The following is a 138,000-nucleotide window of genomic DNA, read 5'->3' on the forward strand; positions in this document are numbered from 1 at the left end:
AGCCCAGGTAAGTTTTAGTTGGGCTGAGGGGGGGAACCTGCACACAGAAGTTTTTTTTTATCCTAATGCATGGAATTAAGATAAAAAAAGTCTGCTTTTAAATATCTAATATATTTAATATCACTTTAACCACTTCAATACCAGGCACTTAGATACCTTCCTGCCCAGACCATTTTTCAGCTTTCAGCACTGTAGCAATTTGAATGACAATTGCCCAGTTATACACTGTACCCAAACAAGTTTTTTAGCATTTTGTTCCCACAAATAGAGCTTTATTTTGGTGGTATTTGATCACCTCTGCAATTTAAATTTTTTGCGCAACATATAAAAAAGCCAGAAAATTTTGAAAAAAAAATATTTTTCTTTGTTTCTGTTAAAATTTTTTGTAAATAAGTTTGTTTTCTTCTTAGGCCGCGTACACACGGGCGGACTGTTTGCCCAACTTTGTCCGCTGAACAGTGTTTCAGCGGACAGTCCGCTCGTGTGTGGGGCTTCAGCGGACTGTTTCAGCGGACAGTCTGACGAACAAAGTTTTTCGGAATTTCCGTAAGACAGTCCGCTGAAACTTGGTTTCAGCGGACAGTCCGCTCGTGTGTAGGCTTGTTCGACAAACTAAGTTTCGCGCATGCTCAGAAAGGATTTACACGGCGAAGGTTGCATTGCAGTGTATTGGACGTCGTATTTCTCGTCCCGTCGTACGTGCCGTTCACGTCATCGCGCACGCTTTCAGCGGACTGTTCGTTCATCGTGTGTGGTCAAGTCCGTTCATGCAAATTTTGAGCGGACTGTTTGTCGGATTGTTTGACGAACAAAGTTGGGCGAACAGTCCGCCCGTGTGTACGCGGCCTTAAATGATGGGCACTGATATGGCTGCACTGATGGGCACTGATAAGGTGGCACTGATGGGCACTGATGAGGTGGCACCAATGAGGTGGTACTGACAGGCACTGATGGGCACTGATAGGCGGCACTGATAGGCGGCACTGATGGGCACTCATAGGCGGCACTGATGGGCACTCGTAGGCGGCACTGATGGGTACTTATGCGTGACACTAATTGGGTACTTATGGGTGGCACAGATGAGCACTTATAGGTGGGCACTGATGGGCACAGATGGGCACTGATAGGTAGGCACTGATGGACACTGATAGATGGCACTGATGAGGGTGGCGTTGCTGGGCATCACTGATGTCATTTTACATAATGGTGCCGGTCAGAGCCCATTTGTGGGCACTGTTTGGCACAGATTGGGTATTCATTTGCACATGTGGATGGCCATGGGGTGCATACCTGGCCATCCACATGTTGCCTCCTTCCCTGGTGGTCCAGTGTAGGCATCCGAGGGGAGGCTGCGCTGATAAACAATCAACGCAAACCACCCCTGTAAGGAGAGCCGCCGATCGGCTCTCCTCTACTCACATATTGCTGCCAGTCAACGGCTTTTCCTGTTTACAGTGTGATCAGCCGTGATTGGGTGACAACACTCACTGTGCTGTATCTATGGAGGGGCAGTGTTTTCACCCATTGCCAACTACTACATAGGTTGAAAAAAGACACAAGACCATCGAGTTCAACCAAATAAAAAAAAAAAAGTAAATAAATAAACAGAAAACCTTTATTCACAGAATCCTGTATCTACAGTTGATCCAGAGGAAGGCTAAAAAACCCTAAAATTTGCTGCAGCGGGGAAAAATATATTCCTTCCTGATCACAATATCCAATTATGTTTTGTGTATTTAGGAATGCATCCAGCTCTTTATGCGAAGAAGCCTTTCTGTGTGTGAAGGTTAAATCTCCTTTTGTTTAGATGTAAAGAGTACCCCATTTGTCCTATGTGATGACCTAACGGCTTGCAGACCGTATACTGTACATATATGTTGACAAGGTGGCTCTCCTGTGCAGGATCATGTACCTGTACGTGATCCTGCACTTCCATGTCTGATACACACACCTCTGACAACCCGCTCACACAGTGGGAGCCAATCAGCGGGACTTGATGTCTGCTGGGACCCACTGATCTTTTGGGGATGAAGCAGAACAGCGGTCTGCCCATGTAAACAAGGCAGACTGACGTTCTTTCAGTAGGGAAGGTAATGATCCTGTGTTTCTGCAAAGCAGGAACAAGGATCTCTGCTTTCCCTTAGTATATGCACCTCCCACACAGTGAGTAAACAAATCTTAGGCACACATTTAACCCTTTGATCACCCCGATGTCAATCCCTTCCCAGCCAGTGTCACTAGTACAGTGACAGTGCATATTTTTTAGCAGTGATCACCCTATTAGTGTCACTGGTTCCCACAAAGCGTCACTTAGTGTACGTTTTGTCTGCTGCAATGTCGCAGTCCTGCTCTAAGCTGTCATTACTAGTAAAAAAAAATAAAAAAAAATACATAAATATATTCCATAGTTTGCACAAACCAATCAATATACGCTTATTGGGATTTTTTTTTGTACCAAAAATATGTATCAGAATACATATTGGGCTAAATTGATGAAGAAATTACATTTTTTTATTGGATATGTTTTATAGCAGAAAGTAAAAAATATTGTTTTTCTTTCAAAATTGTCACTCTTTTTTTGTTTATATCACAAAAAAAGAAAATCCGCAGAGGTGATCAAATACCACCAAAAGAAAGCTCTATTGGTAAAAAAAGGAGACATTTGGGTACAGTGTCGCAGGACCGCGCAATTGTCATTTAAAGTAACGCAGTGCTGTATTGCAAAAAATGGCCTGATCATGAAGGGGGGGGGGGGAGTACCCCACAGGAGCTGCTTGGTAAATTGGGTTCTCTGTTCTTTTATCTTGACTCTGTCAACAACCTCAGCCCTTCTGACATAACTAGTTGAAAAATGTTGCTGAAAACACTTATAGGAACACCAGTATAGATATAAAGCACCCAGAAGTGATTCAGTACCGTAAAATAAACACCAGACTGGTAAATGAACTCAGTGTATTGTAACATGTTGAGGTAAATGGCAATATGTACATAAATGAGCAAATAGAGAAACAGGTCAAGCACAGCTCACTAAACAATATATTCACTATGTTATAGCCAATTAGAGTGACAGTAAAACAATAAAGCTGATGCATTTCGGCTACGACTAAGGCTTTTGCTGAAACGCGTCAGATTAATTGTTTTACTGTCACTCTGATGTACCAATAAACGACACTTTAAGGATTACAGTGTTGCCGGCTCTACTTAGTATTGTTGCATTGGAGTGTGTTGGGACACATTGAGCCTTGGCACCTGTGAGTGGACCTGGTGTATGGATTGAGTTGTCCCTGCAGAGAGCGCTGTTACTTTTCTTCTTTTCCATTAAAGCAAATTAGAATGGAGTTTTATATGGCCTATATTGCTCTATAGCTGACAATCTGTAAATCAGCAATAAATAATGGCATAGATAACAGTATCGACAATGATGGACAACACAGCAATAACTTTCCTACGACCAATAGGCTATGCTGCTTGCCGACCAGTCACTAGAGTTATACAGTGGCAGGTCAGCTCTCCTGCGTGAATCGCCGTACCTGCACGGCAGCTCGCGCAAGCACAGTTGCCGATGGGAGCATTTTTAGCTTCTGCTGCATGTTGCGGGAGCGTGCCCGCGGGTCAGGCAGACTCGATGTCTGCTGGCGACCTGCGATCGCCTAGTACAGAGGCAGAACGGGGATCTGCCAGTGTAAACAAGCGGATCCCCATTCTAACAGGGGACATGTCAGAGATCTTCTGTTCCCAATGATAGGGATCAGTGATCTCTGCCATGTCCCACTGAGCCCATCCCCCCTACAGTTAGAACACACCTAGGGAACACACTTAACCCCTTTATCACCCCCCTAGTGTTAACCCTGCCAGTGTAATTTTTACATTGATTAGTGCATTTTTATATCACTGATCAATGTAATAATGTCAGGTGGGCCTCAAAAAGTGTAATTTGGGGTCCAATTTGTCCGCCGCAATGGCACATTCCTGCTAAAAATTGCAGATCGCCACCATTACTAGTAAAAACAATAAACTAAAATAAAATAAAAGTCTCTAAATCTATCCCATAGCTTGTAGATGCAATAACTTTTGGGCAAACCAATCAATATAAAATATGTAGAAGAATAATCGCTGGCCTAAACTGATGAATAAAGTGTTTTTTTCTAAATATATATATATATATATATATATATATATATATATACTTTTTTTTTTTTTGGATATTCAAAATAGTCGCTTTTTGTTTGTTTATAGCACAAAAAAAAAAAACCGCATAAATACCACCAATAGAAAGCTCTATTTGTGGGGGAAAAGGACATATATTTTGTTTTGGTACAACGTTGCACAACTGCACAATTGTCAGTTAAAGCAACGTAGTGTAGTATGCAAAAAAATGGCCTGGTCATTAAGGGGGCAAATCCTCCTGGGGCTGAAGTGGTTAAAGAACAATCTATATGAATTACTAAGCTAAAGCTCACCATTGATGGATCGAATTTCAACCATTTCAGCGGGGATCGTCCTAGATTCGATCCATCTTTGGGCAGGCTGATTGTTCCCAAGTAGATCCATAGATTGACTTGGGTACAACCGCCATGTTAGATTTTTATCATGTGATTATTGCCAGTGGCTATAGCCAGTCATTTTACGTCTAATCGACAAACCAGACCCACTAGAAGGGGTACCTTCTCCTGTGGGTCTTGTGATGTCTGTCAATTTATCTCCAATTCTTCTCATGTCCTTTTACCAAATGGATCTCAACATGTCATTAAATATCATGTCACTTGTAAAACTATTGGTATAGTTTACCTGGCCCAATGTTCGTGTGGATGTTTCTACATTGGTAAAACGAAACGCCCTTTTTTTAAACGAATCAGGGACCATATGTCCCCTCTTTTGAAACGTCAATGCACCACTGCACTTAATAGACATAGTGGCCACCATCATAATTTTGATGTAAACGTGGGACATTTCTCCGCCCTTGAGCATGTACCAATGCATGCTCGAGGAGGGGAAATAGACTCCATCCTACTACAACTTGAAACGAAATGGATATACAATCTGGATGCTACTCAGTATCCTGGCTTGAATGAATATATCACATTTAAACATTTCTTATAATTAAATCTGTCTGGATTATATTCAGGCCCGGCCCGACTTGACTGTCCACTATGTTTTTTTTTAAATTATTATTATTATATTTTTATGTTATTACTATAACTACATTGAAACTAACTGTGTTTGTTAAATAACATGTTTATTAAGGACATATTATGTATGCTATAATTTGATCATCCACCTTTTTGGTTATTTTTGTATATATATATATATATATATATATATCTCATTGTCTCTATTATGTTGAATGAGAATAATATATGGAATTTTCTTTTTCCTTTTTTTCCCTTTTTTTTTATTTTTTTTTTTGTTCTTTACAAATTGATATAATTTAGAATTTTTACACAATACTGCCTGACCCCTCACCGTTTAGTTTGGTAGGACTGCTTTATTATATATTTGAATGCTTCCGTGTTTTCAGCATTCATTTTTTGATTATATTTTTCCTTTTTTTTTGTGCTCTCTTGTTACCCCTGGCTTATCTCCTTGTGTCTCGTTTGATGTTGCATTTCCCTCTGGGTGAACCAGCTGGGTCTTTTGCCTTATGGTGCCTGTATGGACGCCCCGGGCTCTGTATTGTGGAAACAGCGCCCGTTTTAGCACTTTCTGTTTAACTAACGCCCGTTCCGTGTCATCTTTCCTATCTATCCCCCCATCCGGTATTTTTACTCCGGACTATTCCACCTGAGTCTGCTCCGTTCTGTCATCACTGGCAATCACGTCCTTTGCATTACTACGATGACGCACCGCCAGCCACTAAGCACTCTGGGGACTGTAGGCACAGCGCATGGAGCGAGCAGCTGTACAGAGAGTGCTTGGTCCGCTCTCTGTCGGCGCTCACGTTCGGCACATACATAGTGTGACGCTGACGTCACACGCCGCTGGCGTCCGTGATTGAGCGCTCACCGAGTGGGGGGTATATAAGACCCTCCAGGTTTAGGCTGGTTGCTGGCTCTTCGGGGACGCTGTCGTGTATTGCACATGCAGATAAGGTTAGTCTTAAGGTCTGGCTGACTGTGATCCACACCTCTCTAGCCTTCCTTGCAGCTGCTTTACTATATACTATGCTCATATACACCTTTTCTCTTTTTGTAACATTAGGGGCCATATTATTAAGCACCTTGCTTATTATCTAGCCTTGTTTGGGCTGGGTTCTGCTGCTGGACACCAACCACTGCCCCCGATTTGTGAACACATTAAAACAACTCTAATTAGGGTTCAGGTGAGCATATTTATAAACCATCTATTTAATTTTCTGATTTTTCATCTTTTTTAATATGCCCGTTTTTTGACGGTTTCTCCCTTGAGGCATTTTATACATAACCCCCTTCATTTTGTGTGTATTTAGGCTACCTGACGGCGTGTCCTTCTTACCACAAATTTGTTTAAACTCCCGGCGTCCCCGATATGTATTTTTCTACATCAATCTTGTAGAGATATATATCTCTCCTGCATGCCATCAATTTAGCTTTATTATATTTTTTTTTACTATTTGATCCTTTTATTTATAATCTATGTTGATTGGCTTCTCCTCTACCCCCTGCAGTCACCATAGGTGAAACCTAGAGCTGGATGTTCTATTCTTTTCTTCCCCATTTGGGATAGCTCCATCGATTGTGGGCCCGTGGATGAGCCAGGGGTACGTATTCAATCTCAGCATAATTAATTTTCTAAAATGAAATCAATCAATTTCTGCGCCTATTACTTTTATAATTCTTTATTGATCATTAATCTATGCAGACTATCTTGGTTAGGGTAGCAGGCGGTATTTCTTTATGTATTATTTGTAATAATAATCATGTGTTATTTATTACTACCCTTAGTTGCTATTCATCCTCCTTTGGGTCAAAAAATTGGTTCCCCTGAAGAAGCAATGGTTATGGCGAAACATGTTGGGACTCTCTTGACCAGCGATTCAAACTGAGTAGATTGAATATTTTATCCTTTGTATTGTGATGTTTTGTGCAGTATTCTTGAGAATACATATACTTCTTATGAATAATTGTCTTTTCAATAAAGCTTTGTTGTAAAATTCTTATGTAATGAATTATATTTAATTATCAGAAATTTTGGTAACCTACCCTGTTTCCCCTAAAATAAGACCTAGCATGAGTGTCGGTGATGGCTGCAATATAAGCCCTACCCCCCAAATAAACCCCACCCTCTTTCCCCAAAAATAAGCCCTACCCTGAGAATAAGACATAGAAGGACTTTAACTAGGGCTTATTTGGCGGGTAGGGCTTATATTGCAGCCACCGTCGACAATCACGCTAGGTCTTATTTTAGGGGAAACAGGGTATGTCACACTTTACCATTAGTAGGCACCGTAATAATCCCCTCTCTCCCATACCTACATTATCTATAGCCACTAGCAGTAATCACTGTGTTCTTCGGGCAGGGGCGGTTTTCCCTGTGCCCATCTCCTGGCAGAACACAATAGCTTCACAGGGGGAATTGAGCGATTTTTTTATTTTTTTTTATCCTGCAACCACAGAAGAAGAAAATTGCATAATCTATGGCCTGCTTAAGACCCGGACCTTCTCACAGAGGTACCTCTTACTCTGGCCCATAGGCGTGCACACACAGGGTGGCGCAGACTCCATTGCTGACCAAGCCCCCCCCCCCCCCCCCCCCGTGCAATCAGTACTGATCGCTCCTATGTCTATTCATAATGGAAGCATAGAAAACTGTTTTTCCTATGCTTCAGTTTGTGAATGAACAGTAAGCCGCTCAGCACAGAGCACTTCGCAATTCACTGTCCAGTGCAGCTGAGAAAGGAACCGGGGAATCTCTGTCCCTGATATTTCCCCAAAGCCCCCCCCCCCCCCCCCAACGGGATTGTTAAAAAACAAAAAAATTTCATTGGAAAAAAAATATATCATAATAAAAATAAAAAAACTATTGACCCAATCCACTGCTCTACTGACACCACCTCTACTCTACTGGCACATCCACTGCTCTGCTAACACTGCCCACTGTTCTATTGACATCGTCCACATGTTTGTTTACATGTGTGTGTGTGTGTGTGTGTGTGTGTGTGTGTGTGTGTGTGTGTGTGTATATATATATATACAGGGCTCAAGTCCTGCGGGAATGCATGGGAACAGAGTTCCTGTACTTTTTCCACAACAGGGAGTCAGTTCCCATTAGCAGCCGTGTCCTGCAAGACTTTGAAGTATGCTAGCTGTGTGGCAGGTGCTACACCAGAAGCTGCCGACACAGCTCGCAATAGTAAGTGCTGCACACCTAACCATTCAGGAATTGCCAGTAGGGGGCCCCATGACAGCTTCCGCTTCGATCTACCTGTCAATCACAGCTAGCTGATTGATAGGTTCAGGCCCCTGCTGCTAAGAGATTGTATTTAGTCAGACCTCTCGTGATGCGCTCCTCCCTACCGGCCCCTCCTGATTTTCTGTCTCCTGCATTCTTGCTCTGTGTGTCCCGCTGAATCCCCCCCCCTCCTCTATCTTCAGTGCCATATGATGGGAGAACCCAGTGGAGGAGCACAGCTATTCTGCTCACAGGACATGCAGGGAGATAGGTGAGCTGAGGGAGGAACATCAGTTTGGGGTGGTAAGCTGAGCACAATACCTGGCAAAGTTTAATGCCAGGAGGGAAGTTTATGTGGAAATATGTGAAGGGTTGGAATAGCAGCGAATGTGTGTTGGAGCCTTGCAGAGTTTGCAACCCCCCAAGCTAACATACATCTCCTAAGCAGAAACACATCACTATCTCCCCAAGCATTCTGTTAATGTGCAGTTAATTTTTGACCTTTCCGTTTAACCCTGTGTTATCCAAACTCTGTTCAATGAAAAGTGTAAACTCACCACATAAACACTCTATATACAAAATAACATTCCCCAATAAAGATCAGAACATGATGTTCACATTTGCATGGAAGCACAAATGAATGAATGCTGATTATTCAGAGAATTACTGTATTTATGTTTATTGAGGATTGTTTTTTTTTATGCACTAACAGTTGAGCTTCATACACACAATACGAAAATTGGATGAAAAATACCACTTTTGAAGCGTTCGTGGGTATGAGCGTATCTTTTTTTTTTTTTGGTGGTAGAGTGGATCTTGGGTGGGAGTTCCCACACTTTTTTCCCCAGGACTTGGCCCATATATATATATATATATATATATATATATATATATATATATATATATATATATATATATATATATATATATTATAATGTGTGTATATATACATATTCACACACATATATACACACACACATGTGTTTGAGCTATGGGGTGCGCACCCTAATGCAATAGGCTGCGCACACTTATGCTCTGGACCAGTCTTTTTCAACCGGCATAGCTTCAAGTTCCTTTAGGGGCGCCCTGGTGAAAGCCTAAAAATTGCCCCAAAATGATATACAGATCAGCAGGTGGATCAAGCCTGCCTTTTAGTTGCTCAAAGCCATGGGTTTTTATTGTGCGCCATAACAACCTTCTAGCTGTTGGCACCCTAACAAGCCAATCACGTCATTGGTTTGATAAGGACTTCTGGAGCATGCACAGCATTCTAGTTTGCCCCCTTTCGGCCCCTCTCCTTCAGCACTGGGGTCACATTAGCTGAGTGAGGGAGAGAAACTGAAGAGAAGAGAAACCCTGGACTGCTAGTCAATACCAGTGTGCAAATGTGTATTTGCTTTGGAAGTATTAATCACCTCTGATGTTGGGTGTCCTACTTGTGTGGATGTTGCCCAAATATGTAAAACTGTTAAGTTATTTTTTTTTAACATTTCAAAATTAGCGGCTTCAAGATTGTGTAGAACTTTAAAGGGTGTCTTGACTGAATAAAAGGGTCTGCACTGCTGCAATCCTCCACAGCCAAGAGACCCTTCAGTGGTTCAGTCCTGGCACTCCGGTCTCTACACAGGCTCGATTTCCTTGGTGTGAGGCAAAAATTCTACTGGCCTCAGGTCTGCACACTCCCAGTACTGCTCTGCCCAGACCTCCAGCTCAAAGCCCAGGGAAACTCTACTGCTATCCTCCCTTCTCAAGGTATCTTTGTGGAGCTTGTAGTTTGCAGCCCCTCTAGCCTTCATAGTGCCAGTCCTCTTCCAGACTGCATTCGCAGTGTTCCCTGCAGCAATTGTATCCAGTTATACCTATTGCTGATAGTTGCCAAAAGGGAGGGGGGAGGACTGGGCAGATACACACAGACACTCTGTCCTTTCTGTAGGGGCAGGAGTGAGAAAGAGAGAGCAGGCACTGAAACATAGCCCGCTCTCCAATGACACTTCTCTGACCAGCAGACTCCCAGCTATGCCAATTAGGTCCCTGGGACACACTAAGGATAACAGCCGGTCGGTGGAACCACAGTGCTGTAAGAGATCCAACATACCCAGAATTATTGGGTACTAAAGATTCTGGCAGAGAGCAAACATTTTTAAGAATTAATATCAGAACTGATATAAATATAACAAATATGTAGTGTAACCTGAATGCAAATTAGATGTGGTTTGCATAATCGACGGAGCCAAAATCACACTGGAATCACACCAAAGTAGTACAAGAACCTTTTCCAAAATCTTGCCATGCTGAGTTGCATTGATGTGAACAAGCACCATTAAAAACAATGTGATTTCCATTGTCACACGATTCGTTTACGATTCAAGTTGCATCTGAAATCACACTATTGTGAACGGAGCCTTATAAATGTTTCTGTTTATAAATTAACAGCTTTTACTTGTTAATAGATTATAAGCTACCATTAATTAATTACTTTTAGCACATCCAAAGAGGAACGTAGAGCAGAAACTTCATGGTTTGTTTCCGGACCTTATATTGCAAGTAAACACCATAAAAGCAATCAGCCCATGGATAACTATTTTTCCTGACAGACTCCATGGCAGCAACGTGTGGGTTAAGTCCCGCCTCCACTACCCATAGGACACTACTCCCATAAATCTTTGCTCCCTGCCCCTGGCCGTGTTCTTTTTTTGTCCTCCTCCGAAGGACCCAGAAGTGGTCTTCCTACCTGAAGATTTATCATCCCCACGATCGAGGTCGGCCGGTCTGCGACTCTGGGTCTGGAAAGTCGCATTACTCCGCTAAGCCCTAGCTATTAGCAGGGTATGGAGTGGGCAGTGGAAGAGGCGCTGTGAAGAAGCCACATGTCCTGGCCACTGGCAGGCAGGCTGCGCATTGGTCGGATAGCCAGCTATTAGCAGGTGACCTGTTTTGCCCCCTGGAAAGTCCGGTGTCATCTTACCTTATCTTCGGCCGAGTGATCGATCGTGGTGGGAGTGGTGAGAGGTTCTAAAAGTTCTTTATGGCAGCAGTTTTTGTATCTTATTATTTGTCTTCGTTTGTTTCTGTTTGTTTGTATGTGCAGGCATGGCGGCTGGTTCTTCCGCGTTCCAGCCGCCGTTCTACTTCCGGGTTTGCGTTTTCGGCCGTACTGCGCATGCGCGAACGCGGTTGAGATCGAGGCTTGGTTTCGCGCATGCGCGATAGCGGCAAAATGCCGCTGTTTCGCGCATGCGCACAGGCACGGCGGTGACATCACAGGGGCGGGCTATTTAAATGTGGAATTTGTCTGCAAGCTTTGGGAATGCTTGCGGGCTGTTGCGGTGACTTCCCCCTGCCTCTGTGTTGCATCCACTGGTAAGTGGCATTCTGGGATAGGGAGGCTATCCCTTCCCTGTCCCTTGCACTGATCCCTTGTCATCTTTTCAGCGCGTATGGATATCGCTGAGGACATGGATTCCTTACCGCCTGCTTGTGGCCAGCCCTCTCATAAAAGGTATTTCTAATGATCACCTGAAGGTCTGGTGGGGGAGGGGTATGTATCTGTTAGCTCTGTCCTGATGTCTTGTCTCTTGTGGTTTCTTGTCTTGTGTCTTTTTCAGCCCTTCCAGGTCAGAACAGCATCGCAACTCTCATAGAGGGAGCGACTCCTCCAAGTCGCATCACCGGCACTCCTCTTCCAAATCTAAACATTATGGTTCCTCCTCAAAATCAGGACACCGTAGTGAAGAAAGATCGCACTCCTCGAGGACTCAATCTAGTCACTCAGCTAGTGCTTGTTGGGGGTGCAGAACTCTTGTACCGGCAGGAAAATCTTTATGCGATCCTTGCTATGCCAAGGCTTCTAATGAAAGGGGTGACGCGGATCAACAACTTAAAACCCTGGTGGAGAAAGTTGTTAAGGAGTCCCTCAGAAATATTGAGGGCCAGTCCTATGTTCCCCCGGCAGAGCTGCCACTTTCTCCAGGAAGGGAGACTCAGCTGCAGGATACTTGGGAATCCTCTGCGCATAGCCACCCCTCAGCTGCCATATCTGACAGTGACTCTGATAAAAGTGATCCCTGTGTGGGCTTTGATTTCGCTCTACTGCCTCCTCTGGTCAGAGCTGTTAAAGAGACACTGAACTGGGAAGATTCTGTGGCTGCTCCTTCCAAACAAAGAAAATTCTTTAAGCAATTAAAGAAGGAACGGATTAATTTTCCTTTTATTTCTGAGCTAGGTGAGATTATCACAGATGAATGGGGCAAGGTGGAGAAGAAAAATTCCATGCTATCAAAGGTTTCGAAACTCTATCCTTTCAATGAAGAAGAGGTGAAGCATTTGGAGTCAGCACCGTTGGTAGACGCAGCAGTCATGCGGCTGGTGAAACATGTCACACTTCCCTTAGAGGATACCGTGTCTTTTAAGGACATTCTGGACAGACGAATTGATGCTGATTTGAAGAGAGTGTATCTCACAGCAGGAATGGCCTGTAGGCCAGCGTTGGCTCTGGCCGCTATGTCCAAAGCAATGGAGATATGGACAGATAGTGTAGATGAGACACTTAGAAATATCTCTGAAGATACAGCTAAGAGCTCGCCTATCCAAGAGCTTAGGCTGGCCTCCGCCTTTCTTGGGGAGGCCTCTATCGACATTATACGCCTGGTGGCTCGGGTGATGCTTTTTTCTGTTACGGCTAAACGGGCTCTTTGGCTCCGCCCCTGGCTGGCAGACCCAGCCTCAAAACAAGTATGGTGCCGCATCCCCTTTGAAGGGTCCTCCCTTTTCGGCAATAAGTTGGATGAGGCTATTACCCGAGCCACTGGTGGAAAGTCGGGGTTCCTCCCCCAGGACCGGCGTTTGCAAGCCCAGAGAAGGTCTTTTCCAAAGAGACAGTACCAGGAACGAGCCAGGGAAGCTCGCAGTTACAGACCAGGCCGTGAATTTTCCAGGTCCTGGAAATCAAGACAATCCTCTTTTAAAAAATCTACAAAAAGTGATTTGAAGGGAGAGAGGGAACCAACTAAATCCTTTTGAGGTTGGGCCCGCTCAGACAGGGCAGGTGGGGGCTCGTCTTTTCCACTTTCGCCATGTCTGGGCGGCCTCGATCCAAGACTTCTGGACCATCAAGACAGTCTCCTCAGGTCATGTTTGGACCTTCAAGGAATCTCCCAGACTCAGATGGGTCCCCACCTCTCTCCCAGCCTCAGACGAAAAAAGGCTAATTCTTCTAGCCTACGTAGAATCTTTGTTGGCTCAAGGCGCCATTATCCATGTTCCAGTCATTCAGCGAGGCATGGGAATCTACTCTCCTTTGTTTATGGTCCGGAAAAAGAGCGGGGCCTGGAGGCCGGTCATAGATCTAACCCACTTGAACAGTTTTATCAAAAAAGAAAAATTCAAGATGGAGTCTTTATCCACAATTCAACAATCGGTCCAAGCAGGGGACTGGATGGTCTCCATAGACCTCAAGGACGCCTATTTTCATGTCCCAGTTGCAGAAAATTACCAGCAGTATCTCCGCTTCTCCGTGGGCGAAAGCCATTTTCAGTTTACTTGCCTTCCCTTCGGGCTATCAACTTCTCCTCGTGTATTTTCAAAAGTATTGTTGGCAGTGGTAGCTCTCCTGAGAACCAAAGGGATTCGTCTACATCACTACCTAGACGACCTTCTGTTGTTGGCTCAAGACAAGGATCAACTTCTGGTACACAGGAAGCAGGTCATCTCCACCCTACAGGAATTCGGGTGGATCTTGAACTTGGAGAAGAGCCAGCTGGTCCCATCTCAGCGGCTGGTGTTCTTAGGGGCCCTATTCAACACTGTCAGAGGCACCATCTCATTGCCAGAAGAGAAGTTGTCAGTGGTCAGGGACAGAATCCGTCCAGCCCTCTCTGCCTCTCATCTCCAGGCTCTCCAGTGCCTGAAAATTATAGGCACTATGGTAGCGACAATTCCGATGGTGAGGTGGTCACAGTGGAGGATGAGGCCCTTTCAGAGGGGTTTCCTTCTTCAATGGTCAGGCAGCAAAACCCAGCTGATTCGGATCACCTTATCCATGAGGAATTCCCTTCTGTGGTGGCTCCAACGGGAAAATCTCTGCAACTGCCATTCCATTCTCCCCATCTCATGGGTCACCATAACAACAGATGCCAGCAACAGGGGTTGGGGCGCCCACTGTCTGGCGGAAATGGCTCAGGGCACCTGGATTCTCCCCTCCAGAGGGACGGTGTCGAACATCCTGGAGTTAAGGGCAGCCTTTCAAGCTCTGCTAGCCTTTCGGCATCTGATTTCAGGAGCCTCGGTCTCTCTCAGGCTAGACAATACCACAGCAGTGGCGTACATAAGAAGGCAAGGGGGTACCCGAAGTCTATCCCTTCTCCAGGAGGTGGAACCGATCATGACCTGGGCTCAGAGGAACTTGAAGGATCTGACAGCATCTTATGTCCCAGGGATTCAGAACGTTCAGGCAGACTTTCTTTCCCGGATACTTCTGGACAACAACGAGTGGTCTCTCCACGAGGAAGTGTTCAGCTGGATCCTGACAATGGGGTTCTCCCCAGAAGTCGACCTGTTTGCCTCCCCTTGCAACAAAAAACTAGAGAAGTATTATTCAAGGTACAGGGATCCTCAAGCCTACGGGGTGGATGCCTTGACGGAGAAATGGTGGTTCCACAAGGCCTATGCCTTTCCCCCAACTCCTATTATTCATCAGTTCCTGAGGAGACTCAGGTCAGAGACAGCAGAAGTGATAGCCATAATCCCTTATTGGCCCAACAGACCCTGGTTTCCGCTTCTGATGCTCCTCAGTGTCAGGGATCCAATTCCTTTACCATCCAGGCCAGACCTTCTGTCTCAAGGGTCGAGATTACATCCTTGCCCGGATCACCTGCGCCTAAAGGCTTGGTTTTTGAAAGGGGACGGTTGAAGGCTTTAGGCTGTCCTGAAGAAGTCATTCCCACTCTTCTTAGTGCTCGAAGAAGCAGTACTAACCGGGTATATGAGAGAATTTGGGCGAAGTTTGCAGATCACTTGTCTTCAAGATCCAGTTCCTGTAATACCCTGACAGTCCGGGACGTCTTAAGCTTCTTGCAATCGGGATTGGATATCTCCCTTTCGGTTAGTTCTCTCCGGGTCCAGGTTTCAGCAATTTCAGCCTTTTCCGGAGTCGCATGGGCCAATCATCCCTTGGTCCAACAATTCTTCAAAGGAGCAGTCAGGCTTAGGCCACAAAGGAAGCCTAGATTCCCCAAATGGGATCTTCCATTGGTTCTAGATTTCTTCTCTCAACTTGACAGAACGCTCTCAATCAGAGAATTAACCCTTAAAACCTCTTTTCTGGTAGCCATAACCTCGGCGAAGAGAATCTCCGAAATTCAGTCTCTAGGTGCAAAGGAACCTTTTCTCACCTTCTTTCCAGATAGGGTGGTCCTAATTCCGATGTTGGGGACAAATCCCAAGGTGACCTCTGTTTTCCATGAAAACCAGGAAATCACTCTTCCTACCTTCAATTCTGCTGGAAGTCAAGATCCACATCCACTCGATTTGGGAGTTACTCTAAAACAATATCTGGATATTACAGCTTCTTTTCGTCAATCTGACTTCCTCTTCGTGCTATTTAACGGGAAAAGTAGAGGCGCCAAGGCCTCCGTTAGATCCATCGCTGCTTGGGTGGTTCAAGCAATTCAATGGGCTTATAGAGAGAAGGGCTTGGCTCCTCCTGAGGCGGTTACAGCTCACTCTACCAGAAGTCTCTCAACCTCATGGGCGGCTTCACGCCACGTTGCACCTGATGTAATCTGCAGAGCGGCCTCCTGGTCTTCTATTCATACTTTCATGTCTCACTATTGTGTTGAGCCAGCTTCTTTATCCTCTGTTGATTTTGGTTTGAAAGTCCTGTCGGCCGACAGTGTTAAATAAATCTTTTGTTCAGCATTTTTTGCCCACCCGGGTGTGTTTGGCGAGTTATTTCCCACACGTTGCTGCCATGGAGTCTGTCAGGAAAATGGAAAATTCCTATCAAAATACTTACCGTAATTTTCCTTTCCTGATGGACTCCATGGCAGCAGGAGTTCCCTCCCAAAATGGCTGGAGTAGGCTAGTTACCGAACACGGCCAGGGGCAGGGAGCAAAGATTTATGGGAGTAGTGTCCTATGGGTAGTGGAGGCGGGACTTAACCCACACGTTGCTGCCATGGAGTCCATCAGGAAAGGAAAATTACGGTAAGTATTTTGATAGGAATTTTCCATTTTTTCTCATATGAACCAATTTAGCATGCAGCCCATCCTTGGTTGACTCCACACATTAGAATTTACAATTCATCAACGTCTGAAAGTTCTTATTCTGCTGTACAAAACATTTTCTAGCTGTCCTTCAGAACTTAGTTATGTCAAAGTGATCCCTAAATGGTCCAAACACAGAGCATACTGATAAACACCAAAGTTACAGTGATAAGATACAGAATAAGGATTAGTCGGTCTACAATTTGGGCTACTAGTGACCATTCAGTTGTTGCATCCTTTTGTTGCAAATCAAGTATCAGTTTACGATGGATCCTTACAATTTCCAACAAGATTCTTTTTAATAGCTTAACCTCTTTCTTGACATTTGAATCATTTTCCAGTGGTCTCTTCTCAACTGAAATATCTTCAGTTGCTTCTGATATTTTAGCATTTTCAGGATCTGTAAAAGAAAATTAAATCTTGAAATGTATTCCTCTTGTAAACAGGATAGGCAAAGGGATGTAAAAAAAACTTACCATTGTCTGCTGTGACTGGTGTGACCAGTTCATCTTTAGCAAAATCATTTTTAAAGAACATAATACGTGCCAGATGCTTCAAGACCAGTATCTTGACCCATAGAGGGACCGGTGAGTTGCTTATAGATGGTTCTGTGACTGTCATGTAGGAAGTACCTACTGTTGCAATGATGCTGAGAACCATCATGGCCAAACAAATGCAGAAGAAAATACCTGAAAAAGATTAGTGTTAGGTGTTACCCACTAAAAATGCTATAGTAAGAAATAAATTTGGCTGCATACAAAGGTAATAGGTCATTTAAATTTTTTGTCTAAACACTGGAGATCTGAATCATTCATAGTATCTTGCAAAGCCACTAGTTGCAAGTTTTCTCCAAAGCAGATTGTGTCTAACTTAGGGGTTCTCTTTCTTGGAACTGGGTAAGGTTTCATGTACACAGGATGTTGTTCTCCTGAATGATTTAACTTGACAGCTAGAAACTGGCGTCTAAAAACAAGCGTTTAGCTGTGTTTACATGCCGTGTTTAGTCGCGTTTGCATCTAGAAGCGTTTGTAAAAAATTTTTTTTTTTATTTAAATGAAAAACGTCTGTAAATAAAACGCTGCTAAATGCAAGTTACCGCGTTTAGCAGCATTTACAAGCTGTTACAGGCATTTGGCATTTCAAACGTCTCTGAACATCCGTCTGAACCCATTTTTTTGTGTTCCAAAAAAAGCTTCTAAACTCAACTGCCTAGAGACATGACTATAAACGACTCTGTGTACATGTATTGATAAGATAACAGAGGAGACAGGAGAGTTCAGGGGCAGCTAAAAAAAAATGACCAACTGCTCCTAAATGTCTGTTTACCAGCAGCAATGTACATGAGGCCTTATTTGTATGGGCAATCCATTGGGACAGCATAACATCATTCTTTGGCTTGGTAATGGCCACAACAATTAGATAGACTTGTTAATTCCAATGAGGGCATCTTATCTCTCAGAGATACAGGACGCCAGAATGGTGCTGAACTGGCAGAGCCATTTAGATTTTTTTTTTTGGGTGGGTTTGGCTTTTAAAAGGTTAAATTTCCCCTGTGTATTTTACAGCATTATATTTTAGACACAAGATTTAAAGTTCTTCTAAACAAGTGTTACTAAACAATGTGCAAGTAAGTCATGTTTAGTGTGTTTTTACTCATTTTGCTTGATTCACTAAAGCTGTCCCATTGGAAAATATCTTGTATGGGATTATTCCCATGTAACTTTTTGCCATCATGTTAAAAAGTGTTAGATTACACACTTATTTTCCATTCATTAATGGAGACCTTTCCCCCACCTCTTAACTAACTTGACTACACTAATATAATAAATTAGAAAAGAAAATGATTGCTAGCAACATCTTTCCTCCCTTGTAATAAATTAGAAAAGAAAATGATTACTAGCAACTTCATTCCTTCCTTCTTCACTGCCAGTCTACCAATTAAATCTGCACCTGATCTTGCACATGTGCCATACAAGATCAGGTACATTTCAGTATTGTTTATATGTTGTCATGGTAGCAACATGAGGGCATTTTGTCTGATACTATGGGGAGCTGGTGTCTACTAAAACTGGTGAACACAGAATCTTGTGTAGCTCTATTAACCACTTACAGACCGCCCACTGGCATTATATGGTGGCTGTATGAAGAGGGATATCATTTTTATGGCAGCAGCTAGCTACCATAACCCCAGTATCCTCTTCTTCAGCGGGCGGTCAGTTTTCAGATAAAAGTGGTCTGTGCGGCGTATTCACTGCAAGACCACTTTTACCAGTGGTGAGAGAGGGGCCCCCCTCCCGCCGCTCTCCAGTGCCTTTCGCAGCTTACTGGAGCCACTGGCAGCGGCAGAGCTGATCCCGTCCTTCTCCCTGTTAGGTATGGAGATGAGTGAGGGGAAGATGGCCCCCACCCGTCTCCATACTATTGCAGGGTGAAAGCGACATCAAAACATCACTTCCGCCCAATGCTCTTAAAACTGAAAATTTCTATCAAATACTTACCGTAATTTTCATTTCCTGATGGACTCCATGGCAGCCTACATGTGGGTTAGTCCCGCCCCCTCATACCTCATAGAATCCTTCTCCCATAAATCTTTGCTCCAGGCCAGAGGCCTTGTTCCATAATTTAGCCTACTCCAGCCACTGGGAGGGAACTCCTGCTGCCATGGAGTCCATCAGGACAGGAAAATTACTGTAAGTATTTGATAGAAATTTTCAGTTTTCCTGACAAACTCCATGGCAGCCTATATGTGAGAAATAATTAGCCATACACACCCGGGTGGGCAGAGTGCTGGACAAAAGAAAAAAGGCTTAATTGGCACCGTCAACAGACAAGATACGTAAACCAAATTTAACAGAAGATTAGAAGGCTGGCTCTACACAGTAGTGTGCCATGAACATGTTCATTGAAGACCACGGGGCCACCTTGCAAATAACTTCTGGAGCCACGTGACGTGAAGCCGCCCATGATGTAGACACGCTTCTAGTTGAGTAAGCGGTCACCACTTCTGGAGGCGCCAAGACCTTGGCTTTGTAGGCCTACAGAATGGCCTGAACAATCCATGCTGTGATAGATCTGGAAGAGGCAAGCATTCCCTTATTCTTCCCATGAAAAAGAACGAACAGATGGTCGGACTGACAGAACAGAGCTGTTGCTTCTAGATACTGACTCAGAGCTTTCCCTACATCTAGGGAATGAACACTGGAATCTCCGGTAGGTCTGAACATTGGAAGACCAATCTCCTTGTCGTGAAACACAGATGACACTTTGGGCTTTGAAACCAACATAGGAAGCAAAACTACCCGGTCGGGAAAAAAGGTTAGAAATGGCTCTTTGTATCCCAGAGAGCTGATTTCGGAGATCCTCTTGGCCAATGTTATAGCTACCAGGAAGGCAACTTTCAGGGAACGTTCCTTGAGGACTGATCTGCATGTTCCAATTCTCTTCCTGAGAAGAAATCCAGGACAAGGGTAACATCCCATTTGTTTTTTTTTCTGAGGTCTGAGCCAAACTGCTCCCCTGAAGAACTGTTGAGTAAGAGGGTGTCTAGCCCAGGAAATTCCCGTAAAGGCAGAAATTGCAGAGACTTGGACCCGCAGCGAGCTGACTGACAAGGAGAGATCCAAGCCCGATTGTAGGAAGCCGAGGATATCATGTATCTTTGGGTTATTGTAAGACCCTCCAGTGGAAGAGGTGTAGTCTGCAAATTTTTTCCAAATCCTCTGGTAGACTCTGTTGGTGCCTGCTCTTCTGGCATTCAATAACATGGAGATGGTCCTACTTGGACAGCCTAGAGCCTCCAGCCTTCCCCTCTAAAGAACCAGACCATCACATGTAGATGGGCCGGGCATGGATGTAGAGTTGCCCCTTGTGATAGGAGATCTGGTCTGGAGGGCACAGGAACTGGGTCCTGGAAGCTGAGTTGCATCAGCAGGGGAAACCATGGCCTGTTTGGCCAGTACAGGACTAGTGTCACTATCTCTGCTTCTTCCATCCTGAGCCTCGACAGAAACTGGAGAATGACAGGAATTGGCAATGGTCTGTCAGAGCATCTACCCCGAAAGCCTGGGGACAAAGAGACCTCATGTACTATTTCTCTAGTCTGAAGTTGCATGGTGAGGCAAACAAGTTTACTTCCGGAATGATTCCCAGGGACATGACCCACTTGAAGACTTCAGGGTGGAGAGTCCACTCGTTCTTGTCTAGAGACACTCTCGACAGAAAATCTGCCTTAACGATCTGGACTCCAGGGAGATAGACAGCTGTCAGGTTGGCCGGGTTCTTCAGGACCCAGGTCACGATGGGCTCTACTTCCTTCAACAGGGAGAGACTGAAAGTATCCCCCTTGTCTCTTGATGTATGAAACTGCCGTTTTGTTGTCCAGTCTTAGGAGAACTGAGGCTCCTGCTGTTAAGTAGTGAAAGGCCTGTAGAACGCAGAACACTGCCTGGAGTTCCAGAACATTGAAGACTATCCTGTGATATAGAAAACGCCATATGCCTTGGGCTACCTCTGTCAAGCAGAGCGCGCCCCAGCTCCTGTTGCTGCATCTGTTGTGATGGTGATCCAGGAACCGGCGAGCTGCAATGCAGATGCGCTCCAGCTGCCATGGCCAATCACTGGAGCTTGATAGCAAACAAGGAAACACACAAAACTCAGAGATACGGCTGCCATAAGAAAATAAGAAAATAATTATGTTTGTACACTACCAGCACGACGGCACAATCTTGATCAGACCTGGGACTGGGGAGCTGTCGCTCGACTCACTGCATGACCAGGGTGTTTGCCAGGCCTTCTGCTAATAACTGGGATGTTTGGTCATATTGCCTCTTGCCTGCCAATGGCCAGGCTAGTAAGCTCTTCATAGCATTGCATCATATTGCCCAAGTCCACCTGCTAATAGCTAGGATTGCTGGACTTCAGAGAGGATCACCGCTAACCACCAACGTATTGCCTTGAACACTGCCAAGCCTGGATTATGGAAAATTTTATGAAAAGGTAGGACTTTATCTTGGTCCTAGGAGGAGGACAAAAAAGAAACATGGCCTTTGGCCCAGAGCAAAGATTTATGGGAGAAGGGTCCTATGAGGTATGAGGGGGCGGGATTAACCCACACGTAGGCTGCCATGGAGTCTGTCAGGAAAGCAAAATTTTTAAAAAATTTTTTTAGAATTACATTAATTTTTTTTTCTTTATTGCATTTTATGTAAATATGAGATCTGAGGCCTTTTTTAACCCCAGATCTCATATTTAAGAATCCCTGTCATTCTTTTTTTCTATTACAAGTGATGTTTACATTCCTTGTAATAGGAATAAAAGTGACACAATTTTTTTTAAAAAGATCAGTGTAATAATTAAATATAAAAGATAAATGAAATAAGAGAAAAAAATGTTTTAAACGCACCGCCCCATTGAGCTCACGTGCAGAACGAACGTATACGCGAGTAGCTCCCGCATATGAAAACAGTGTTCAAATCACACATGGGGTATCGTCGCGATCGTTAGAGCGAGAGCAATAATTATAGCCCTAGACCAGTGATGGTGAACCTTAGCACCCCAGATGTTTTGGAACTACATTTCCCATGATGCTCAACTACACTGCAAAGTGCATGAGCATTATGGGAAATATAGTTCCAAAACATCTGGGGTGCCAAGGTTCACCATCACTGCCCTAGACCTTCTCTGTAACTCAAAACATGCAACCTGTAGAATTTTTAAATTGTGGCATATGGAGATTTTTAAGGGTAAAAGTTTTTCGCCATTCCACGAGCAGGCGCAACTTTGAAACATGACATGTTGGGTATCAATTTACTCAGCGTAATATCATCTTTCACAAAATTGGGCTAACTTTACAGTTGTCTTATTTTGTTAATTCCAAAAAAAGTGCGCTTGTAAGACAACTGTGCAAATACGGTGTGACAAAAAGTATTGCAACGCTGCCATATGATGGCATCCCGTGCCCTGATTACAATAGCGCCACCAGTACCACAAATCAGTGCCAGCAATGAGTGACCACCACTGCCAGCAATCAGTGCCCACCACTGCCCACAAGTGCCACCAATCTGTGCCCATTAGTGATGCCAGTCCGTGCTGGCTATCAGTCCCACCTATCAATGCTGCCCATCAATGCCCATCACTGCTGTCCATCAATGCCCGTCAGTGTCACCCATCAATGTCACCCAATGCCCATCAGTGCCCATCAGTACTGCCTATCTGTGCCGCCTATCAGTGCCCACCAGTGCTGCCTATCAGTACCCACCAGTGCCTCCTATCAGTGCCACCTAACAGTGCCCATCAGTGCCGCCTATCAATGCTCATCAGTGCCACATATCAGTGCCCATAAGTGTGGCATATTAGTACCACCTATTCAGTGCCCATAAGTGCAGCATCATCAGTGCCCATAACAGCCACCTCATCAATGCCCACCAGTTCAGCCTTTCAGTGGCCATCAGTGCCGCCTCATCAGCGCACATTAGTGAAGGAGAAAAATTACGTAATTATAAAATTATCTGACAAAAGTAAAAAAAAAAATTTTTTTTCGCATTTGTTGGTCTTTGTTTTTTTTTTCTTTTATGTAAACATTTTTAAAACCTGCACTGATTAAATACCACCAAAAGAAACCTCTATTTGTGTGAAGAAAATGATAACAAAGTCATCTGGTTACAGTGTAGCATGGCCACGCAATTTTCGTTTAAAATGCGTCAGTAAGTGCCCTGTAGCAAGTGGTTAAGCGTGTTCAGTTAAGCATTGACAATAAAATCTAGAAGCTGATTGGTTACTATGCACATCTGCACCAGATTATGTGTACACCGCTTTTAGTAAATCTCCTCCTATGACTTCCTATGATCATCAGCTTCATAATGTCCAAAATGTTTTCTGATTGAGGTATTTCAGAAAAATAAACTACATTTTGTCCACTAGATGGAGCTGACAAACATATCAATCAATTAGATAAAATACAAGGAATATTTGTGCAACCTGGACCACTGGTTATCAATCTCAGTCCCCCCCAACACGCCATGTTTTGGGGATTTCTCTTAGATAAAATAGCTGTCCAAATTACCAAGCCATTGACTCTGATTTAAAGCACATATGCAAGATAAAGGATAACCTGCAAACATGGCCTGTTGGGGGTACTTGAGGACTGAGGTTGAAAACCACTGGCCAGGACGAATGCTTGAGATGTCCCTAAACAAATGTTTTGTGAGATAAACCTCAGAGTAATGCCTCCCCGGAGTACCCTGTGTCCTTGCAAATATCTCCTGGTTAGGTCTATATTACTTCTGTATGGACACAGGACATTACAATAAGAATCAAATGATTTTACCTGTATAAACAGACGTTTTAAGTTTTACTATAGTTCTGTAACAGAGAAAAGGAAGGGGGGAGAGAAACGCCAAGCTGCCACTGGTGCAGTGGGATGTTATTGAATTTGTTATAATAAATAAAAAATGTTATGCACTCACAAATATCTCTGAGTAGTGGGCATTTAAACAGCCGAGTCCAAAGCCAACAGGTGATAGTCCTGTTCTGACTGGAGTCGCTGTGATCATAGGAATGCTGGGAGGGGGATGCAGGAATCAAGAAAGCTGCCATGGGAGACGCCCATGCACTGTCAGAAGAACTGTCAATGCCAAGGATGCCGTGACCAATCAGAAATGCGCTTCAGAGGCTAACCACGCCTTCTTCATCAGCCTGACTATCGCCCCAGAAATTAAAAATTTAATTAATGGAAATTAAATTGATTAAGTGGCCGCAAATAACCCTATCGTGCCCAAGGGAGTCAAGTAATTCTTCATGACATAGATTCAACAAGGTGTTCAACATTCTTCAGAGATTTCGGTCCATAGTGACATGACAGCATTACGCAGTTGCTACAGATTTGCCTCTTGCACATCCGTGATTCTTCTTCAAATGCCTCCTTATTGTGTCCTGTATTGCACCTGAAGTTATTTGTGGGTTTTTCTTTGTATCCTGAACAATTGTGGCTGAAATTTTAGTAGGTCTACCTGACCGTGGTTTAGTTTCAACAGAACCCCTAATTTTCCACTTCTTGATTAGCGTTTGAACATTGCTGATTGGCATTCTCAATTCCTTCTATATCTTTTATATCTCTTTCCTGTTTTATACAATTCAACTACCTTTTCCCCGCAGATCATTTGACAATTCTTTTGCTTTCCCCATGAATCCAGAAACGTCAGTGCAGCACTAGATGAAAGAGGCAAGTCTGTCATGAGTCCAGAAACTCATTGACCTTTTAGGCCTCTTTCACACGGGACGGATCCGTGATGATCCGCTCCGTGGACATCCGCTTGCTCAGCGAGGATCGCTCCATCGATCCCAGCTAAGCAGGCAGATGACAGGTCCGTCTCTGCACACTGTGCAGGGATGGACCTGTCAGAGCGCTGCTCTCCCCTATGGGAGATCAGGTGAGGACGGACTGTAGAGTCCTTCGTCACCCGATCCGATCTGCAGACGGATGGAAAAGTAGGTTTTTCCTCCTTCACACTTTTTTGGATCGGAGAGGGTCGGATGTCAGCGGACATGTCACCGGTCTATGGTCTATGGAGGTCTATAGAGCATCCGTTCAGGTCCTCCTAAAAAACTGACAGGCGAACCTGAACGATCCGTGTGAAAGAGGCCTAATACACACACACACTAATTACAAGCAAACAGATAACAGGTGAGGATAGTTACCTTTAATAGCCATTCAAACCCCTTTGTGTCAACTTGTGTGCATGTTATCAGGCCAAAAATCGCCAGGGTAGGTCAACTTTTGATTAAGGTCATTTGGGTAGTTTCTGTTGTCATTATGATTTAAAAAGAGCAAACACAGTTGATTGATAATAAATGGCTTCAATCAAACACTAACAATGAGTGAAAGAAAAGTTTGTGTTACCATTCATATTGAATGAAAAATGGCCAAGAAATCATAAATTCTGCCAGGGTATGTAAACTTATGAGCACAACTGTATATATTGTATTCCTGTCAGGAACATGTTGGCTATAGCACAGCCAAAACCTCTAGGCAGAGGTGGATACGCATGCACAGACATGCTCCTGCATGTGCCCATCTTTCCTGAACACCTATGGGCATGCCTGGAATGGTCTGTATAAGGGCAGCAGCTGCACTAGTGCATTGCTGTCTGATCTGCAGCTTTATCTGTTCCTGTGATCTGTGCTTGATTCCTGTTTTTGACCCAACTTACCCTGACCACACCTTCCATCTGCCTGATATCCTGTTGCTAACCTCTGCCTGCATCCTGACCATTCTCTGCCTGATGTTTATGTTCATATCTGATCCTCCCTTGCTAACTTTGCTTGTCTGACCCTGCATCCAGTTATCCGTCTGTCCTGCTCTGCATAGTGCCTGGCGAAGCTGGTTCTACATCTGCTGTGTGTCTGCATCCACTGTTCAGCCATCCAGCTCAGCTCTGGTGACGCACCTGCCACACATGCTGCAACCAACGGAAGATCTTGCAGGCACACTTACCTCACCACACTCTTACAGCCACTGTCATAATACCAGTGGCCCTTGAGCCGGGGCTGTACGAGAGGTCTCCTTCTACACGTCAGGCTTTGCCACAATGACAATTCCAGTAATTTCCTGAAGACTCTTGAGCACTATAGATGGGAGATGGATTATCACTGAATCTCCCTGGATTTAGCATCATTATAAACATCAATCCCCCATGACATAGGCTTGACTGCCGTACAATATTACTTGGGGAAGATCATATCAATTTCTTAAAAACAAATTTTCTTTTACAGGCCACTGAATTCATTTAACAGCAAAATTATGTTAACTTTGGCCACGATTTTATCCTGCTATCCCGCTTTACCCTGATTTTTTACTTCTATGGGCACCAGCTTTGCCCCCAGAGCCAACCTCTTTGTGGCATACTGGGAGGACTTGTACATCTGGGCCCATGACCCATTTTCACACCAACTGCTATACTACTATATCTGGCAAAGGGGATACTAACATCAAATAATTATTTAGCTACTGTAACGATAACCAGTTTGGAGTACAATTTACTATAGTTACAGATCCCAACAACCTAATATTTCTGCATTTGCAATTACTTCATGACCAACAGCTCACGATATGCTTCCGGACTCATTTTAGTCCGGGCCCAGGCACAGAGACTGCAACATGCAGAGGAACATATCTCGGCACTTGAGGACGAAAATGCAGGCACATCTGTTAAGATAGCTAGGGCCCTTAACGCACACAAAGAGATTTGGGAGAAATTCGACGATTTGGAAAATCGATCGAGGAGGAACAATCTACGCATTATCGGTCTCCCGGAATCGGTCACCTCAGCCCAGCTATCCACGCTTTGCGCCAAAATAATCCCAGAACAACTGGGCCTCCGCGCACCGTGCACGATCAAACGGGCTCACCGCATCGGACAACCGTCCGAATCACGCTCCAAGCTTCGCCATGTTATCGTCAAGTACCTGAACTATGCTGATAAAACGGCCATCATGCAAAAGTTCCGCAGCTCGTGCTCCTTGACGATCGATGGGGCTAAACTGCTGCTTTTTGCGGATTACTCAGTGGAGGTGATGAACAGACGCAAGGCCTTCTCTCCGGTGTGCACAACCCTCTACAACAACCACATCAAATTCTCCTTGTCCTATCCGGCTATGCTACGCCTCCAAACGAACGACGGAGACCAGCTTACCTTCACCACGCCAGAAGAAGCGGAAAGATATGTTGAATCCATGAGCACTGACATGGAACACTCGGCCATGGCTGACCTATCATCTTCCCATTCTGGGGGCAAATCAGCTGTGCCTCCTAAGCCTCAACGCAGCCCCACGAACCCTCCATATAAACGCATCAGAGTCACACCTAAGGATGACCGTTCAGGACACCGCTGACAATCTTCGGTACTCCTACCTTTCTACAGTTTGACGGAAAGTTAGGGGGAGATGATTTGCTTTTATATTGGATCTCCCTCTTTCTCCCTCTGGTCCTTCTGGGACCAGTTAGCCTAAATATGGGCTCTGCTGATCGCTGGCAGGTTGCTCCTATTCCCATGCATGGGCCTGGAACACCTGCCCCCCTTTTGATTACATATGCAGTTCCTATGTATTTTACAGGATGTTTTCTCCCTGGTTCTTTGTTTTATGTTATCGGGTGTTATTAATCTAGGGGCTACGGCTTTCAACTCGGCTCACTTACCCTATCCATTTCCCTAACACAGGTGGGTCTTCGCCACATGCATGTAGGACCTATCCGGAGCCGGGGTCACTATTTAGTATTCCCCCGCTGAATCCGTTAATATACCCTTGCGGGGATACTGGGTCTTACCCGCTGCCATGTGTATTTATTTTTTCTCTGTTATTTTATATACCTCCCCCTCTGGCCCTCTAACAGCCATCAGGGGAGGGGCGGGACAGGGCTGATAGCTGAGATTGAAAGTTGTGCCTCATGTGGAAAAAAAGGAAAGTCCATATTTGCTGATATGTTATTACACACGTTGTGTTTTATATTTTTGCTAAGATCTTTTGCTTGTACGTGCGTATACCAGATACAGATATCTAATATAGTTGTAGCACCCTTGGGGATTTAAGTCTCTATGAGGAGACACATACACGCGGGGACACTGGAGCACAGCAAGGCTGTCCTTGCACCAACCACTATGATTTTTATCTATCTAACTCTTACATGTCACCCGCAGGTAGTGGGCATAACTTGAATGTTATTTCTTGGAATGTCAAGGGGCTTAGATCACCGTGTAAACGTATGGCTGTTCTGAGACACTTGAAACGCCTCCGAACAGACGTAGCTTTGTTGCAGGAGACGCACCTTACGGCAGACGACCTGCAACGGCTATGTAAATTATGGGTAGGTACGGTCTATGGCTCGCCAGCAGTTGGGCGCAAGGCTGGTGTTGCCATATTATTACATAAAAACCTGCAACATGAAATTACGTCTGTTAGAGCTGACACGGAGGGACGTAGGGTGACAGTGCAGATATTGATAGACTCAGTCCCCATGGCCATCACTAACATTTACGCCCCTAACTCGCCGGGCACACCCTTCTTCCAGGATGTAATCCAATGGATACTAGCCACCCCTGAATCTAAACACTTAGTTGGGGGAGATTTCAACTCAGTTATGTCCGTCATAACGGACCGTTCAACGACTAGCACTCCTCGTGTAACCCCCTTGGCTACCGCAACACCCAAACCTACTCAATTAGCCCAGGCCCTGACCTCCATACATTTCACTGATGTATGGAGACTACAACACCCGACCAGCCAGGAATACACCTTTTTCTCTCCACCACACCAATCCTTCTCGCACATAGACTACTTTTTTGCCTCCCCCTCCCTGACACTTTCCATAATAGACTCAGAAATATTAGATGCCAGGATATCAGATCACAGCCCTGTAGTGGTGCATCTATCGCTACCGACGACCCCGCACGCACCGAAAACGTGGAGATTTCCATCCTACCTAGCTGACAGTCCAGACTTCCAGGACATGCTTCGGACTGCATGGACTGACTATGCAACCACCAATAGTGAACATATCTCTGATCCTAACTTGTTTTGGGAAACAGGTAAAGCCTTTATGAGAGGCAAGATAATATCTTACACTACACAACTAAAAAAACACAATAGGAGCCAGTATAATGATACCAGCAAAACGCTTCGTGTAGCTCATGAGCGCCTGCTTCTGAGACGTACCCCGGAGAATATCCAAAGCTGGACTCGAGCTAAGAGGGCGTTCGACCTCTGGGCTGAGCAGCAGGAAATGGCCCAACTAGCCTACTCAAAGCTATATTTCCACAGATACGGAAACAAAGCGGGCAAACTACTGGCGAAGTTATGCGCTGGGCCCAGACGACCCACGTGCATCCATTCCATGAGGATTACAGTATTACAGATTACAACATTACAGGACAATCACCTCGCTCTACTTAATGCCCCCATTACCCTGGAGGACATTAAACAAACTATCTTGTTAATGTCCACAGCCAAAGTGCCAGGGACAGACGGCTACTCTGCGGAATTTTATAAATCTACCATGGATTATATACCAGACACTCTTCAACTTGTTTATGCAGGCATGTGGCAGGGAGGGCCTTATATGCCCACAGGTTCATAGGCTTTCATAAAACTTATCTCTAAGAAAGGTAAAGATACCACTATGCCTGGGTCCTATCGCCCCATTTCTCTGATTAATGTAGACTCTAAAATTTTATCTAAAATAATTGCCGCTCGATTGGCCACGATACTCCCCTCATTACTCCACCCAGCCCAGCCAGGATTTGTTACTGGACGCTTGGCTACCCTTAATATCCGTAAAGTTCTTCTGGCCCTCCACTATGATAAGAAATAGAGACACCTTACTCCCATACCCTTTGAGAAAGTCATGTGATACGTGACGCAACGCGTCAGGGAGGAGTCTAAGGTGTTGAGCGTCACTTCCGGTCGCGGCCGAGACCGGAAGCATCATTATTTACATCTGGTTTTCGTTGTCTATGTAAGTGTGGATATTTTATTTAATAAAGAGGTTTATGATACTACACATTGGCAGCCCCCTCCCTTGCTCTTTTATATATCCGGAGTGCTGTTAGTGGAAGATCAGTCTGGGTCCCGGAGGTATACAGTCAAGAGGTGGAAGATTCCCCTACCCACTACTCCTTAAGCGGCATCTGGTCCTTTTAGGACCTTTCTTTGAGGTGAGAGGCTGGGGGAAACGAGGGGTGCATGTTGAGCACTGAAGCCTAAAGAAGGAAATAGATTGCACATTATCCATTCACACTGCACGGTTTTATATTAGCTGTTTTTGGACGGATTGCACAGTATTGGAGTGGACTTTTTCTTACACAAATCACCGGATTTTTATTATATTTTATCTATTGTTTTTTCTTGATCTGTTCAATTGTTATATGTATATATTTTTTTGCGGTTTGCACCATTTGCATGGACTGATTTTTTTATGTCATTGTTAGTAATTTGGTTGCACTTTATTACGGTTTTATATTTTCTTGCACTTTATTACGGATATTGTATGCACTTTGATTTGCACTATATTGTATCATTTGCACATTTGTTTGCACTGCATTGTGGTATTTATGATTATTAAATAGACACAGGTAGTTTCACTTTAGATAGCGCCACATAAACCCCCCCCCCTTCCCTATTTTTGTTTGAGTGTAGAGAGCACTTTGTTATGTGAGCAGCTTTCTAGGAAAATATTCTATATTTGGCCCTGTCTGGCTAGGTTGTGCGCAACAGTATTTATTTACTTTGATAATGTGAGTTTACCTTGGTTATTTAGAGTGCTAACACGGTTTGGTTTTCAAGGCCCATTTATGCAATTTATCCAACAGATGTACATGTCTCCCACAGCTCGACTGGTCACCCCTGACTTCATGTCAGACTCAATACCTCTAACTAAAGGCACCAGGCAGGGGTGCCCACTATCGCCTTTATTGTTTAACCTGGCAATTGAACCTCTCTCTAGGCTGTTTAATTCACGGGATGGGATCAGTGGCCTACCGATAGGACTGCAGATGCTGCGCTCTGCTTTATTTGCGGATGATATCCTGTTATTTACCACTGACCCCGTCTCCGACTTTGCTAAGTTAAAGATCATCTTTGAAACCTTTCAAAGCTGCTCGGGTTTCTGAATTAACTTTGACAAAAGTGAGATACTATCCTTAAATCCCAGATTGGCCCACAAATGGACACACCAGTCCCCATTTGCAATAGCCAAACACCATATCACATACCTAAGTGTACACATAGGTCGTGAACCGGCCTCATTATATGGGCTGAATTACCCCCCCCCACTATTATCTAAGATAGTACAGGAATTAGACCTATGGACGACCCTGCCTATTTCGCTCTTCGGGAGATGCCATTTATTTAAAATGATATCCTTTGCCAGACTACTGTACCCCATGCAGACCATACCCCTCCTGTTGAAACACGCAGACATCCAGAAGTTATACAAGGCACTATCAGCCTTTCTATGGTCCCGTAAGAGAGCACGCATAGCTCTACCTAAACTATGCCTCCCAAAGACCGAGGGAGGTGCGGGTATGCCCAATTTTCATTTTTATAATCTTGCATGTCTATTACGTCAGGATCTGGACTGGATTTCGGGCAACTCTAGATACTGTAATGTACATCTAGAAGGGGCTATGGCTTCCCCGTACTCGCTGGCAGCAATTCTTCACTCCAACCTGCACACATTGCCACCTCATCTAAAATCTAATTTGCTTGTCAGAGACACTGTCATTGCATGGAGAGAAACCCGCAAACTATTAGGCCTACCGGCCACCATCTCGAGTCATCTACCTATCCAAGGGAATCCCATGTTTATCCCGTCCACTTTGCATGCAATCTATGTGCAATGGAAACTGAAAGGTCTCACATCCACGAAAGCTTTATATCAAGCTGGCCATCGTAAGTTTAAGTCCTTTGGAGCCTTATCTCAAGAATTTTCACTCTCACCGACCCATGTTTTCTACTATGGCCAGCTGACCGATTACTTAAGCTCGCAATGCGGTCCCCAGACGGACCCGTTCCAGCAGTCAATCATCGACACTATTGAACTCAGGGGATTACTCAATTTCTAACCTCTACTCTTACCTCATTCAACACCAGTCTGACAAATACGGTCTCACCCCTTTCCAGAAATGGGCGACCCTCCTACGAGATGAATCTCTTCCTGATAAAATTATGGATGGATACCGGCAAATACGTAAACTCACACTTTCAGAAACATGGTGTGAAACACAATTAAGGATAATTCACAGAGCCTATTACCCCGTCTATGTCGATAAAAATAATATGAACCTGAAAATATGCCCATGGCGCTCTACGCCCCACCCCACTCTAATACATCGACTGTGGGAATGCCCTGCTATAGAAAGCTACTGGGATGCAGTAACTACCTATGTTGGCTCAGTTTCTAAACAACGGATTCTGAAGGATATTATGCTTTGTGTATTTGGCTACGCACCTCAAACGCCCCCGACGGGAGGTGGAATTCAGACCCCAGTTTCTCAATGGGCACAGCTAGCCCTTCTTGCTGCTCGCAGGACCATTATGCAATCTTGGATCTCCAAGGCACCGCCTACACTACCAGCGATGCAAAAGGCTATCGAATCGCTTTTCTACATGGAAAGATTGGATACCATCACCAGGAATCCTAAACCTGCACACCGTTTCTTTGCACGGTGGCGCAAATATATGGAGGTCACGTTACCCCACTCTGACATCCAGGCGGCCATGCAACCATTTAGTTTCACGGCATGGTATCTTCAAAGTGACCTTGCTGGATATTTGGGTAGACTCAAACTACTTCCCCGTGGGGATCCTGTGGACTTTAGGCCACCTTGACATACTGGACCCTAAGCTGTGCATTTTTTGTTTCTTCTTTTTTTTATATATATATATATATCAGGACCTTAGGTCACCCCGTTCTTCCCCCACTTTAGAGGGTATTTACTCAAGGGCTATGGAATGTAATTACTTAGCTGGTATACTTAGATCGTATAGATTACTAGGACCTGTTCGGGTCCGCTTATCACGAAACAAGAGGACTGTATGCAGTCTACTGTTTACTGCGCAGGAACCTGTATCTGTAAACTTATGTACTGTACAGCTATGTTTTGTAACCTTTTATTTGTAAAACCAAATAAACATTTTTCAAAAAAAAAAAAAAATGCTCCGCATTCGATTCAGAGAACATAGGAGGAGTTTGAAAGAAACGATTCCAAATAAATATCTCGCAACATTTTTTTTTGCATCATGACAGTGACACCTCATTACTCCAGGTTACAGTCATACAATCCCTACCCGATTCTCATATTAGATTCACGTGTGGTCTCGATGAAGGACTGGAAGTCAACACCACAGGGCCCCACAGGCAAAATTTCTTGCCCCCACCCCCCCCCTTCTTTCATTGAGTTCTTGCCAGCACCCGGTTTCAGGTCAACCCCAGCCTTTTGTCCCAAATTTTTATTAGTTCCATTCATCCCTTATTGTATTGTGAATTTTGTTTGGTTCATTTTTTCATTCATAGTATAATAAATCTTTATATCATGATAAATATGAATCTTATCCATCTCAGAATTTATGGATTATATTACAATTTATAATATATAATATCATTTATATGCTTATTTAATGTATGCTTCTTTAATTGATGCACCTCTTTATCGTTAGTATTATTATTTTCCTTATTATGTTATCATATTTTTACATTGTTTCATTTATTCTCTGAACAACATATACTATATCTGGTATCATATTTTTATATAAAATTATATTATTCAATTTAGGTCAATTGTTCTTACTATTTAGGAGCAAAATGTTTCTTAATACATTTTTTGCTGTAATTCTTTTGTATTTGATAATTTCTTAATCATTTTTTATTCATTTTTATTCTTGTCAGACTTTATTAGCATGTACTTCATTCTACCTTATATTATTTTGTACAAATAATTAATCTGGTACAAGCGATTTCTCCTTGAATATATGTATATTTTTATATTTATTTATTATTTTTATTTATTAAAATGCTTAACCACTTGACAACTGGGCACTTAAACACCCCTCGTGACCAGACCAATTTTCAGCCTTGGTGCTCTCACACTTTGAATGACAATTACTCAGTCATATAACACTGTACCCAAATGATTTTTTTGTCCTTTTTTCCCACAAATAGAGCTTTCTTTTGGTGGTATTTGATCACCTCTGGATTTTTTATTTTTTGCACTATAAATGAAAAAAGACCGAAAATTTTGAAAAAAAAACAAATTTTTCTTTGTTTCTGTGATAAAATTTAGCAAATTATTTTTTTTTTCATGAATTTTGGCCACAATTTATACTGCTACATTACTTTGGTAAAAATAACCCAAATTAGTGGATATTATTTGGTCTTTGTGAAAGTTAGAGACTCTACAAGCTGTGGTGCAAATCATAAAAAATGTATCACATCTGATGTACTGGTGGCCTATCTCGTTTCTTGTGACCCTAACAAGCCAGGAAAGTACAAATACCCCCCAAATGACCCCTGTTTTGAAAGTAGACATTCCAAGGTATTTAGTAAGAGGCATGGTGAGCTTTTTGGTGTTGTAATTTTTTTCCCACAATTCTTTGCAAAATGAAGTTTTTTTTATTTTTATTTTTTTCACAAAATTGTCATTGTAATAGGTTATTTCCCTCACATGGCATGTGTATACCACAAATAATGCCCCAAAATAAATTCTGCTACTCCTCCTGAGTATTACAATACCACATGTGTGGGACTTTTCCACAGCCTGGCCACATAGAGAGGCCCAACATGCAGGGAGCGCCATCAGGTGTTCTAGGAGCATAAATTACACATCTAACTTGTTGACTACCTATTACACTTTTGAAGGCCCTGGAGCACCAGAACAATGACACTGACATGGCACTGATGACAGTGATACGTGGCTCTGATGACATGTGGCACTGATGTGGCACTGATGACACGTGGCACTGATGTGACACTGATGACAGATACCACTTATACGAGGCACTGATGACACGTGACACTGATGACAGATGGCACTAATATGTGGCACTGATGACACGTGGCACTAATACGTGGCACTGACAGATGGCACTAATACATGGCACTGATGACAGGTGGCACTAATACGTGGCACTGACAGATGGCACTGATCAAAGATGGCACTAATACGTGGCACTGATGAAAGATGGCACTAATACATGGCACTGACAGATGGCACTAATACATGGCACTGATGACAGATGGCACTAATACGTGGCACTGACATGTGACACTGATGACAGATGGCACTAATACGTGGTATTGGTGACACTGATAACAGATGGCATGTGACACTGATAGGTGGCACTGATGACAGATGGCACTGAAACGTTGCACTGATGACATATGGCACTAATATGTGGCACTGATGACACGTAACAGTGATATGGCACTGATGACACGGGGCACTGATGACACGTGGCACTGATGTGGCACTGATGACACGTGGCACTGATGAAAGATGGCACTTATACGTGGCACTGGGGACAGATGGCACTGACAGGTGGCATTGGGGCAGGTGGCACTGGGGCAAATGGAGCTTGGGACAGATGGCACTGACAGGTGGCACTGGGGACAGATGGCACTGACAGGTGGCACACTGGGGACAGATGGCAATGACAGGTGGCACACTGGGGACAGATGGCAATGACAGGTGGCACACTGGGGACAGATGGCACTGGCACACTGGGGACAGATGGCACACTGGGGACAGATGGCACTGGCACACTGGGGACAGATGGCAATGACAGGTGGCACACTGGGGACAGATGGCACTGGCACACTGGGGACAGATGGCACTGGCACACAGGGGACAGATGGCACACAGGGGACAGATGACACACTGGGGACAGATGGCACACTGGGGACAGATGGCACACTGGGGACAGATGGCACACTGGGACATTACTTACGGCCGCTGCAGCCGTTCATCTCTCCCTCCTCACACGCTGTCTGTGTGAGGAGGGAGAGCGGCGCTGAGAGATGATCTCATATGTTTACATATGAGATCATCTCTCATTGGGCACGCCGATCTCGCTGTGAACGGCCACTGTGATTGGCCGCTGTTATTGGCCGTTTACAGCGATCTGTGACTGGCTGTGTCCGGGGGACAAGGCCAGCACAGAACTTCCCCGATGCGAGCTCGCTGGAGCGCGCATTGCGGAAGTAAACAGGAGAATGTCCGGGGACGGCCTCCCGGCAATTGGCGTCCGCTCTGCAGCCGTCTTTCGGCTATAGAGCAGATGCCTAGTGGTTAACCTACGCAGCCTTACCTGAAGGCCTTGATGCGCAAAACAAAAGACATTGACATTAAAAGACCTTAGGAAAATCAACATACCAGAGTGACAACATGCAGAATAAACCCCATTAAAATTAGGTGACTCCAAAAGCTTGCACAAAAAGTACAGTTTTCAATTTCTTTTGGCATTTCAGAAAGTTATTCTCAAGCCTCAGTTTCAGAGGCAAGTAGTTCCAAAATTCAGCTCCCTGTACGTCACTCGTTCTCCCTCTGCATATTTTCTTTTTGAATTTTGAAATCTTCAATATGCCCAAGTTCACCGATCTCAAGGATCGGGTAGGCACATACTTGATGAATTTTTCCTTCAGGTACTCTGGGCCACATCCATGCAATGCTTTATGGACAAGACGTCTCGTTTCGAACAGAACTTGTTCTTTCATGGGCAGCCGATGCAGGGCTCTAAGAGATGGAGTGGTGTGGTCATGACGACCCGCACCCGTCAGTAACCTTGCTGTGGCATTCTGAATCAGACTGGAAATACAAGCAAACCCAAGTACAGGGTATTGCAGTAGTCCAGTCAACTGCTGATAATGGCATTAACGATGGCGATCTTATCAGAGTCTGCAATATAGCGAAAATTCGACCTTAGGAGTCTCAGGCAGAAATGGCATGAACTCACCACCTGATTTACCTGAGGTCGCAGGTTCAACCTAGAGTCAAAGATGACACCCAGGTCCCTGACCTGAGAGGTCGGAATTGGAAAAGGTTTAAAAGATTCAGGATGGAAACAAGTTGGAATACACGTAGTTATTGAAGATGATGCATTCAGTTTCGGTGCCATTTAGTTTTAGATAAATGGCACCCATCCAGGATTGGATTTCCTCGTAGCAGGAGGCCAGCATGACCTGATCCTCCCCTTTCTTGGATAGTTTGAAGTAGATCTGGATGTCGTCAGCATAAACATGGAATGGGAGGTTGTGACGGTGAATGATGTACAGCAGCGGCCTCATATAGATGTTAAAAAATATCGGAGATAAAGCCGATCCTTGTGGGACCCTGCAAGACAGGGAACTATGAGAGGAATAAAATGGTCTCCTCTTTACCCTCTGAACCCTGTCTCACAGGAATGAGGCTACCCATGCCAGAGCTATGCCATCCATTCCCATCACCATCTTCAACCTATCCAATATACCTATACACCTTTACTCCCTTTGGCATGATGGGGTTAATTAAATTATACAAAGTCCTGGAGGATAGGGCAATAGTCAGGATGGTGAATGAGCTGAGGCAAGCCTCTGATAGGTCACAGTGTCCTCGGTTCTTCTGAGCAGTCTCCCATGGCAGCTTTCTGGATCCCTGCACCCCCCCCCCCCCAGAGCTCCTGTGGTCCCAGCGACCCAGTCGGGACAGGGCCATTGCCTGTCAGCTGTTTACATGCCCACTTCTCAGAGATGTTTGTGGGTGCATAACATTTTGCTTTTATCATAACAAATTCAATAAAATACTCCCCTTTCTTTTCTCTGTTGCAGTGCTTGGATTCCCAGCTCGGTCAAGAAGGTAGCCTTGTTTAACCAGCTGTGGTAGTACCTGATTAATTAGCATTACATTTACAATTAATTAGCCTCCATTTACAATTAGAATCTTGTTTTGTCACTGCCTGCTCAAATACTGCCTTCAGAGTTCAAATGACAATTTAGATGTAAAGATGTTGGTAAATTTCACTGATCTTAAAGTATATCTAAAGCCATTTTTTTTTTCATTTCGGATAGAGCGGGGAAGGGTTAGCAACCCATTGGCTAGTGCTGTGCGCATCCATAGATACACATAGCACCCAGCACACATCCCCAATGCTCTCTCCTCTTAACAGCAGGGAAGTCCTAATGCATGGGCCCCAGGTGCATGGGGACCCCATCATAATTTTGCCTTACATCCTACTTGCCAACTGTACTGGATTTCCCAGGACAGTCACGCTTTTTACTAAGCTGTCCCAGGATGGCTGTGCTCTGGGCAGCATCCCATAACCTGCATTGTGCCCTCCTAGTCCCAGTATTGTGCCCTCCTGACTCCCCCAGTACCTCCCAGAACCTGTACTGTACCCGCCTGACTCCTCCTATACCATGCCCTTCTGCCCCCCCCCCCCTGTACTATACCCTTGTGTTGATTAGTCTTTGCTGTGTAAACTCTATTTTATTTAAAGTACTAATTGATATATGTTTAATTCTATCAACTACTTATACTTTAATTCATGAGAGTAGGTACGTAAATTGAGGCAGGCTGGTAAGAGCCCCAGAGCAGTACTTTGCCTAGTGGCCCACAATGCTATTAAGACAGCCCTGCCTAACAACTGGACTGATGACAGCAGAAGCCTATCGGTCTGCTACATTCAGTACCTTCCTACACAACCCTGAAGATTGGGGAAACGGTGTTGATTGTCCTGAAGCCAGTGGAGACAGGGGGCATAGACGGGTACTGAGGAGATGCATTAGGCTAAAAGGTAAACGCATATGTGCTTTGAGTTTCCAGGGAGAAGCAACATAGAAATAGAAATGTAAAATTAAATGAAAAATTAAGGTAACAAAAAACACGCTTATCATTAAATATCCCTTTAAGTTTTTTTTTTTTAGGATAAAATATGCTACTTGTCTAGCTGTCTTTGGTTTCAATATCTTTTGAGTTACTGATCCAAAACTAATATGCATCTGGCTCAGAGAAATTAGAAGTCCTTATCAGCATTATTGTTCTGTCAATAGTTGATTTACCAAAACTGGAGAGTGTAAAATCTGGTGCCGCTGTGCATGGTAGCCAATCAGCTTCTAACTTCAGCTTGTTCAATTAAATTTTGACAAAAAAGATTTAAAAAAATGGAAGCTGATTGGTTTCTGTGTAGAGCTGCGCCAGATTTTGCACTCTGCAGTTTTAGTAAAACAGCCCCGAATTTTTTTTTTCTTTAAAACCCATGTCATATATCACCTAATTGTAGATTTAATTCTATTATCATATAACATACCTAACATGGGAGTGTTATCGGAATTGGGCAGCAAGGCATTCAGAATTAGAAGCAGCACGGAGAAACCCAGAACAACGGTGATCTTGAAATCAAGTCTATTTTGGTAATTGTGAATGAACATACTTGCAATATCCAGGAATACCAAGAAACAGGCAGGTATAATGAGGTTTAAAACGTATACAACAGCAACTCTTTTTATATAAATCTATGGGAAAAAAGCATATGGAAACAGCACATGAATATATTGCACATTATCTCAGCAAAAACGTTGCACACAGACACCACCAAAGATTATGCTCTGCTCCTGCTAATATATGGAGCAAACAATGGAGTTAAATTACTAAAGGCAAATAGACTGTGCACTCAGCAAGTGTAGATGCTTCAGGGCTTAGTAAATGAGGTAAAGCTTCACTTTGCAAAAAATTTCCCAATAACGTGCAATTAAAAAACAGCATTTGTGCTTACAGGACTGTGTGATGAAAGTCAGCAGAGCTTCTCCTTGTTTACTAAAATATGGAGCAAATGCCCTTGCAGAGTGCAACAGCACTTGCAATGTGCGCATTCTATTTGTATTTGGCAAATCAACCCCAATGTAATAGAGAGAAATGGGAATTCCAGAGGCAATGTCATAAGTCTCTTTCCAGGATAACCCTAGGATGTGACTATATTTCCATTGTCCTGAAAACATACAGCACATTTTCTCTTAATACTCCACTAGAAAGAGGGGAAAATTTGGTGGGTTTACCAGAAAACGACTTCATATTTTAATTCTTGTAAAATATCCCCATCTTACCTATGCTGACTTGCTGATGACGACCCAGCCAAGGTCAAGGAGTTGGGCAAATGCATCTATTTGCTGGCGTACTTTATGGACTATTATGCCACTTACACACGACCAAACTTTCTGACAGCAAAGGTCCGACGTAATGAATCTGTCTGACATTTTGATAGCGTGTGGGCTTCATTGGACCTTTGCTGTCCAAAAATCAGACGGACTTTAGAAATAGAACCTAGCGGGAAACCTGTTCATCTGTATGCTGGTCTGGCTGACCAAATACGACGCAAGGGCAGCTACAGCACCTGCCCGCAAGAATGTTTCCAGCACAATCCTATCCTATCCCAGCCACTTATGATGGCACAGTCCAGTGAGCATGCCGGGACTGCACCCTCATAAGGGGCGGGGGTCACCGGGTGACATCACCCGGGCGCCCCACCTCATGCCTATATAAGTCGTAGCGCACCGTGCAAACAGCATCAGAAGAAGACCGAAGGGAAGAAGACAGCAGAAAACACCAGGCCACCTCTAGCAAAAGAGCGGCAAAAGAGCAGAAGATAGCGGAGGAGCCCAGGAGAAGAATCGGAGAGCGGGAGAAGAAGTTTTGGAGAGCGGGAGAAGAGGCCGGAGAGCGGGAGAAGAATCGGAGACCGGGAGAGAAGGCCAGAGAGTGGGAGAAGAGGGCGGAGAGAGCGGAGAGTCGGAAGAGACCCCCAAAGACGGAAGAGACCCCCGCAGCTGCCTAATAAACTACTTTAAAAAGCAGTCTAGTGTGTTTTCTATGTACGCTTTTTCCCCCCAGGTGAATAGGGTAGGGGTACGATCTACCCCATACTTGTTCACATAGGGTGGGGGGCGGGATCTGGGGGTCCCCTTATTAAAGGGGGCTCCCGGATTCCGATAAGCCCCCCCACCCGCAGACCCTGACAACCAAAGGCCAGGGTTGTCCGGAAGAGACCCTTGTCGTCATCAACATGGGGACAAGGTGCTTTGGGGTGGGGGGCCCGCAGGGTGCCCCCCTTCCCCAAAGCCCCCAAACCCCCATGTTGAGGGCATGCGGCCTGGTACGGTGCGGCGGGGGGGCTCTCGCTCGTCCCCACCCCCTTTCCTGACCGGCCGGGCTGCATGCTCGGATAAGGGTCTGGCATGGACCTTGGGGGGGGGCCCACGCCGTTTTTTCGGTGTAGGGGCTCCCCTTAAAATCCATACCAAGCGATGGGGCTCGCAAGGTGCCAATATCGCCGATAAAAGCGGTGAGATTGATTTATTTTCTAGTCCCATCATCACGTTCAAAATAAACGGACTTTAGTCCGTTTGTGGGCAAGTCGGAAAGTCCGTCGGGAAGTCCATCGGACCTAGTCTGCTGGAAAGTCCGGTCGTGTGTAGGTGGCATTAGAATGTCTCTTCCCAGCAAAAGCAGGATCTGTACGGTTGTCAATTGGCAGTATTTCGTCAGCTATAGCCCTAAAGTTGGTGTGGTGATGAAGAGAAGCTGAGGGTGTAGGGATCTCTTCCTTGTTGGCTGGTATTTGGCTGCAGACAGTCCATAGGCTCTTCTCCCAGAGACCACTGTAGTATCACTACAGGTACCTAGAGTGTAGCGGTGGGCATCCCCTTTTAAGTCAAGTAACTCAAACAGTTCTGATCTCACTATTGAACGATTACTTTGATCATCTAAGATGGCGTACACCTTAACAGTCTTTTGTGGACGATCCTTGTGGTACACATTCACTAAGCATATTTTGGCACAAAACTTACCACAAAGGTCTTCCCCGCATACTTCAATACATGAAGAAGATATTGCAGGGATTTCAGTCACTTGAGTTGTATTCTCCCCGCTGTTCTTTGAGGGGGGAGGAGAGTTCACAGGTTATAAAGATTTGGGCTCAGATGAATGAAGCACTTGCAGATGGTCATCATGGCCGCACTCCATGCACTTGATAGGAAATTTAGTCTTTAGTGGGATTTTCAGTGGAAGCACAGCATCTTAAACATATCCCAAATGTCTTTAGAAGTTCTTTACGTTCCTGAAATTCATCCACAGTGACTCACCATGTTACCATTACTTACCTCATTAGTCCAGCCTACAGCCCGCCCCTTTTGGCTATTTAAACAGCTTTGCTTATTCCCTCAATGCCCTTGCGTGGTCAACATCTCCAGTGTGCTCCTGTGTATAACTTGGTCTGGCTGACTTCTCTTCTGATTCCTGCTCCTGATTTTTGGCTCCTGACAATGCTGACTTCTGGTTCCATGATCCTTGTTCTTCTGATTACCTGCTCTGGCTTCCAAACCCTGGCTTCCGTTTTTGACTTTGTTCCAGAACTGTTATATTTGCTATTTCAATTAAGGCGAGATTTTAACTGCATTTTTTGTCTGTGACTGGTTTATTGTGCCCGACAATGTGGTACCAAGGACACCCTGCGAGAGATGCAGGGTAGGCTTTCCAGATGCCCACGGTAGCGTGCCCTGTAAGGCCAGTTACTGGAGATTAGTGCCGGGACTTGTTCTGCCACTGAAATTCACCATGGATTCACTGGGATGCCAAAATTGTAATTCCTTCTCAGGATGGTCTCACATACAGTCCCATATAGCCTCATATGTACACACACACAAACACATTCACATACATACATATATGCATACACACTCACATACAGTCCCATACAGCCTCATACACACAAACACATACACATACAGACCCATTCACACACGCATACTTACATACAGATCCACACAGACTCATACACACACGCATACTCACATACAGACCCATACAGCCTCATACACACACTCACATACAGACCCATACACACATGCACACGCACTCACATGCAGACCCATACAGCCTCATACACACACACACATACACTCTCACATACAGACCTATACAGCATCACACGCACACACACTCACACATACAGACCCATACAGCCTCATACACACACACACTCACATGCAGACACACACTCACATACTTCCTCTTCTTGAACTGTGTCGAATGGACCATCCTCACCCCCGGTCATCTCATCTTCTAGTCATTGGAAAGTTGCTGAAATCCTGGGTTTATTTCTGAGTTTCCTGTTCTCTGATCTCCAACAGGTGGGAAGAGTCAGAGTTATTTCTTGCGGCCTTGGTTTAATGACCAGTCCCCACCTCCAGTCACCCCTTTTCCAATCAGCAGCAGGTGAGCGAGGCTCCATGTTTCTTTATCTTCTCTGATGTTTGCCTGCCCACGTTTCTGATTTCTGTTTTCGGGGTGGGCTGTGGTACGCCCGGACTCCTTGGGAGAGGGGGAGGTGGGCATGAGGTTCCCTGGGGATAGGCTCTGGGACTCTAGCCGGATTCACAGGATGCTGGAATTTGCAATCTCGGGGTGGTCCCGACTAATCCGGGACGGTTGGGAGATGTACTTTAATAGCTAGCATGTTTGATCCAGGTCATTAAATCAGAAAATCAAGTTTTGGATAAGAGACAACCAGACAGTTAACAATTTCTGAAGGTCAGAGGGCAACCATCGCTGTATGATTTATTTTTTTCTTCAGTACAAGTTTCCTTTAAATGAAAACTCCAGGAAACAAATGAACTAGTAGTGGTAAATAGTGAAATGTGCATGTGTGCTTGGAAGCTAGGAAATCCACTTGGCTTACATTTATTTGGGTTTTATGAAATCCAATCCAGACAGATTTCTTTTGAACAGGCCTGAACCTCAACAACATATGATTCTGCGCTATGGGCAAGTCTGCTGTGCAGGACAGAGCCTGAATCAGTGGATGCACCGGTATGCTGTTTTTCACATATGTAAATTCAAACTATTATTAGAAAATATACATTTAGCTTGCAGGGCAGCAGTGAGGGCCCCACCATACAATTATTAATCGTGTAAGGGTTGGTAGCCTGATCCCCAACCAGGCTACCAGAAATGGAGGCAGTTTGGACTATTGCGGTACAATAAGAACAATACAATGAATGTTATAACCAGATAATAATAATGAAAGATACAGATGATTTTATTGATGCCAGAAAACCAATCATCATTTACATATTAAAAACATAAGCGCAGTACACATGTATATCATCAGTGAATAGTCAAAATACAACTGTTGATCACAGATATCAGTTTCCTCGACTAGTTTCGCAGACTTATACCGCTTCATCGGGAGGTTATCTGTGATTGGATCAAAAAAGCGAAAAAGTAATCAAAAAAGGAAACAAATATAATAATAATAATGAAATTTTATGAAGCATCCCAATTAAGAAATTTGATTCAAAAAGGTTAAGGCGGGGAAAGAGCGACACAGCTTACCCATGCTCCAAACAGGCGTCAAGCTCACAGTGCTACCACCTGATAAATAGTCCCCCACGGCAACTCGGGGAAGCTATAAAGTGTGATGATTGGGGTCTAGATAATGGAATAAAATGAATAAATAAATAAAATAAAATAAATCAGTATACTATCAGCTTGTCGGGGTAAGACAAGTGAAGTGAATAGATAATGGGGTGATGGTGCAGATAATTGTGAAACCATATAAGTGAATCAAATGGAGGATGGAACAATTGCGCGTGTGTTGGAATGTGTGAAAAAGGGAAACCCAACAAGTCAAAAAGTGGTGGTGAAACTGTGAAAATTAGTGAAATTGGTGAAGGTTGGGAAGGCAACGTGTGGTGAAAAGGGAAAAAAAAAAGAAAGAGTGGAGAGGGGAAGGGGAGGGAGGGGAGGGGAGGGGAGATGGGGACAGGGGGGGACGTGGGTAAGAATAAAAGTGTATGAGTAAGGCAAATGTGAATGAAGTGTGAATAAGGAAAAGCAGGGTATACCTGAGATTATTGTTAATAAAAGTAGAAGGATCCCGGGAGGGGCACACCCAATAGGGGACATGATGCCGGTGTATGACCCCAGTACGTAGTTATAAAGACCACAGGCTCAGGAGGCATAATAAAGCCTATCCACCCATGCCTAAGTCTCCTGTAGAGGAAATAAATAGTAACACTTTTAAATTGGGTTCACGACGCCAGTAGTAATACCTGAAAATACAGGGTGCTATCTGGGAATTTAAGAGAGATATATAAAGTGTGAAAGAAACACTTACTAAAAATTAGCTGGAGCATACCATCCCGGGAACTCACATCTAGATCCACACATCCCAGGCAAACACCTGTTCTATATAGCTCCCAACCCTGTGACGTTTCAACAACGCCATAAGGCGCCGGTGCATGACGCCACAAAGCCAGGCTAACGCACAATGCGCTCGCAAAACAATAGCGCGCACGCATGCGCATCAGCCCCGTGAAGCCCCACGCACAACGCCACAAGGTCAGAGCTCCCACATAGCGCATGCGCGAGATAGTCACGCACACGCACCCCCCTTGCTGCAGCCCGGAGAGCTCCCGGGTGGTGGAGCCCATCCCATTTACGGGGCGGTCTCCTCCCCTTGCACTGGCACTGGCAGGGACTATGTCCCTTTGGCCTTAGTGGCCGATGCGCATGCGTGTGCGCGACTATCTTGCGCATGCGCTATGTGGGAGCTCTGACCTTGTGGCGTTGTGCGTGGGGCTTCGCGGGGCTGATGCGCATGCGTGCGCGCTATTGTTTTGCGCGCGCATTGTGCGTTAGCCTGGCTTTGTGGCGTCATGCACTGGCGCCTTATGGCGCTGTTGAAACGTCACAGGGTTGGGAGCTATATAGAACAGGTGTCTGCCTGGGATGTGTGGATCTAGATGTGAGTTCCCGGGATGGTATGCTCCAGCTAATTTTTAGTAAGTGTTTCTTTCACACTTTATATATCTCTCTTAAATTCCCAGATAGCACCCTGTATTTTCAAGTATTACTACTGGCGTCGTGAACCCAATTTAAAAGTGTTACTATTTATTTCCTCTACAGGAGACTTAGGCATGGGTGGATAGGCTTTATTATGCCTCCTGAGCCTGTGGTCTTTATAACTACTGGGGTCATACACCGGCATCATGTCCCCTATTGGGTGTGCCCCTCCCGGGATCCTTCTACCTTTATTAACAATAATCTCAGGTATACCCTGCTTTTCCTTATTCACTTTACTCCACACTTCATTCACATTTGCCTTACTCATACACTTTTATTCTTACCCACGTCCCCCCCTGTCCCCATCTCCCCTCCCCTTCCCTCCCTACCCTTCCCCTCTCCACTCTTTCTTTTTTTTTCCCTTTTCACCACACTTTGCCTTCCCAACCTTCACCAATTTCACTAATTTTCACCGTTTCACCACCACTTTTTGACTTGTTGGGTTTCCTTTTTTCACACATTCCAACACACGCGCAATTGTTCCATCCTCCATTTGATTCACTTATATGGTTTCACAATTATCTGCACCATCACCCCATTATCTATTCACTTCACTTGTCTTACCCCGACAAGCTGATAGTATACTGATTTATTTTATTTTATTTATTTATTCATTTTATTCCATTATCTAGACCCCAATCATCACATTTTATAGCTTCCCCGAGTTGCCGTGGGGGACTATTTATCAGGTGGTAGCACTGTGAGCTTGATGCCTGTTTGGAGCATGGGTAAGCTGTGTCGCTCTTTCCCCACCTTAACCTTTTTGAATCAAATTTCTTAATTGGGATGCTTCATAAAATTTCATTATTATTATTATATTTGTTTCCTTTTTTGATTACTTTTTCGCTTTTTTGATCCAATCACAGATAACCTCCCGATGAAGCGGTATAAGTCCGCAAAACTAGTCGAGGAAACTGATATCTGTGATCAACAGTTGTATTGTGACTATTCACTGATGATATACATGTGTACTGCGCTTATGTTTTTAATATGTAAATGATGATTGGTTTTCTGGCATCAATAAAATCATCTGTATCTTTCATTATTATTATCTGGTTATAACATTCATTGTATTGTTCTTATTGTACCGCAATAGTCCAAACTGCCTCCATTTCTGGTAGCCTGGTTGGGGATCAGGCTACCAACCCTTACACGATTCGATTTCTGGATGATGGTACAAATTTTATACTTTTCTTTATTAGAGGTCACATTTAATGTTTCATACAATTATTAATGTTGGGCATATGTGTGGCTTTACATTATATACCAGGAAATGGAATAGACACAAAATGTAATGCAAAAGAATATTCTTAATAATTGAAACAGAACATGTACTGTCATTCCTTACACTGTAGACGACTTGGCTGTATTCCACGTCCATAGTTTTATATGTCGTGTTGTACACTGCTACAGACTGCAGCACCCATTCATCTTTAGAGGCAAACACATTTTGTGCATTTTGGTTGACAACTGAAGAGTTGCTTTTTGGCAACATAACAATATCTGAAACTACAAAGAGCGGCACTGCTGCTAGTAATTAATCATTCTAATGAACATTCTTATGCAACTATAGATAAACCAGGAAAAATGTAGATGAAAGTAAAATCACAATATGTTGGCAGTGGTTTTTAGAAAGACACTAATGTCCACACTGTAGATCACATTTATTTCCTTATACATCATACTTCCCAACTTTGTAATTTAAAACACAATTAAACTGTATATGAACAACCAAAACGAAATACACTATTTATTCATTTTTAAACAGGTAAGGACAAAAACATAACTGAATTGAAAGCTCCACAGTGTGCACCATCACCACCACCACCAGTACATATAACTGCACAAATTACCGGAAACAAGTGAGCTCAGTTGCGCCACACTTTCTCAGCAAGTGAAAAGCGTAGGACGGGATAGAGTGCTGACGTCATTGCAGCCACATGGACTATATGCAGCGGCCATACTTGTATGTCCAGGACACTGTCCTGTTTTAATCTTTATCTGTTTAATTTAACATTCAATAAATACTACACTATATACTCCATCTGGCTCCAATTTGATGAGCACTTGTTCCACACATTCAACTACCTGTCGTTTTCAATGGTGTAACATTCTGGTTGGTGACATTACCAGAGGGTAATTTTCTTAAAGGAACCATTCCTAAAGGGTGAATTGCTGTGGCCTGGTTGATTGTACTGAGCTGACTTGCTAACTATATAACTTGTGTAGCCATATGTTCTGGTGAGTGCATTGGATTGGTGATGGCACACACTGTGGAGTTTTAAATTCAACTGTTATGTTTTTTTCCTTAACTGTGTAATATGGTTTCATTAAATACTACAATAAATAAACTCCACTTGGCTCCATCTTGGTGAGTACCTGTTTCACACAAACCTGCCATCCATTCATTGTTTCTAATTGTGTTGCAGCATGCTCCTAAGCCCGATGTAGGCACATGGCATACATGTATGTGATTGTACCTTCAGTATATTATACTGTGGTGGGTCGGCAACTGGTTAAATAGTTATGCAGATCTCATTTTTTTGTGCAAAAAATGTTTAGTGCACACAGTATTGACGTTTGAGCATCAGCGTTTCTGGACGTGTAATTTCAGGCATTTGTGTTACACATATTCATGTGTATTTGCACAAGCAATACATTCCTTATGGCAAAATATATGAAAATATTAAATATTTATGCTTATGTGCACATATTTGCATGTATTTGCGTGTATTTGTGCATACCGGTGCAAACTGCTGACCGGTAAACCATAATTTTACATTTTTCTTTTTACTCAAGAATACGCAGTGCTGGTTTACGCACTTGTGTGTACAGGTACATTATAAACAATGAGCTGCATTTTAGATCAGTAAAAAAAACTAAATAAACGCTGTATTGAGCTTTTTCAAGCTGTAGCCAGGGCCGGATTAAGAGCATCATGTGCTTGGTGCTGAGGATTTTGCTGTGCCTTTTTAGGGGGCACCGTTCTGTGTTTCTAAGAGCCTGTGTTGGCATGAGCCAAAACTCTAAAGGGCACATGTAAACAAGGGAAGCCTGCCATTTGATTGCCAGGTTGCCGTAAGGGCTGTGCATTGGCGTGCACTCCGAGCTGAAAGAGTGCAGCCCTAACACTATGGAAGCCCCACATTTCTGCAAGAGCCCTGCATTGGCGTGCACCAGGCTTCCATTAGGACTGCTCATGCGGCGCCCATTATCAATCCCACCACCCTGCCCAGGCGGTGCATGCGGAATGCAGGGCCCGTCAGGGGAGAACTCTATTGGCCCATTGCTTTTCATGAGCAGTGTGTTCTTTTTGGGTGGCTGGGCCTATATTAAGGTAGGGGCCTGGAGCTGCAGCTCCAATAGCCCCTATCTTAATCCAACCCTGGCTGCAGTGTATGTGGCCTAAAAGGTATGAACACCATAACTGTGCCCTAAAAGATTAAATCCATGTACTTAGAGCAGAACTTATTACAGAAAAAATAAATATCTTCCAATAAAAAAACATGTGATCTGAGCAACAAGCATACCTGTGTAAACATAAGAGCCAAAGGAGAGCCTGCATGTCTGGTTATCAAAAGGGAACTTGAAAATGTCCAAATTGCAGGTGCTGATAATGCGTAGTGGCATTGCATTTGTGATTTTCCCATTGTCATGCAGTAAATAATATGGCATGTGTGGAGATTTATCATCATTTTCTGTCCTATGGGATAAGAAATGTGATTAGCTACAAAGCATAATACAAATATCCCATCATACTGATAATTCCATAGCTCCCAACTGTCCCTGATTTCAAGGGACTGTCCCTGATTTGGAGCAATGTCCCTCATTCCTCCTCATTTGTCCCTCATTTTGGTCTGATCTATATAGATATATATAAAATGCACTTTTTATCTATCAAAAGCTAAAACCTTTCATCTGATTCCTAAATTGCTGCATTTGTAAATGTCAAAAGCCAAAAGTACAATTCTCCTTTAAGGGGGCGTGGCAAGGGGTGTGTCTTCTGACTACATAATTTTGCTGATAGGAGTGCCACATTCCATCTCAAAAAGTTGGGAGGTATGTAGTGCATTTTAACCCAGAATACACTTTATGCACACCTCCTAAATTTCTGAGATCAGATAGCAGGGGCACATTTTAGTGATGTATTTCTAGCTATATGACCACAACACTTTACTCACTTCCATCAAAAGGTGGTAAAATGCCATAGTAATGAAATTCATCTGACAATTGCACAACTCATTTATGGTCACCAGTTGGTTGTGTTACAGCGTCAGACAAAATCCATTACTAAATGGTGAATAGGGATGAGCCGAACACCCCCCGGTTCGGTTCGCACCAGAACTTTCGAACGGACCCCAAATTCGAACGAACTTTAGAACCCCATTGAAGTCTATGGGACTCGAACGTTCGAAATTAAAAGTGCTAATTTTAATGGCTAATATGCAAGATACTGTCCTAAAAAGGGTTTGGGGACCTGGCTCCTGCCCCAGGGGACATGGGTCAATGCCTAAAATGTTTTTAAAAATGTCCGTTTTGGCGGGAGCACTGATTTTAATGACGATTAAAGTGAAAAAAAAAGTGAAATATTCCTTTAAATATGGTGCCTGGGGGGTGTCTGTAGTATGCCTGTGCCACGTGTTTCCCGTGTTTAGAACAGTCCCTGCACAAAATGACATTAAGCGGAAATAACACCATTTAAAACTGCTTGCGGTTTTAATGTTATATCTGGTTCCTGCAATATGGTTGAAAATCATTGAGAAAAATGGCATGGGTAGCCCTCCCTGCCCATTACCAGCCTATTTGGGTCTTGTACGCATATTAAGGGGAACCCTGTACCCATATTAAAAAAAGGAAATGCGTGTGGCCCCCAGGCCCTATATACTCAGAACAGCAGTATACAGGCGGTGCAAACAAGACAGGGACTGTGTAGGTTTGTTGTGTTAAGTTGAATCTGTTTGTAATTTTCAACTGGTACATTTTTAAAGTGTAGCTCCAGTCAAAAAAAACGATTTTTAAGCTTTTTGGAAAACATAGGGAAGGGTTATCACCCCTGTATAATTTGTTTTGTCATCCATCTTTTTTCATCTCACTTGCTGTTGTCTCCTTCCATTTGCAAGTAGGAGATGTTTGTAAATTGTATGTTTGAAAGTAGGGGCCTGCCCTATATGCTCTGCAGAAATGGCGGAACAAGGTGTTGGTTTTGCCACAACATTGTAAGCCCTCAACATGACTCTTGGTGGGCGCTGGAGTGCCCTGCTGTGAACGATTATATCAAGAATTGTAATTACATGCCATTGTTGAACAGTGGTAGAAAAATTGACCTTTGGTGGTTGTGGTGCTGGTGCCACAACACTATAAGTCCTCACCGTTACTCTGGGTGGGCACAGGAAGGGGCCCTCCTGTGAAATATTATATCAAGAATTGTAATTACATGTCCCTGTTAAACAGGGGCAGAAAAATTTGGCCTTAGGCACTGCTGCTGGTGCCACCACACTGCAACCTCTCCCATATACTCTAGTTTTATTGCAGGAATTAGCCCTGCTGCAAAGCATTGCATCAAAAATTGTAATTAAACGCCCCTGTTAAACAAGGGCAGAAAAATTGGGCCTTAGGCACTGGTTCTGGTGCCACCACACTGCAACCTCTCCCATATACTCTTGTTTTATTGCAGGAATTAGCCCTGCTGCAAAGCATTGCATCAAAAATTGTACTTAAACGCCCCTGTTAAACAGGGGCAGAAAAATTGGGCTGATGGCATCAACCAGAACCAGAAATGTTCTTCCAACATATCAGCGGAGGAGGAAGAGGATAGACAATCAACATAACAGGACAGTCACTCAGTATCAGCATAGGCAGTCTTGAAGGGATGTGATATTTCAAAAAAAATTATTCTGTTACATCAGCTTCAGGTGCTTGGTAGCTGTGGGTGATCCAAGACTGATTCATCTTGATGAAGGTCAGTCGATCAACTGATTCGGTGGACAGGCGCACCCTGTGATCGGTAACAAAGCCACCAGCAGCACTGAAGGTGCGTTCCGAAAGAACGCTGGATGCAGGACAGGCCAGTAGCTCAATTGCATACTGTGCAAGCTCTGGCCAGTGATCCATCCTCAAGACCCAGTAAGCCAGAGGATTTTCAGTGGGAAAGGTGTCCAAGTCTGACCTTGCCCCTAGGTATTCCTGCACCATGTAAATCAGACGCTGGCGATGGGTGCTGGAACCGATCATACCTTGGGACTGTGGACTAAAAAATTGTCTGAAAGCATCAGTCAGACGGCCACCTTCTCCACCGCTCCTTCTGACCGATGCCTCAGCAACACGTTGTCCAGGACCAGGAGTTTGTAACCTCCCAGTCTCTGGGAACGCGTTGCACAGACCTTTCTGCAAGGCCTCCCGGAGATGTCTCATCCTCTGCTCCCTCTGCGATGGCAAGATAAGGTCGACAACCTTACCCTTGTACCGTGGATCAAGGAGAGTGGCCAGCCAGTAATGGTCCCTCTCCTTGATCCGAAGAATACGAGGATCCTTCCGCAGGCTTTGCAGGATCAGGGAGGCCATGCAGCGTAGGTTAGCTGAGGCATTCGGTCCGGAGTCCTCTGGGTCACTAAGGACAACATGATCCGCAGCTACCTCCTCCCAGCCACGTACAAGTCCACGTGTTTCTTGGGACTGTAAATCATCCCTACAAGACTGCTGCTGCTGCTGCTGCTGCTGCTGATGCTGAGTGCCAGCCTCCACCTCCATGCTGACACAATCATCCCCCTCCTCCTCTTCCTCCTCCTCATCCTCTTCCTGTGTGATGGGTGGCATAGCAGGAACACTGTCTGGATAAAGGGGGCCTTGAGAGGCAAGGAAGTCCTCCTCTTCCTGCCTCTGTTCTGCCTCAAGTGCCCTGTCCATTATTCCACGTATGCTCCAAGAGGTGGACAAGAGGTACAGTGTCACTGATGCATGCACTGTCACTGCTCACCATCCTTGTGGCCTCCTCAAACGGTGACAGGACAGTGCATGCATCCCTGATCATGCCCCACTGGCGTGGTGAGAAAAAACCGAGCTTCCCTGACCCTGTCCTGGTGACGTAGTCGCACAGGTACTCATTGATGGCCCTCTGCTGCGTGTGCAGCCGCTGCAGCATGACCACCGTTGAGTTCCATCTGGTGGGCATGTCACATATAAGGCGGTTCTTGGGCAGGTTCAACTCCTTTTGGAGCTCAGCCAGCCGAGCACAGGCATTAAATGATCGGCGGAAATGCACACAGACTTTCCTGGCCTGCTTCAGGACATCCTGTAAGCCGGGGTACCTGCCCAAGAACAGCTGCACCACCAGGTTAAGGACGTGAGCTACACAGGGCACATGGGTCAGTTGTCCCTGTCGGAGGGCGGAGAGGAGGTTGGTGCCATTGTCACAAACCACCATTCCTGGCCTAAGCTGGCGTGGCGTCAACCACCTCTTGGCCTGCCCCTGCAGAGCTGACAAAACATCCGCCCCAGTGTGGCTCCTGTCCCCCAAACAAACCAGCGCAAGTACGGCATGGCATCATTTTGCCTGCGTACTTGCGTAGCCCCTGGAACGCCTACGAAGCACCGCTGGTTCTGAGGACAGAGCACTGGAAGAGGCCATGGAGGAAGAAGAAGAGGAGGGGGTGGAGGAGAGAGGTGTGTCACAACCAATAGTAGCATTTTGGAGGCGTGGTGGCGGAACAACCTCCAACACTACTGCACCTTGTCCTGCATCCTTCCCAGCTGCCAGAAGAGTGACCCAATGGGCCGTGAAAGACAGGTAACGTCCCTGTCCATGCCTGCTGGACCATGAGTCAGTGGTAATATGCACCTTACCGCTGACCGCCCTGTCCAGCGAGGCAAGGACATTGCCTTCCACATGCCGGTAGAGAGCCGGAATCGCCTTCCGTGAGAAAAAGTGGCGTTTGGGGACCTGCCACTGAGGAACCGCACATTGTACAAACTCACGGAAGGGGGCCGAGTCTACCAACTGAAAAGGCAGCAGTTGAAGTGCTAGCAATTTAGCCAAGCTAGCATTCAACCGCTGGGCATGTGGATGGCTGGGAGTGAACTTCTTTCGCCGGTCCAGCAGCTGGGGCAGGGACATTTGCCTGCTATAATCGGACGTGGGTGTACCGCTAGCAGAGTTCCCGGAAGCACTTGGCTGTGACACACCTAATTCTACACCTTCTTTCCTCTCAGAGCAGGTTTCAGAGAGGACTGAAGGTCTAGTGGGGTTGGAGATGCCAGCTGATGAGGAGCAAGGAGAGGTCCGCTTTGTTCTTTGGTGTGGGTCTTTGAGGTACGCTTGCCAACGAGCTGCATGGCAGGTCAACATATGTCTGGTCAAGCATGTGGTGCCCAAGCGGCTGATGTTTTGGCCACGCGAGATACGCTTGAGACATATGTTGCAAATAGCAGCGGTGCGATCTGATGCACTCGTCTCAAAAAAGGCCCACACCAAAGAACTTTTAGAATAACGCGCAGAGGCAGCGCCCTGCACAGGCGGAGCTCTGCGGTGTGATTCAGTCGGTGTGCTGCCCCTAAGCTGGCCCCCGAAGGGCATCCTGCCTCGTTGGACATGTGCCTCCTCCTCCTCCTCCTCCTCCTCCTCCTCTCTCCTTCCAGGCACCCACGTGGAGTCAGTGCCCTCATCATCCCCTCCCTCTTCATCGCTGTAGCAAACCTGGCAGTATGCTGCAGCTTGTGGAACATGACTGCCAGATTGCTGTCCTTCTTGAGCATCCCCTCTCTCTGCGCTCACGCTACTGCCTTCCTCTAGCTGAGTGTCATCATCAGAGCCCACAAAACACTGGGCATCCTCCTAGAGTATGTACCCAACACTGTGCTCAAAGAGTTCAGGAGACTCCTCAGGAGGACGTGGTGGGTCTAGGGAAGGAGTCACTGATGATGACATTGAGAGGAGGGAAGACGATGCGTTGGCAGCTGCTTTGCTAGTACCCTGAGACTGGGTGAGAGAAGATGAGGAGGATGAAGAGGGCTTGGTCATCCACTCTACCAAGTCGTTGGCATGTTGCGGCTCAACATGTCCAGCTGCCGAAAAGAAGGACAAGCGTGTTCCATGGCCACGTGCTGATGACAATGCACCGCGTCCACGACCAGCACTGTTGTCATTAGACACAGAGCCTGCTTGCCCTCTTTTATCGGCTCGTGCCTGTCTGCCTCTCCTTGCTGGCCTTCCAGACATGGTCATGGCCTGAAGGGAGTTGGGTAAAAAAGCAGTTGGGTAGTGTATATTGTGCTAGAGGCACACAACACCCACTAACTCCTGCAGATGCCTTTATTATAGAACACCAGGGATAAAGGGGTATATACAGATGTATACTGTGCTGTGCTGGAGGCACACACAACTTCCAATAACTCCTGCAGATGGCAAGTGGTCTCAAATAGAGAAGAGCTATGTAGGTGGATATAGCGGTATGTACTGGGTACAGAGCATGCAGACAGCACACACTAGCTCCTAACACTACTGACGGCAAGCTCTATTATAAAATGATAGATCACTAGCTATATAGGTGAGGTGAATATAGCGGTGTATACTGCGGTCAGGGCACGCAGACAACAACCACTACACAACAGCAAGATCGAAAATCGTCCGAAAACGATTGGTGTGTACTGTGTTGAAGGTACACAGAACACCCACTAACTCCTGCAGATGCCTTTATTATAGAACACCAGAGATAAAGGGGTATATACAGATGTATACTGTGCTGTGCTGGAGGCACACACAACTTCCAATAACTCCTGCAGATGGCAAGTGGGCTCAAATAGAGAACAGCTATGTAGGTGGATATAGCGGTATGTACTGGGTACAGAGCACGCAGACAGCACGCACTAGCTCCTAACACTACTGACTGCAAGCTCTATTATAAAAGATAGATCACTAGCTATATAGGTGAGGTGAATATAGTGGTGTATACTGCGGTCAGGGCACGCAGACAACAACCACTACACAACAGCAAGATCGAAAATCAGCCAAAAACGATCGGTGTGTACTGTGTTGAAGGTACACAGAACACCCACTGCTTCAGACGCCAACACACTACACAAGGCCGCCACGCTGGCGGCCTTATATAGTGTGGGGCGTGCACTACACAGCCTGAGCTATGATTGGCCACAGGCATCCTGCCTGTGGCCAATCATGGCTCTCCTCGCTGCTGGCGCTGCGATTGGCCAAGCATGCGGGGTCACAGTGCATGCTTGGCCAATCATGAGCCAGCAATGCACTGCGCCATCGCAGTGCATTGTGGGCCATGAGCGCCACACGAATTTGGCACGAACGGACCAAAATGTTCGGACTTCGCCGAACGGACGAACAGTCGATGTTCGAGTCGAACGTATGTTCGACTCGAACACGAAGCTCATCCCTAATGGTGAATAATAAATTCAGCAGTAAGAAAATAGCAGTCAGTGCAGTCAACATATAGCAGTGATGAGAGCAGGAGCATCGGGGTGGGGTGGCTAGGGGGGGCTGAAGCCCCGAAAGTGACCCCAAAAAGCCCAGAGTCTCGGCCATTTATTTTAAAATGATTAGCCCCGAGTCTGCCTGGTCACATGGGCGGAGTGTGCATCTGTCCTCACGTCCCACACAAGATCCCGCCTGCTGCCCATGATCCCAGGATTGACGGTCTAACATAGGCGTTGCGCTGTCATGAAGGACAGATCAGTGTGGCCGAGTGCTGGCGAGTCCTGCCGAGTGTGGCTGAGTCCTGCTGAGTGTGGCCGAGTCCTGCTGAGTGCCATAGCAGGTCCCGTTTTCTGGAGCCTGCAATGCCTATGATGGACATCCCACTGGTCCAATGCCGGAAACCGCATGACGCGTGACGTCCATCATAGGCGATACAGGCTCCAGAAGGCGGAAATCACAATGCGACCGCCGCGCCACATCCCCGCTTGGCGCTCGGGCGGCTCTCCTCTCCACTCCTCCTCTGAAGACTGACTGATTGCCTGCTGTGACACCACACACCACGGCTGAGCTTAGGTAGGTCAGACAGCGTATGTAAATGTCAGTGTATGTAAGTCAAGCAGGTCAGTGTAGGTAGGTCGGTGTATGTAGTTCAGTGTAAGTAGGTCACTGTATGTAGTTCAGTGTAGGTAGGTCAGTGTAGGTAGGTCACTACCGTCAGTGTATGTAGGTCATGTAGGTCAGTGTATGTAGGTCACTACCGTCAGTGTATTTAGGTCAGGTAGGTCAGTGTATGTAGGTCAGGTAGGTCAGTGTATGTAGGTCAGGTAGGTTACGGCCCGGCCAAAAAAAAAAGCCAGAAGCAGATACAACAACCCCCCCCCCCCCCGTTTCCAGCCTTTGACTTCGGGCTGAAGCCCCTGGTCCATAGATCACACCCAGTTACCAGGTCTCAGACTTTGCCGCCAGATGTAAAGGAAGGGGAAGCAGCGAGGAGGAAAATGTTTATATGGACTGGTTGTGGCCATCTACACTGTCAGACTGCCATGCCTCCTTCTTTTAGTGAAACAGATACTGGAACCCTAAGGCCTGAGGCTCCAGAATTTATACCCCAGAATCACTTCCTGGAAATTCAAGAAGACCCCCCCTCAATTTACCTGACTGCAGAAGACACAGAGACTACTCAACAGAACCAGATGGTTATGGGCTCATTTTACTCAATGGACTACAGGTCCGAGGAGGGCTTGGGAGTGGGTAGGAGAAAGACGCAACATCTTTCCAACCTGCTTGTGGAATTGCACAGTCTTTTGCTGAGGAGACACAAGGGTGAATACACCTTGAGAGCTGGACCTTCTTGCAGTTGAGCTGGGGCTGCAAGAGTGTCATTGCAAGACCACGGCGAGAGAGAGAGCACTAAAGAGTGTAGGACTGCACCATCACCACAAGAGTTCCACACTGCACTCCCATTAAGTGGTAGGTAAGTCCAGAGCACAGAGCTGGTCTGGTGAGGGGGCCTTGCGGCTATGAGCTATTGATGCTAGAGAGACTGAGCCTTTCGTAAGTTAACACATAGCTGTCCCATAGCCCATAGCCCCATCACTGTCTGCAGACCTTTCTGTGACCGATCTCATGTGTACCAACAGCATAACTTTTCCCCAATGTTAGCAGGCTGAAGACTTGGGATCAAAGACAGACTATTTACAGTTGCTTTCTAGACACTGTTTCTATTTGCTTAGTTTAGAGTTACCATGCAGAAGGTATTACATATGACTTAGTTACACCTTTTGGGTACACCCTAAGCAGCTGCAATATTACTATTTTCCACACAACTGATTTACATGTTCTCTGATTATTACTTACCTTGCTGCACATGTTAACACCAGTCTAGTGGTACAGAACTCTATTTCAAGTAGCTCTGGCCTAGTAACCCTACTGTATAGCACACTGTGTCTATAATTCACCTCCTGTATGTTCATTGATGCTCAAGCCTCTACACTTCAGCCCAGTGGCGGTGCGTCCATAAGGGCGCATGGGCACCGCCCCCTCTCTCCAGCCACCCCCTTTATGACCAATCGATAGATTCATGCATTGCATGAATCTATCCATGGCCGCCACCGCCACTCCCTATTCAGGCTCCCGGCCCCTTTTCAGGAGCTGGGCGCCTGAATTACAGCGGCCGGGGTGTTTTTGAAGCACCTGATTAGAGTCATACGCTCTAATAGGCTTCAAAAAACGTGACCTGCGAGCACCATGCTTGGCGCTCGCAGTTTACCCAGGCGTGTTATGAATATTTGCTTTCCTAACACCGAACCCTCTCTCCACCAATCAGGTGCTCGGGTCTGTTACCTGTCACCTGATTGGCTGAAACGACAGGAGCTGTGATTGGATGCCTGACGGGAGGAGACAAATTGAGGACACCGCTCAGAGAACACCGTTCGCCGTTGTCACCTGCTGCCCCACCAAGACAGGGTAAGCGCCAGGCAGACAGGGTCACAGTGGTGGCATTTGCTGGGCACAGTGGCAGTATTGAATGGACGGAGTGGCAGCATTTGATGGGTACAGTGGCAGAATTCGATAGGCACAGTAGCAACGTTCAATGGGAACATTGGCAGCATTCAATGGGAACAGTGGCAGCATTTGATGGGCACAGTGGCATTGTTTGATGGGCACAGTGGCTGCGTTTGATGGGAACAGTGGCTGCATTTGATGAGCACAGTGGCTGCAATTGATGGTCACAGTGGCTGCGTTTGATGGCACAGTGGCTGCAACTGATGTTTTTTTTTCATTATTTTTCAGTTTGTTTGTGCCCTCCCAAAATCCCAAAAATTTTGAGCACCAGCTGCCATTGGAATCCAGGTTAACAAGTGGCTCCTTCGGGGGTGGGGCTGTAAACCAATAAAGTTCAGGTACCCTGCAGACACTGGCTGTCTTTGGTCTTTTTCTTTTTCATGGAATTATACAGAGAATGCTATGTTTTGTTCAATAAATTCAAGGCATTTTCTGATTGGATGAAGTGGAGGTCGTGACTTCATCCACCCCTTCTCTCCCCCTTGTCCATTCAGAGAATGTTTATATTAATTGAAAACAATACAAAAAGGTTCTCTGAATGGCAGCGGGGCAAGGTGAGCGACCCCATTTGTTCAGTGGTTCAGTGTATGGAGGGAAAGCCACTGGAGCAGCACCTGAAAGATCACAACTATCACTGTGTGAAGTATGGACTACTACAATAATTTTCAACATCCACAGTGGCCCTTCTGGATATCAGATATGGATACTTATATCAAGCCAATTATGGAGAAAAGATCATGCTGGAGTTCCACTTAAAAAAAAAAGACATCATTTATTAAAGTACCAATCTTCAGATCTTACATTTTTCAAGGCAAATGCCAATTTTGGACACACTGGGGATTATTTACTATAGTGCGAATGCATGGTTGCAAAATTGCTAAAACTGGGCACATTTATGTGAAAATGGAATTCACTATAGCACTTGGGAAAAAGTAGTCACAAAACTGAATTCACTATAGATCACAGACAAAAGAGACTGTCTAAATCAGTGGTCGTGATAGAAGCACAGGAATTACACATGGAAATAATGTTTAGAGCATGATACGATAGCCTAAATGGTCCTTAAAGTGGTGTTTTTTTAACTCACGTCTAAATGCCTGTTGCTAGGGGGTCCCTCGTATTCTGCCTCCTTCAGTGCCTGGGCTGGTGACATTACTTCCCCTCGGTGCAGGAAGGGCTCAGCTCTGCACCCTCTCTCCTGTCAGTCACCTGGGACACGTGACAGGTACCCAGATGACTGCGCTGCCGAGCGAGGGGGGGATTGAGCGGGGCTTCGTTCCCCAGCATCGCTGGACCCTGGGACAGATAAGTGTCAGATTATTAAAAGTCAGCAGCTGAAGTATTTGTAGCTGCTGACTTTAATTTTTTTTTTAAGGAGAACTCCTCTTTAAATATGTGGTATATTGTTTGAAGATAATCTGCTTTTAAACTGGTTAAAAAATGTATTAAACAGAAATAGTGAAAAGTGAAAGTGAAAGTCTGAGAAGAGATAAATTCCCCCTCTTTCTACGACTATGTACCAGCTCAAGTGCACATGCTCAGACATGCAAAATAGTCATAATTTAACTCTAATTAATTTTCACCTAGCGCTATAGGAAATTTGCAAATTCGTGAATGATAAACATGTGTTCACGAATGTGAAAATGTGCATTATATATAGCCAAATGCAAGTTTCAACCGTTGATTATAATTGTACAATTTTTACTTCAACAAAAACATACATTTTAATTTTGAGATGAATGTTTATTTCTCTAAAATAAATAGACCTTGCTGGCTTTTTATGTTGCTTCTTCATATTTTTTTTAAGAATGCTAGTAATGTGTAATGCTTTTATGTTTTGGGGAGAATTTTTTTTTCTCTCTCTCTCTCTCACTTGTTGCTTGCTCACCATCTCACAAAAATCTAAACCGAAACTCCCACATGTGTCTTCACAAATCACAAAACAATACGTATATAATATGCGTACCAACATCATAATTCAAAATGTTATTCCCAAAATTTAAAGGGTAACATCACTATTCTACACTCACACACCAAAAACCACCAAATATCATAGAATAAATCAAGAAGCATAAATCTGAATGTCATTCCACCACCTATAGGTATATGTCCAAAGAAATGCAGTATTTACGTGTAGGGGGGGGGTCCCACCAGCACTGCAAAGCATGCCATAAGTTTTCCATGGGCAAGGACAATAATCAGCCTTAAAGTGGTTGTAAACCCTTACAAACCACTTTGACCTACAGGTAAGCCTAGATTAAGGCTTACCTGTAGGTCCAAGAAATATCTCCTAAACCTACACAGACAGCGGGCACTGGGCATGCCACTGCTAACGGCGTTATGCCGTTAGTGGCGGCTCCTGTGACATCATTGCTGCCCTGTCGATGTGAGTGGCCTGAGCAGCGATACCCAGAAGAAGATGGACGCTCCTTACTACAGGGGACAGCGTGTGACATCGCTGGCTCCTGTGTCAGGTAAGTGACACATAATGGGCTACTATGCGATGCATAGTAGCCCATTATGCTTTACCTTTGCAGGGAGACAAAGAGGAAGTAAACCCATCAGGGTTTACTTCCTCTTTAAGAATTGCCCACCGGGCACCAATTGCAGCCTCTTACCAAGCAAAAAGCAACAAAATTAGAGATGTTTCTATAGTAGCCCGCTGACAGTAATTTTATGTTAAGTTTAAGTTTATGGTCTACCCAAACCAAAGAAATCGGACAAACCAGAATGTAGGGAAAGATCTTAGTGTGTTATCAACTCTGAGAGCTGTCACTTCATAAGAACCATCAAACTAAGCTCACTTACATTTCGTAGATGTAAAGATCTGGTTTCCAGAAATATTCACTGCTAACAAACAGTTCTGTTATTCCACAAAAGTGATCTGGATTCCAGCTAATGTATTCATCTCTCCACGCCTGGAAGGTAAAAACAAAAGGAAATGACCCAGGATACCTGTATAATCTTATCCATATATGGTAGAGTGTTTAGATGGGAGAAAACAGCCCCATAGGCAATAGTACGATACACCTTCCCCCATTACATACTTTTTCCCTTGTATCTGGAATCTCATAGATGTTCTACCTTTGGGAACACCCGTCTTTCATTAACCCCACCAATGGCATCATAGCATACTTGTAGCAAAAATGGAAATTGAGGCGTAAAACTACTGCTAAGATACTACTTCATTCCAATAAATGAAACCATTGACAGCTGTTCAGCTCACATGGTTGCAGCCAAACCGAATGCTGACAAGACCTGTGCTTTGAATCACACTGAAAAAAAATAACATTAAACATCCAGCTCACATATACAGGTCCTTCTCAAAAAAATAGCATATTGTGATAAAGTTCATTATTTTCTGTAATGTACTGATAAACATTAGACTTTCATATATTTTAGATTCATTACACACAACTTGAAGTAGTTCAAGCCTTTTCTTGTTTTAATATTGATGATTTTGGCATACAGCTCCTGAAAACCCCAAAATCCTATCTCAAAAAAATAGCATATTTCATCCGACCAATAAAAGAAAAGTGTTTTTAATACAAAAAAAGTCAACCTTCAAATAATTATGTTCAGTTATGCACTCAATACTTGGTCGGGAATCTTTTTGCAGAAATGACTGCTTCAATGCGGCGTGGCATGGAGGCAACCAGCCTGTGGCACTGCTGAGGTGTTATGGAGGCCCAGGATGCTTCGATAGCGGCCTTAAGCTCATCCAGAGTGTTGGGTCTTGCGTCTCTCAACTTTCTCTTCCCAATATCCCCCAGGTTCTCTATGGGGTTCAGGTCAGGAGAGTTGGCAGGCCAATTGAGCACAGTAATACCATGGTCAGTAAACCATTTACCAGTGGTTTTGGCACTGTGAGCAGGTGCCAGGTTGTGCTGAAAAATGAAATCTTCATCTCCATAAAGCTTTTCAGCAGATGGAAGCATGAAGTGCTCCAAAATCTCCTGATAGCTAGCTGCATTGACCCTGCCCTTGATAAAACACAGAGGACCAACACCAGCAGCTGACATGGCACCCCAGACCATCACTGACTGTGGGTACTTGACACTGGACCTCAGGCATTTTGGCATTTCCCTCTCCCCAGTCTTCCTCCAGACTCTGGCACCTTGATTTCCGAATGACATGCAAAATTTGCTTTCATCCGAAAAAAGTACTTTGGACCACTGAGCAACAGTCCAGTGCTGCTTCTCTGTAGCCCAGGTCAGGCGCTTCTGCCGCTGTTTCTGGTTCAAAAGTGGCTTGACCTGGGGAATGCGGCACCTGTAGCCCATTTCCTGCACACGCCTGTTCACGGTGGCTCTGGATGTTTCTACTCCAGACTCAGTCCACTGCTTCCGCAGGTCCTCCAAGGTCTGGAATCGGTCCTTCTCCACAATCTTCTTCAGGGTCCGGTCACCTCTTCTCGCTGTGCAGCGTTTTCTGCCACACTTTTTCCTTCCCACAGACTTCCCACTGAGGTGCCTTGATACAGCACTCTGGGAACAGCCTATTCGTTCAGAAATTTCTTTCTGTGTCTTACCCTCTTGCTTGAGGGTGTCAATGATGGCCTTCTGGACAGCAGTCAGGTCGGCAGTCTTACCCATGATTGCGGTTTTGAGTAATGAACCAGGCTGGGAGTTTTTAAAAGCCTCAGGAATCTTTTGCAGGTGTTTAGAGTTAATTAGTTGATTCAGATGATTAGGTTAATAGCTTGTTTAGAGAACCTTTTCATGATATGCTAATTTTTTGAGATAGGAATTTTGGGTTTTCATGAGCTGTATGCCAAAATCATCAATATTAAAACAAGAAAAGGCTTGAACTACTTCAATTGTGTGTAATGAATCTAAAATATATGAAAGTCTAATGTTTATCAGTACATTACAGAAAATAATGAACTTTATCACAATATGCTAATTTTTTGAGAAGGACCTGTAGTCCATTCACACCATGTTCAATCAAGCCCTGATGAATGGAGCATTTTTGAGCCCCTATGTTGGATACTCTTTGGATTGTCCCCCTGACTTCTATTGTAAAAAAAGTCATATCTAGACATCTTAGCAGTGGTGTGGTGCTTCAAACGTGTTGTCAGATATGTGCCTAATGGTAAATCCAGTCCTGCCCATATCTTCTCTTCATCTGCTGATCATTTTTACCTTACATTTTTACAGAAGGTAGACTGATTATGATTTTTTTATAGCTTATTATAGGATCATTTTAAACTTCCCAGGTCTTTAAAAAAGGTATATTGAAGACATTTTAATTTAGAACAACGAATTTCTGTTTGTTTTAAACAATCATGTGTGATTTTTATTTTTTTGTATTCCACGCAATATGATGAGGTATTTACAAATATATGTGATGATGGGTATGTGCAAATATTGAAAAGAAATTACACGCGTGGAAGATTTTTTTCAGTTCCCGCTGATTATAATTCAAACCAGTATTTTTGTTTTTCAAAAAATATACAGACTATACGTACCTAGAACAGAGATGTAAAATTTCAGGAAATTTTGAAACCATGGGAAAAAAGACTCCCAGGAGATCTCCCAGATGTGCTGACCTGCTCCTGCTCTTCTCTATCCTTGCTCCCGTGCCTCCAGGAAGGGCTTTCCCTGTGTGTTTTGGGGGATCCTTCCAGCACCCAAGCCCCAGGCCTGAGGTCAACCCCCTAGACTAAGGGGTGCCCTGCGAGGGCCTCCGACAACCTCCTCAACACTCTATCTCCATCTTCCACCTAACTGCCCTTGCTGGCATGACTCATGTCTATTTATGAGGTGGCCTGCCCCCTTCCAGACCTTACTCCCACCTTCCAGCTCTGGAAGTTTCTACCAACTTCCAGACCAGGGGGGAGTGTTAGAGAGAGCTGCCAGATGAATCATCCAGCCCTTGAGCAGGCATGTACTGGCCATTGGGACTACCAGGAGTTTCCCGGTGGGCCGATGGCTCAGTGGGCCACTCTGATGTAAGGGGGCTGGTGATGGGCCACTCTGATGTAAGGGGGTGCTGATGGGACATTCTGATGTAAGGGGGCTGCTCGTGGGACACTCTGACGTAAGGGGGTGCTGATAGGATACTCTGATGTAAGGGGGCTCATAATGGGACACTCTGATGTAAGGGGACTCGTAATGGGACACTCTGATGTAAGGGGTGCTGATGGGACACTCTGTTGTAAGGGGGCTGGTGATGGGACACTCTGTTGTAAGGGAGTGCTGATGGGACACTCAAAATGTAAGTGGGCCGGTCTGGATGAAGTCCAGGGCCAAATTTCTGTCCCAGTCCAGCCCTGCCCTTGAGTCATTAAACCCTGACCCAGTTTCACAATCTAGGCCTGGCTCTCAGCCAAGCCAAAATTTTCCTACACTAACAACTACTGCTATCACACTAGCTAGAGAGTGCTGCGCTTGTTAGGAACATTTTACCTATACATGAGAAAAGATAACCATCCCACTTTCCCTCATAATAATTTATAAGGTAACTGCCAATATGCATTTTCAGTTATAATCAATGCTGATCCACATGCATGCATTGCACTTGCAGAAGCTTGTAAATTTTCTTCTGATTTTCAGGTGTCATTTTATCTATAAATGAAGGTATTGTGTATTTTTGGGAGGTGGTGGTTTGCAACACTTCCTGACCTTTATGTGCTGCTGGTGAAGAAACACTTTGTGATGATTCAGAAGCAGCATAAAGAGTCTGGAATGAGAACTCTGGCCTATAGAGCACCTCTGGCATGCCAGGATGGGTTTTGTCTTCCTTGTAGCATTTGGAAAAGAATATTTGCTCTCACAATATGTGCAAATTGCAGTTTTGTTCTCTGCAGAAATTGCACTGTGGAAATGTTTCAAAACTGAAGTTGATGTTCTGACCATTTTACTGAGAGGAGTAAAAGGAAAAACTATTTACTGACCATGCTATAGGTAAACATTATGCTGTGATAGTAGAGAACATTAATAGGAATCATTTAAAAGGTTAAAAAATGAATTTGTCAGACAACGCCACCCTCTTACCTGTGATTTAAGGCCTGGGAGGACAGAAATGTTCATCTACTGTATCCCAGGAATCACCCAGCTGTAGGAGGTACAAAATGGAGCCCACAAGCAAACTAAACTGGAGTCCCCCCCCCCCCCCCCCGTAGTATCCCTAGTGGCAGAAATGCATATTTCTCTTGTTCGAGAACTGCATTGACAAGTACAGCATTAATTGAACTGTATCCCTATACCAGCATTTGCTTGTCTTCAGCTGAGGGAACGTGCAATAATTTAAGACTTTACATAAAGTCTCGGAAATCTTTCATTAAGGTCTTCATATTATATAATTTGAATACCATGTCGTAGATATCTTACCTATCCTGGTAAAAGAACATATTCCACACTTCTCCCCCCCCCCCCCTCTATATTCTCCGGCTCTAAGACTTTTCTAAAACACCATGCCCTTATCAGCTGTGAAGTTCCTGGTGTGTATCTTCTGAGGCTACTGGGGAGAGATGTCAGGACATCTTTTCTGTGGATCAAAGATCCAACAAAGCGCTTTGTGACCTCCCTGAATAAGGGGGGTTGCTGGCTTTTTTGGTAAGCCTTAATTTTATTTGTGGTGATGGGTATCACGCTGCCACAAATTTGATCATCGTTTTCAATACACCCCCTCTTCATGGGACTCCTTCTGATGAAAATCAGCTGCATATGAACTTTTGATTTTGTTTGCACATTGTTTGCACTTGTGAAATTACATTGCATATATGTTATCACCAATTATTTATTTGCAAACTGTACCAATTATTGCACAATTGCACTTTATTATACCATTTTTGGATGTACGCACATGTTCACATGAATTGCACTTTTTGCCCTAGCGCTGCACTTTTATTTATACATTTTTCTTTGTGATATCTGGGTTATAGGGCTCAGCTGCTGGCTATGTTATGTACTAAGTGCGGATATCTCTTTATACTTGTAATACAGTGATCAGTGCTACAAAAAAAAATTTTCGCTGTACTAATGACACTCGCATGGAAGAAGTTAACATCAGGGGCGATCAAAGGGTTAAATGTGTTCCCTGGGAGTGCTTCCTAACTGTGTGGGAGGTGCTTTAACTGTGGAAAGGCCGAGACCTGTGTTTCTACTTAGTAGAAACACAAGATCACTGCCTTTCCTTGTCACATATCGCCTTTCTGCCTGTGTCACAAACGACCGCCCGGTGCCGCGAACATCAGGTCCGCCGGACCCGCTGATTGGCTCCCTCTGTGCCCAATCACATGTGTGCACCCGGACCCCAGACCCGGAGAAGTAGAATGAGGTACAGGTACATTATTCTGCCTGTAAGCACTGCTGCCCTGCAGTACATGTTGGTCTGGCGGTCGGCAACTGGTTAAAGTTTGTTTAATGTAAGCGCAATTTTAATTTAATTAAATATGGCACTTTAAAATATTACACTATGGGAGGCACTTTATATGTTTTATCCTGACATGTTGGTGAGCGCATGAGACAACCGGCACCTTAACCAATTCCCATGCAGGCCAATTCTGACATTTCTCTCCTACATGTAAAATTCATCATTTTTTGCTCGAAAATTACATAGAACACCAAAACCGGGGTTCCGGAAGTCTCGTGGCGGCCATTTTTTTGTGCGCAGTAAACTTATGCTATTAAAACCTCCAAATTAATGTCTGCCGGTCTACTTCCGGCGACATAACACACAAAAAATGGCCACCACGAGACTTCCGGTCTCCGGACTTCAAGAAAATGGCCGCCGTAATGACTAATTTCTAGCATAAAAAGACAATCCTCTTCTCTCTACTTATTCCCTGAAGAAGTCACGTGACGGTGACGAATACGCGTAAGGAAGGAAGTGAGAGAGACACTAGGAAGGACGCTGGAACGCACCGCTTGTTGCTCTATACACCGCTGTATATGCTTACTCCTTAATGTGAGTACCCTGACATTTTAATTTAAATAAAACTGGTTTCTTCTAAATACTACACTATGGATTACCATCTCTGTATTTTGTGAGGTATACCCACCCTAAGGCCATAGAACTGGAGCGATTTATACATCATTATTTCAATAAGGCTGTAACCTCACAGCCGTGAGGTAAGGGCACATCCTTTCACTCATTGGATGAAAGAAAGAAAAAGCCACTGCACCTATATGTTTGCACGTGTCACTGGAGCTTGAAACAAAGAACTTTTATTTTTCCAGAATATTGCACGTTTATAATACTTTTTGAATATTCCATATTTACTATTAGCACTTTATCCCTTTTCATTTTTTCACTTGCAATGGTCACATTCATATCTCAGATTAAAAAGGAGCTGGAACCTTGGAAGGATAAAGCTGAATTTCTCACCCTTACATCACAATTGAATAAGGACCTTACTAAAAGGGATAACGAAGTTCAACAGAAAAAAAGTAAAAAATACAACAGGGACATGAATGATTTCAAAACGGATCATACCTTTAAATGGCAGAGCCAGCACAGCCAATCAGATCCAATATCTGCATATTCAACACCAGAGAAAATAGTGAGAGTTCAGCCCCCTCAAATAAATCTTCCAAATAGAAATGACATACAATATTTGCCACAAGATGACTATGAAAATCACAGAGGGGATATTATAGAACACCAAAGATACGATGAGAGATATGGAAATTACCAACAACATACACCTTACCGCAACAAAAGAAGACCCCAACATGAACGGACCCCACGGAATGGCTGGAAAAAGCCATTTTGGAAAAATTTTAGGAAGAATAACCATAAACAAAAATCTACATATGAACAGAGGCCTCCATACGAACAGAGAGATGAGAGAAGATACCCACAAACCAACAGGGGGGCACCATATTATAATAGGGATCGCCCACAAGACACACATAAACCAAGAGCAAGGAGCCCAGAATATCAATATGATAGAAGAGATGGAGATGTTAGAGGCCCGCAACCACAGGGTCCGCATAGACCATATGAAAGAAGTCCAATCTGTACTCACAATTATTATGCGCCCCTACTGGACAGACCAGAGGAGGAAAGACCTGACAGACGCCGTTACTCGGATACCGAATATGAGAGGTCTTTTTTGGAGAGGGGCAGGGAAAATCACCCAGTAAGAAATATCGAAGAAGTGAGGTACTCAAGACGCACCCCAGAAAGAAGAGAGGACAGAGAGGAGGGAAGAGAGTACAAAAGAAAAAGAGAGTGAAAGGAGGAGGTATTTTTAATCTTAGTGGTAAACAACTCACACATGAAGAAATTGGGACATTAGACAAGGGTCTTAAATATGCTCCCGTAAAAAATCTAGACAAGTTCCAGGCATATATAGGGATTCAGAAGTATGTGAGGAAACTCAACATTAAGAAATATATTGCTAGTAATCCCTGTAGAATCAAGACATCATACACTAATGATAATACGTTACACAGCACCTTGAGGAATAAATCCACTTTTAATCCACCAGCAAAAGATAATAAGCACATTGATGTTTTTAAAAGGATTGTGACAGATGAATTAAAGTCACTAAAAATCAAAAAGAAAGAAGACCCCAAGTACATTAAGAGTGGAATTAGAAAACTGACAAAAAGAAAAGACCTGGTAATCCGCCCAGCGGACAAAGGGGGAGGAATTGTGATCCTCTCCAAGGAACAATACAACTCAAGTATGGAATGTCTACTACAAGATGAGAATACATACACGCGTTTGTTAAGCAACCCTATGTTTAAATGCAGAAAGGCATTAGAACAAGTAGTCCACTTGGGTCTCAAAAGAGAGATTTTAACCCAGAAAGAGGCGGAATATCTCATACCGGAATCGTGTCGTACTCCCATCATCTATTCAGTCCCAAAAATACACAAAGATCAGAGTAATCCCCCACCAAGACCGATAGTAAATGGGATAGATTCATTAACATCACGCATGGGACAATATATTGATTTTTACCTACAACCTGCAGTCCAGAATACACAAGCATATTTAAGAGATACTAAACAAATGCTACAATTGTTAGATAATCTTCCTGTTAATGAAGAGCCGTGGCTATTGGCCACGGCAGATGTATCTTCTTTATATACAGTAATTTTACACCATCAGGCATGCGAAGCGGCCAAATGGGGTTTGAGGAAATACACAACCTTACCTTGTAGTCAGAGGAAATACATTATCAAATGCCTGGATTTTGTCCTGAAAAACAGCTACTTTTGGTACAACCGAAACTATTTTTTTCAAAAAATCGGAGTGGCTATGGGAGCTAAATTTGCCCCAAGCGTAGCGGGCTTATTTATGGCACAATGGGAGGAAGAAGAGGTATTCAAAAATATCCCAGAAGGTCTACAATTATACAAGAGGTACATTGATGATATAATAATAATATGGAAGGGTAAGAAAGAACAACTTATTAACCACTTCAGGACCGCCGTATTGCCAATGTACGTCAACACAATGGCACAGGCAGGCACAATCACGTAAATGTACGTGAATGCCTTCTAGCGGGTGGGGGGTCCGATCGGACCCCCTCCCGCTAGATACGGCGGTCCCTTTCGTTGCCGGAGCGATCGGCGATGAGGGGATGGCCGTTGGTTTCCGCCCATCCCCTCTCGATCGCTCCTGGCCAGTGACGAACTTCCTCCCCTGTGAAAATGTAAACACAGGAGGAGGAAGTGATGTCACACTCCTCGTGGCGGTCTTTTTGAACCGGACAGCGAGGAGTGAAGACGTCCAAGTAAGTGCACAAACAGTCCACTGACACATAGGTACACACAGGCACACATTTCACCCCAGTCACCCCCCGATCACCCCCCCGATCGGCCCCCCGCCCCCCCCCCCAGTCACAGTGTCACTAATGCAGTGTTCATTTATTTATTGATCACTACATTTAGTGTCAGTTGTGACTGTAAAAAGTGTCAGGGCAGCTAGTGTTAGGCCCCTTTAGGTCCAGGGTAGCCCCCTACCCCCCCCCTAATAAAGGTTTAACCCCTTGATTGCCCTCCCAGTTAACCCTTTCACCCTCTTTTACCAGTGTCACTAAGCGATCGTTTTTCTGATCGCTGCAATAGTGTCACTGGTCCCGCTAGGAAGCTAGTTTTTTTTTAGGTTCAACGCCAGGTTTTTATACCGTTAGGTACCCCGATATATAACCTAATAAAGGTTTTAACCCTTTGATTGCCCCTAGAGTTAACCCTTTCACCAGCGATCGCTGCATAAGTGTCACTGGTGACGCTGGTTAGCCAGTTAGTTATTTAGTTATTTAGGTTCCCCGTCAGGTTTTTATAAAGCTTCAGGTACCCCCATATAAATACCCAATAAAGGTTTTAACCCCTGATTGCCCTTAGTTAACCCTTTCACCAGTGATCACCGTATAAGTGTTACGGGTGACGCTGGTTAGGTAGTTCGCTTTTTATAGCATCAGGGCACCCGCCATTTATTACCTAATAAAGGTTTAACCCCCTGATCACCCGGCGGGTGATATAAATTTGGTTTTAGGGTCAGAAAGGGTCTGCGTCGCCCCAGGCAGTGCTAGGTTAGTGCCAGCACCGCTAACACCCACGCGCAAAGCATACACCTCCCTTAGTGGTATAGTATCCGAACAGATCAATATCTGATCTAATCAGATCTATACTAGCGTGCCCAGCAATTTAGGGTTCTAAAAAAACGCATTGTTAGCGGGATCAGCCCAGATACCTGCTAGCACCTGCGTTTTGCCCCTCTGCCCAGCCCAGCCCAGCCCACCCAAGTGCAGTATCGATCGATCACTGTCACTTACAAAACACAACACACATAACTGCAGCGTTCGCAGAGTCAGGCCTGATCCCTGCGATCGCTAACAGTTTTTTTTTGTAGCGTTTTATACAGTCGCTGACAGGCTAGGTGCTTTTTTACCTGTGAGTCTCACTACTGTACCCCTAAATTTAGAGCCCAAAATGGCAAAGCGAAGGTACACTAGTGAAGAGGCCTACACGTTTCTGAGCATGACAGATAGTGAAGAGGAAGACACTGATCTGTCAGATTCAGGCTCAGAATACGAACCTGTAGAGGACAGCGCCTCCATGTCAGATAGCTCTGACGACGAAGAAGAGGTCCCTGCTATTGTCAGGCGTACCCGACCCCGATTTTCTGATGTTGTTGAGGTGCAGGAACCGCAAGTCCCTCGTATGGAGTATAGAGCCAGTACTAGCACCGCTCATCCTTTTGGTGAACTGGCAAGCACCAGCGGCCTAGTACACCCTGGATGTACATCCAGCACTGCAGTATCACGTGGTGACGTGGCGAGTCCCATAAGTGCAGTTCAAGCTGGCGAGGTGGCAAGCACAAGTAGTGTCCCGCTGCCACCAAGAAGAAGACAAAGACAGGCCCGTCGTACCCATAGTGCCCTTCCTGCAGAATTCGCCTATCCCAATTGGGTGCCCACCACTTCTGCAGAACCCGTACTTCCCCCATTCACTGCCCAACCCGGTATTCAGGTGGATACAGATGATTTTACGCCACTCGATTTTTATTCTCTGTATCTCACGGAAGATCTCTATAGATCTATTGTGGACCAAACCAATTTATATGCTGGTCAACGCATCGCCGCTAATCCCCAGTTGCCGTCTCTTGCCAGAGATTGGAAACCAGTTACGGTTTCCGAATTTAAGACGTTTTTGGGCCTTTCCCTCAACATGGGCACACATAAATTTATGCGGATGCGGGCTTATTGGTCCACGCATCCGGCTGACCACATGCCCGTGTTCTCTAACTCCATGTCCAGGAAACGATACGAGCAGATCTTGCGGTTCTTGCACTTCAGTGACAATGAACTTTGTCGTCCACGTGGAGACCCTGAATACGATCGGCTCTACAAAATTCGGCCCCTCATAAACCACTTCAACCAACGTTTTGCAGACTTGTTTACTCCCCAAAAAGTTGTCTGCGTTGATGAGTCCCTGGTTAAGTTTACTGGTCGCTTGTCATTCAAACAGTACATTCCCAACAAGCGTACCAGATATGGGGTCAAGCTCTATAAGTGCTGTGACAGGGCCACAGGCTATGCATGGAGCTTTATGGTTTATGAGGGTAAAGATAGTTACGTAGAGCCGGAGAACTGCCCTGATTACATAGGAAGCGCTGGCAAGATAGTGTGGAAATTGGTGTCACCCTTATTCGGAAAGGGGTACCACTTGTACGTGGACAACTATTACACCAGCGTGCCACTGTTTAGTCATTTATTTGATAATCAGATTGGAGCATGTGGCACCGTGCGACCTAATCGCCGGGGCTTTCCCCAGCGGCTTGTAGATTCCTGTCTTAGGCTGGGGGAGAGAGCCTGCTATCAGTGAAATAATTTGCTCGCTATGAAGTGGAGGCATAATAAGAATGTTTTCGTTCTTACCTCCCTTCATGCAGACACGACGGTCCAAATTTCTACGGCGACTGGTATTGTGGAGAAACCCCTCTGTGTCCACGAATATAACAAAAATATGGGAGGGGTGGACCTCAATGACCAGATGTTGGCGCCATATCTAACTTCCCGTAAGACCAGACGCTGGTACAAAAAAGTGTCTGCTTACTTATTTCAATTGGCTTTGCTGAATGTTTTTGTGCTATACAAAACTTCAGGCGGAACATTAACCTTTCTTTTCTTCCAAAGAGAGGTTGTCACAGAGCTTCTGTTTCCAGACGGTTCTGTACCTCACCATTCCCAACCAAATGCAGTAAGCCGGCTGCATGAGAGGCATTATTCTTATGTCCTCCCGAGTACCCCTACCCAACGAGCCCCCCAAAAAAGATGTCGTGTCTGTAGCAAGCGCGGATATAGGCATGACACCCGTTCTTATTGTCCACGCTGTCCTGGCAATCCTGGTCTTTGTCAGGGTGAGTGTTTTGAACGCTACCATGAACTAGTGAAGTATTAGCGTAGGGTACAGCATTTCACAGGCTAGGCACACTTACACAGGGTCTCCCAAGATGCCATCGCATTTTGAGAGACCCGAACCGTTACAGTTACAGTTTACAGTTCAAAAAAAAGTGTATAAAAAAAAAAAAAAAAAAGTAAAATAAAAAAACCAAAAAAAATATAAAATATAAAAACCAAAAATAGTTGTCGTTTTATTGTTCTCTCTCTCTCTCTCTCTCTCTCTCTCTCTCTCTTCTCTCAAATTTTTTATACTTTACTGTTTACTGTGTTATTGTTAACCATTTTTCATGTTTTCAGGTACGCCATTCAGCTGCAGCGTGGATTTATTTATCTTGACAGCAACAGCGTTTGCTCCCACGATACATAAAGCCGCGACTCCAGTGCTGTAGGAGGTGATTTCACCACCACAGTTAAAAAAGAGCATATATGCCGAAGCATGGGGGCATAAGGGGTGGAGGAGCGATTTTGCTCCTAATGCCGCATACATACGGTCAAAATTCCGACGGAGGGCTTGCCCGTGGAAAAGTTTGAACGTATGTACGCAGCATAACTTTTTTGCGGGAGGATGCCCCCATGCTTCGGCATATATATATTTTAGGCACAGGTTGTGTTAAAAAATGTTTTATTTTTTACTGTTTTTTTGGCAATTGCTTTGCAGGTATGGTATGGTAAGGTTTTACTGGGATGTTACTTTGTTTTAACGTTAACCATAATTTGCTTAGCAGGTACGCCATTCAGCTGCAGCGCGGATTTATTTATCTTGACAGCAACAGCGTTTGCTCCCACGATACATAAAGCCGTGACTCCAGTGCTGTAGGCGGTGATTTCACCACCACAGTTAAAAAAGAGCATATATGCCGAAGCATGGGGGCATAAGGGGTGGAGGAGTGATTTTGCTCCTAATGCCGCGTACATACGGTCAAAATTCCGACGGAGGGCTTGCCCGTGGAAAAGTTTGAACGTATGTACGCAGCATAACTTTTTTGCGGGAGGATGCCCCCATGCTTCGGCATATATATATTTTAGGCACAGGTTGTGTTAAAAAATGTTTTATTTTTTACAGTTTTTTTTGGCAATTGCTTTGCAGGTATGGTATGGTAAGGTTTTACTGGGATGTTACTTTGTTTTAACGTTAACCATAATTTGCTTAGCAGGTACGCCATTCAGCTGCAGCGCGGATTTATTTATCTTGACAGCAACAGCGTTTGCTCCCACGATACATAAAGCCGTGACTCCAGTGCTGTAGGCGGTGATTTCACCACCACAGTTAAAAAAGAGCATATATGCCGAAGCATGGGGGCATAAGGGGTGGAGGAGCGATTTTGCTCCTAATGCCGCGTACATACGGTCAAAATTCCGACAGGGGGCTTGCCCATGGAAAAGTTTGAACGTATGTACGCGGCATAACTTTTTTGCGGGAGGATGCCCCCATGCTTCGGCATATATAAATGGTGCATGTATGTCCATCATTAGAAGTGGGTGGATGAAGGGAGGTATCTAATGGTGGGCATACCCACCGATCAATCTCTTTTTTTTCGTTCAGACAACATGACTCTCAGTAAATAGCTTGGGGTGTCTACTTTCCAAAATGGGGTAATTTGGGGGGGTTTTGTGCTATTTTGGCATTTTATGGCCTTTGCACCCTTAGAAATCCTGAAGGTGGTGATTGGTTTTCGGGGTGCCGTACGCGACTAGACTCCCAAAAAGTCCCACACATGTGGTATCCCCATACTCGGGAGAAGTAGCTGAATATATTTTGGGGTGCAATTCCACATATAACCATGGCATGTGTGAGCAATATATCATTTAGTGACAACTTTTTGTACATTTTTTTTTTTTTTTTTTAGTCATTATTCAATCCCTTAGGACAAAAAAAATAAATATTCAATGGGCTCAACATACCCATCAGCAGTTTCCTTGGGGTGTCTTCTTTCCAAAATGGGGTCATTTGGGGGGGTTTTGTGCCATCTTGGCATTTTATGGCCGTCAAAACTGTGATAGGTAGTGATAGGTAGTGAGGAGTAAAATAAAAAAATTATGCCCTTAGAAATCCTGAAGGCGGTGCTTGGATTTCGGGGTCCCGTACGCGGCTAGGCTCCCAAAAAGTCCCACACATGTGGTATCCCTGTACTCAGGAGAGGCAGCAGAATGTATTTTGGGGTGTCATTACACATATGCCCATAGCATGTGTGAGCAATATATCATTTAGTGACAACTTTGTGCAAAAAAAAAAAAGTTTGTAATATTCCCGCAACTTGTGGCAAAATATAAAATATTCCATGGACTCAACATGCCTCTCAGTAAATAGCTTGGGGTGTCAACTTTCCAAAATGGGGTCATTTTGGGGGGTTTTGTGCTATTTTGGCTTTTTATGGCCTTCGAAACTGTGATAGGTAGTGAGGGGTGAAATCAAAAATTTGCACCCTTAGAAATCCTGAAGGTGGTGATTGGTTTTCGGGATGCCGTGCGCGACTAGACTCCCAAAAAGTCCCACACATGTGGTATCCCCGTACTCGGGAGAAGTAGCGGAATATATTTTGGGGTGCAATTCCACATATAACCATGGCATGTGTGAGCAATATATCATTTAGTGACAACTTTTTGTACATTTTTTTTTTTTTTGTCATTATTCAATCCCTTAGGACAAAAAAAATAAATATTCAATGGGCTCAACATTCCCATCAGCAGTTTCCTTGGGGTGTCTACTTTCCAAAATGGGGTCATTTGGGGGGGTTTTGTGCCATCTTGGCATTTTATGGCCGTCAAAACTGTGATAGGTAGTGATAGGTAGTGAGGAGTAAAATAAAAAAATTATGCCCTTAGAAATCCTGAAGGCGGTGCTTGGATTTCGGGGTCCCGTACGCGGCTAGGCTCCCAAAAAGTCCCACACATGTGGTATCCCTGTACTCAGGAGAAGCAGCAGAATGTATTTTGGGGTGTCATTTCACATATGCCCATAGCATGTGTGAGCAATATATCATTTAGTGACAACTTTGTGCAAAAAAAAAAAAAGTTTGTAATATTCCCGCAACTTGTGGCAAAATATAAAATATTCCATGGACTCAACATGCCTCTCAGTAAATAGCTTGGGGTGTCTACTTTCCAAAATGGGGTCATTTTGGGGGGTTTTGTGCTATTTTGGCTTTTTATGGCCTTCGAAACTGTGATAGGTAGTGAGGGGTGAAATCAAAAATTTGCACCCTTAGAAATCCTGAAGGTGGTGATTGGTTTTCGGGATGCCGTGCGCGACTAGACTCCCAAAAAGTCCCACACATGTGGTATCCCCGTACTCGGGAGAAGTAGCGGAATATATTTTGGGGTGCAATTCCACATATAACCATGGCATGTGTGAGCAATATATCATTTAGTGACAACTTTTTGTACATTTTTTTTTTTTTTGTCATTATTCAATCCCTTAGGACAAAAAAAATAAATATTCAATGGGCTCAACATACCCATCAGCAGTTTCCTTGGGGTGTCTACTTTCCAAAATGGGGTCATTTGGGGGGGTTTTGTGCCATCTTGGCATTTTATGGCCGTCAAAACTGTGATAGGTAGTGATAGGTAGTGAGGAGTAAAATAAAAAAATTATGCCCTTAGAAATCCTGAAGGCGGTGCTTGGATTTCGGGGTCCCGTACGCGGCTAGGCTCCCAAAAAAGTCCCACACATGTGGTATCCCTGTACTCAGGAGAAGCAGCAGAATGTATTTTGGGGTGTCATTTCACATATGCCCATAGCATGTGTGAGCAATATATCATTTAGTGACAACTTTGTGCAAAAAAAAAAAAGTTTGTAATATTCCCGCAACTTGTGGCAAAATATAAAATATTCCATGGACTCAACATGCCTCTCAGTAAATAGCTTGGGGTGTCTACTTTCCAAAATGGGGTCATTTTGGGGGGTTTTGTGCTATTTTGGCTTTTTATGGCCTTCGAAACTGTGATAGGTAGTGAGGGGTGAAATCAAAAATTTGCACCCTTAGAAATCCTGAAGGTGGTGATTGGTTTTCGGGATGCCGTGCGCGACTAGACTCCCAAAAAGTCCCACACATGTGGTATCCCCGTACTCGGGAGAAGTAGCGGAATATATTTTGGGGTGCAATTCCACATATAACCATGGCATGTGTGAGCAATATATCATTTAGTGACAACTTTTTGTACATTTTTTTTTTTTTTTGTCATTATTCAATCCCTTAGGACAAAAAAAATAAATATTCAATGGGCTCAACATACCCATCAGCAGTTTCCTTGGGGTGTCTACTTTCCAAAATGGGGTCATTTGGGGGGGTTTGTACTGCCCTGCCATTTTAGCACCTCAAGAAATGAGATAGGCAGTCATAAATTAAAAGCTGTGTAAATTCCAGAAAATGTACTCTAGTTTGTAGACGCTATAACTTTTGCGCAAACCAAAAAATATACGCTTATTGACATTTTTTTTACTAAAGACATGTGGCTGAATAAATTTTGCCCTCAATGTATGACTAAAATTGAGTTTATTCGATTTTTCTTATAACAAAAAGAAGAAAATATCATTTTATTTCAAAATTTTCGCTCTTTTTCCATTTATATCGCAAAAAATAAAAATCGCAGAGGCAATCAAATACCATCAAAAGAAAGCTCTATTTGTGGGAAGAAAAGGACGCAAATTTTGTTTGGGTGCAATATTGCATGACCGCGCAATTACCAGTTAAAGCAGCGCAGTGCGAAATTGGAAAAAGACCTCTGGTCCTTAAGGTATTTATTGGTCCGAGGCTGAAGTGGTTAACTTCCTAGAAGGCCTAAATGTTAACAATAGAAACATCCAGTTAACATGGGAGATCAGTGATAAGTGCATTAAATTTCTGGATTTAGAAATTATGCAGAATAACAACATAATCTCTTCCCAAACACACTTTAAAGAGGTGGATAGGAACAGCTACCTCCAAATAGGAAGTTGCCATCACAATAATTGGCTGTTCAATATACCAAAAGGGCAAATAATGCGAATAAGGAGAAACTGCACTGACAATAAAGTATTCAAAGTACAAGCAGAGACCCTAAGACACAAATTCTTGGAAAAAGGCTATGATAATGAATTTATTAATAAGAAAATCATGGAAGTCACAGATATTGATCGAAAAACACTATTAGAAGACAAACCAAAACAAACACCTAAAGACGATCTAGTACCGATCATCCTCGACTACAATTCCCAATTCAAGGATGTAGAAAAAATAATTAGACGGAATTGGAACATCTTATTAGCAGACAGACAACTACAGCAAATACTTCCTCTAAAACCCAAATTTATATATAGACGGGCTCCTACGATTCGGGATAAGGTAGTAAAAAATATCCCAGACCCCCCTAAAAACAATTTTTCATTCTTCTCTGGAAAGGGTTTTTTTCCCTGCAGACGATGCTATGCTTGTTTAAAAACTGGATGCCTGAATAAGAAAAGGAAGGATTTTACATCTACAACCACCGGGAATACATATGAGATAAAGGACTTTATAAGTTGCAATACTGAGGGAGCGATCTACGTGTTGGAATGTGATTGCGGCCTCCAATACGTAGGCCGTACAAAAAGACCCCTGAGAGTACGCCTGAAAGAACATGTGCAGAATATTACAAAAGGATTTGACAAGCACAGTGTATCGAGACATTTTGCCTCTGTCCACAACAAAGACCCATCCCAGTTGAAATTTTGGGACATAGAACCTTACGTTAAACACTGGCGCGGGTGCCATAAAGTTAGAACATTGAGCCAATTGGAATCAAAGTGGATTTTTATCTTAGACACTTTTGCACCTCAAGGTTTAAACATAGATTTTGATCTGAATTGTTTCATTAGTGATTTTTAATTTTTGTACGTATTATTTATAAATCCACTATTTACTAGACTCCTCCCATTATATCTGCAAATTGGTTTTAACCATGTTTTTTAATAGCTTTTTTACCTCCACCTTTCCCTCTCTCTACTTTTATTTAAGTTTTTAAATTTAATTTTTTAACAAGTAGGGGTCTATTTAGGTAATTTTTATTATATATGTGCGTGCGCATTGACGTAGACATATATATATTCCCCCCACTTTCTCTATGGATTTTATATACACATTTCTTGTATGTTTTATTTATTCTTTTATTTGTAGATTTTTAACTCTATATTTTAATTATTTTTTCCCATAGTTCCTCTCTTTAATATATATATTTTTCCAATATTAATATTAGTGACCTATGGTAACTTAACTGATTATATAGTTATGGGATTACATAATACTGGATTTAGTTGTAAATCTAAATAGAATTAAGGTGCTCGAGCAGATTTCCGGTGTCACTACTCCTCCAACCAGTGCGCAGTAAACTTATGCTATTAAAACCTCCAAATTAATGTCTGCCGGTCTACTTCCGGCGACATAACACACAAAAAATGGCCGCCACGAGACTTCCGGTCTCCGGACTTCAAGAAAATGGCCACCGTAATGACAAATTTCTAGCATAAAAAGGCAATCCTCTTCTCTCTACTCATTCCCTGAAGAAGTCACATGACGGTGACGAATACGCGTAAAGAAGGAAGTGAGAGAGACACTAGGAAGGACACTGGAACGCACCGCTTGTTGCTCTATACACCGCTGTATATGCTTACTCCTTAATGTGAGTACCCTGACATTTTAATTTAAATAAAACTGGTTTCTTCTAAATACTACACTATGGATTACCTACTCTGTATTTTGTGAGGTATACCCACCCTAAGGCCATAGAACTGGAGCGATTTATACATCATTATTTCAATAAGGCTGTAACCTCACAGCCGTGAGGTAAGGGCACATCCTTTCACTCATTGGATGAAAGAAAGAAAAAGCCACTGCACCTATATGTTTGCACGTGTCACTGGAGCTTGAAACAAAGAACTTTTATTTTTCCAGAATATTGCACGTTTATAATACTTTTTGAATATTCCATATTTACTATTAGCACTTTATCCCTTTTCATTTTTTCACTTGCAATGGTCACATTCATTATTGCTGCTAGCATTATTTGCACAATGTAATGCACTGCATGGAATACCAGCTCATGTTTTATATATGATTTACTGGATCTACTGAGATTTGTTTTTATTTTACACATTCACCTGGCATGCTATATTGTATTATGCTTATTTTCACCTAAGTGTTTGCATATAGATTTCTGTTATTTGGTCATAGACCTTGGATTGTCACTTTATTTATTTATATATTCACTTGGCATGCCTCATTGCAGTTTTGCACAGCTTCTTTTTTGAATATTATTAGAGTGTACACATTCATTATTCGTATGCTTAGGTATTTACCTATGATTGATACTAATACTTTGATATTTAGTCTATTACGCACTTTATCAGTTTAAAGGCACTTTTCACATTTAGTCATTATCCATATCTTTAGCTTCTTTCTAGTATCTTTTCATCTGTAGCTCCCTTGCCTCCTTGCCTATTTCCCCTCCACTCCCCCTTTTTTCTTTCCCTTTGTAATGATGGAATTAAAAAAAAAAATTAATATATTTTTTGGCTGAATCCCAAGCAAACGGCTATAAACACAAATGGTAAACATATAATTGGTTTTACCTGGCAAAGGATTTCTAGTTCTGTCGATTCAGTCCTGAGAATTACACAGCCCTGCCAAACAGCACAAGTCTTTTCTGGCAAGGCATGAGACCTGAATTCTCACTGCTGCAGTTAAGTAACACTTACAGGTCTTGCCCCTCTCCTAGCCTGTGACTGGTCAGTAAAAGGAGAAGCAGCAGAATGATGAACTCATCTCACTGTCACTATGTTCCTTGTTAGGAAATGCTACATCCCAGCTGACTGTCTTATTTTGCTGCTTCTTCTCCCAATCTTAACTCTTCTGCACAAGATGATACTAAGTCAAAATCAGGTACAGTGGAACCTTGGATTACGAGCATAATCCGTTCCAGGAGAGTGCATGTAATCCAAAGCACTCACCTATCAAAGTGAGTTTCCCCATAGAAGCCAATGCAAACAAAGAAAATTCGTTCTGCATTGACTTCTATTGCATGCAATACCGCATGTGGCCAGAGGTGAGGGGCACCGGAGAGAGCCTCAGAAATACTTGAGGACAACTCAGCTGAACTCGGAAAGGCCCAGAAACACTCGCGAACTGAGTATTTCAGAGTGATCCCATGCAGTCCGGGGGTCCCACCCAGTCCTCTGTGGTGTCCCTTCTCCCCCTTGCCCTGGCTGCTGCCATGATGGTCCTACACGCGCTGGCAGGGGGTGCGCTTTTACAGCAGGGTCAGCGGGGAAGGAGGGGGCGTGGTTGCAGCACCGTGCACGTGTGGCGTGCAGGGCTCGCCAGTGCGCAGGCGCAAAGGGGCTGTTTTTAATAGTCCAAAGCACCAGAGCTCCTGTAAGCGGTGGGACACAGAGCTGTAGGCTTAGTAAGCATCCCAGTGGATCGGATCCTGGTAAACCTAAGACACCTACTATCAGGTTGTGCAGTTTATAGCTAATTTTATATTATAAGACTATAGCACAACAGTGATTGCAATTTACACTAGTACCTCTGCTTTGCAGCTTAGGACTATGTCTCATCGTAAGAGGGCTTCAGGGGGAGCTAAAAGAGGCACCAGGAAATCACAGCCTACATCTAGGGGTTCTGTACATGCCTGCAGGATACCACCCCCCTGTAAGACTGGAGGCAGCCTCTCAGGATGAGTCTGTACCCCTGTTAGGTTTTGCAGCCTCTCCCAAAGTTTCAGCCCTGTTTATGCTACAGAAGACACTTTAAAGGTAGCATTGCATGGTTTGGAAGGAAGGATTACTACCTTTGTCACAGCTTTGGGTTCCCTATCAGATGAGCATTCTGATAATGAGGAAAGATCCCTATCAGAGGATAGGGATCAGGTGCAGTCAGACGAATCACAGGAAGAGGAGAAGCTGTCTTCTACCTTCCAGGCCCTCAAAGCGCAGGTGAAATACTATACTGAATTGGTACATTTCATATACAGATTGCCCTCTGCTGAGGCCTCCGTTTCCTCCCTGAGGTCCCGGAAATCCCCACAGGCTGCGTACGCCTTCCCAACTCACCCTTTACTGGATGATTTGTTGTATGAGGACTGGGGTCACCCAGATAAACTCTTTTCTCCTCCTAAAAGGTTTTCTATGTTTTATCCGATGGAGGAAATTTCACCAAGAAGTGGGGAGTCCCAGTCATAGATGCGGCTGTTTCTTGTGTGAATAAGAGCCTGACCTGTCCTGTGGACAATGCTCAAGGATTTAAGGATCCAACTTATAAAAAGTTGGAAACTTTATTTAAAGCCTCTTTCTCTGTGGCAGGCGCTGTAGTCCAACCTACGGTTGCAGCAATTGGCATGTGCCAGTTTCTCAAGGAACAAATGAAGCAGGTGCTCAGCCTCCTTTCTATTGAGAAGGCCAAGGTTTATGCAGAACTTCCTAGGGCCTTGTGTTTTATGGTTGATGCCATTATGGATTCTGCTTAGCAGGCATCTCGCCTCACTCTCCTGCTGGTACACATGTGCAGGGCCCTTTGGCTTAAGCATTGGGAAGCTGAAGCTTAATGTAAAAGATGTTTAACTGGGTTCTCATTTTGTGGAGAATGCCTGCTTGGGGATGACCTGGACAAATATATCCAGGAAATTACCGGGGGCAAGACCACATTGTTACCAGTCAAAAGGAAGAGTAAATGTCCTTTATTTAAACGTTCTCTGTCCCAGCCCCTGGAGCCTCATCCTCCAGGCAGTGGCGATGGCCTCCCCAATCAAATACTAGGGGAAAGGTCCAAAGTCAAGCCCAAGGACAAAAGAAGCCTTGGGGCCCAAGATCTGGTAAACAACCCCAAAGCCCCCCTATGAAGGGGTAACCCCACGTGGCTGAGTGGGGGGAAGGCTACTGCAGTTTGGAGGCACCTGGCGGGAAGAGATTCAGGACAGATGGGTAGCCTCTGGGCTACAAACTAGAGTTCCGGGTGCTTCTGTTATCTCATTTTCTAAAATCAAGAGTCCCCAGAGATCCAGAAAAAAGAAGGCTCTTACTTCTGGCCTTAGAACATCTGTTATCACAAGGGGTAATTATAGAGGTGGCCCTGGAAGAGCAAGGCTCTGGGTTCTACTCAAACCTCTTCATGGTCTCAAAACTAAATGGGTATGCCAGACCTATTCTGGATCTAAAAGACCTTAATCAATTTCTACACATTTGTCCTTTCCACATGGAAACTATCCGCTCAGTAGTCTCCACCCTTCAGGGGGAAGAATTTCTGGCATCAATAGACATCAAGGACACATTTGCATGTGCCAATATTTCCGGCTCACCAAAAATTTCTAAGGTTTGCTGTGGATCAGTGCCACTTTCAATTTGTGACTCTTCGTTTTGGTCCTGCTACTGCCCCTTGAGTGTTCACAAAGGTTCCAGCCCTGCCCCTAGCAAATCTAAGGGCTCAGGGCATAACTGACAGCTTATCTGGACGATTTGCTACTCATAAAACAGTCCGTAGCCACAATGTGCTCTGCACGGTAAAGTATTTAGAGTACCTAGGTTGGGTCCTCAATCTGAAGAAATCCTCCTTGCAGCCCCTAAAGAAGCTGGAGTATTTGGGCATGGTCATAGACACAGCCCAAAGCAGGCCCAGGTCAAAAGCCAGGGCCATAAAGGATTTGGTCCGGGTAGTTTAAGCAAAAAGAAAACCCTCTATCCGACTATGTATGAGACTATTGGGGAAGATGGTCGCCTCTTTCAAGGCTGTCCCTTACGCCCAGTTTCACTTGAGGCCTTTACAAAACAGCATCCTCTCTGCCTGGAACAAGAAGGTTCAAGCATTGGATCTTCCAATGTGCCTACCCCCCAGGGGTACACCAGATCCTCAATTGGTTACTGACCAAGAATCTTCTAAAAGAAAAATCCTTTGTTCCGGTGACTTGGAAACTCGTAACCACAGATGCCGGCCTAATAGGCTGGGGAGCAGTTCTGGAAGAAGCTTTCACCCAGGGAAGATGGTCCAGAGCCGAAAAACTCTTGCCCATCAACATTCTGGAAATTCGGTCAATTCATTTAGCCCTCAAGGTCTGGACTTGCAGACTACAGAGTCATCTTGTCCGGATACAGTCCGACAATGCCACGGCTGTGGCCTATATCAATCACCAGGGAGGCACCAGGAGCCTGGATGCCTAAAAGGAATGAATCACATTTTTCTCTGGGCAGAAAAGCATATTCCTTGCCTGTCTGCGGTCTTTATTCCAGGGGTAGAAAATTGGCAGGCAGATTTTCTAAGCCGCCAGCAGCTGTGTCCAGGAGAATGGTCTCTACACCCCGACATATTTCAGACCATATGTCAAAATTGGGGTATCCCGGATGTAGACCTGTTAGTGTCCAGGTTCAACAAAAAATGGGACAACTTTGTTTTAAGAACAGAGGACCTGCTAGCACAGAGGTCAGATGACTTAACGATTCCATGGGATCAGTACACTCTGATCTATGCCTTCCCTCCAATTCGACTTCTTTCGTGGTTCCTTCCGAGGATCAAAAGGGAAGCACAGTCGGTCATTCTGGTGACTCTGACTTGGCCCAGACGACCTTGGTATGCAGAGATTGTAAAGATGACAGTGTGGAGACCTTGGGTTCTTCCACTGCTTCCAGATCTACTCTCGCAAGGTACAATTTTCCATTCTGCCTTACAAAGTCTAAATTTTACGGTTTGGCTGCTGAGACCCACATTCTAAAAGGCCTCTCTGAATCAGTCCTTTCCACTAAGGTTAATGATAGGAAGCCGGCCTCCAGGCTCATCTACTACAGAATCTGGAAGGCATATTTTTCTGGTGTGAACCCAGGGGATGGCACCCTAGAAAGTATGCCATTAGCAGGATTCTTGCTTTTCTTCAATTAGACATTGAAATGGGGCTGACTTTGAGCATGATCATGGTCCAGATCTCAGCCTTATCAGTATTCTTTCAAAAACCACTTGCCTCACATTCCCTGGTCTGGGCCTTTGTTCAGGGGGCACTGCGCTTGAATCTGCCATGCAAACCTCCTGTGCGCCCATGGGATCTGAATTTGGTTTTGTTCGTTTTGCAAGAACAACCCTTTGAACCATTACACCATGCTTCTTTAATTCTTCTGAGAAAAAAACTGGTCTTTTTGGTAGCCATTTCCTTGGCTGGAAGGGTATCAGAATTAGCGGCTCATTCTTCTAAAGAGCCATACTTGATTATTCACAAAGACAGGGTGGTGTTATGTCCTCACCCGACTTTCTTGCCTAGTATTCTATCTAAATCAAGATGTGGTCCTACCGTCCTTTTTTCCAGATCCACAGTTCATGGAAGAGGTGTTGTTACACTCTCTCGATGTTGTAAGAGCAGTCAGTATCTATCTGCAGGCAACCGCTCAGATACGAAAGCCTGATTGTCTGTTTATGCTGCCAGAAGGCCTCAGAAAGTACCAGGCAGCGTCAAAATCCACTATTTCTAGATTAATTCGGCAAGTTATTATTCAGGCCTATGGTATAAAAAAGAAGATTTATCCTTTACAGGTTAAATCGCCCTCAACTAGAGCGGTTAGTGCTTCATGGGCAGTGCATCACCAGGCCCCCATGGCTCAGATCGGCAAGGCTGCAACTTGGTCTTCAGTGGATACATTCACTAGATTTTATCAGGTGGTTGTAAGCACCCGTACACACGGTCGGACATTCCGGCAACCAAATCCGTCGGATAAATTCCGACGGATTTAGTCCGGAAGAGGTCCGGAAGTGGTGTCGCATACACACGGTCGGACTAAGTTGTCGAAGTTCCAGTTGCCAAGAACGCGGTGATATAAGCCACATACGACGGGACTAGAAAAAGAAAGTTCAGCACCAAATCTGGCACCCTTTGGTCTCCTTCGGCTGATTTCGTGTTTATCGCGTGTTAGTAGAAGTTTGGTGACTGACGATTCGCGCTTTTCAGATTTGTGCTTCAGTTCGGTACTGCTCTTCAGTTTCTGCTTGTCTTTGCGTATCTGATTATCAGTGTGTGTAGTCAGTAAGCATTTGTTTCTCATTGTGGACTATATCTTGGTATAGTACACTTTGATTTGCATTGCTTATTGTCAGTTTGTTTCTGCTTTTCAGGTCGTTCTTTCAGGCATTGCTGTTTATCGGTGCTTTCTGTTGTCCGTTCTGACAAGCCGACCGTTTTAAACCATGTTTAGTGTATGTACTCATCGTAGAGTTTGTGCTGTGCAGGGGCTTGGTGTTGTGCTTTTAGCTTTCACTCAAGCCCAGTCCATGAACAGGGAGAGGAGGCGTTTGTGGACCAAGAATTGGTTACGCCAGCGTGACCAGATCTTGCACATGCCTTTGCTCCGTGAGATCCGGGAGAATAATCCTGATGATTTCAGGAATTATCTCCGGATGACGGACCCCGTTTTTCACCGTCTGTTGGCTTTGCTGTCCCCTTATATCACCAGGCAGGATACCTGCATGAGGTAAGCCATCACTCCGGAGCAGAGGCTCATCCCCACGTTGCGCTACTTGGCGACAGGGAGAAGCCTTCAGGACCTCAAGTTCTCCACAGGCATCTCCCCCCAGGCTCTGGGGATCATTATTTCAGAGACCTGTTCTGCCATCATTCAGGTCCTGCAGAAGGACTATATGAAGTTTTATCCTTTAACATCACATTCTATGTATTTAATGATTGCTAATGTCTCAGATTTCTTTCCTCATTCCCTAATTACCATGATTGCATTATGCTCTAATTCATATGCTCTACCCCTTTGTCCTCATGCATGCTGGAAGCTTTTCAAGTTCCTTTTTTGTCCTTCATGCATATTTGCCTCACTAACTTCCCCACCATGCTCTTCTGGGCCCATAAAACTATAGTCTAGTCACTTACCAATGTCTTTTGTCAGCTCCATAGTATTGCTTTCCCCTAAACACCCCCTAAAATGTCTACAAATGTTATGTGTGTGCTTCAATTCATGCAGAGTGACTTTTTTTTGGGTTGGGCCAAACTCATTAGGAATCCCCCTCCCCCTCCCCCAACTGCTAGGTCAGCTGATAGCAATCCTCTATCTGCTGACTTTACCAAACCAATAGTGTAAGTAAGGAGGGGCTTCCCAAAGTATCACACATTATTTAGGCATTCAGCTCTCAATCAAGTGGAGAGGGTTACCTGTCCAAAACATCCCCCCCTCATTTTTTGCAAGGGCCCATCAGATGGGGGGGGATGGGGGGATGATGACTCTGATAAGGGGGCCTTATACTTTAGGCTTTAAATACTAATTTCCCAAAATGTTATACTGCTCTTGGGAAAAAATGTTGGGGTCTAATCTGCTTGCAATGTTGATGTGCAAAATTACAAATTTTTTGTCTTGTTTCACTCCACAGTTTCCTTCAACGCCACAGGAATGGGAGACTGTGGCCTCCCACTTTGCTAGCCGTTGGGACTTTCCCAATTGTGGAGGTGCAATTGATGGGAAACACGTCCGCCTCGTCCCACTCCCCAACTCGGGGTCCTACTATTATAATTACAAGGGGTTTAATAGTATCGTGATGTTGGCGGTGGTGTCAGCGACCTATGACTTCCTGTATGTGGACCTGGGGCAAAATGGCCGGATGTCGGATGGTGGAGTGTTCTCACGGACGGAATTCTACTGGCGTCTCCAGAGTGGCAGTCTGGGCTTGCCACCCCCAGAGGAGAATCAGGAAGGACTCCCGTTCGTCTTCGTCGCGGATGAGGCATTTGCCCTGGCAAACCATCTGATGCGGCCTTTCCTGATGAGGACCCTCACCCCTGTTCAGAGAATCTTTAATTTACGGCTGGCCAGAGCCAGAAGAGTTGTGGAGAATACTTTTGGAATACTGGCCAGCCGGTTATGCCTTTTTTTAATGCCAATCTACATGGCTGAATATAAAATCAATCACATAGTGCTTGCCTGCTGTGTTCTGCACAATTTCTTGAAAAGACATTCAGCAAACTATGTGGTCTCAGTTGGCCCAGATGCAGACTTGCCAGAAAATGAGAATCTCACGGCCCTTGAAGCTGCTCGTCCTGTTCCCCCCCCCCCCCCCAAGGCGCCCGTGAGGTCCGAACCCAATACATGGAGTACTTTGTGGGTAGGGGGGGTATTGATATGCCAGACAATGTCTGAGAGGCATTTTTGTAATAAATTTTTCTTTGAAACTACAATAATCTTTGTTTTCATTTACTGCTTGGCTTGGTTTTAGGTGTCTCATAGGTAAATTTTTTATTTTTGTTGTTGTGCCTTTTTCTACAATAGTGCAAACCCAAGTTCTGAGTGAGATGAGGGGGCAGTATCTTCTTCAGATAATCTTATTATGTTATTATTATCTTATTATGTTGTGGGTCTGCTACACACACACCTTGTTTTTATTAACTAATGTATGTAGTGCATTACTGACCAAAATATTGCTCATTTTCCGCACCATGGCAGAAATATGTGGGGTCAGGAAAATGGCATGATTGGCAAAATTTACACATCACTGTGGGTGTTATTTACTAAAGGCACATCCACTATGCACTGCAAAAGTACTCCTGAAACTGCACTTGGAGTGCAAAGTGGAGTTGCCTTTAGTAAATAACACCCATTGTTACCGAAAACAACAATTTTACTCCAAATACTGCTTTTGCGCATTGTAAAAGGAAGTCACAAATTTTTGATAATTTAACTTTTTAATCAAAGCACATTCACATGTGCGCTTAAAAAAGGGTTTTACAACAAACCAACATATTGGGTGTATCAAAAACATTATTTAAGGTAATTTTTTTGTAACTTGGCATTTTTGTGTAAACAGGCATGTATCAAAGCGTAACATACAGAACACAGGAACTTACAAAGTTCAACTCTGAAAAGTGAAAACAATATCAGACATGAGTATGTACAAAATGGGCTGATATTGCCTTCATCACATGGGGTGTCACCCCTGGAAAAGCCAAATTTGGAAGATGCACACAATGTGTCAACATGTGCTATCTCCCATCATGGGGGATCAATGTACATGTTTTGGGGCTGCAACCCCTTCATCTCAGCCACTTTCCACAAAACACATACATTGATCCCCCATGATGGGAGATAGGGCATGTTGACACACTGTGTGCATCTTCCAAATTTGGCTTTTTGTAAAATACAAAATTTGTTGTTTCAAAACACAAAAATAAAACCCTAGCTAGTTTGGGGTGTTTCAGACTCTCCCCAAAACATCAATGATGTTCTTCATTTTATTTTTAACATCATTGATGTTTTTCTGTATATTTTCTAAATCCCGATTGCACCCCATTATCTCCCCAATCAGGATCTGGGCACTTTCACTGGTAAAATGTGATTCTTCTTCCACATCACCTAAAAAAAAGCAAAATAAAACAACATGTATTATAAATATGACGACATACATTGATGAGCTTACCGGAAGCTGTGGTCTCTGACACTCACCTGTTGTGGTGACACTTTGTCCAACTTCAACGATCTCTCCTTCCTCCTCCTCCTCCTGTGCTTCTGGTGTTGGAATTTCGCCTTCTTTGGGAGGTGTGGGGTCCCTGGTGTCCTCAGACTTCCTGAGTCTTCTCTCCCCACAGAGGGCAGAAATAGGATTATGAAACATTGCTTGGAAGTGTCGTACAATTCTGTTTTTTGTCCGAGTTCAAGGGGAGAACATTATTGTGGACACTTTGTTAAGCTGGAATACTTACCTGCAGTGTGAAGAAATATAGTGAAGTGTAATTTGTGAAAACATCGTGTTGAGAGTGGGCTAACGAACGATGTTTCTAACGAACGATTGAAACCATGAACTTGAAAGTGGCCATTTTAAACAGTACAACATGAAATCAAAGCACTTGGAGCAGTATGCAAGCAATAATAATCATATAAACACACGACAACTACTTACTTTTTTGAAGAACACGCTTGATCCTTCTGTACTGATCGCGCTCCCTCAGTTTCAGGTCTGACCAGCATTTTCTCAGTTGATCCTTGGATCGTCATACCCCAAAATTCTTCTGAAGGTTCTTCACAACTTTAGTCATGATCTTGGCCTTTTTGATATTTGGGTTTGGATAAGGTCCATACTTCCCATCATATTCGGTCCTCTTCAATATGTCCACCATCTCCAACATCTCTCCAAAAGACATATTTGAGGCCTTAAATCTTCTCCTCCAGGATCAGGACGTTTCAGGCTCCGGGCTTTCCTCACCCTCCTCCTCGTTAGTGGAACTCTGATTGCGCACCTGTGTTCTCTCCGCCATGTGCTCTCCCCACTGTGCCGAAAGAGAAGGGGCGGGGAATAGTCTAGAAAGAACGTCAGGGGCGGGCGGAGTTTCACGCATGTGCACTGTATATAAAACGCAACACGCGTGTGTCATACGTACGATCTGTCAACAGAGTGAGGAGCTGACGCGCCGATCGTGCAAACGAAGGTACAACTTTTAACTTGGTACATCACTAGACTAGACTGCTTCTATCTAGGCCTATGTTGGGACAAGATTAGGAGGGTTTAGCATGGCATTATTAGTATTTTAGGGTTTGTCTTGTGTTGTGTCTTGCAGACAAGATGGATCCCTTCCAAAACGCCAATTTTATGGGGCTATTCATTGAACTGTTCAGGGAGCTGCCCTGCCTGTGGCAGATGAACAACCCATTTTATAATGACCGAAGAAAGAGGAAGGCAGCGCTGGAGAAACATCTTGCTTTGGTGCGGATCATGGTCCCCACGGCAGACATGACATATGTGATGTTTAAAATTGGTGCCATGAAGAGTACATATGTCAGGGAGAGAAAGAAGCACCTGGATTCCCTGAGATCAGGAGATCCAGATGCCATTTATTACCCCAGGATGGTGTACTTCGAGAGGCTGAATTTTCTGGTAGACCAGGGGGTACCCAGGCTACCACTCGACCGTCTTCCTTCAAGGCTTCCTTCACCCCAGCTGAGGCTTCCAACGTCCAACCTGGGCCTTCCAGGCAGCAATGTGTGGAGGGGCCCAGCTTGAGACAGGTATAGCATTGTTGAACATATTTCTTGTTGTACATTTAATGATGTTAACTAGATGATATTGATCAGTAAGTTGTGATTTAACAAAGTGGTTTACATCTTAATAGACAGTAGTGACCAAAAATGTTTGGGCCAAGAATAAAAAATGCTGGGCTCAGAATGATAGTCTGTTCTATTTGGTAACATTCAATTTGCAACAGTCATGAGCACAAAATGGTGTGATTGATGAGCAAAAAACTAAAACTATGTCCCATTTTCATACACAGGAAGACCTCAGCTGGGGGGAGGCTGTGGCAAGTGGCAGCCGGGAGGTCGACCATCGCCCTCCTTCTCCTCCTCCTGCCACAACTACAGGAGCCCAGCCACAGCCTGGAAGGAAGCCTGGAGGGAAGTGCCCAAGGAAGACAAGAGAGTGATGGCCTGGGTTCAGTCTGGTCTGAAAGAAGATGCAGCCTCTTGAAGAACCACATCTTGGGGACATAGATGGCATCTGCTCTTCCTGATCTCTAGGACTTCTGGACCAGACTTCTCTCCCTGAGATATGTACTCCTCAGGCCACCAATTTAGCATTTTCAAATTAGTTCATGTCTGCCCTGGGGTCCAAAGGCTTCGACAAATTGACAAGTTTCTCCAGCGCTGCCTTCCACTTTAGTTGTTTGACACCTAAATAAAGTTTTTTTTTGGTTTGAAGAAATACTTGCGTATGTGTTTTACTTCAAAAAGTAGAGTTTATTTGTGAGTAGGCAGGTACATTTCAAAAATACAAAGTGAAATGAATAACAAGGGTCACCAACACCAAACAACCTCCTGTAGATAAAAAAAATAAAAAATACAAAAAAGATAATAATGGTGTTGTGGTAAGTTGAAACCCAAAACACACCCAAAAAAATGCAAAGATGAGCAAACTGTCAAAAAAGGAGATGTTGATGAAAAAAACCAACCACAAAATTTTAAAACAAAAACAACAAAAAAAGATTGTGTAGATGTGACGATTTAAAATATTGTATTGCTGAAATGAGTAAAAAGACTCAAGAAATACGTTCGGGAGAAGTGTGTGTGACTATGAGCATCAAAAGAAGTTCATTCTTGCAGCATTGTAGAGAACAAGAGAATGCGCTTCATGAAATAATTTTTTACATTGCAGCATGATGAATGTGCTGTATCGATTACGAGCGGTAGTTTTACCTAAGCGAGCGCTTCCGTGTCCGAATTTGATTGTGAGCATATGTGGCACCTTGTCCACCGGAGTAGGCTACACATGATCGGACTATGTCCGAGAGGAGCATGTTGTCGGAAAATTTTATAGACAAGTTAAAAACGGAAACAGTCCGATGGAGACCACACACAGTCGGATTATCCGACAACACGGTCCGATCGGACACCTTCCGTCGGAATGTCCGACCGTGTGTACAAGGACTAAGAAGGCATGAGGATGCTGCCTTCGGGAGCAGTGTGCTGCAGGCAGCAGTTTAGATCCACTTGTCCATTGGCGGTCTATGTTTTCTCTGATCTGTGTCTCCTGCCCCTCAATTTGGGCATTGCTTTAGGACATCCCACTAAGTAATTACCAAGTCTCTGTGTCCTGTGATGTATGAACAAGAAAATAGGATTTTTAAATACAGCTTACCTGTAAAATCCTTTTCTTAGGAATAAATCTTGGGACACAGAGCTCCTGCCCCTCTTCCGGATTATATGTTGGGGTACTTATAGCTTTGCTACAAAACGAAGGTACTCTCCATATGGGAGGAGTTATATAGGGGAGGAACTCACTTTGTAATTAGGGTTACCAGTGTCCAATCACCTAAAGGTACTATCTAACCCAGTAATTACCAAGCCTCTGTGTCCCATGATGTATTCCCAAGAAAAGGATTTTACAGGTAAGCTGTATTTAAAAATCCTATATTTTTCCCAAAAAATTGTGTTTGAAAAACCTCTGCGCATATACCATGTAATATAAAAAAATCGCAACAATCGCCATTTTATTCCCTAGGGTCTCTGCTAAAAAAAATTTTTAATGTTTGGGGGTTATAGATAATTTTCTAGCAAAAAAATACTGATTTAAACTTGTAGACAAAAAGTGCCAGAAAAAGCCTGGTCAGCAAGTGGTGCTATAGGAATACCATTACGCGTAAATATTCAGATTACATTTTATTTAGCAATGTTATCAACAGCACTTACTGTAGGTCAAAGCTATTAATGGAATGTCTTATGCCGATGGAAAATGTACGATCGGACTGTGTAGTCGGACATTGCGATAATTTGTATACAATTCCGACACACAAAGTGCCACGCATGCTCCGAATAAATTACAAGACAAAAGCTATTGGCTACTGGCCTCTGAGCGATTGAATTTTCCGCCAACTTTGTGCGACCGTGTGTATGCAAGATGAGTTTGGGCCAAAATCCATCAGAAAAAATCTGACGGATTTTGTTGTCGGAATGTCCGACCGTGTGTCCAGGGCATAACTGTATGTCCAGCTCATCAGGTTTTACTGCTATCTGAGACTCATATAGTGAAATTTCTCTTCACTTTCCTTCCAGTGGAGAATGGTTTCACAGGACAGGAAGTTAGAGTAAATCTCCAACATCAATACAGAAAAACTTTGGGTCATCTCTCACCTAGTACTTGGTGGTCAGCTTCCGCTAATCACGAGGAGAGTTGTCCACCAAGCTTTTTGGCTAGGTTGACCTGAGTGTGCCTTACCCCTGTCAGGAGCCTTGTGGCCCGGAGAGTCAGGGAGGGGATCAAAGACACATTTTAATCCCCTCACTAAAGGCTATAGTTTGGATATGCTGCCCTTACAACAGGGAATATTTGCATGGTGGTGGACCTCCTGGTTCCTCTTTCCCATGGCACCCTCTTGCCTGGGCTGGTGTGAGTGCCATAGGGTGGGGAGGGACTGGTTCATTCCGGGGTTTTGGGGTTATTACTCACATTGGGTCTGCGTACTAATCTCTTGCTAACATTGATTCAGTTTTTTGTGTTATACAATATCCAGGTGCATGCCCCTAGGCTTCAGCCTCATTGAGTGATATAGGTCATGCATTTGTGTCACGTACATTCTTTCCTACTTTTGTTACAGAAAATCATTTTTTACACATTTTACCTACTTTTCATTATATGTGCTGTACTTTTTGTTATGTTGAACTATTTTCTTTGTTCAAAAAAACGTTTCTGAAGCTAAGACATACCTTAAGTACACTTTTTTTGTTTGCATTTGGTGTTTCGTTTTTTGAACACTGCACCATGGAAATAAAAAAACACGAGAATAACAGTAATAATTCAGGAAAATGTCTGTATCCATCAGCTGATAGCAAGAAGTGTCAGACTGAACTCCATGAAAGTGCTTGTAAACGCTTACAGACCACTTTGACCTACAGGTAAGCCTAGATTAAGGCTTACCTGTAGGTCCAAGAAAGATCTCCTAAACCTACACGGTTAAGGAGATATTTTACAAAAAAAGGGCACCGCTGCAAGTGAAGACGAATGTGCCGTCACTGACGGCTCCGGCGCGCATGCGCTGGAGTGATGTCAACACGGCTCCGGGATACAGGGCAGCGGCCTAGATGAAGAACGAGGACCACTTCGGGGACTTCGATCTCAGATCTCCTTTGACTCACCAACAGTCCCATTCACTTTAACCTCCCTGGCGGTAATCCCGAGTCTGGCTCTGGTTGGGAATTTAATTCTTTGGTCAGCGATGTCCTCCGCGCTATGTGATCGAGCTGTCCTCCGCTCGATTCACAGTGCCGAATGCCGCCGAGCTCCGTTCCCTGCGGTGTTACGGTGCATGGGAGCGGAGAACAGCGGCAAATTCAAAAAAGTAAAAAGACACAAAACACACACAGCACTGTAATCTTACAGATTACAGTACTGTATTCAAAAACTACACACCCCCTTTGTCCCTAGTGGTCTGTGCAATGCCCTCATGCACTTTTATATTATAAATACTGTTTTTTCTGCCTGGAATTTGGAGATTGCCCATAGCAACCAGAAAGTGTCCCTTTTTCAGTGTTTTAGGATTTGATTACATTATTGAATAATTTTTATTATTCTTTATTATATTATAAACGTTATCATACCCGGGATGTCTGCTAGACTCTGGTTTGAAGAGATTTAAGAGAGTTATTCCTAAGAATTACAGGACTACAATATAAAACGCCAAATATCCATGCAAAATAATTGTACCGCTTTCAGCACCTAATTCCAGACTGAATCATACCGCCAGGGAGGTTAATGGGACGGCTGGTGATGCGGCAGTGACACAAGGTGAGGGACGTGGCAGCAGCAGGTGATTGGATGCCCGCTAACAGGAGCTGCCATGATGGATCTGAAATGACAGGTGCTCTTTAAATGTAAGGACTCATTCTTGCTGGTAGTTAGAATCTTTAATATTTGCAAAATTAAGGTTTCCTATTTAGAATAATAAGCTGTCAGGTTAGTAAGGCAGGCATATCGGAACCGATTCAATCATACAGTTTGTAGTGTACATAGATTTTCAAAACAATGGAATAAAGGAATATTGCTGAACTTTTTTTTTATCACATGGTTACTGTGAAATTGTGTGGATGTATCAATGCATTGGATGTTATTTTAGCTTGCAGAGCTTGGATTCATTGAATGAGTTTACCAAAAATTTAAATATTGCGGATTATACAGCCTCTTTCTACATAACTAAGCTCCATTTCATGCTGAATAAACTAAATTATTAGTGTACCTTGAATAGAAAACTATCTTTAGGTAGATTTTTACTTAAAAAGCATTTTATTAAAATACATTTGATAAAAAATTTAAAAAAATCAGATTTAAATGTATAAAATCATTTTTATTTTATTTTATATATATATATATATATATATATATATATATATATATATATATATATATATATATATACTTTTTTTTTTAAATCATCTATTTTTATCTACCCTGGAGACAAGTACACATTATAGAGGGATATGATTTGTTCATATTTCATGTCTTAGGTTTAAAACCACTTTATTCCACTATTGTGGTCTATATAGGTATGTCTTCATTAGATTCAACCTGACACTTCTACTTGCTATCAACTGGTGGATACATAGATTTTCCTAATAGGTGCATCTCTTGTGGTTCCCAGCCACTGCTGACAGTGATGCAGCCTAACCTGGACTGGAGCTACACTTCCTATTACAGAGCCAATATTATTCAAACGTGACATGAGATAGCAACACTTAGAAGGAGCCTTCTGAGAACAGAAAAAGTTTAGGCAGAAGCAGTTTATTTTCTCCACTGCAGGTGGTGCTCAACCGCAGCAGCTCTGCAGCTAGAGAGGAAGTTAGGAGGAACCTAGTTCCTCTATGGTTTCTTGGGTAGCGTGACTCTGGCAGCCATCTTTGGTCAAGCAGAGCCATTTTAGGGCCTTGCCTCCTGGGTTTGGCAGGCTTTATGTGAGTGGGTAGCGTAGGGAAAGGAACCCTGTCTGTTAGGGACAGTACTAGCGGTAGGGAAAGGTTCCAGACGAGGAGAGAAAGCATAAGGTTACATCTCATCTGGACATCTTCCCAAATGGGCACAAAATGGCCACCCCACATTCTACCGCTCTCTACAGAGGCTCTCATTCTGGATGGAACCCACTCTGTTCATGTTGCTGTAACCTTGAGTGAACCTGGTTGGGCAGTCTTCCTGGTGAACTATTGCTGCATTGCTTCAATACACATTTATTATTACACCTGACTGTGTGAATTATTGCTGCCGTGCCACACTGCACCCGACCTACAAGCAGGACAGAACATTAAAGTTTTTTAATTTAATATATGCATTAGGAGGTCTATTATTCCACTTTCTTATACAAACTTTGGGGCATATTTTCTCTCAATGACCAGCAGTAATATTACACCATTCTGTACAGAATGTAGTATCTTACATAGTCCTGACCCTTGCACTGCAATCACTATATTGTACATCATACTCATGACCCTTGCATTGAGTTCACCATGCTGTACATTATATTCCTGACCCCTGCACTGCATTAATTTTTTTTTGTACATTTTACTCCTGTCCCCTGCACTGTATACACTGTGTTGTCTGTTATACTCCTGACCCTAAGCCCTTGTACACACGGTCGGAAATTCCAACCACAAAATCTGTTGGATTTTGTCTGATGGATTTTGTCCCAAACTGGTGTTGCATACACACAGTCGGACAAAGTTGTCGGAAAATCCGATCATTCGGAACGTGATGATGTTCGTTCGTTATGACGGGACTACGTTCAGGCTAGTAGCCAATAGCTTTGGTCTCGTAATTTGATCTGAGCATGCGTGGTACTTTGTCCGATCGGAATTCTCTACAATCGGATCGTGTTGTCGGAAAATTTTATATCCAGCTCTCAAACTTTATTGGTCAGACATTCCAATGGAAAAAGTCAGATGGAGCCCACACACGGTCCGATTATCCGACAACACGATCCGATCGGACATTTTCCATCGGGAACGTCCGACCCTGTGTACAGGGGCTTAAACTACATTCACTGTGTTGTACATTATACCTCTGACCTCTGAACTGTATACATGTAGCACACCCCACGTAGGAGCTGCTGAATTAGGATTCCCCACTGCTACACAGGCAGGCACACTTCATTTCTTTCAGCATTCCAACACAGAAAACAGTCCTTGGATTGTTTTGATGTTTTATTAGGGGTTGATAACTTGGATGGGGTAGGGAATTTATAGGATGCCCAACTTGAAAAATGCCCAGAACTATGAACAAAGAAGACAACTTCCTCTCTATTTACAAAAAAGTCCTCTTCTTCCTTCCTCCTGCACACACTTGGTTCACATGTACAGCTCCTGTTGATCATTCCAGGGAAACAGTCTTTAGTGTCAATTCAGCAACTGCCTATTATAGGCTGGGACCATCATGCCCCTTTGTGGATAAAGTAGCACAATAGGGAGTGAGCAGCATCTCTTTCTGCCTCCCTGTAGACCCTGAGCCCAGTTCTACTTCTGCAGAAGATACCAGCGCACCTGGCTGCTTGCTTCCCCAGTCCTTCCTGATTGGCAAACTTCCATTGAGATTCCCCAAGGCAAGGATAAAGACTTAAGCACACCGCTGTCTTCAGAAAGCACTGCCACAGCAGACAGTCTCCCCTCCTTGTTGTCCCTACACTGTGCTGATATTACTTACCGTCTCTGCTTGCTCTCTCCCACTGCCTCTTTCAGTATAAATCCCTCCAGTTGGTGGGATCGTACCAGGCCAGCTATCCCGAGCTCCACACTCCAAATCCCTCCCCAGCAGAGGTCCCTCAAGGGCCACAAACAGCCTCTTCTCATGCACTGCTTCAACAACTTCCACCGGTCTCCCCTACTGGAATGGCCCATCCCTATTTAGGGGATTATCCCAGTCCCCTGCCAGCCCACTACTGGGGATTGTTTGAGATCCCATAAATATTTAAGGCAGCTCCTCACCCACACCCACTAGTTCCAGAACATTCTTCAATATTCTGAAAACAGGGGGAGGCACCAGAGAGCTGCCAAGAAGAGTCATCTAGCCTTGAACTCTAATAACCCTGACCCAATTAGGACTCACAGATTTATATTTTCCTACACTATACTACTATTACCACACACTAGAGCAGGCTTTCTCAACCTTTTAACCCTAGAGGAACCCCAAAAATAATTTTCAGGTCTCGAGGAATCCTTACTAAAACCAATTCATCAGGGGTCAATAGAACAATGTCCCTTATACTGGTGGTCAATAGGAAGCATGTCCCCCTTAAAATGATGCTCAGAATACCACCCTTAAAGACAGCTAAAATATATATTTTGTGTCATGCTGCTGGCTTTGCTAAATGATGCTGAACCTTGAACTCTGTAGGCACCATAAAAAGGTGGTTTATTAGCCACAGCTCAAGGAACCCCTAGCAACCTCTGGAGGAACCCTGGTTGAGAATGGCTGCACTAGAGGGTGCTACACTCATTATGTTGAACATTATTCTCCCAGCCCCAACACTGTATTCACTATGTTGTACATTAAACTTCTGACCACCTACACTGCATTCTCTAGGTCAGTGATGGCGAACCTTGGCACTCCAGGTGTTTTGGAACTACATTTCCCATGATGCTCATGCACTCTGCAGTGTAGATGAGCATCATGGGAAATGTAGTTCCAAAACATCTGGGGTGCCCAGGTTCGCCATCACTGCTCTAGGTTGTAAATTATAGTACTGGGCCCTGCACTGAATTCACTAAGTTGTACATTAGACTCCTGACCCCTGCACTGTATATGTTTTATACAGTATTGAATATTTTACTCCTGACCCCTGCACTGTATAGGCTATTGTTGTACTGTATTTTGGGTCTCTGAACCACATCATGTTGAGCATTATTCCCCTGACACCTGCACTGTATACTCTTTTCTGTGTGTTATACTCCCAACCCCTGTACTGCATCCAGTATGTTGTATATTATGCTCCTGATCCCTGCACTGTACACTCTATGTTGTGAATTCTATTAAGCTGGGTCCTAAGTGGTTTTATTACACATGATTTTGCCCCTCTATATTGAAAACTGGAAAAATAAAGTTTGGTATGGACTTACATTAAAGGATCCAAAGCACTTGGGGGAATTTAACTTTAAAAAGTATCTATTATAAATGCAGTATTTATGTATACAGTAGATATCCGATTGTGAAGGTTTAACCACTTCACTACCAGACACTTTCACTTTCTTCCTGCCCAGGCCAATTTTCAGCTTTCGATGCTGTAACACTTTGACAATTGCATAGTCATGCAGCACTGTACCCATGACATTTTTATAATTTTATTTCACACAAATAGTGCTTTATTTGGTGGTATTTAATCAGCGCTGTTTTTTTTTTTTTCGTTTTTTTTGCTAAATAAATTACAAAAGAATGAATTTTTTTTTTCTTAATTTCTGTTATATTTTGCAAATAATCTTTCTTCATACATTTAGGCCAAAATGTATACTGCTCTTTCATATGATGTCCTCCCAGGATCGCGCCTCACTCAGGTGCGATCTGTTACCCACTGTGTTCAGCAGATGACTGATCAGTATACAGGGCTGCTGTCAGTACCATGTGATCGCTGTGACCAATCACAGCACATCACATGACAATTTTACACAATGGATGGCTTCCATTCATGCCATTCATTGTGCACTATTGTGTTGATCTCTGTGATTGGTCACGTGATCACATGGTACAGACAGGGCCAATCGCAGACCATCTGTACCATGTGATTAGCTGTGGCTAATCACAGCTAATCACAATAGTACACAGTGAATTAATAGATTTAATTCAGAAAAAAATATTTTGATAAGTGATTATCACTGTTATAAACAATCATAGTGTATAAAAAAAATTAAAAATCCTGATCACTATGGTAACACTGTAAAGAAAATCATACAAAAAAACAAAACCAAAAACAATAATGTAGTAAACTAGTCAGCGTCCTTAATCACAGCCACACCAATTATATGATGACTCTGTACTGCACTGGTGACAGTATGTAAAAAAAAGAAAAAATATTTGTTTTAATATCTTAATTTTTCCAATAAATTGTGATTTCCAAATAAGTGCATTTTGGGGTGATATCTGTAATATTCTGGCATTCTTGGGCCTCAAGAAATGAGAGGCCATCGGTACATCAGGATTGGTTGATTTTCAAATATACAGTATATACTATAGTTTGTGGGCTCTATAACTTTCCTACAGACTAAATAATATAAACTGATTTATGTTATTTTCACCAAAAGAAATGTAGCAGTATACATTTTGACCTAAGCTTATTAAGAAAGATTATTATTTTAGAGCCCCAAACACACCTCCAAGATGACCACTGCCTTGCTAAAGAGGCTGACGGTAAAGGTGCTGGACTGGCCAAGCATGTCTCCAGACCTAAACCCTATTGAGCCTCTGTGGGGCATCCTCAAGCAGAAGGTGGAGGAGTGCAAGGTCTCTAACATCCACCAGCTCTGTGATGTCCTCATGGAGGAGTGGAAAAAGACTCCGGTGGAAACCTGTGAAGCTCTGGTGAACTCCATGCCCAAGAGGGTTAAGGCAGTGCTGGAAAATAATAGTGGCCACACAAGATATTGACACTTTGGACACAATTTGGACATTTTCACTTAGGGATGTACTCACTTTTGTTCTCAGCGGTTTAGACATCAATGGCCGTGTGTTGAGATATTTTGAGGGGGCAGCAAATTTACACTGTTATATGAGCTGTACACTCACTACATTACATTGTAGCAAAGTGTAATTTCTTCAGTGTTGTCTCATGAAAAGATATAATAAAATATTTTCAAAAATGTGAGGGGTGTACTCACTTTTGTGAGATACTGTATATATAAGAAGGCCTGTATGGTGGCCTGAATTTATGGGAGGAGTCCGGGTGGTATTTAAGCAGACCACTGACCTATGGTCTTTGTCGGTTCCAGTGTGTGATACCCTCCTTCCAATCCCCCTTTTTCAGGGCACTCCTTAGCACATTTCTCTCCACAATCATCCATTATTATCTTGGGTGTGCCCCCGTTCTTGACATACTGACCAGCAGATCAAGGCACACCTCAGGTCTGTGTTATGTTATAAGTCTTGTTGCATGTTTATTTAGTTTATATATATATATATATATATATATATATATATATATATATATATATATATTTTTTTTTTTTTTTTTTTTTTTGCAAAAGCTGGAATTCTGCCATTAGAATTTGCAATTCACATGAATATCAGTATGGCTTTACAATATCATTCTTTTGAGTACAAAAGTACTGTACCTCTTTACTGCCATAAATAAGAAAACAGTGGCTCCCAAGCTTCTTTGATATAAAAGAAAACTGATCTCTTTCACATGTATATTAAAAATAATAATATTACAATTACTTGGCTTAATACATAAGACCTTACCATGTAGAACCAGACAAAGATTGTGGCAGATTGCATGCTCATATCCTGAAACAAATAAGATTTAATAATTGTTATAGGAATGACAACAGTGAGATAAGAACAAAGACTGTGAACTCAATCCACTATAAGCTATAAATTGTTATTTGCTGTACCAGTTATTACTTTCAGCACAGACAATTTGGGATGAAAGCAAACATACCTGGGTTCAGTGTGGTCATAGATGATTCACCTTTTTTATCGATCAGCTGGGAGGCTGATTGAAAAAAAAAAAATACATGGCTTCTTTCATCCATACAGTTGAGGGAATAGAGGAATCCTCCCCGCTGAGACAAAGGGGTTGATTTACTAAAGGCAAATAGACTGTGCACTTTGCAAAGTTGCTCCAGAGCTTAGTAAATGAGGTAAAGCTTCACTTTGCAAAGAATACTCAATCAAATGCAAGGAAAATAAAAAAAACAGCAATTTTGCTTGCACATGATTGGATGATGAAAGTCAGCAGAGCTTCTGCTTGTAAGCTCTGGAGCAACTGTGGTTGCAGAGTGCAACTGCACTTTGCAAAGTGCACAGACAATTTGCCTTTAGTAAATCAACTCCATTGCATTCTGACTCTGGTACTCTCTATTGTCAAAATCTACTGATCAGCGTCTGCAGCTTCTGATTGACAAACATTTCTGTTCGAAAGAAGTCAATCATTAGATCAGCCTCTGTCAAACGGGGATGGCCATACATGGATCGAAATTTGGCTGTTCCCTGCTGAACCACCTGAATTTTAATACATCTGTGGCCAGCTCCAGTTCGAGGTAAGTTCAGAAAATATGACTAATGTGTGGGTGTCGAATCTGAACCCCGCTGATGTCAAGGGGAGTCAAATGTTAAAAAAAAAAAAAAAAGTAACGGACATTTCTGGGCTAATAGGCATAGGGATTGTCAAACAATTTGTACAGGGGATGGGCAATGACCTGAGGGACCTGTACTAAAGCAAAAAAATTGTAGACAACCTACTATAGCATAAATTATTTTTACATAGAATAATAAATGCAGATTAAATTGCTGGCAAATCACAGCTTCAGGCAATTTACGGTACTTCTGTTTCTCTCATCCTGTGGGGGGTAAATTGCCAGGGATTCTCTTCACTTATACCAGACCCTTATGCTAGATGAAGGACCATTATAGATGTTAATGGGGGACCCCTACAAAATAAAACACTGTGGGGTTTCTCCTAAAATACATACCAGATTCTTATCTCTAATAAGGGTCTGGTATGGTTCTCAAAGGGGACTAAAACAACAAAGAAAAAATGGTGTGGAGTTCCCCTCACGTTTTCATACCAGACCCTTATTTCAAACATGAAGGGGGGGCATGTGCCCCTGTCCTTTATAATCATGCTAGGCCCCATTCCTTTACATGGTGGGGGGGATGGGGGGCATCATGCCAGGGGGGACCCCCTGGTAAAGCACTTTGTTCCCACGATGATGTAGCCCACTACTCTCTTGGGAGCTGCTAGGCGTGTTCATACCTTTCTGTTGACTGCGTCCGTTCTTAAACCCCTGCACGAATATCAATCAGCAGTCAGCAAACAGTAAGCCCGGAGCAGAAGAGACAGCAGTAGGCGCAGGGCGGCATGACAGGGTTAACATGGGGACGTTTGCAAGTTAGAGTGGGCGGTACAGTCATAGGACTGGGAGGGGAGGAGCAGAGTTAATGTGCTGAGGGGGCGGCTCCTCCCCTCCGCAGTCTGCTGATCTGGAGCGAGCTTCCCACCCTCCCTCCCTTAGCTTTTGGTGGGGGCTGTTGTTTTTATTAACATGTTGCTTTATTTTTCAGTATTGAGTTGTCATGGCAGCGGCATGGTGTTGGTCTGTGCGGATGAAAGATTTACCCCAGTGATGGAAGAGTGCGAGACCTATCGGTGGTATAGTACCCGTCGGTGCTGATACAGCTAACAGTGGTTTTAGCTGAAGTTGGTATCAGGTGCACTGCGGTCAGGGTTTGGTCTATTAGAGTTGGGTACCGCAGTGCCGGATGGTTTTATGATGGTGGTTGGTGGGTTTATTTTAGCACAGACCAACGGGAAGGAGTTCAATGGAGCAAGTGCCTTAATACCTGAGTTTAGATTTGTTAATTTATGTTATTTTTGTTATTTATGTTATTTATGCTAATTATTTTTGAATAATTTTATAATAAAGATAATTGGCTGCTACGGCCATGTTTTACTCCAGATTGGTGTGGTCTCAGTTTCTGGGGTATATAAGCATAAGGGGCGTAGCAGGGGTAAAAAGTATAAGGGAAGTAAGTCACAGTATGTTGTACCCTAGTCAAGTCCATAAACTTTGAAAAGAACTTTATTCTCTTGGTTGTAGTATGTTACTAGAATTGCTTAGGGAAATACGAGCTGCCTCTCTCTTTCTGGTTGCTTAGAGTAACGTCCTTTCCAATGCCCCTCTGAAAAGCATTGTGGTAAATGGATGCTGGAAGCCCCAGGCCTCTTGACTCCTGCGATCCTCCCGCATCAGCTCAGGAATGTCTTGGACGAATAAGCACCACAGGGTTGCACTTCCACTGCACTCTCCTACCGACAGTCCATGATTGCCACAGAAAGCCGATCCCAGGCTACTTCCCTCTCTGCATGGTCGGATGCGTCCCAGGCTGAGACACCCGATCCACTTCTCCCGGAGTTACATGATGGTGTAGTGTTGTTGAACCATCCAGCGCTGGGGTCTCTGCACCCCTAGGCCTTCAAGCCTGCTCCTTGTGGGTTACATTCTTGCTGCTGCTCTGGATCACACTCCTCCCATCTCCTTCCAGGAACATGTGACCCCCAGTTTATATGCCAGGCCTGCCCCTGCCCCTGCCAATACAATTTACCGATTGGTCCAGGGCTCTCCATTCCACCTGCCTGCACCCCAGTCCCCAGCCTGCCTTCCTTCCAGAATATTTCAACAGAAGGTAAGGGAGGTCTTTCAGGGCAGAAAGCAGGTGGCTACAACCTCCTCTCTCTACTCTGTCACTCCTCCCATCCAAACCAAACAACCAGGCTTAAGGAAATGTAAGGCCCTGGCACATTTACCTAACACTTACCTTATTAAGTTGGTGGGCGCTACAATGATAAAGCCCAGTGGTTCTGGTGGTCTTCAGGCAGGCTAGGCTCTCAGTACTCCAAGACTTAGTGGCAATGTAAACACCCCCCCCCCCCCCTTCCCCAATCTGCTGCTATTCAAAGGGAAGAGGACATTCCTGCAATGGCACTGAAATGGTTATAAGACTGCAGGAAAAAGGTACTGTATGTATAAAACCAGTATGTCCCAGTGGATGCATCATTTAGATACTTTTGCATCCATGAAGGAATGCAGGTCCAGACTTGAATTTCTTTATCAGTATCAGAGACATTTTGGTACTGATAGGCTCCAGAAATGCATTTTAGTCCCCAACGGGTGCTTGTACATACCTTTATATACATTTTTCTGCAGCCCAGGTGTCCTAAATCCCAGACTGTTGCAACGTGCTGCATGCTCCTGTTTGGGCCATAACTATGTGTGGGATGGGTAGTCTTACTAAGAATACAAAGCATATGAAAAGTTCTGGTAGTTTCCAAACACAGCAGCTAAAGAAATTAAAGATTCAGAGCCCTCTGGCTGCAAAAGATTGCATGCAAAGGTGTGCTGCAAGTGTTCTATAAAGGTAAACTTTTATATAAAAAGAGTTTACAGAAGTGCATAATGCAAATTCCCAATCCCCAGGGTGTAAGCAGGAGCAGGATTTCCTCCATCCAGTAGGTTGCACTGTGCCACTATACAGATGGATTGGAGTCTTTAGAGGGAATTGCTCCCTCAGGGAATCCATTGGTGTCCCAGGGGGTGGAAGCTATCTGATTGAATGCTGCAACTTCTTGTGACCTCTGTTAACCATCCTGGTGTGAGACCTTATAAATTAGGGTTCTCACATCATTTGGCCATGTCTGGAGTGAGTGGTACATGAGGGATAGAGACCCTGTTGTTAGGTAGTGTGTATAGTGCAGGGTCAGTGCAGGGATGATGATTGTGTAGAAGTGTAGCACTCTTACTGTTGCTATTGTAGCCTCAAAGGCTGTGACTCTGTAATCTCCCTGTCTTCTGGAACTCTCTGGATATTTCCAGAACACAGTGGGTGGAGGGACAAGGGCTGCAGCCTGCATATATATGGAGTTTCCACCAATCACTGGGGAGGCAGCCAAGAAGGTGGGGAGAAAACCCATAAATACCTAGAAGCCTGTCAGTCTGGCAGCAGAGTCCAGGGTCCAGCCATCTGGAGGTGACCCCTGTGTTGGGGGCTTGACCCCCTGGGGAAGAAGAAAGAGAGCAAGAGGAGAGAGAAGGAAAGCTCCAGGACATTACTAGGCCTAGCTGCAGACTGCAAGCCAAGCCAGGAACAGCCTGTTCAGCAAAGTGCCTGTACAGCAGCTTTCTGTATTCTAGTAGCTACGTAAAGGGACTGAGTGAGTGCATACCAGTCATCACACCCAAAGCAACAGAGAGGACAGTGTAGTGCAATACCACACATGTCTGGGACCTAGAGGCAGTGCAAGACCGCCAGGAGCACTCCACTATATCTACTTGGGTAGATATAGTGGGTCTAGAGCAGCCAGGTGCCGTACAATACAGCCAGGAGGTGACTCCTCAACATTGATTTTAGCTGTACCACTACTCTCACTGGTGTGCAGCATAGTTAAGTTGGACTTTAGCAACCAGAGACTTTAGCAGTTCCTCATTAGTTTGTTTGGAGTTTACAAGTTTCTTTGGTTTTGGGGCATCCTGTGTACCCTCAATCCCTATCCAAGTTCTTTGTTACCAAAATAAACACACAGAAAAAAAACCTGGACTGTTTCTTGAGCCAATTGGGGTGTGTGGAAAATTCCTTTTTGTCTGGCTGGCGTTGCTGTGTGGGGGAAATAGGTCCAAAGTCCGGCGGCTCCTTAAGGAGTAGCGCTACAGAAGGAACATTCCAGTGTCTGGATTAGTGATTTGGGGTACTTCCCAGCAGCAACAGGGTGCTTCCTCCGTATGCTGAATACTGCCACCGCTCCAGTAGAACAAAGGCCCAATCCAACTGCTATAATGTAATCACTGTGAACCATTAAAACCCAGATTGCCTCTCAAAGCTTCATCAAAATCACCCAGGGATTCCAACCCCCGTCAGGTGCTGGTTTCCCAAGTAGGTAGAAGCGTACAATGGAGAGCTGCCCATTTCTATGTGTATCAGAAAGCCTTCTATGACTAAGCCCATGAGTAGGTGAAACACGTTGGAAGAGAGTGGCTTGGAAGGAGACAAAACTGAAACCTTTCTGATACACATTGAATTAGGTGGCTCTACAGTGTGCACTTCTATCTATTTTTTTTCAAAGTTGCTATATTGTAATACTATACAAATATCTACTGCTATTTTGCCCGAATGCCAAAGCCTATAGAAACTGTCTTATTTAATTTTTGTTAACCCAAATACAACATACAAGACAATTTATAACATCAAGAAGTGTATGATCTGTCGCAGACTGAGTACCCCAACCCTAGGTACCACCTTCAAGGGATTTGAGATAATATATATATTTTTTTTTTTTTTGCAAAAATAAAGTAAATGTATGAATTTGATTCAAAACACACGGAATCTTATGAAGATCTTACCAAATTTACGATGGTGTATAAGGTCATGTCAATGTTCACTATGGTTTTATTTTTCCAGTTCCTCACTGGACGCACCTTTGAGGCACTTGTTAGGTCTAATGATTGCAACAGATTTTGGAAACTACAGTCAGACTGACACCAGACTTTATCTGTGAAGAAAAAAAAAAGCCACATAGTTTAAGCCAGTAGATATAAAATTATGGGGTATAGGGTCTCAACTGTGGCCCCTCTAATCACCAAAGGGCCACACATAATACTCATCATATGTAAGCCCTTGTACACACGGTCGGAGATTCAGACGGAATATGTTCGGTCGGACCGTATTGTTGGATAATCCGACTGTGTGTGGTCTCCATTGGACTGTTTCCGTCGGAATATCCGACGGACCAAGTTTTCCAACTTGTCTATAAAATTTTCCGACAACATGCTCCGATCGGACATACTCCGATCATGTGTAGCCTACTCCGATGGACAAAGTGCCACGCATGCTCAGAACAAATTCCTAGACCAAAGCTATTGGCTACTAGCCTGAACGTAGTCCCGTCGTAACGAAATAACGTCATCACGTTATGTACAATCGGATTTTCCGACAACTTTGTCCGACCGTGTGTATGCAACAGTTTCTGACAAAATCCAACGCATTTGGTTGTCAGAATCTCCGACCGTGTGTACAAGGGCTAATGGTTCAGAGACAGTCAGAAACAGACTTACAAGTGGGGAGGGTCAGCGACTACAGACATGCTGCACGTATTGTTAAGAAATGGAAATCTGCTGCAGAAGACAGTCAGAGACTGGAGACTTGTTATGTAAGATTGATAGAGATCATTGTCTTTACAGCCCTCTGCAATTCAATGCCCCCATTCCTAGTACTGGAGTCTGCACATAAAAAAAATGCCACAGGCTACCCTGCAGGAATTAAGAGCTTTTAAAGGAATTTTCTGTGCAGACCCTAGCATATAAAGAGTACCTGTTCGGACAAACATATGGGAGCTGTCATTGCTGGCTTATTTTTAGAGTTTAAGGCACCAAGACTGTTATCCGGATCTTTATGACCTATATGTTAAACTAAAACTAGTATGCAGATTGGACGTTTAACATTTTTAGACTTTGCTGGCTGCCTGATTAATCCAGGACAGTGCCCCTCTAGATATTAAAGCCATGATCAGGAGAACTTGTACCTTAAAGTGTATGTATACCCAAAACGTGTTTTTTTAGGTTGAGTATTTCCTATCTGTGTACTATTGGGAAAATTTCCCTTCATTTGCTGACTTTAGAAAGTTAGAACATATCTCCTAAAATGAGGAGAGCTCCTATAAAAGACAATGGGGCCAGTTCACTAAGAGGTAAATAATGGCAAATAAAATGCGGTAAATTAAAGCATGCAGTAAAGCAGTTGTGAACTGCTGTATTTTTTTGATTGTTCGGTAACTACTGCATTTTCTCATGCGGTAATTTATCGCACGTGTCAGTGGTTAAAAGTTGTTTTCCACTTCAATGCAGGGCATTTTCACCCCCTTCCTGCCCAGGCCAATTTTCCGTTTTCAGCGATGTCGATTTTGACTGACAATTGCGCCATCATGCAACACTGCACCCAAATTAAATTTTTATCTTTATTTTCCCCTCACAAATAGAGCTTTCTTTTGGTGGTATTTGATCACCTCTGCAAATTTAGTTTTTTGCTGATCATCAGTGCCCTAATTACATCTCGCACTGTCCCTTGTAAGGAGAGGCTGCTGATCGGCTCTCTTCACCACACTCTGTTAGTATGAGGCGAGGAGCGCCGATTACCGGCACTTCCTTGTTTACATGTGACCAGCTGTGATTGGAACCTAGCAGCATGGCGCGACCACAATCGGGTGCGCCGTCATATGACGTCCACCCAGAACAAGAGCCACACTGTTCCACCATCATTTGACAGTGGGCTGGCAGTAAGTGGTTAATAAACTTAAAGTGGATGTAAACCCGATTCATGAAATTTGAGCTGGGCACATATATCTATAGTGTTTTCTTATCTCTCTCCAAAGCACTACACCCCATAGCTTTATCCTGCTCCGTTCTTCTGTTATCAGCATGATAACTTCTGACAAGTTCTCCGTCAACTGAGATGAAACCAGGTTGAATTTTGTGGGGAGGTTGCTCTAAATAGGCAGAGAGCTAAACTATTCACAGATTAGCTCTGAGAGACTATGTGTAGTGGAGGTGTGTGCCTTTTCTCCAATCAGCTATCTTTGTTGTGTGCCCAGACTTCACTTCCAGTGCTGAACAGAACACAATCTGAACTTTCTAAAGAATATATAAAGCTGAAGACAGCAGATATACATGTAAAATGTATGTAGGGAGATTTGTTTCATCTCTGTGTATCATCTGAGGCTGTTCACTGGGTATATGTGGGGGTTTACAACCACAACTTTTATCTTTCAATTTCTTCTGGCATTGCTGGCTATTATAAAGCTTCCTGTTCCAAGTGGAGTGATACCAAATCCACTTGCATGCCTGACACAGGAGCCAGTGCTACAGAGGAAGCATCGACTTATGCGGCTCCTGCTTCCTCTGCAGCTGCTTACTTCCTCTGGCGCTGGCTCCATCCACTTTTATGCTCTGGGATTGTGGGTCGACAACCCGCGATCGGGGCTTGCCGATCCATCATGCCAGAGCAGGAGGTCGAGGGCCACATCAAAAGGCTTATGGCCCGCGGGCCACCAGTTGAGCACCCCTGTTCTAAACCTTCCCCATTCAATCCAAAAAAACATTTTTTTCCTAGGAATACGCTTTAAAAACGAGTCAGCAATAGCAGCTCCTGTATCTTTTATTTTCAGAGGTTCATATGTGCATCTCCCATTTACATCAGTACGTGACAAAAATCTTACATTACTGGACAAATTCAGAAATTGCATATTAAAAGATAGGATCAGCAGCACTTAAAAGCACTCAAAATGGGATATAATCAATTTTCATTTGAACAAAAAATTGCTAGATATATAACCTCACCCCAACAGAGCTTTAGAAGGCATTTTTTTTTAAAACTGTACTTGAGCTTTGGTAATGCAGGACAAAGCAACAGGTTTGACCAAATTCTTCCTAGCAGCTCATACTCGCTATCACATACTACATATACTTTAAATACTAATGGGTGACAAAAGAACAGTTTAGACACATGTACTGTATAACCACACACACACTACTATATTAAGTTGTGTTCACAACAAAAATACAAATTAACACGTAGTGCATTTTTGTATATTGACCTTCAGTCAACAAGCCTGGCGTTAAGGGTTGCATTCATCTGTCTGAAATGATGATGATGTGTGAACAGGTTCTATTAAAATGAATCATTTTCTGGGTTGTATGGATAAGCCCTTGATTCCAAAAAAATTCTAACTCTGTTAATTGCCTGTTTTCCCTACAGAGCTCAATGTCACCTGCTGGAGTCACAGGTAACCTGGCAAAATTACAGATATTGTATAAATATACTAAGCAATTAAGTGTATCTTTAAATTTTGACTTACATGAAACAAAAAAATACAATACAACTTTCTGTCTTTAGTAATGAATTCTACATGGTACACCACTTACCTACGAAGTTCAAAGAGAGCAGCAAGATCAGCAGCTTATGTGGAGACATTTTAATAGAGGATTCAGTATAGCTCCAGAATTTTACCATAGTGAGACTTTCTAGAACTGGTTGTAGGAGGGATGTAAAAAAATGCAAAGTATATTCAAATAGTGGAAAAACTTGTTTCCCATCATGATCTTTACCCATGGCAATTAAAATAGGTGAACAGGTTTTACATAGCTTGAAATTGTCCCTTGAATTCATTTATTGCTTGCAGCATCTCCTCGGGTCATGAGTGACTTTTAGCAAAATTGCTGTTCCATTGTAGGATGATTTGTTTCTTTTAACCATTTATAGCCTTTCTATTTGATTTATGCTATTGTATGCAATCTTTGTTTTTGCAAATGTTTAACATATGACAAGGAAATTCCATAACACTGCCGTTTTCATATTCACAAAGCATTTGCGCCTGTAACACAGTGCAATTCCCAAATTACTATTAACATGCCGGTGCATGGGAGGCGGCAATCGGTGCACCGCTATAGACATTGCGCACGCATTATTCAACTCAGAATTAATAGAAAGTGCCAATATTATGGGGGTGATGTGGATGATGTGAGGAAGTATAGTTATAACTGTCCAAGTAATAAATATGCACAAAATAGAATGGAAAAGTAACTTTCTCTGAGCAAGCTTGCTGCGCCTGCACATACACTTGGAACTGCGCAAGGTCAATTTATGCAGTGCGTATCCGCAAGCGGCATTTGAGCACGTTCAAGTGCGTTGGTTTACTGTGCCGGCAAAATCTTAGTAAATGTCAAGCCACATAGATGCATTTGCATAAGTTGAACAGGTGCACCTCTCAACTTGACTTTTTTTTTTGCGCTTGTTTACTTTTAGAGTTTTTTTAAGACTATTTGCACACAGGTCATGTTAGCATTAAGAAAAAAAAATTAAGAAAAAAATGGCGTGGGGCCCCCCTCAAAATCCATACCAGACCCTTATCCGAGCATGCAACCTGGCAGGCCGCAGGAAAAGAGAGGGGGATGAGAGAGCGCCCCCCCGCCTGAACCGTACCAGGCCACATGCCCTCAACATTGGAAGGGTGCTTTGGGGTACCCCCAAAGCACCTTGTCCCCATATTGATGAGGACAAGGGCCTCATCCCCACAACCCTGGCCGGTGGTTGTGGGGGTCTGCGGGTGGGGGGCTTATCGGAATCTGGAAGCTCCCTTTAACAAGGGGACCCCCAGATCCCGTCCCCCCCCTGTGTGAAATGGTAAGGGTACCCCTACCATTTCACCACAAAAGTGACAAAAGTGTTAAAAATTACAAGAGACAGTTTTTGACAATTCCTTTATTAAAGTCTTCTTCTTTCATTTTCTTTCTTCTGGTCTTCTTCCTTCTTCTTTCATCCTTCGGTTTCTTCCTCCATCTTCCTTTGATCCTCTGCTTTTTGCTCCGGTGTTCTCATCTGACATCTTCCTCCACAGCATCTCTTCTCCCTCGCTTCGTTCTCAGACCGCTCCGTGCAATAGGAGGCTCCCGCTGTGTGACGCTTCTCTTCTTCTGACAGTTCTTATATAATGGAGGACGGGGCCACCCAGTGATCCCGCCACCTCTGATGCATGGTTCAGTTATATCAGAAGAAGAGAAGTGTCACACAGCAGGAGCCTCTCATTGCGCAGAGCGGCCCGAGAACGAAGCGAGGAAGAAGAGACACCATGGAGGAAGATGCCAGACGAGAACACCGGAGCAAGAAACAGAGTATCGGAGGAAGAAGAAGAGGGAGGAAGAAACCGAAGGACGAAGAAACGAAGAAAGAAGAAGACCAGAAGATGAAAGAAGACTTTAATAAAGGAATTGTCAAAAACTCTCTTGTAATTTTTAACACTTTTGTCACTTTCTTAGTGAAATGGTAGGGGTACTTTTGTACCCCCTTACTATTTCACACAGGGGGGAGGCCAGGATCTGGCGATCCCCTTGTTAAAGGGGGCTTCCAGATTCCGATAAGCCCCCTGCCCGCAGACCCCCACAACCACCAGCCAGGGTTGTGGGGATGAGGCCCTTGTCTTCATCAACATGGGGACAAGTTGCTTTGGGGGGTACCCCAAATCACCCTCCCAATGTTGAGGGCATGTGGCCTGGTACGGTTCAGGAGGGGGGGCGCTCTCTTGTCCCCCTCTCTTTTCCTGCGGCCTGCCAGGTTTCGTGCTCGGATAAGGGTCTGGTATGGATTTTGAGGGGGACCTAAAACAAATGGAGTGGGGTTCCCCTTAAAAAAATGGCGTGGGGTTCCCCTTAAAATCCATGCCAGACCTGAAGGGCCTGGTATGGATTTTGAGGGGGACCTCCACGCCATTTTTTTTGGAGCGGGGTTCCCCTTAATATCCATACCAGACCTGAAGGGCCTGGTATGCTCTTGGAGGGGTACCCATGGCGTTTATTTTTTTAATTAAAATCGGCTGGCTTGGGGGCGACTTAAAGTCGTGTTGTAACTTGCCCCAAGTCGTGTTGTAAGTCGCCCCAAGTCGCTCTGTCATTCACACTCAAGTCGTGTCCAAGTTGCCTCCCAAAGTCGCGCTGGAAGTCGTGTTGCCCCTAGAGGCGATTCAGTTCGCATTGTGCGCTATACAAGTATTTCATTCATTCCTGTGTGAATGGACTGTTAATGATACGGTGTGCGCTATTATCAATGGCATATCATTATCGCGTGCGCCGGCATATTATCTGTTGTGCTTATGCGTGCGCCGGTTCATGCCTGAAATCTTAAAGCCTACCTCCAGGGAGGACAACAATTCTCCCTTATAGTGGGGCTGCTTCCGTACTCCAAGGATGAAATGCTTGGTTATGTCTAGGGGGCTGCAAGAATGTGTTTTACTTCCCGATCCTCCACTTCCCTGGTAGCCAGCACTCTTCTTTACTCCCCTACCCAGATAGCAAAAGTAATTGTGCTGCAATTGATGACTTGCTAACCTATTGCTAGATATGTCAAGCTTCCCAAGTTTGTTGCACAATTGCAACAAGTCCACATTGCATGACTCCAGATCAACTTTCTTTGCAAACATTCTACAAGTCAGTTGCAAATTCTGTTTTAGTTATGTTGTGCAATAGTCATCCCACCACAGGGGTCAATGTGGCTAAATGATCATGCTGTAGACTTGCAGAGCTCTTTCTGTAGACTCACCACTGCAACTTTGCTCTTGCTAGAGACTTGCCATGCAAATTTGCTACAAATTGGAAAAGTGTCAACTAGAATGTGTGCTTAAGGTGCTCTGCAAGGTACTTGCCAGTGAAAATGTGCAGCAAGTTAACAGACTTAGGCCGTGTACACACGTGGCGGATTGTCTGGCCAACTAAGTCCGTCAGACAATCCGACAGACAGTCCGTCATACTTTCGAATGAACGGACTTGCCCACACACGGCACTTTTTGAGCGGACTAATACGGCGGACTAAGTCCGCCATACAATCCGCCCTACTTTTGAAATGAACGGACTCGCCCACACACGCGGAGGAAAGTCCGCTCATTTCGAGCGCGTCTCCAGGTAGGCGGGGCCCGCGAGGGAGACGTCGCTGGCCCCGCCGCCTGGAATGGACTTAAAGGGGAACCCCAACGCCGAAAAAAATCGGCGTGGGGGTCCCCCCCAAGTCCACAACAGACCCTTGTCCGAGCACGCTACCCGGCCGGCCAGGAAAGGGGGGCGAGCAAGCGCCCCCCCTCCTGAGCCGTACCAGGCTGCGTGCCCTCAACATGGGGGGGTGCCCTGGGGAAGGGGGGGCCGCGCGGCCCCCCCACCCCAAAGCACCTTGTCCCCATGTTGATGAGGACAAGGGCCTCTTCCCGACAACCCTGGTCGTTGGTTGTCGGGGTCTGCGGGCGGGGGGCTTATCGGAATCCGGGAGCCCCCTTTAATAAGGGGGCCCCCGGATACCGGCCCCCCACCCTATGTGAATGAGTATGGGGTACAATGTACCCCTACCCATTCACCTGTGAAAAAAAGTACAAAAAAACACAACACAGGGTTAAAATATTTTATTGCACAGCTCCGGGGGTCTTCCGTCTTCGGGGGTCTTCTCGCCGGACTCCTCCGCTATCTTCTTGTAGCTCTTTTGCTAGCGGAGGAGTCCGGCTTTCTTCCTCCCCGCCGGCCTCTTCTCCCGACTTCTGGGGTCTTGTCCCCCTCTTCGGTTCTTCTGCCGGGCCACCGCGCCTTCTTATAGCTCTTTTACAGGCGGTGGCCCGGTCTTCTGTCGCCGCCGCCGCCGCCGCTGCCTTCCATTCTTCTTCTTCTTCTTCTTCTTCTTCTTCTTCTTCTCCAGAAGATGTTGCCTCGACGATCTCTCCGGCCGGAATGCCAGAGCCGCGCTGCGCGGCCGCTTATATAGTGACAATGGGGCAGTGTCACATGGCTTTATCTCACATGGGTTGGTGTCACATGGTGACCCCGCCCCCTTATGATGTCATAGTCCCCATGTGTTATCAACCCATGTGACCAGCCCATGTGACATATACCATGTGACACCGCCCCATTGTCACTATATAAGTGGCCGCGCAGCGCGGCTCTGGCATTCCGGCCGGAGAGATCGTCGAGGCAACATCTCCTGGAGAAGAAGAAGAAGAAGAAGAAGAAGAACGGAAGGCGGCGGCGACGGCGGTGACAGAAGACCGGGCCACCGCCTGTAAAAGAGCTATAAGAAGGCGCGGTGGCCCGGCAGAAGAACCGAAGAGGGGGACAAGACCCCCGAAGTCGGGAGAAGAGGCCAGTGGCGAGGAAGAAAGCCGGACTCCTCCGCTAGCAAAAGAGCTACAAGAAGATAGCGGAGGAGCCCGGCGAGAAGACCCCCGAAGACGGAAGACCCCCGGAGCTGTGCAATAAAATATTTTAACCCTGTGTTGTGTTTTTTTTTTGTACTTTTTTTCACAGGTGAATGGGTAGGGGTACATTGTACCCCATACTCATTCACATACGGTGGGGGGCCGGTATCCGGGGCCCCCTTATTAAAGGGGGCTCCCGGATTCCGATAAGCCCCCCGCCCGCAGACCCCGACAACCAACGGCCAGGGTTGTCGGGAAGAGGCCCTTGTCCTCATCAACATGGGGACAAGGTGCTTTGGGGTGGGGGGGCCGCGCGGCCCCCCCTTCCCCAAGGCACCCCCCATGTTGAGGGCACGCGGCCTGGTACGGCTCAGGAGGGGGGCGCTCGCTCGCCCCCCTTTCCTGGCCGGCCGGGTAGCATGCTCGGACAAGGGTCTGTTGTGGACTTGGGGGGCACCCCCACGCCGATTTTTTTCGGTGTTGGGGTTCCCCTTTAAGTCCATACCAGGCGGCGGGGCCAGCGACGTCTCCGTCGCGGGCCCCGCCTACCTGGATACCCGCTCGAAATGAGCGGACTTTTCTCCGGGCGGGAAAAGTCCGCTCATTTCAAAAGTAGGGCGGACTGGCACACACACGGGCGGACTGTCCGCTGAAATGCGAGTCCGACGGACAGTCTTTCCAACATTCCGAAAGACTTAGTCCGCCAGACTGTCCGCTGAAAAAGTCCGCTGAAGCCCACACACGAGCGGACTGTCCGCTGAAATGTGTTTCGCGGACTAAGTTGGGTAGACAGTCCGCCCGTGTGTACGCGGCCTTACAAATCAACTGTGGACTGGTGCACCAGGCTTGACCCTGGTTAAAGGCAGGACTCTCTCTAAGTTCTAATGCCTTTCTGGTAGGAATTTGACTACATGGGCTGGGAAGTGCAAGGAGCTCCTGGTGATATGCCCTACTGGGAGTGGTGACATAGGGGTGTGAGAAAATGACTATGGGTATGGGACTCATAGGACTTTAAATCATAGGATGCCAACAATATTTGTATAGTCTGCACCTATCACAAGACCCATAGGGGACAGTGAACTCAGTCTCAATAGTGAAAAAGCTTTGTGAACAGAGGAAAACACATAGGGTTATTTACTAAAGGAAAATCCACTTTGCACTGAAAGTGCACTTGGAAGTAAAGTTGCTGTAGATCCGAGGGGGGCATGCAAGGGAAATAAAAAACAGCATTTTAGCTTGTATATAATTGCATAATAAAATCAGCAGAGCTTCTACTCATTTCAGATCTACCCCTTAGATTCAAAGCGACTGCACTTTCAAGTGCACTTGCAGTTCAAAGTGGGTTTGCCTTTAATAAATAACCCCCATAGTGTAATATTGTAAAAAGACAATAGTTTATTACATAAGGAAGGTAGTAATAATGGAGAAACTAAACGGAACAGCAAGTAAAACACCATCGCACTCAACCATCGGATGTGATGATGATACTGCTAGCTCTGACCAAAGAGTTTTGTCCTTGGCGACCTCATCAGGGAACTGGAAACTGGATTGTTGACCTCCTATGATTTAGAGATCAGCTTCCCTGGTAAGGAGTGTGTGCACCTGGTGTTGTGGGGAACAAAGAGTTGGCACTCTAGAACTGAATTGGAATTCATTGGAGCACAGCACTTTTATGAACACTGTGTTGCACTTGGTAAATGTGAATCTTTATTTGAATCATTTCTGTACTATTGCATAAATGTTTGATGATTGTATGCATCAACTTTATTGATATTGTGTATTTTGATGGTTTGACTCTTAACCTCCCTGGCGGTATGATTCAGTCTGGAATTAGGTGCTGAAAGCGGTACAATTATTTTGCATGGAAATTTGGCGTTTTATTTTGTAGTCCTGTAATTGTTAGGAATAACGCTCTTAAATCTCTTCAAACCAGAGTCTAAAAATTATTCGATAATGTAATCAAATCCTAAAACACTGAAAAAGGGACACGTTTTGGTTGCTATGAACAATCTCCAAATTCCAGGCAGAAAAAACAGTATTTATAATATAAAAGTGCATGCAGGGCACTGCACAGACCACTAGGGACAAAGGGGGTGTGTATTTTTTTATACAGCACTGTAATCTGTAAGATTACAGTGCTGTGTGTGTTTTGTGTACTTTTACTTTTTTGAATTTGCCGCCGTTCTCCGCTCCCGTGCGCCGTAATGTCGCAGGGAACGGAGCTCGGCGGTATTCGGCACTGTGAATCGAGCGGAGGACAGCTCGCTCACACAGCGCGGAGGACATCGCTGGATCCAGGGGACAGGGTAAGTCTCACTGCATCCTCCCCTGCATCGAGCGAAGAGATCCAGAGTCTGGCTCGGGGTTACCGCTTCTATCAGTAAATTCCCAACCCGAGCCAGACTCGGGATTGCCGCCAGGGAGGTTAAAGGGATAGCACACCTGTTTTATTATTATACATTTGTATACTGGCTGCAAGGCGTATTATGTGTACTTCATATGGTACTTTTTTTATTTTCATTATTTCTTTATCACATTGTCACTGCACATGTGTTTTTTTTTTTTTATACACAGAGACAGAGGGTTGTTGGGGAGAGGTTCTCTGGCTTTTGGGTCTTTTACCTCTCCCCAGCCAGAGTGGTCTCTCTTCAGGAGAGCCCCTCACTAAGTATTTGGTGGACTAGCTTTGCCTGATCCCCAAGGAGCGGGGTCCACTTTGCTTCAGCCTAGGTATACTAAGCAGAACCTTAACAAAGAACTGGCCACTGCCCCCCCCCCCCCCCCCCCATAACTGGCCTTCACGGAAAGGAGTACATGGAAGGGCAATGCATGCAAAACAAAACCAAAGTGTATTCCCAGTTCAACTGGCAAGCCAATCTGCTACTAGCCAAATTATCCTGACTAACAGTGTGTGTTAAAAATTGGGTTGCGTTAAAAATTGGGGTTTAGTTAGTGCACATTTGCAAATACATGCATAAGCTGCCGAGCCACTCCAAGGCACCCCAATATTTTTTGCAGTCCAAACTCTTGATCATTTAAAAGAGCCTCCACAATGGAAGCACATGCATTCTAATGTATAGATAGAGGGCAGGTGAGCCTGGTGGTAGCCCAACCCTCAAAGGCACAGAGGCACACTGGACACCCGGCACATATCACAATGGCAGCAAAGGTGTCCAGCTAGTCCCCTCACCATTGTGCTATGTGTTAGGTGTCCGATGTGCCCTGTGCCTTTAAGGAGGGCTGAGCTACCACCAGGCTCACATGCCCTCTATCTATCCATTATAATGCATGTGCTTCCACTGTGGAGGCTCTCATAAATTTACAAGAGTTAGGACTGCAGAAATATTGGGGTGCCTTGGAGCTACTCTGCAGCTTACACATGTATTTGCAAATGTGTGCTAACTAAACCCTTGTTTTTAACGCAAACTGTTAGACAGGATAATTTGATTGGTAGCAGATTGGCTGGTGAGTTGAGCTGGGAATTCTCTTTGGTTTTGTTTTGTATGCAGGACCTTGACCCTGTCAGGAAACTTGTACTCCAATGGGTTAAGGATTGGGGCCCTGCATCTTCTGAGTTTTGGCCATTTCTGTACCTGCTGTGTACTGTTTTTTGTGCATTGATTTCATGGTTCACTTTTTTGTTCACAGTGGATTTGACTAGCACTGCTCCACAGGGCTTCAAAAGAAAATAAATATATACATTACAAAGAAATTCCAGAACACTAGAGGGTTAGCTAAGGCCACAGTGCTGATAAAATTCTTCATAACTGGAAGCTTGCTTTTTCTGATTGAAACCTTAAAGCCCATCTCCAGGGATGACAAAAAATGCAATGGGGCTGCCCCTACACTACAAGTGTTAAATGCTCAGTTATGTCTAGGGGGCTACGAAAAGTAATTTTACTTACCCGATTCTCGACTTCTCTGGCAGCTGACACTCTCCTCTACTCTCAGTGGACTGTCTCTCAGCATCCTCACATGTATTGTAGGGCTATGGGCACTTGTTTGGTCTTGATGACATCAGGGGGCATCCAACCACTGAAGCTTATTTAACCACTTTCAGACCGGACCATTTTGCTGGTAAATGACCAGAGGTCTTTTTACACTTTGGCACTGCGCTGCTTTAACTGGTAATTGCGCGGTCATGCAATGTTGTACCCAAACAAAATTTGCGTCCTTTTCTTCCCACAAATAGAGCTTTCTTTTGATGGTATTTGATTGCCTCTGCGATTTTTATTTTTTGCGATATAAACGTAAAAAGACCGCAAATTTTGAAAAAAAATGATATTTTCTACTTTTTGTTATTAGAAAAATCCAATAAACTCAATTTTAGTCATACATTTAGGCCAAAATGTATTCAGCCACATGTCTTTGGTAAAAAAAAAGTCAATAATTGTATATTTATTGGTTTGCGCAAAAGTTGTCACATCTACAAACTAAGGTACGTTTTCTGCAATTTACGCAGCTTTTAGTTTACGACTGCCTATCTCATTTCTTGAGGTGCTAAAATGGCAGGGCAGTACAAAACCCCCCCAAATGACCCCATTTTGGAAAGTAGACCCCCTAAGGAAATTGATAAGAGGCATGTTGAGCCCATTGAATATTTTATTTTTTTGCCTCAAGCGATTGAATAATGACAAAAAAAAAATTTTTTTTTTTTTTTACACAAAGTTGTCACTAAATGATATATTGCTCACACATGCTATGGGCGTATGTGAAATAACACCCCAAAATAAATTCTGCTGCTTCTCCTGAGTACGGGGATACCACATATGTGGGACTTTTTGGGAGCCTAGCCGCGTACGGGGCCCCGAAAACCAAGCACCGCCTTCAGGCTTTCTAAGGGCGTACATTTTTGAGTTCACTTCTCACTACCTATTACAGTTTTGAAGGCCATAAAATGCCAAGATGGCACAAAACCCCCACAAATGACCCCATTTTAGAAAGTAGACACCCCAAGCTATTTGCTGAGAGGCATGTTGAGTTCATGGAATATTTTATATTTTGCCACAAGTTGCGGGAAAATTACAAACTTTTTTTTTTTTTTTTTTTTTTTCACAAAGTTGTCACTAAATGATATATTGCTCACACATGCCATGGGCATATGTGAAATGACACCCCAAAATAAATTCTGCTGCTTCTCCTGAGTACGGGGATACCACATATGTGGGACTTTTTGGGAGCCTAGCCGCGTACGGGGCCCCGAAAACCAAGCACCGCCTTCAGGCTTTCTAAGGGCGTAAATTTTTGAGTTCACTTCTCACTACCTATTACAGTTTTGAAGGCCATAAAATGCCAAGATGGCACAAAACCCCCACAAATGACCCCATTTTAGAAAGTAGACACCCCAAGCTATTTGCTGAGAGGCATGTTGAGTCCATGGAATATTTTATATTTTGCCACAAGTTGCGGGAAAATTACAAACTTTTTTTTTTTTTTTTTTTTTTTCACAAAGTTGTCACTAAATGATATATTGCTCACGCATGCCATGGGCATATGTGAAATGACACCCCAAAATAAATTCTGCTGCTTCTCCTGAGTACGGGGATACCACATATGTGGGACTTTTTGGGAGCCTAGCCGCGTACGGGGCCCCGAAAACCAAGCACCGCCTTCAGGCTTTCTAAGGGCGTTACAGTTTTGAAGGCCATAAAATGCCAAGATGGCACAAACCCCCCCCAAATGACCCCATTTTGGAAAGTAGACACCCCTAAATTTAGGGGTACACTAGTGAGACTAGGTAATAAATGGCGGGTGCCCTGAAACTATAAAAAAATAACTAACCAACCAGCGTCACCTGTAACAGTTATATGGTGATCACTGGTGAAAGGGTTAACTAGGGGGCAATCAGGGGGCTTTATGCGGTAGTATATGGGGGTCCCTGGCGCTATAAAAAGCTGCGGCGAACCTAAATACCTACCTGCCTAACTAGCGTCACCTGTGACACTAATACAGCGATCAGAAAAACGATCGCTTATTAGGCTGGGTTCACACTGGAGCGATGCGGGAACGCCACGAATGCGCGGCGGGTTCCCGCATCGCATGCCTCCCGGCGGCAGTTCACACTGCCCTATGCGAACTGCTGGGAGTGTCAGTGAAATGTTACTGACACCCCCAGATCAGTTCGCATATCGCAGTGCGATCTGCAAACTCGGATCGCATGGTGTGAACACCCATGCGATCCGATTCTGCTGCGGGCCAAAAAAAGGGTCCCGTGCGAATTTGCGGCGGGTGCGGCGGGTGTGGCGGGTGCGGCGGGTGCGGCGAATGGCTGAACTCGAATCGCACAGAGATCGGATGTGATTTGCACTGCAGTGCGGTGCGAATCACATCCGTTCTCATAAACCGCTGCAATGTGAACCCAGCCTTAGTGACACTGGCGACGGGGGGTGATCACGGGGTTAAACCTTTATTGGGGGGGTTAGGGGGGTACCTTAGAACTAAAGGGGGCTAACCCTAACTGCCCTAACAGTTATTAGTCACAAATGACACCCGCCGGGTGATCAGGGGGTTAAACCTTTATTAGGTAATAAATGGCGGGTGCCCTGAAACTATAAAAAATAACTAACCAACCAGCGTCACCTGTAACAGTTATATGGTGATCACTGGTGAAAGGGTTAACTAGGGGGCAATCAGGGGGCTTTATGCGGTAGTATATGGGGGTCCCTGGCGCTATAAAAAGCTGCGGCGAACCTAAATACCTACCTGCCTAACTAGCGTCACCTGTGACACTAATACGGCGATCAGAAAAATGATCGCTTATTAGGCTGGGTTCACACTGGAGCGATGCGGAAACGCCGCAAATCCGCGGCGGGTTCCCGCATCGCATGCCTCCCGGCGGCAGTTCACACTGCCCTATGCGAACTGCTGGGAGTGTCAGTGAAATGTTACTGACACCCCCAGATCAGTTCGCATATCGCAGTGCGATCTGCAAACTCGGATCGCATGGTGTGAACACCCATGCGATCCGATTCTGCTGCGGGCCAAAAAAAGGGTCCCGTGCGAATTTGCGGTGGGTGCGGCGGGTGTGGCGGGTGCGGCGGGTGCGGCGAATGGCTGAACTCGAATCGCACAGAGATCGGATGTGATTTGCACTGCAGTGCGGTGCGAATCACATTCGTTCTCATAAACCGCTGCAATGTGAACCCAGCCTTAGTGACACTGGCGACGGGGGGTGATCACGGGGTTAAACCTTTATTGGGGGGGTTAGGGGGGTACATTAGAACTAAAGGGGGCTAACTCTAACTGCCCTAACAGTTATTACAGTCACAAATGACACCAATGCAAAAAAAAAAAAAAAATGACATTGGTGTCACTGTGACTGGGGGGCAGGGGTAATTGGGGGGGTGATCGGGGGGTAAAGGGGGGGTGTGAGTGTGCCTGGCATGTTCTACTGTGTGTGTAGAGTGTTGGTGCAACTCACCGATCCGCTCTCCTCCGTGTCGGAACGGAAAATACCGACACGGAGGAGAGAATACATCACTTCCTCTCCTGTGTTTACATTACAGGAGAGGAAGTGATGTCACGGGGGATTCCTATTCGTCGGGAGCGATCGCGAGGGGGTGGCCATGAACGAATGGCCGTCCCCTCGTCCGGGATCGCTCCCGCACGAATACCGACCGCCGCAGGCACCGGGCGGGGGCCCGATCAGGCCCCCGACCCGCGGGAGGCAAGGGACGTACATGTACGCCAATATGCCTGCCCGTGCCATGCTATCGACGTACATCGTCGTGCGGCGGTCGGCAACTGGTTAATAAAGCATATATTAACCACTTCAGCCCCGGACCATTTTGCTGGCCAAAGACCAGACCACTTTTTGCGATTCGGCATTGCGCCGATTTAACTGACAATTGCACGGTCATACGACGTGGCTCCCAAACAAAATTTACATCCTTTTTTTCCCACAAATAGAGCTTTCTTTGGTGGTACATCGGCGTGCGCTGGTCGGGAAGTGGTTAAAAACCATAGATAACAGTTGATCAATGCCTGAATATTCAGTATCAAATATAATACATTTATTGCAGTCTCATCCTATATGTAGACATTAACAAAATAAATGTTATTCTTTCATCAAGCAATGATCCTGTTAGAAGAAAAAAGGGTTTGATCAACACAGTTCACGGGCCAGGGTTTGTTTCATTAGAATGAAACAAATAACCGTCAGGGAAGAAACAGGTAAGTCCCTCAATACTGGCCTTCAGGTATTCTTCAGAATTGTTTCTTTCCCCTGAGTCTACACTATGGTTTGTACTTGGTATGGATGATTTAGCAGGAGACAGTAAAATTTGATGCTTTATCCAGATTAGGTAGGCTCTGGTCCATGAAGTGTGTTGATTAAACCCATTTTCTTCCAGGAAGAATACTATATGGTGAAAGATAATGGATTGCTAAGGACTACCTTGTAGAGTTTTTTCTGTGGAGTTCGCTCATTGTGAGTGCATAAGGAGAAAAGTGCTGCAGGAGTAATTGTGAATTCTGCATTGCTGACTAAGTGTTGGAAGCATTGGGTACTGTCAGTTAGCATATACAGTGGGTAAAATAAGTATTAAACACATCACCATTTTTCTAGGTAAATATATTTCTAAAGGTGCTATTGACATGAAATTTTCGGTAACAACACATGCGATCCATACATACAAAGAAACCCAAACAAATAAACTCAGAAATTAAGTTATGTGTAATAAAATGGAATGGCACAAGGAAAAAGTTTTGAACACATGAAGAAAGGGAGGTGCAAAAAGACATGGGAAACCAAGACACCAGCTGATATCTATCAGTAATTAGAAAGCAATCCTGCCCCTCAATACATTTTTATAATTAATTAATATCAGCTTGTTCAGTCTCAACTGATGGCCTATAAAAAGGTGTCTCATTACCAAGGTGTCACATAAGAAATATCTCATGATGGGTAAAAGCAAAGAGCTCTCTTAAGACCTTTGCTATCTTATTGTTGCAAAACGTAATGATGGCATTGGTTCCAGAAGGATTTGTAAGTATTACAGTGAGCACTGTTGGGGCCATAATCTGGAAGTGGAAAGAACAAAACTTTACTATAAACCGGCCACAACCAGGTGCTTCTCGCAAGATTTCTGACAGAAGAGTGAAAAGAATTATCAGAAGAGTTGTCTAAGAGCCAAGGGCCACTTGTGGAGAGCTTCAGAAAGACCTGGAATTAGCAGGTACAATTGTTTCAAAGAAAACAATAAGTAAGGCACCCAGGCACCCAACCGACATGGCCTGTATGCACGCTTACCACACAAGACTCCACTGCTGAAGAAAAGGCATTTTTTTGCGATACGGCTGCTTTAATTGACAATTGCACGGTCGTGCGAGGCTATTCCCAAATAAAATCGATGTTCTTTTTTTCCCACAAATAGAGCTTTATTTTGGTGGTATTTAATCACCTCTGTGGTTATCAATTTTTGCGCTATAAACAAAAAAAGACTGACAATTTTGAAAAAAATATACATTTTTTACTTTATGCTAAAATATAATATGCTTTAAGCATATCCAATAAAAAAATGTAAAAAATCAAATGTATTCATCAATTTAGGCCAAAATGTATTTTGCTACATAAAAAAAAATCCCATTAAGCATCTACAAACTATGGGATATATTTATGGAATTTTCTTTATTTTATATTTCTTTTATTTTTTTTACTAGTAATGACGATGATTAGAGATTTTTAGAGGGACTGTGACATTGCGGTGGACAAATCTGACACTGATTGACATTTTTTGGGGACCAGTGACACCAATACAGTGATCAGTGCTAAAAAAAATGCATTATCATTGTACACATGATGCTGGCAGAGAAGGGGTTAACATCAGGGGCAATCAAAGGGTTAAATGTGTCCCTAGGGGGTGCTTTCTAACTGTGGGGGATGTGCTTTGACTAAAGGAAAACAGAGATCCGTGTAGCAGAAACACAAGATCTCCATTTCCCCACTGGCAGAATGGGAGTCTGCCTTGTTTACATAGACAAACCTCTGTTTTGCCTCTCTTCAGAGCGATCGGCGGTCCCGGTGGACATCACGTCCGCTGGACCCACTGATTGGCTCCTACTGTGTCCAATCACAGCAGGAGTGGGTCACCAGTGCACACCCCAGACCCCGTGCATGAAGTCATGTACAGGTACTTGATTTTGTGCAGGCGGGCTGCCCTGCCATAGTATATCTGCATGGGGCGGTCCTCAAGTAGTTAAAGTTTGCTGCACAACATTTAGACAAGCCTGTGAAATACTGGAAGAATATAGTCTGGTCAGATGAGACCAAAATGTAACTCTTTTGCCGTGTGCACAAGGCCGGAATTTCTGATGGAAACAGTCCGATGGGAGATTTTCATCGGATTTTCCGACCGTGTGTATGCCCATCTGTCTTTTTCTGTCGGCATTTCCGACGGTCTTTAGATTGAGAGCCTGTTCTTAATTTTTACAAAGGAAAACCTTTCTATCAGATTTTTCGATTGTATGCATGCAATTCCGACATGCCAAATTCCGATGCATGCTCGGAAGCATTAAACTTCCCTTTTATTGTATGTCACGGTGTTATTGACCGTCGGAATTTGGTGTGGCCGTGTGTAGGCAAGAGCTTTTCCGACGAGAATTCCGATCGTGTGCACGCGGCATTGGATGCCATAATACACACCATGTTTGGAGGTCAAATGGCACTGCACATCACCCCAAAAACACCATACCAACAGTGAGATTTGGAGGTGGGAACATCATGGTGTGGGGCTGTTTTTCAGCATACGGTACAGGCAAACTTAATTTCTTTAAAGGAAGGATGAATGGAAAAATGTACCAAGGCATTCTCAATAAAAATCCGCTGTCATCTACCAAGATGATGGAGATGAAACGAAGGTGGACATTTCAGCAAGATAATGATCCCACACACAAAGCCAAGGAAACTCTTAATTGGTTTCAAAGAAAGAAAATAAAACTGCTAGAATGGCCCAGCCAATCACCTGACTTGAATCCAATAAAGAAATCTATGGAAAGAACTAAAGTTTAGAGTTCGAAGAAGAGGACCATGGAACCTTCAATATTTATAGACTGGTGCAAAAAAAAAATGGTCCAAAATTACACCTGACCAATGCATGCAACTAATTTCTCTATACGGAATTATTAAATAAATTACAGTTAGCGTGTTCAATACTCTTTCCCTGTATTATTTAATTTCATTAAACATAACCTAATTTGTTTTGGTTTCTTTGTATGTATGGATTGTGTGGGTTGTTACTGACTTGTGGTGAAAATGTCATGTCAATAGCACCTTTAAGAATATATCTACCTAGAAAAACGGTGAAGTGTTCAACACTTATCATACCCGCTGTATATGGCTGCATTCACACCTGAGCATAGCAGGAATTCTTGTTCCAGCTTGACTTTTTTTGTGCGTGGTTTGCACTTTTCTGCTTGTCACGCATAGGGCAACCCATTCACTTGAATGGACTGCCCTATTTATGACAACCACAACAAAGAAGCTTTTTTGGAGCAAAGCATGGTGCATTTGTAGTGTGTTTTTCACATGACAAAAAGCGCGGCTGCTACCCATGCGCATGGCCTCATGAAAAATTAATGGCACAGCAAACGCAATGTGCATTTGCAGTACGTTTTCCCCTTTGTCATGAATTCCAGAAATGCCAGGTGTCAATTAAGTCTAAAAGTAGTGAGCTAATAGCCTAATTAGTGTGGTATTTAAGAGGAGTAGAAACTCTGTAGAGCAGCCTTTCTCAACCTTTTCAACACAGAGGAACCCTTGAAATAGTTCTCTGGTCTCGAGGAACCCCTGCTAAAAATGAGAACTCTACAACTCATGATACATTAGTGTGATGGTTAGTGGGAAGAATGGTCCTTACACTTGTAGTCATTGGGAAGAATTACCTCCTTACAGATATCTAAAAAGATCATTGGTGTCAGTGGGAACTTATCTAAGCCCTGGTACACACGGTCGGAGAATCCGTCGGAATGTGTCCTATCGGACCGTGTTGTCAGATAATCCGACTGTGTGTGGTATGCATCGGACTGATTCTGTCGGAATATCCGTAGGACCCAATTTTCCAACATGTTGGAAATATTTCCCGACCAACTGGTTCGATCGGACATACTCCGATCATGTGTAGAGAATTTTGATCGGACCAAGTGCCACGCATGCTCAGATCAAATTCCTACATCAAAGCTATTGGCTACTAGCCTGAACGTAGTCCCATCGTAACGAAATTATGTCATCACGTTCTGAATGATCGGATTTTTCGACAACTTAGTCCGACCGTGAGTATGCAACAGTTTCGGACAAGATCCGATGGACAAAATCCGACGGATTTGGTTGTCAAAATCTCCGACCGTGTGTACAGGGGCTAAGAGGCAGAAATTGCCCAATGCTGAAGGAACCCTTAGCAACCTTTGGAGGAACCCTGGTTGAGAATCACTGCTGTAGAGATTACTCATTGTGAGTGCATAGAGACAGAAGTGCAGCAGACGAAAGTGCATAGATTGAACAGAAGCAGTTTGAAACTATCTTTGGTTAATACATGTATTCGATTCTAAGTAAATATTACAATTTAAATTTAAAATTTAAATAGTAAATTTAAATGTTTGGTTTAGTTCAGCGCAATTGCATAGTATTTGTTTTTTGTGGTTATTTATTTGAAGCTGGGTTGCTGTCCTGTATGCAGACTTCTAGTCTACGTGGTGACATTACTTGTCAAAAGTCTTTGGTTTGTGCCCTTTAGTCTGAGATCAGGAGGCTGTCTAAGCCAAATGGTTTTGTTGAGCTGACTTGCAAAAAGCCACCTCTTCCTCAAAAAGGCAACTGTTGATCCTGGAAGAGTGATGACTGTGGACCATAAACATGTACAGTAGCTTTTGGTGTGACACTGCTTAACCCGTATAGTGTTCTTTCTGAGCTAGAAGCAGAAACAATGGTTGTAAACATAGCGGTTTGTGAGAATGGCAACCCTTCTGTATCTAGGAAGGAGGTCCCTGAGGAAGAAATTGTTTTGCAAATGATAACTTTTGTATCTGATGTTGCAAACCAGGCAAGTATTGTGGTAAAGGCTTCTAAAAGGAGGAGTCATCTTCTTGTTGGTGATTTAATTGTAAAAGCTGTTTCTTTAGGAAATCACATGGAATTATCCAGGGAAGTTAGGTGTTTACCTGCTACTACTGTCAGGGGAGAATTTAAATATTGTCAAGAAAGCTAGTGAAGAGTGCAGTGTCAATGTTGTTGTGCACCTTGGCACAAATTATTTCTTCCAGAATGATGCGTGTCCTGTACAGAAGTATTTTCAGAATTTGAGCCAGGATCTTCACCAGTTAAGGTGTACCTCATACCTCTTACTTGCTGGACCCAAAGCAACAAGGTTTTACTAAAGGCAGATCATGTCAGAATAATCTGATTGAATAGTTGGAGGAAAGAAAATCACAGAATCATTGACCTGCTGTACTGCAGTAGAGGAAAGTAAGGTCATTGACCTTGTTTAAGGCTGGGTTCGCACTATCTGCGGCATGGCTCGCAGCAGGGGGTCCGGTGCGTCCCCGTTCACCATTTCAGGTCACAATTCTGCCCCGGAGATGTGTGAACTGGCTCCATTGAGAGCCGGTCACAGTCCCCTGTAATGCGAATTGGATGCAGGGAAACCCACAGCCAATTCCCATAAGTGTGAGCCTTTATACAGTATCTCCTGCCAGTATTTGGATTACAAGGCTGCGTCAACGAAATTACAAATCCTTTGATAGGTAATTTGTTTGTATATCTTTTTTTCAACTGAGTGTTTAGTTAACAGAAAGGGGACAACATGTGTTACTACAAAATTATTCTGACAGCTTCCTATTGTAATTTATTTTACTTTCTTTAATCCCCATTATGTAAGACTACGAGAATACTTCATAAAACCACTTCAGGTGTCAAAATCTATTTTTTACTCCCTGTTAGCCTTTGTAATCCTGCAGTAACATTTGGGTAACACACCTATCAATTATGTTGTCAGTATAAAATACTGTATAAATAAAATACTAGTACCTGATGCAAAACATATTTCTGGATGGCAGATATTTGTATGCAGCTTTGAGGACTTTAATGTGGTATTGAAAGTTAAGTTGACCATAGAAAAACTGGATGGATTTTAGTCTATACAGAACCAACTAACACCACCCATCAAGGATTAACAAATGGGAATAGCAGATGAAAAAACCTCTTAAGCCCTGTACACACGGTCAGAGAATCTGTCGGAATGCGTCTTATCGGACCGTGTTGTCAGATAATCCGACTGTGTGTGGTATGCATCAGAATGATTCCGTCCGAATCTCCGTCCAACCCAATTTTCCAACATGTTGTAAATATTTCCCGACCAACTGGGCTGGTCGGACCTAATCTGATCATGTGTATAGCATTTTGATCATACCAAGTGCCACGCATGCTCAGATCAAATTCCTACATAAAAGCTATTGGCTACTAGCCTAAATGTAATCCCATCGTAACGAAATTACGTCATCACGTTTTGAAAGATCGGATTTTTCGCCAACTTGGCCCGACCGTGTGTATGCAACAGTTACGGACACAATCCGTCGGACTAAATCCGACGGGCAAAATCCGACGATTTGGTTGGCAGAATCTCCGACCGTGTGTACAGGGGCTTAAAGAGCTTTAATTATATACATATTCTGTCACAATAGAACATGTGATGTCTTCAAGGGCTTTTAATCATAAGTATTTAGGTGAAGCACTGGACAAAATTATCTTTTGCTCAATGGATTTTTTAAGGCATCAAAAGCAGTGTTAATGTCAGTAAAGCAGGAGGGTTCAGTCACCTTGGTTCTAAGTACCTTTACCCAATCTCTGGATGAATACAAGCAACCAAAATATTTAGATACATATATTTATATGCAACATACTTTAATACCAACTGGAAGTAAAATAGATTAGTTGTTTGTGTAGTGCTCCCCTGGCAGGAAAGAAAACCATGATCTATGGGTGTAGTAGAGGACTGAAACAATGGTGGGTGCCAATTATTTTTTGTCTACCTCCAGGAAGAGGTTTTCCAGACTCTGACCACATGTTTGCTGTCACAGTGCATAAACAGAATTTTGATGTATGTATTGCAAATATATGGACCATCAGGCAACCACCGGCATCACTATCTTCAGAGCTGCATAACCAGTGAGTACCTCCATATATTCCTTTCAAAGAAAGTACACCAGGATCCTCTGAGGATCAGACACCCTCCTCCTCCAGCAGAACTTCCTCCTCTGGATCTACTTTGGATGCCTAGCTGCCCTTCTCAACCAATCAGGTCAGCTAGGTCTGTTCTCATAACAGAAAATGATTGCACAAAGCTCCCCAGGCTATGGCCACTACCCAGGGAGCTCACCAGGCCACTCCCCAAACATTTATATCCTCCCCCAGTATGCACCACTGGCAATAAGACCCCTTTCACACCACACCGCACATTGCGTCGGCGGTAAAACGCCACTATTTTTAGCGGCGTTTTACCGCCGGATTTGCGGCGCATTTCGGCCGCTAGCGGGGCACTTTTACCCCCCACTAGCGGCCACGAAAGGGTTAAAACCGCCGGCAATACACCGCAATAGCGGCGTTTTGCCGGCGACATTACAGCGCTGCCCCATTGATTTCAATGGGCAGCAGCAGTGGAGGAGCGGTAAACACACCGCTCCTTCACGGCTCCAAAGAAGCTGCTGGCAGGACTTTTTTCTGACGTCCTGCCAGTGCACCGCTGTAGTGTGAAAGCCCTCGGGGCTTTCACACTACAAACAATGGTGCAGCTTCTTTAGGGCAGATTGCAGGCGCTATTTCTAACGCTATAGCGCCTGCAAAATGCCCTGGTGTGAAAGGGGTCTAAGCCTCCTAGTGGTTACATGGAAAATAGACAGCAGAAAAAAGAAAGGGTAGTTCATGGAGTCTTCCTGTTTTTGTTTTTTTTAATGTTTTATATATTTTTTTTGTTTGTTACCTTTTTTGTCTCAGTATAGATCTATGTTTATCCCAAGCATGTTTGAAGCCATTTACTTTTGACTGACTCACTACCCCTGCTGGAAGTTTATTCCAAACATCAACCCTTTCAATAAAATAATACTTTCTTAGATTCGTTTTGAACTTTCCTCTAGTTAGTTTGAGATCACGTCATGCAGGACAGTAATGTGGCGAGTAGCACTCTCGCCTAGGAGTAAAAAGGGTCACTGGGTCGAATCCTGAATAACCTCTGCTGCACTGGAAGATTACAGTGGTGGTGGGAATAGAGGATGAAGATTTCAAGGAATCCAAGAGCCATCAGCACTAAGGACACATCATATTAATAGTTACTAAACTGAGGCTTTAACGTCTTCACGCCCACCGACCGTCAAATGACGGCTGGGCAGTGCGGTTCTCATTCTAGGTGGAAGTCATATGACAGCCCTCCAGAACGACCGATCTTGCATGCATGTGGGGGCATGCATCGCGGCGATCAGTGGTGCGGTGCGTCAGTCTGTTATACCGCTACACCGATCTCAGTAAAGAGCCTCTGACAGAGGCTCTTTCCCACGTGATCAGTCGGGTCTAATCACGGCTGATCACAATGTAAATGGGAAGAGCCGTTGATTGGCTTTTCCTCACTCGCGTCTGACAGACAGGGGGGGGATCTGTGCTCATTGTTTAACAGCGAAGCCACCCCTCGGATGCCCACCCTGGACCACCAGGGATTGCCACTACAGTAGACCACCAGTTATGCCACCCTAGACCACCAGGGAAATGGCAATCAGTGCCTAGGCAGCTGCCAATCAGTGCCCATCCCCAATGCCTGCCAGGGCCATCAGTAATGCCTATCAATGTCATCTATCAGTGTCAGGTATCAGTGCCCAGCAGTGCTGCCTATCAATGCCACCCATAACTATTCATCTGTGCAGCCTTTCAGTGCCCAGTGTTGCCTATGTGTTGCCTATCAGTGCCCACCAGTGCCACCCATGAGTGCCCATCGGTGCTTTATTTTCTTTATTTTTTAACCACTTGCCGACCACTCATAGTAAATATACAAACAGAACTGTGTACACAGAATGGCAACCTGGCCGTTTCTTCTCCCTGAATTACTGGGAGAAAAAACAGCCATATTACACACAATTAACCCCTTGATTGCCCATTGATGCTGACCCCTTACCTGCCATGTAATTAGTACAGTGTAAGGTATTATCACTGACAACTGTATTAGTGTCACTAGTGTTAAAAAGTAGACATGCGCAATTTGCTTCGTTCCAAATTAGTTTTTCAATGAAATTCAACAAATTCATTAATTCGGAAACATTCGAATTAACAGAAAAAAAGCTAAACCTAAAGCGAAAATTTGAAAGTTCAAAAGAACGAAAATCCGGAAATTCAAAAATCTGAAAATTCAACAATCCAAAAGAATAAAAATCCAGACTTTTGAAAACCCAAAACTTTGAGAATCTGAAATACCAATATACTAACCAATCATAACTTTTACTAACTATTCAATTATAGGTATTGGAATTTCCTTTCAAATTTGGCTGTTATTGAAAGTAACGAATACGAATTTATCCGAAGTTACAAATTATCCAAAATAACGAATGCCGCATCCAAATGAATGGAACGTTTTCAAATTAATATTAATAATAATAAAAACATTTTATTATTATTAATTATTATTAATTCTTTACGTTCCCATCATTTAGAGGCGGCATACGCTTCTTGGATAATTCATAACTTTGTATAAATTCTTATTTGTTACGTTCACTAACAGCCAAATTTGAAAGGAAATTCCAATACCTATAATTGAATAGTAAGTAATAGTTATGATTGGTTAGTATTTTTCGGATTTTCAAACTTTCGGATTTTCGTTCTTCATTTCGGATTATCGTTCTTATTTTCAGGCTTTCCAATTACCTAAAGGTTAAAATTTTTGAATTTCCGAATTTGAGTTTCCAAATTTTTGTATTTCGAAATTCAATTTTTTCCGAAGTTATGAATTTATTCGAAATAACGAATTTCGATCATAACCAATGACCTGAAAAACAAACACAAAATAAACAAATGAAACAAAAAGGAAACAAACTAATTTTTCGTCAGTACACCATGTCTATTAGATATTGTCCCTCCCAGCCAGTGTCTGTTAGCACCAGGTTAACTGCCATGCTATTACAGTCCCAATATAAGTCGGCGATCACCGCCATTACTGTATAGCGCCTATAGCTGCGTAAATTCCAGTATATATACCATAGTTTGTAGATGCTATAACTTTCAAGCAAACAAATTAATATACACATATTGGTATTTTTTTATTGGATATGTTTTTTAACAGAAAGTAAAAAATATTTTTTTTTTAAATCAAAAAATCGTTTTTGTTTTCAGTTATATAATAAAAAAACAAAACAAAAACCCAGTGGTGATCAAATACAACAAAATATATATAATGATATAAATGTAATTATTGCACAGTGTTGCATGACAGGGCAATTGGCAGGTAAATTAGCGCAGTGCTGAATAGCAAACAATGCCCTGGTCATGAAGGGGGTAAACAACTCTGGAGATCAAATGGGTAAAGCCATCACACATTCTACACAGCATAGAAAATGCTTAGCATAACACACATAACAAGTTAAAAACGCAGAACATGTAACAGGAAATGCAGCCATCTTCATAGATTTTGATAGTGGATTGAAAAGGGAGAGTCAGGCAACAAGGAAGCATACAACTAAGAGCTGAAGCCATACTGCTTGTGTTCAATTGGTTTATTATTATTATTATTATAAATTTTTTTTAGCGTGCAAGGTTGCTTTAACAGACATTAGTGCTGAGAGGTCATCTGATGCCCACATCAATAATGCCAAACTGCAATAATGCCAGACCCTTCACCCCCCTAACAATAACAACACCTATATTGATTGCCATTGGTGTTATGCTATTTAAATCCCCATTCATTGGCTTCATTTAGCCCCTTAACTTTCTTCTTCTATTGATGGTAAGTGGCAGTGCTGTTTAAAATATCCCTCCCCATTGGTGGTCAGTGGCATAGTTAATTACCCACTTCGTGTTGCATTAGTGAAAAAAAGGAAATTTGCTCTACTAGTGACAAAACAGCTGCCAGCATCAGCAATAAGACCAGTGGCATCACTAGGGTTGGTGTCACCTGGTGCGGTAAACATTGGTGTCACCCCCCCTCCACCAACTATAATCCCCCCTCAGTACAGACCCCCCCCACTAAGTACAGACCCCCTCCCTCAGTAAGGACCACCCTCTGTCAGTATAGACCCCTCATCTAAGTACAGACCTTCCTCCCTCAGTACAGACCACCCTCCGTTAGTATAGACCCCCCCAGTACAGACCTCCCTCACTAAGTACTGACCCCCTCCCTCAGTACAGACACCCCCATCAGTGTAGAATCCCCCCTTAGTGCAGACACCCCCCTTTAGTGCAGACCCCTCCCTTAGTGCAGACCCCCCCATCAGTATAGAATGCCCCTTAGTGCAGACCCCCACAGTATAGACACCCCCATTGGTGCAGACCCCCCATCAGTATAGACACCCCTCCTTAATACATACCCCTCCATCAGTATAGACACCCCTCCTTAATACATACCCCCCATCAGTATAGACACCCCCCATTTAGTGCAGACCCCCGCAGTATAGACACCCCCCTTAGTGCAGACTCCCCTCCATCAGCATAGGCACCCCTCTCCCCTCCCATAGCACCCTCCCGCACATGTCCATCTACTTTTAATAAAGTGTACAGTACAGACCTCAGAACAGCGCGAGGACGTATACACACAGCGGTGTGTGTCCCTCGGGCTCCTCCTCCTCATTGGATGTAAACAGAGAGGAGGAGGCACCGGCGGCTTTAGTCTGCTCCACTGACACAGAGTGAGGCGCAGATCATCAGGGCAGCGGGCGGTGCTAGTGGTGCCGCAATCCACGGGTGTCACCCACCTGAATAAGACTAATTGCAACAAAATATAAAAAAAAAAAAAAGATGCAGCACTAGAAATTTATGAATGAACCCCAGAGAAATGTCCGTGGATAAAAACCAGACTATAAAGTGCTATGTATAGTGCTAACATACATATACAATCAACAGGTGAAAGTAAAACAATGGTATTGTGAAACATTCAAAGTATTATGACACTGGGCTATGTGCTGAATGCATAAACATTCAAGAAGTAATCCTGGTGATAAAATAAACAATTCTGAATGGTGTGATACCCAAACAAAATATGCTGGCCTGTAACAGACACAAATAATAACCTGTGTGTGAAAAACTTATTCTGGAAAAATAAATATATAGCAGCACAAAAGTCACTTAAATATAATAAAGTTCAACATGTCATGTTCAATCCCGTAAACATGATCTCAGGGTATTAGAAATTCATAAGAAGTGTTAATAAAGCTGGATCAAGCAGGGCGATATTCACACATGACACATGGGAATGTGCCTCCAACACCAGGGGAAGGGGATGGGTACTCTTACCCGAAGCTGTGGACACACACACCAGCGGCAGTGGGCCAAACAGGCATGAATGGTAATCAGGAACATGATCTCCGACCCGGACTCCTTCAAATGGACTGGCATGCACATGCACCTGCGTCCATCAAGCCAGAGATGACATGAAAATATCAATATTCCTGGTATGTGTAGTACTCTGTTCCTTTTCAATCTGCAGCCGCTGTCATTTTCTGAGAATGCAATGCAATATGGCTACCTGGAGTTCTGTACACAGAGTGTGTGCAGACCACTCCCCAGAAACATAATTTCCTGCTTGTGTGATTGGCTCACCAATTTTTCCCAGAAGTCTGCCTAAGATACAAGTCAGATTTCAGGCATCCCCTTATGCCGTAAGTAGATCACATCAATACACATAGGCGTATAATGTGTGCAAAGGTTTGAGAGATATCTTGCAAAAGGCTAAAGATGGTCCTGTATAACTGGAGTGTGAAGGATATGTACACTTACATCCAGGGCTTTTTTTCCTCAGAGAATAGGTGCAGGAACCCGCCGCCCCCTCCCTTCTGAGTCACTTCTCGTCTCCACCCCCTACCCACCCCTGAGCAACGTTCCTTGGTTTCACCTCCCACCCACCTCCCAGTACTGCCCCTTTTAGAGACAACAGAGCCAAGTATCATTTTGTGGTGCTAAGTAATTTGTGTAGAATTTGTTAAAGTGGAAGTAAACTCCCCTATCGTTTTCAGCCAAGGAAGCT

General features: G+C 44.1%; 1 protein-coding gene across 1 annotated transcript; it reads right to left on the minus strand.

Moving 5' to 3' along the window:
* Positions 1-16,484: 16,484 nt before the first annotated feature.
* LOC143931180 (5-hydroxytryptamine receptor 3A-like) lies at positions 16,485-112,105 on the minus strand. Its single transcript, XM_077455743.1, has 9 exons — positions 112,011-112,105; positions 108,438-108,586; positions 102,784-102,828; positions 61,849-61,958; positions 49,574-49,746; positions 47,392-47,552; positions 39,454-39,658; positions 17,106-17,318; positions 16,485-17,029 (listed from the first exon to the last, which is right to left on the minus strand). The coding sequence occupies exons 1-9, from the start codon at positions 112,096-112,098 to the stop codon at positions 16,749-16,751; spliced, it is 1,425 nt and encodes a 474-aa protein (XP_077311869.1). The 5' UTR covers positions 112,099-112,105; the 3' UTR covers positions 16,485-16,748.
* Positions 112,106-138,000: the final 25,895 nt, after the last annotated feature.

The sequence above is a fragment of the Lithobates pipiens genome, unplaced genomic scaffold (assembly GCF_037356315.1).
Source record: "Lithobates pipiens isolate NorthernLeopardFrog02 unplaced genomic scaffold, aLitPip1_a1.2 Scaffold_10, whole genome shotgun sequence".
Lineage (NCBI taxonomy): Eukaryota > Metazoa > Chordata > Amphibia > Anura > Ranidae > Lithobates > Lithobates pipiens.

Bases quoted from the DNA above. Each gene is read 5' to 3' on its own strand.
- LOC143931180 (XM_077455743.1), bottom strand. From the start codon at position 112,098: ATGGTAAAATTCTGGAGCTATACTGAATCCTCTATTAAAATGTCTCCA. The intron at 102,829-108,437 runs GTAAGATCTTCA...TATTTGTTTCAG, and splicing joins TATACACCATCGTAAATTTG to GATATGAGCATGCAATCTGC. The intron at 17,319-39,453 runs GTATGTTATATG...AATCTTTTTCAG, and splicing joins CGATAACACTCCCATGTTAG to GTATTTTCTTCTGCATTTGT.